This window comes from Ambystoma mexicanum, chromosome 3q (assembly GCF_040938575.1).
Source record: "Ambystoma mexicanum isolate Mex_15411 chromosome 3q, UKY_AmexF1_1, whole genome shotgun sequence".
In the NCBI taxonomy this organism is placed as follows: domain Eukaryota; kingdom Metazoa; phylum Chordata; class Amphibia; order Caudata; family Ambystomatidae; genus Ambystoma; species Ambystoma mexicanum.
The window spans coordinates 415,174,064-415,318,242 of record NC_090926.1 but is presented as its reverse complement, the minus strand read 5'-3'; positions in this window follow the sequence as shown (position 1 = coordinate 415,318,242).

Here is a 144,179-nt window from a genome sequence, read left to right as displayed (position 1 = left end):
TGGGCAGGTAGGTGGGCACATCCGTATGTTCCTGTACCAGGGTATTTGGTTGTCTGGTAGATAGGCAAACTCCTCTTGTGGTGGGTGTCTAGGCCGTGATCCTCTAGGCCAAGCGCGAGAGGGGAAGGGCGGGAGTCTGTTCTTCCATTCTCCCACTTCAGTCCCCCCTCTGGTCGACTTGTTGACCACAAACATATCCTTTTCTTTATCTCCTCTCACTCTCCATAGTTTAGTTATTCCCCCCAAATGTCCATAGTGGTTAACATGGTCTTCAAATGACCAATACATATATGCACAGGTTCCTCCAGGAGTGCAGTATACCCATTTCCCTATGTAGCTCCTTGGGTTTCTTGGGTTTTCGAGCTTCACAGATGGAGGGTCCAGGTGGTTTGTGATGATCTGGTTGCGCAACTTCTCTCTCTCTTTTATGATTGTGCCTGTGTGTTGGCCGTCGTCTGTTGGCATCAAGAGGTGCATACCAACCATTTCGATCATCTCGTCTGTGGTGCGTGCCTTCCGGGCCTTCCAAAATCTTATTATGATCAGTGTAGCTCCAGCCAAAATAGTACATCCAACTATAATCTTCAGTCCATCTGACAGCCAAGATGGCATCCAGGACCATAATATTGAAAACCAGCTCTCATCCTTTTTCACACCTTTACTTTCATCCATCATTTTTGAGTGCATCTGGGCCAATTGTAAAACTGCTTCTGTCAGTGTACCATTGTCAGCATCGTTGGCAGGGATGAATGTGCAGCATGATTGTCCTATCTTAGCGCAAACTCCTCCTTCCATTGCTGTGAGGAGGTCCAGTACATATCTGTTCTGAAGTGCTACCATCCTCACAGCTCGCAGTTCCTCTTTTATTGCGTTGAATCCATTTACCGTAGAATTAATAGTCATCATTAGTTCCCATCGAGTTATCTGGAGCCATTTTGCGTTTGCATAAGCCTCTAGTCTTGGATGTATTATTGAGGAGAAGAACATTGCTGCTCTGCTGAATAGTCTGTGCTCTGGTGGAATTGAAGTGAGTGCTGTTTCCGACCTTCCTCATAGGTAATTTCCTGTCAGAGGTTCTCCTTGTCTTTTCTTTCTATTCAGGACAGTATTATTGCCGTTGGTTTTGCTCTCTGGCTCCTTCTGAGGTTGTACAGATCTCTTCTTCCTTTTGTTCCCTTCATCCATTTTGGGGAAGTTCGCCATATTGACATGTTTCTGGGGTACCACTAGTGATGGTACATTAAAGTGCACTATTGTGCATATACCATTCCACAGAGGGGGCAGTGTGTGGTGTGCTTTTTCTCCACAGGCCCAGTAATGGTCCATTACTGCTGCTGTTACTGCTCCCCCCTCAGGTAGCTCCATCACGCTTTCACAGTTGGTGTTGTATCCTACGTCCACCTCCCCTTTATGTTGGTAGCATACCTTAGGCGCAGTTAGCGGCAGTATTGTTATTGGGTATTCATCCTTCTCCATCCACGTGAGCATGGGTACGTACTTGACCCAAGTCATCCAACATCTATGGTTGTGTCCATCAATAGTTGAAATATTTTCTCTTGTTACCATGTTGCTACCAACCACTCCTATGTCCCATTTGTTGTTCATGTACACCTTCCCTGTTATTATCACCAGTGGTCTTTCCCAACATCCGTTCTTACCAGGGACTTCAGTGGCGTACCAATCACATGGTAGGTACTGTAGTGTTACTTTCTTTGTTTCTCCTTTTTCAGGACCACTTGTTATGTATCTGAATCCTTCAGCATGTAAACTGCTCTTGTGGTAACTCAAATAAGTCTTGAGGAAGTTGTTTTCATATGGATATGTATCTCGTGTTTTCCACACCAGTTACACCACTGTCCCTTGAAATCTTCCTTCCGTCTGGAACAGTGCCAGGTATATTATACATCGTGCTATTTTTTCATCTATCTCCGTGGCAACAAATGTTCGAGAAGCGCTCATGTTGCATGGGATTAATGAGCAAACATAGCAGCTGTCTTCTGTTGTCTGCTTACCTATGTGGGTCATGTGTTGGTACCATATGTTGTTTGAGATGTGTGCTGAATCTTGTATGTAATCATCAATACCTTTATTATCTGAGTATGTGCTGTGTTTAACTCTATTTTCCTTGTGTGGGATTTTACTAGTACCACCTGACATAACACCTGTTGCAGCTGGGGGTGGGGGTGGGGGTGTATTAGGTTTGGGTACAGCAATAATATTGATAGCATAGCTGTGCTGCCATACAGAGGCAGCCAAGAATCCGGTGATCAGTAAAATCCCTATCAATTTTATTACAAATGCTAATTTCACCGGCATTTTGCTCTTACCTTGCTGCAGTCCGGCAGCTTATTCTTGCGACGTTACAGTTGCCCGCCTGAAAATTCTTAATATGCTTGTTATTAATGTTAGTTGTCGTTTTTAAGCTCTCCCTATCAAGTAGTCATTCAGTGCCCAGGCGAAGAGCTGTTCCCACGCCAATCTAAGCAATCTATCTCTTAGGGCCGGCAAGTATGGTTGGAGGTGGGGCATTGAATGTTCTATGGCCAAGAGGAATGCTGTGTAGTAGACACGTACTCTCCTTCTTTTCAGGTACATTGGCCTTTTTATTTCATATACAAATTGGTGTGACAATTCTTCCAGGTAATTATCGTCTGAGGGTACCATCTACTCCTGGGCAGTGAATTGGTTAGTTATCTACTTTCTTAATAGTACAATAATACGCTGTACCTGCATGTGCGAGAGAAAAGAAAGAGAACATTCAGGTGTTAAAATGTGTATGTGCAAGACAATGTCCTTCAGTTCAGTTATTACTACAATGGGTAGGGGGTCAATGGGCAGACGGTTTGGGGCTCAACTGGCGGAAGTCTCTTTACTCTTTAATCGTGTAACCATGGGGTGGGCGATATGGGGATCACCCCTTTCTTTTCTAGTAGTTGTCTCTGGGGAATCTGAGGGGTGGCAGGGTATGGGGACACTTAGGCCGTTAGTTGTAGTAGAAGACTCTTCCTCCGTTGGTGACGCTGTTGTTGTTCTTCCAGTGGCCCTGTCGGTGGCGCTGGGGCGGGTCTGGAGTTTGTAGATCTTTACGTCGTGTAGGTGGTTCCAGGCACGTTTGTCCTGTAGCTTTACTGCTCTCGTTGATACCTCCTCTACCAGATGGGGGCCAGTGAAGCGTGGGCTGTTCCACTTTCTGTTGAAATTGCGAAGTAGTACGTGGTCACCTTTAGCAACTTTGCACAGTCTTTCCTTTTCCAATTTTTTATCCGCGTCTTTTTGTTGATCGCTGTTAGACCCGCCCCGTGTGCGCTCGAGCTGTTGAGACACAAACACTACACTAGTAATCAAAGAAGACACATATTGGTACATTTCATCACCAAGGACATTTGCAGTACTCTGGTGATCGGTAAATGCTCTTGATGTTGGCGTTAGGGGAAGGCGCATTTGACGTCCGGTAACCACCTCGTGAGGGGTGAGGTGGTGGTCGGAACCTGGTCTATTCCTTAGCTCAAATAGGGCTAGTGGAAGGCAATACAACCAACTCTTCTTTGTTGTTTGCTGTATTTTTGCAATTGCCTCCTTTAATAGGCCATTTAGGCGTTCACATACACCGTTGGCCTGTGGGTGGTATGCACATGCAAATTTATGCTTGATGTTCAGTAAGGATGTGATGTGCTGGAACATTTCGTTTGCGAAATGTGGGCCATTATCTGACCGCAGTACCTCGCACACTCCCCACCTGGGGAAGACCTCCCTCACTAGGAATTTAGCTGCTCTAAATGCATCTGGGTGTGAACAGGGCCCTGCTTCAATCCACCTCGAGAATGGGCATACTACTACAATCATATACCTATTTCCTTGACATACGTTGATCATATCAACATAGTCAATATGGAGATGTCGGAAGGGTCCCTCTGGCCGGGGTATAGTACCTCTTATCACCTTCAGAGTGTAACCGGCCATAAACTGTTGACATGTGAGACAATTGCTGATAAAATTTGACACATGAGAATTTAACTCAGGGCAGAACCAGTCTTCCCTAATTCGTGCTGCAATTACTTCCTTGCCTGTGTGGGCTGGGTGGTGTAGTTGGCTCAGGGCGGTGTTCAATAGTGCCAGTGGTATTACAATCTTTCCAGTGTCACCCTGGCGCCATAGTGCGTCAGTTGGTGACATTGTGCATCCTCTTTTTACCCATAATTCTTTTTCTGCCATTGGTGCAGCTGCGTGTAGCTCCATTATCTGTGTGGCTGGGAGATGGGTGTACCCTTCTCTTATCAACATCTCCTTAGCCATTCCCCTCCCTCTCCCTCTCTCTGACTCTGGGGGGTTCCATATCTCACCAAAATATGCAGCATACTTCGCATGTGCGTCTGCTGCTGCATTCCCTTTTGAAATGTAGTCGTCACCATTGGTATGTGCGGTGCATTTGACCAAAGCTAATTCTTGGGGGTCATTTATTGCTTCAATTAGTTCAGCCAATAGGAGGGCATGTTGCACTGGAGTGCCATCAGCTCTCCTAAACCCTCTTCTTCTCCATTTCGACAGCCCTGAGTGGACAGTGGACGTAACATATGCGCTGTCGGAATATATGATCACTCGTTTGTCAAAGCTTTCCTTTAACGCCAAGATTAGTGCAATTAATTCTGCTGCTTGAGCGGAATAATGCTGTGGTAGTTGTACACATTTCATTGCCACAAACACCGGTACCTCCATCATTTTTACCACTGCTGCCCCAGTCCTCCTTATACCATCCCTTTGATCGATAGTTGATGACCCATCAATGAACAGGAGCTCACCTCCCTCTAGTGCGTTCTCTTCAATCTTTCTAGTACATGAGTACATTTCAGTGATTTGCGTACAATCGTGTGCATAATCTCCTTCCTCAAGTACTTCTGCTAGGAACCTTGCAGGGATGACCGTGCTACATCTAACAATTGATAGTTCAGCTCTGGATAAGATGATCTCATAACCTGATGCCCTTTGCGTGGTTAGGGTGGACTTAGGTTTATTCAATATTGCAAATAGTGCATGTTCCACAAACAGTGTAGTCGGGCACCCCATGGTGATTGCTGATGCTTTCTCTGCCGCAAAAGCAGCTGCAGCGAGACCTTGTTCGCAAGGGAAATGACCTAACATCACAGGGTCTAAATGGCCGCTGTAAAATGCTACTGGTTTGTAGCCCATGCTTGTTTTTTGAGCCAACACTGCTTTCATTACTGCTGAGTCGCAATGTGAAAATATAAAGAATTGTCGCTCATAGTCTGGGGTTGCCAGTAACGGAGCAGTTGATATCGCATCTTTCAGTTCATCAAAAGCCTCTTTCATTTCCATTGTCCACCCCAACTTTTTCTCCCCTTTATTGACTTCCTTTAACGCCTCAAGCAGGGGTCCTATGTATGAGCTATAATCAAATACCCATGCTCTACAGTAGTTGCACAGACCCAGGAACTGCTGCAGTTCCCTCACTGTTTGTGGTACTGGCGTTTTTGAAATGGCCTGTGCTCTTTGTGGTGCAATCTTTCTTCCATGTTGGGATATGAGCTGACCAATGTAAAGTACCTGTTCTTGACAGTACTGTAACTTTTCCATGTCTACCTTGTAAACTTTTTCAGCCAGTATTGTCAGCATCTTTAATGAGTCCTCTCTGCATGTTCTTTCGTTTGTACTGCAAATTATTATGTCGTCGACATACTGCAACACTGTGCTTTCCACTTCAATGTTACCCAAATCCATCTGTATTACTCTGTTGAATATTGAGGGTGATTCGCAGTACCCTTGTGGCAATCTGGTGTGTTTCCATTTTGTGTTTCTGTAAGTAAAGCTTGTCAAATCTTGTGAGTCTGGGTGCAATGGTATTGAGAAGAAAGCATTTTTAAGGTCGATCACTGTAAATCGTGATGCTCCTGCTGGAATGCCACACAATATTGTGGCCGGGTTTGCGGCTATAGGGTATTCTGCTTCTACTATGTTGTTCAAGGGCCTGAGATCCTGTATGAAGCGCCAAGACCCCCCTCTAGCCTTGCGCACTGGGTATACAGCCGTGTTACATGGTGATTCTGAGGGGACCAATATGCCATTATTTATAAGGGCCGTTATGGTTTCATATATGCCCTCATCTGCCTCTTTTGATAGTGGGTACTGTTTCACTCTGGGGAGTATTGCACCTTTCTTCAATTTTATCCTTACTCCCCCTATACTTTTTATGCACCCCACGTCATAGGGGCCGGTAGTCCATAATGATGTGGGTACTTTTGTCATATCCTCCTCAAAGAAGGGAACTGGGGTGGATGTGGGTGCCTCAAGTGCCATTGCAATTTTCTGTGCCACTTGTTTGTACGCCACTTTTAGCCATATTTCCACACTCATCATAAACACCATTTCACCTTCCTCCTTTTCTTCTGAGAACAGCTCCTCATCTGAAACCTGGGTGAGTCTACATCCTTCTGCTAGTGCTATCACTGCCCTCCATGCTCTTCCTTCTCTGTCTTGGGCATGTACCGCAATGTAATCAGCTGTTGCTATAATGCTCTCAATGTCCACTGGAACCACCTTTCCTTCTGGTTCATTGACTGGTGTTTCTGGTCTGAACAAATAGGCGGCTGGCCTCCTCCAGATCTTTCCCTCTATCCCTGGCATCCATGCAAATGCCATGTCTGTCCCGTACTGGAATAGTTCACCATCTACTGGCTCAGCCCTAATCGCTGTCTGTCCGCAGTATGCTTACATAATCTGTCGTGCTGTGAGCATGTTAATTCCTGGAGTGGAGCAAATTATGCCGTCCTCCATAAAGGAGATCGTCATATTCAACCTGTTCATGATGTCTCTCCCCAGTATATTTACTGGTGAGGCACTATAATATAAAAGTGGGACTGACATGTCATAATCTCCTATAGATAAGGGAATGTTATCAGTAAAGGGAACCAACCCTCTAGCCCCAGAGAATCCTTGGGTGTTCATGGCTTCGCCCGACATCTTAAATTTACCTTCCCTTATGCAAGACCGGGTCGCCCCGGTGTCAACAAGGAATGATACATTTTTGTCACCTATCGTTACCTCTATGCGTGGTTTCTCCGCACTATTAGGTGTTACTGACAGGATGGGACACACCAAGGCCGTCTGTGGGCTGTCCTATTGAGGGTACAACGATTGACCATTTCCTGTGTAAGGGTTGTGTCCCAGGACCGTCACCCTACCCAGTTGTGTTTGTTGTGCTTGGGGTTGTTGTGTTATCGCTACCTGTTGTTGTGGCAGTGAATATGTCTGTGGCTGTTGTTGTGTTATTAGTTGTTGCTGTTCATTTCCCTGTTGCAACGTCTGCTGTTGCTGTATGCCCTGCTGTTCCTGTGTGGGCCTTGGTTGTCCCTGTTCGCTCCATGATGGTGTTCCTGGTCTTACTCTACACGTGCGTGACATGTGCCCTACTAATCCACAACATCAACACACCGGTGGTTCCCTACTCTGCCATGGAAAGCTTCCTGTGTTGTCCTGGTATACTGGTTGTCCGGTGGGGTAGGAATATCTAAGTCCTCCCACCTGCTGTTGTGTGTTATATCCGTATCCTCTCCCTTTCATAATTCCTCCTATTCCCCTGTTGTAATTATAATACCCAGCTCCTGGCATTGAGTATCCTCCTCCCATGTTGGTCGTGTATGGTTGGAGTGGCGGCACCTGTTGTGGTATAGTCTGTGAAGGTGGTATTTGGGAGGGATCTTGTGCAGCCACTACTTGTGTGGGGCTTTGGGTCATTGTTGTAGGTGTAGTTATTAGTGCCCCTTCCATTGTGTATTTAGTAAGTTTTTTCTGTACTAGTTTAGCCTCTTCCGTTTTCCTGTCCTATTCCTTTCGTTTCATTTTTCCTTGCCATGTCCTGCAATGATGCACTATTGTCAGTTGTATTTCTGGCCATGCTTTTGCTTCCATTCCCACTACTTTCTTCAGTTGTTTCTGAACTCCTTCTGGGAGCCCTTGTACTAGTATATGATAAAATATCGCTGGTGTTTTGTCCCATTGTTCTCTAGTTTCCATGCGCCACTTCTCTTGGATTTCCTGGATATAATCAACAGGATCTTCGTTCTCACGCATCTTGTGTGAGGTAATTGCTCCTATGTCTGATGTGTCTGGGTACTGTACCCTCAGTGCCTGCCATAGTGCATGTCTGCAGTTTGCGAATGGTGCCCCATCGTGCGATGTGTTTGCTATTGTTACCCCAGGGAATCCCGCTCTCTTCCAAATGTCATCCGCTGCATCCCCTAATATCGATATTAGCAGGCCCTTTACATCTCCCACTGCCAGTTTCTGTCCTGCGGTGTGTTTTTCCATTTCATATATCCATTTACCCGCACCTCCACTTAATGATGGGAGCCTGCATTTTATATTTTCTTTGTCTGTATGCTTCCAAGGGACGTACTGTGGTCTAACCCCTCCCCTCTCCAGAAGTGGCATTAAGTTATGTCTCGTTTTATCCCTTGGGTTCCATAAAATCGAGTCCTCAGACCCCTCCTCTTCTTCCCTCTCTCCTACATCGTTAATTTTGTCCGTATTTCCCCTACTCATAACTCTTTCTTCTCCATCTTTTCCCCTTCTTCCATCATTTCCTGTATTTAATGTGGGCGTGTGTATTCGTCCTTCCTGCCTGCGTCTAGGGAGGTCTCTAAGCCGACCTGCATAGGGTGTCAATTCGTTTGTGAAGGGCGCAAGTTTGATTGTACGTAATGAGCGTGAGGTGGTTGAGCATGTGGGGTGGGATGGGAAAGGGTGTGATGGTGACGGTGTGGCTTCATGTGTCTGTCTTTCCGCTATCCCTTGCTCTTCTTCCTCACTTCTCTCCAATTCATCCTTTCTCCTACAGATCCATGGTGAGTCTGTATTGGTCCGGGTGGTGTATAGTTTATCTAGACTTTCCCTTTCACTGTTTCTTCCTTCCTTCTCCATTCCTTCTTCTTCCTCACTACAAAAGTCATTCACAAACGGCAGCCCCCACTCTGTCGTTTTCCCCTTGATTGTTACTGTTTTTAAGTCTATTAGGTCTGGTTCTCCCTTTTCTCCTTTACCAACCGTTCCCCTTTGCGCTGATGTTGTTGCTACTTCTGCGTCTCTATACACATACCCCCTTACTTCACTCTCCCTCCTCCTATCTTCTCTTATCCCTTCATTTCTCTCCTCCATCTATCTACCAATTTCCTCCCTTTTCCTTTTTAATTCCTCCATTACTTCACTACTCACCTTTTCCAATATCCTTTCATCCTCTTTCTTCCTTTCCCATCTCACCCTCTCCCTTTCTAATATGCTCTCTATCACCCTCCCTTCTTCGTATTTCTTAGTCGTTTCTGATAGTAATCTCTTCTTCCACATTGCCATTTCCTTTTCTTTCTCTTCTTCTTCCCTTTTCCTCTCTCGTAGCACTGCTCTTGATACCCTTTCTGCTGCTGCTTTTACCCTTTCAGCTTCTCTCCTTTGCTCCTCAGTTCGTTCCCTTATTTTTTCCAATTCGTTCTTACCTTCTTTCCTTCCCCTCGCTCTCTCTCTTTCCTCCCTCTCGAGCTGTTTGATCAGTTCATTCTGCTCATCCCTTAACTCTGCTAGTCGTTCCTCCAAAATCTCTTCCTTTTGTCGTAACAGCTCTTCCCCTCTCATTCCACTCTGCCTGGTATTATCCTCGTCTATTTTCCTTACTACCTCCTTCTCTTCTCCTTTTAATGAACCTCGTAATTTTAATAGTATCTGCGCAGCTACCCACTCATCATGTCCTATTTCCACAGTTTGCTCTTCTCCAGTCCTCCCCTCCCCTGCTGGCATCTTCCTATGAGCCACATATGGTGGCGGGCTGTATGCCGGGTTCGAGTACCCCTCAGCCGCCCTTAACTGTCCTCTTTCTATTTCTCCTAATTCTCTTAAAGGGTACAGCCCCCCTCCCTCTGTTTTCACTACCTTTGCTAGGGGTGTATCGTTGCTCTGTTCCTTTTTTATTTCATTTTCTTTTGAGTTATTATTCTTTTCTCCTCCCTCTTGTCCGTTCCCCGTGTTCTTTGGGTCTTCACTCCCCTTTTTCCCATTCTCTCCTTCCTCCTTAATCTCTTTTTCTTCCGGTATTTCCCCCACAGTGAACATTCCATTTGGTCTTGGTCGGGTCCCTTGGAAAATCCTCCATAAGTTAAACACCTCCACGTGGTTTGTCAACTTCTTCCCTTTGTATGTATTATGCAGATGGTTTAATAGTGAATGTTGGGTATATGGATCGAAGCTACCATTAGGCGGCCATGGTGTTATCATTTTGTTGTCCGTCCCCTGTGTGCATTCTATGCTATACTTCAGTTTCTCCCTATTGGGTGACAGTGTGGTACATATGTGTTGTAGTGGGGTAGTGAGGGAGTTCCCCCACCCTCCCGATCCTGTCCGTGTGACATAGTAGCGCTCCACTTGTTATCCTTCCCCTATTTGGTAGCTATTATCTTGCTAACACTTACAATACACAGCCTTATACCTTTACCTGGCCCCTTAAATTTGGGGACTTGCGATAGTCCGCTAAGGAAAATTATTAAAATATAGTATTTACATTTGTATATTTTCTTCTTTCTTTCTTCCTTAACACAACACCCTGACGGCCCCCTGCGGCCGAGGCGCACGTAGCCCCCTGCGGCTGCGTACCCCTTGTGACGTTCTTGTACAGTCGCCCTATTTTCATTTGCTCCTCCTCCTTCTTCTACACTCGCCGTGGCCGGCGTTCTCCGTGCGCAGCCACGTTCCCCGTTTTGCCTTTCCCCGATCAACTCATTACCGTGTATCTCCGTTTCCACTCCCTTACCACAGTTCTCTTCCCCACCACTCTCAGAAAGAAAGATGCCTTGTACTCGGGATATCCTATGAAAGCCCTACTGGTGACGTCACCGATCTCTTCGAGCTACTGGTAAGTTCTTCATATATTCTTTAAGTCCAAAATACACTTGTAATCTACCCCCGTTAACCTCACAGCTGTCTTCCTGTCACTCCTGGAACAAGGTAATCAATAATATAATCGGACTGCGCACGCTGCGTCGCCTCGCGTGTGATACGCCCCTCGACAGGAGGGCTTAACCAGCCAATTATCTTCCGTATTGGGCAATTAACTAGCTACCGCCTACAGGGAAACGTCATCTACCTATCGAGTTTCTTGCTCGAACAATAGGGATCCTCATCTACTCATTGATCAATAAATGCCAAATCGTAGGAAACCACACACACACCCTTACACGTAGTCGCGACCTAGGCCAATCAGTGTCTACGAGCGGCCGCACGTGATGTTTTCGTGCTCCACCCCCCTATCTCGCGCAACGTAGCCGACTGCTCTCGCACTCGTTCGGCTACCATTCATTTCATTGCCAACACTAAATTGTCAAACCTTCGCCGCGCACCTGTGCAACACCTCCCACCTCCCGTTTTTAATTCCTCCCCCCTCCCTCACAATTTCACGTTGCTTGTTGTGCGTGGCATGCTCACCAAGTTCTCTTGATGCGGGGCCGATCGACTGCGTGCACCCCTCTAAGCGGCTCGCCCCCTCCCCTCGTCTGGACCACGTCTGGACACTCGGCAACCGCGGGCGGGATACTTCTCAACCGGCTCCCGAAGGCCAATATCCGGATTGCGCTGTCCGGTCTTCTCGCAGTTCCGCGATGGTCCTGTAGTCCTCAGAAGGGGGCAACGGCAGAGGGGGCCGCGCCGCCGGGCATCCTCGCAACGGGAGTACCTGGAAAAATAAAAATAAAAAAGCAGATCTTAAACAGATCTCAGCAGTGCCTCCAACTTGTCGGGGGGAAATTCAGCCGGGGTCGGCCGGGCCGTCCGTAGACCTCCGGGCAGGGAGGCCCCAACTCCTCCCGTATATCCCAAAAGAGATAGAGTATGAGACATACGCAAGAAGCAAGGTGACTCTGCTGTTTATTAGACAAAACGGCAGGGATGGGTCAAGGATCGTACGCATCCGTCCTGACACACACACAATCGTGGGGCTCGCAGGCCCTTTTTACCTTAGTATGACGCGCTACTTGCGTCATCTTACAAAGTTTAGCAAAAAACCTATTTCCACTCTGGATTGGTTACTCGAGTGGTAGGGTTAGTATAGCATACATATAGAGAACGGTATTAGTGGTTGAGGGTTAGTCAGGTGATATACTTGGGCTGTCCCTTCAATTTGATACATGAAAATTGTTACATGAAGACCACTGAGGATTGGTCAATGTTAATGGCGTCAAGGATAAGAGCCCCATGTTCTGATTGGTCCACTCACGAGCCTCCCAGTCTGGGACTATCGCTGTTCCCAACTCGCGGTGCACCTGTCATTTGCAACAATGTTTTTACTATGGGTAGGTATAAACAATGTGAGGATTTATTCATATGTTGGGAGGTCGACTACTCCAACTGCTGCAGATGTCCAATGAGTCTTTTAATTGTATCTGCCTGTGTCTTGAAACGTGGGATTCAGGCGTCTCCTTCCTCCTGGGCTTGGCATCCTGTCAGGTTTGGCTTTGTCACGTGAGGTGGGATCGTGTTTGAGGCAGAATTCAGCACAATTAATATTGTTTTTCCCACTGTGTGCCTGGTTTATCTTGCAGGTGCGACCTTGGCGTCGGCTTGCAGCGTGCGAGATTGCAACATCGTGCCCTTGGCGGTGTGCTTTCGCCGGGCTCATTCTGCAGGGTCAGCAACCGAGCTCTCGCTCTTCAATGTTCATGGAAACTTTTGCTTGCGGCCTACTTGGGCCTAGTGCATAGGTGGAACCGTTTGATGCAGAGCTCTTTAGGTTACGGTGTCATATTGCTCTATCCTCAGTATCGTGTCTCCGTTATATTCTTTATTATGGTACATGGTTCTTAGAAGAAGCGTGAGCAAGCCTTTTTAGATAAGTTCATTATGCGTCTTGCGTTTCTGCATTTTGAGAGCCTATGTGGAAAATAATAAAGATGCACGTCCGTGGGTATGTCTGTCACCTACGTCATAGCACTGAGTATGTTCTTCGTGTGGACTGGTGTGGGAGTGTCCGGTGTGCATGTGTGCACAGGTGTGCTGACCGTTGGCTAGGTTGTCATGGCATCTCTAACGACGTGTAGGTTTAGTCGAGTTGATCCATGCCGCAGGTGTCGGCATCGGCAGGGCGGGCTGCTGGGCAGGTAGGTGGGCACATCCGTATGTTCCTGTACCAGGGTATTTGGTTGTCTGGTAGATAGGCAAACTCCTCTCGTGGCGGGTGTCTAGGCCGTGATCCTATAGGCCAAGCGCGAGAGGGGAAGGGCGGGAGTCTGTTCTTCCATTCTCCCACTTCAACAGATGTTCAGGAGAGCAGTTTCCTTGCTTCTGGTAGCTCTGAAGACAGACTGATGGTCATGGAGACAGCCAACCAGTTCAGTATGAAGATTAAGCTGGGAGATGGCCAGCTTTTCCAGGAGTTTTCCCAGGAAAGGAATGATGGAGATTGTGCAGTAGTTTGCAGGTCAGGAGGGGTCGGCTGAGGGTTTCTTAAGAAGAGGGTGCACAAGGGAGTGCTTCAGGGGGGAAGGGAAGACTCCAGTGGTGAAGGAGTGGTTGAAGAAGCCAGCCAAAGCAGGAGCCAGGGTGTCAATGTGGTCCTTGATGGTTGTAGAGGAACATGGGAGAACCTGTTTCGACAAGACTTTCATAGATCGGACCTTGTATGTGTCATATATATATATGCATATACATAGAATTGCTTCTTTTTTTATAACATTTCTAGCCATGGTTGCGGTATTAGCCAATGAATAGAAGGATTTATTTTGCACAGCTAAGGTGAGCAACAGCAGGAGTGCTTTTATTTGTGGCTAAACGCCTCTGTTAACTGTGGCTACAGGCAACAATTAGGAATTGTAAGTACTGAAACTGCATACAATAAATTACAATAGATATTGATATATATTATTGCAGTCTGTGTTCAATTTGATCTATTTTTGTAACATAAATGGTGGCCCTTAAAATAACCGTTTTAGGGATGGAAAGTGGGGGTTGGAATAGGGGAGGAAATATATAATGAGGAAACATATAACAAAGGCAATTAAAATAAAACCCAACATATATTTTTTATATGTTTTTCTTTTTTTTTAGCAAAAAAGGGAGGGAAAGAAATGGCCACTTGAAAAAAATGCTAAGCATGACAGGTAATCTGATGGTCAGCCATTAACTTCAGCCATTGCTCAATTTAGCATTTCCCTTGACTAACCATTTGCAGCATCCTTTACACATGATTTGTGTCCTGGAAAGGTCGGGTGTTGGTAACAGAGGAGTCAGTGTAGTGGATACCACTGCTGATGCAGAGACTTTATTTCCATTTGGCGTTGTTGATGCACTGGTGTATGATGGTTCTGCAGGTGGTGCTGATCTTCGACTATGCAAGGAACGGGCCCCATGCATTTTTATTTTGTGATCTTCACTGGCTTCACAATATTCCTCATCGACATCGTCCCAGTGGACTCTCACCAGATGGTTGATCATTATCCATGTCCCTACATTTTTAGAAAGAATATTGGAAGACCCACAACATAGAGTCTTATTGCAGAAGGTGCACAGTACCTCCTCCACCTCTTTTATGGAGCAGTGCTTCTTCACTTTAAAGAAGCACCAACTGTCTGCAGTTGTTTATTTCCTGTGTGCTTCTTCCTTGGTGGTGAAGGATTGTGGACCCAAAGGCTGACGTCATCCTCACTGTTCCTACTGTCGTGGTCGGACATGTTGAAATGTCCAACCGGGGAGGGAAATGTAAAAGAATAAAAATGACAACACGAGAAAGACAAAGCTGCAAACAATGAAAATGTTTTAAAAAAAAGAAAACAAAAAAATAAAAAAAAAATAGACAAACTAAACAAATCTCAAGACAAAGGAAAATTTGATTTTTGGGAAAACTGGGTAAAAAGGATGAACAGTTTAATGGCTAAAGTACCAAAAGTGCTTGGAGTTACTCAGAAACTCTTTCACTAGCAAGTACAGAAAGCAATGATTAATGTAAAAATATTATTTGTGAGTGTGGGGATTGTTCGCGGCTACAAACTGCTGCACCATCTGATTGGACAGTGTTGCATGTGCAGATGTCATCAAATGGCATTGATGTTTGTTGATATGTATAACGTATAGGTGTGGAACCGCAGTGCATGATAGGCTGGCGTATTAGGTGCGAAGATGCGTAGTCGCGTTGAAGGATGTCGATGCTCTTTTGGTTCATTTTGCACATGCAGGTTACCCCCTCCTCCATTCATTGATGTATGTAGCTGCGCATGTATCCTTGCTATACGGGCTATAAAACCTGTATATTTACATATATATGGGCAGTAATCTTGTAAATATTTATTTTAAAATATATTAACAGTTACTGTAACACTTTAATAACTACTCATGAACAGTACATATACATGTAAATACATGTAAATACTTTAAAAAGCTAAGTACATATGCAAACTCATTTTCATATTCACTCATTTTCACCACATGCCCCTCAAATAAACCTGTTGTTACAAAACAATTGTTCGCATATGCACTTAACTTTTTAAAGGATTTACATGTGTATGTACTATACATGAATAGTTATTAAAGTGTGACAGTAAATGTGCAGAAAGACTACAGTCAATATATTTTAAAATAAATGTGTATAAAACTACTGCTGCTATATATTTAGATTTAAATGTATATTGTCTTAATGGTTTTATAGCCAAGTCTACTAAGGATGCATGCATGGCTACATGCACCAACGACTGAGGGGTCACCCGTGTGTGCGAAATGAGCCAACAGACGTAGACATCCCTCAACGCAGCTACGTATCTTTGCGTCTAATATACCAGCCAATCATATCACGTGCTGCGGCTCAATGCCTACACGTGACCTTTATGCACGTCTGTAAAAGCAAAAGGAAATATCAAGGCTGTGTACCCCAAAAGGAAATACACCAAACATGGGCTTATAAAGATTCACAGATCTTTATTCTATAACTGTACAAAGAAACAAAGTATCAGATAGATATCTGGCCCTCAGTACATCACAGCGAATACCAGCCCTTTCGGTGTGAGAAATGAGAGGTCCTGGACGTCTAAACATTTACACATTTTATACATTTTTGATCTTAATGTCCAGGCCCCCTACAGGTTAATTATAATCGGTCTAGGTCTCGTGCCGAGTTCCCTTCTGGTTTGTCCAACTACATGCATGTGGATCATCTTCACTTTGTACAACAACAAGTCACAATGGCAACAGTGTATTCTCGGATTTAACAGTAAGTCTTAACACACGTCCTATACAATGTAGTTCAACAAGTGTCCACGTTCAATATTTAGACACCATTGTAGTTGATGTATTCCGCGGATCGGACTTGGTGCAGGTAATCCTCTGTCTACAAGTCAGGCATGGGACAAGGTCTTTTTACTCGACCCAAACATTCGGCCAACAGACAGTTTAGACATTAACTTGTGTACAAAGGTCAGGACGACTCAGTTACAAGCAGAAAACACTGTCCACCATTTTAGAACACAGAACTACTTTGGAGTGGAGATAAAAATGGCGGGCGGACCTAAAATGACGAATAAGTCGATCCAAGATCAGACCTTTGCTATGCAGATTTCTTCGCAGAGCGACTGGGTTTAGGGCAATATATACAATAAAGGAGGCACAATATCATATCCCGTTTAACACGTCAACGAAAAATCCAATCAAACGTTGGGATGTATCCATGTGAATATGCCCATGACGTCTGATGTCACCTCTGTGTGCAAAATGAGCCAATAGAATGCCAAACTCCTTTAACTGGTCTACCAATATTTACGCATGATCCACCAACCAATGAAATCACTTGCTGCGGTTCCACACCTACAAATGACTTATATGCGTCAACGAACGATCCAATCAAACGTCGGGATGTATTCACACGAATAGGCCCATGCCATCTCGCATGAACCATGCATGCAAAATGAGCCAATAGGATGTCAAATTTCCTTGAAGCATCTACCAATCTTTGTGCATGATCCACTAACCAATTAAATCATGCGCTGCAGCTCTGCATCTACATGTGACTTTTATGTGCGTGAACGAACGAGCCAATCAAATATTGTGATATATTGACGTAGCTACACCCATGCCCTTTCACAACATCTGCACATAGGAGACTGTCCAAATCAGATGGCACAGCAGTCTGTAGCCACGAATAATCACCACACCCACAAAATAAAGTTCACATTTATCATTGTTTTCTGTACTTGCTACTGAAAGGGTTTCTCAGTAACTCTAAGCACTTTTGGCACTTTGCCCCTTAAATTCCTGATCCTTTTTCCCACCTTTCCCCCAATCTTATTTCCCTTTGTACTTCGATTTGTTCAGTTTGTGTATTTTTTGTTTTAAAAAAAACTTTTTTCATGTGTTGCAGCATTGTCTTTCTTGTCTTTGTCCTTCCTATTAAGACATTCCAACATTTCCTCTCCACCAAACTCCAAACACTGTCCCCAATATGCCTACCAGGCCCCCTCCACTCTCCATAGTCCTCCTCCACTTCCCCAGTCTATTACAATGCCCCACTCAATTCATATAAATGCCACTCAACCCAAACATTTTGATAACCGCGGCTACCACATATCCACAAACACACGATGTGTAATTTGCTCAAATGTAGCTGTAGCTGCAGAAGGGGTGGGGATCTACCCACGAATAGCAATGCTACGTGCTGGGTGGCTGCTGTATAGCTGCAAATAATATCAACCGCACCATCAACCAATTAGAAACTATAACCTGCTCATGCAAACTACTAAAAATAAAAACTGTGAATCATTTTCCTGGAAACAAAGAAATACTGCAGATATCATGTCTGGTTTGAAAATTGTGTGGCTAATTCGAGACAGTTGGTTGTTTTGGTTTCTGGCTTTTTGTGAGAAACTAAATATTAACATGGACTTAGGTTTGAGAGATTGTCAATTAAATATTTGCAAGGAACTTGGGGTTGGTCACCCTGAGTTACCTAGGGACAACCAGACGTGGACTCCCTGCTCACTGTGCTCGGAGAGGCACAGCTTCACCTCACTGATGAGGCCCAACAAGGCTGAAACACCTGTATGGGGTTGCTGGTGGTTCAGAGAGGAATTGCCATAGCATTTTGGTGCTGGACTGCCCATGTGGGCGGGACAAAGACTGATATGCAAATGGATATTTCCCATCTGTGAAAGGTACAGTGAGCAAAAAGCGTGTGCTGCAAACTCTTATCTCAGAACAGGTTATCATGCTATGTTCTTTCTGGAGAGGAGCACCTGCTACCTTTTTTAAAATATTGTCAATTAAATGGTTTGAATTGCGGGGAATGTGTTGGCTCTAGGTTTTTCCAAAATTGTTAAGTCTGTGAAGTACAGGGCAATCAGACATCATACTAATTCATTGCAGAGGCAATCATTTGGGGAATGTGCGAGGGGTATACCTTACTTTAATGATAAAACAATACATGGGAAAAATAATTGAACTTTTTTCTCACACCATCTTTATCTTTTCCAATCTCACTCAAAGGCAAAAATGGAGATGGACCACCAGATTTAATTGTAAAATTGAGAAATCCCGGAGAAATGTTAATAAAGCACTTTCATCATTCATGATAGACCAGAACCAATGATGGATTTCGAACGACAACAAACAGTTCACTTGGCCAATTTCTATAGACATGACGGACTACACCTAACCGATGAAGGAAATGCAGTGTTCCTTCATAGCATCAAAACAGTACTCCTGATGTGCTAAAATTCTACATTCAGTGTACCCCAAAACAGTCATTTTAAGGAGTGCTCATCATACGTAAATACACAAATTATATAAATAATAACAAAAAACATTTATTATAACTGCGGCTACAGTTAATTCACTTTTGCCACACTTGTGTTCTTTTGTTAAGTAACTTAAAAATAAGAATACATAGAAAAATATATTACAATAAACTAGATAGGCACACATTTCACAGCCACAAAATATAATACCATATGTGAGAATACACAACCTAAAATACATGGTATGGCACATCTAAAACTAGACTACAATTGCTCCTTTTATATTAATTTGGTTAAACAAATTTCTTCTATTTTCCCCGAAGTCTCACATGCTCAAACGTCTGAAAACACACATCCAAAATAAAAAAACTCTCCAATACCTACCAGTTCACTGACAATGGCCAGTGATTTTTCACCCTTGACGTCACTATACCTATAGAAATAATTTTAGAAAATAAATGAAACACAGACACCCCAGAAATATAGCCCAAATACAGAACTACTCTTACCCACAGGTATCTGTAGTCCTTCATAGTCTCGGATATAGCAGAAAATATCAGCAAAACTACTGAAAAAAATAAATGCTTCCCAGCCCCCATAGGCCATCACCAACTGCCCCCTCATCTGTGCAAGCTTCCCCCACTCCCCAGACAGCCTCCTCACCTCCCCTGCCCTCTCTTTTCACCCCAAAACATACACAGCTTCTGTGGCACAGTTTGACGAGGCTACAGAAAGCTTTGTGTTGCTAACTCGGTCCCTGGACCCCCTCCAACTGCCAACTTTCACTCAGTGCACTCTAGCCCCCCCCCCACCTCTACCCTGATGGCATTTGTATGTTTTTTGACCTGCGTATAACTTTTTACTATGTTTGATTTTCCCATAACCTCGGATATAGCCACGAATATCTCTCGCATCGAGAGAAAAAAAAGATGCCGGTCCTTTCATTTCTGCAAACCATTCACCTGCAATGCACCATGGGAGATATCTCTATTTTTTTAGGGAGAAGTGTGGACTCCCTTCTATATCAAATATTTAAATAACTACTGCAAAGACTAACCCCAACCCATGCATAGTGTGCAAGTCAACGCTCCGTGCTCAAGTTGTTTCGGACCTGGGCCAAATCCATCCAGCGTTTGGGCTGTGTGCTTAATAACTTTTCCATACTTTAAAAAATCTTTACAAGACTTTGCAGTCTGGGGGAGTCCAAAGACTTCTAATCACTTTCCAAATTTCTGTCAAATCTGTTACTCAAATCAAACGTTATGAACAATAGAATTTTGAGGGGTTCCAATGTGTCTCCGACTTACTTAAACTATATGGCAGCTATCGCCACCTCATAATGCACTCTACAGTGCAACCGCCACCAGACACAGAAGTTGTGAGAAACACCTCAGAGCTCTGGACAGATCGATTTTAAGGCATGTGAACTGAAAGGACCACCTGCTCCAGCTGAATTGGAATTGTGTTTGTTTAGTGGGTAGATATCAGCCAAAAGGTGGGTGTCTTTGTACTCCAACCACTCCATTCAGTCCCCAGATTGAGGAACGCTGCATAGAGAAGCAGTTGTTTGCATTGTGTAGAGTGTTTTGCCAGAAATTGTTTGAGAAACTTAATGTCCATAATTTGCCATAAGCATTTATGTTTTTGCTTAACTAAAAAGTAGTGTGCTCTAAAAATTGAATCTGTTGTGTGAGAGAAAATTCTCTATTTCACCCTTTTCTTGTAAACTTTGTGTTTCTTGGGTGAAAAGAGCTTCTCACTGATTGGAAACTTCAATTTCTTTGTGTCTTGAGTTTAAAATAGGTGGGCGTATAAAAACTAAACAGAATACTGTTAGGGTGAATTCTCCCAATGTGCTAATTTCGCTTACATTTTGAGACCACCAGCATATTTGCCGGATTTCTAGGATGCCTGGGAAGATTGTGAACCTTTTTTTCCCACTCGTCCATGTATTTTGTGTGTGTTTTACTTTTTTTATCTTTGGATATGGAGTTTTAAAACAACTCCAGTGGCATCATCTTTTTCTGTGTGTCACACAGCACCTTCAGTGCAGTGGCACAGGGGTGTCTTTCGGACTCCCCAAGGTTTGAATACCTTCTCTGGGACTGACTACCGTCTCCCAGAGCCTGTAAAGTAAAATGGACTTTACTAGTCTCTTTACATTTACTGACCCAGCACACCCTATTTTACTGTACAGTGTTGGAGGGGTGGCCTAGCTTCCCCTGAGTCAAAACACTCATGTAACAGTAAAATGTGACCCTTTCCTACTTTAAATGGCTGCTGGCAGTGGTTTAAATCAACTACCGTGATTTTCCCGACCGCTAGCAACAGTAGCTAAAAATTAGGTCAGCCATATTTTTCAATATGGCGCCCAAGACCTATCTGTAAAAACAGACTCTGGTCATCTTTTTTCGCCATTTCTTTTAGGAAAGGTCCTTATTGTGTTTGTCTCTGTGCACCAAACAAGGTTTGGTCCCTTCGTTCAGCGGCCTTTGGCGGGCTTCAGTGTGGAAGCCCTTTTCTGGCGCCAGGGTGTCTGGGGTGGACAGGATGTGAGGGAGGTGCCCGAAACTCCCTGTGCTTAGTCTTCTAGGAGACCTGAATGCACTCTGGTGTGATTGGCCGACTGGCTGTCCGGCAAGGACAGCCACCCTGCTGTGTGAGTGATAGCCAGCTGGAATAAATGGGGGAAAACTGCTTAAAAGCAGGTCTCTGGGACTTGGAAAGCAGAGTCGACCACTGGAACGAAAGAACCGAAGAGGAGAGGAAGGAAGAGGACTGCTGAAACTCCTGGACGACAGCTGAAGCCCTGCTGCAGGTCGAATTGCCTGAAACTCCGACGACAGAGAAGCCCTTCTTCCCTTGAGTTTGGTGGGAACAACCAACTTGCAAGCCACCTGGACACCATCCTATTCTAGTCGAATTTTCATCAGAGTGCTGTTGAAAACTGGATAGCCAGAGGGAAGGAAACCAGCTCGTGGATTTTAAGGCACTCACACCTTAAACCGATGTCTTGCTACAGCTTTTGGCCTTATTCCCGCGCAGTGCAGGAACAACCCAACGCCCTCCTTCTTGTCCCCACGACTAAAGCTGAGGAAAAGCGAGATCTGCTGGAACTGCCAGGAACAACTGCCTCAGCTACGACTTTCTCATTGAGCAAGTGCGTGAAACTTTCCTCAACTACGAAGTCATGTCCTTCCCTAAACATTTGTCAAACATTTCGCCTAGCCAAATACTTTAAAAATCTGCGGCAAAGATTTAACCGTTATCTACCAGAACTGTGCTATCCTATATAAAAGACTCTGAATCACTGACTTTGGCCCAGGCCTATTGAGAAGAATTACTGGTTGTATTTAACTGAAACTCTTTGCCCTGCCTATGAATGTATTTGGGCTGTCTATCCGTATAACCTTATCTTTTCCCTTCTTTATTCAGTATCTGAAGTGCCATTTCGCTCCTACTTCATTCTTGAGCTTAACTTGTTCAGTTACTTACCGGTTGGATTTCTGTGGTGTATTAGTGTGTGATATTGAGCTGCTTGTGCTAGTGTAATGTTTTATAACCGACTGAGTAAATAAATGTATATTATTTTACCAAGAAACCTTGAGTACGTGTTTACTTGAATCACTGTATTTGTTGGTCCTTTGTGTAACTTGTTCTACTGCTCACTTAAACTCTTGAGATATGTCTGTCTGCTCAGCCATCACTACCACTTTACTGTGTAGGAGAGGCTTGCACCAAAGGTGAAATTGTGCTTACACTTGTAGTCCTAATTACCTGTAGTGTTCCCAAAGAGTACTGCAGGTGATTCTGCCTAACAAATACCTTTTCAATTTGAATAACCCATGAATCCTGGAAAATGTTTTATCTTTGCCTTGTACTTTGGAAAGGATGTGATAGAAGACTTCCCTGTGGCGCTTTTTCCAGGTTGTCCAATGACCTCTTTGTGGGAAGGAAATTGGTGGGCTGTCCTGAACCATGTGCTATGTACCTCCGCTGCTGGACTTTCTAAAGCCAGACTGGTTCTGTCCCTGACCAGTCCAATGGCTTCAGGTTCAACCGGTCCTTTAGGAAAACCTCAGGGGAATACATGTTCTTCATGGTCGACTGGCCACTGCCAAAGTGAGAGAAGGTGGCCACATAACAACTGGTTGATTTTACACTCTTATACCCAAATAGAAACCCCTCATTATTAATTGGCTGTGAGTCTCCCTAACTAGGGGTTGATTATGAAAATGTTGTTCTTCTGCCTTTTGTGTTAGCCTCCTGTGCCTGGGTATTAATTTCTATATTGTTCATGTTGGTGGTTTAATATTAAGGAGCACCTTTGATTGGCCGGAAGTGACATCACAGATCTCACGATATGCCCAAAAGTGAAAGGGTAGGAGTAAATAGAGGGGGTAGAGGATAGGGATGTGAGAGGTGTGCCTGGGTTTAAAATCAGTGCATTTCCAGTCTGGGCTTAAACTGTTATCTGATCATCCATTTTTTAAGTCTGCAATATCTCAATAGTCTTAAATACGGGAAACAAAGAACTAACCCACTTAAAGTGGGACATATTTACACTAATTTAATCAAAACCGTGAGAAAAAAAGCTTTCACGTTGTACTAGGTATTGTTTGGAGGTTTTGCAAGTTCTGGCATTTAGCTCATGTCATTTTGTTATCTTGTACAGTGTGTGTAGTCTTATGTTCCCCCACTATACATGCAAGACGACAAGTAACACAATGCAGCGTAATGGAAGGCTCAATTCCAGGACTGGGTGAGCATATAACACTTGACATGGCCAACTCGAGATGCCTTTAATCTCTCCATGGATTAAGACATTGTTTAATGAGGTTCTGCATCTTATTGTTATGCACAATGCAAATATAAGATGCACTCCCATAAAGAAACATACAGTAATTTACGGACATCAACTAGTGGTTTTCAGTTAAAGAAAATTATTTTTTATTTATTACTGAGTTTATTTTTTTAGAGAGTTTGGAAAATGTGTTAACAAGAGGAACATCGGTTGTTTAAGTGATTTTAATTTCCATATACTTTTATGATGTTCACTTGATCAGCTTAATCAGCATGTGGACATTTCACTTAGATGAGTACATGGCCTCCAACCCCCTCTCCTCGTTGCTAAAACTGGACTTATTCTCTAGTGGGATTAAATAAATTGCCACCAAGAACAAACAAAATCAGTGAAAAGTAAAGCATTTGCTAGCCACTTAAAACCCATGCCTGTGCTATTCGTGGCTCTGAGGCGGCCGTCGCCAGAGGGGACCCCGTGCTGGCTAACCCCCAGATTTTATCTTGTGGGAGCAAAACAACTGGCACCCACATAAAACACCCTATGGTGGGCCTAGCCGGGGGAGTAGACTTTTGTTTTTCCCTCAAGAACCCAGGCGGGGTCCAGCAGCAAGAATAAAGTCCCATTGTAACGTATATGGACTTTCGCGCAATTGGCATTCCCGGGGTGGGCCCCAGAGCACCCGCATTCTCGGTGCCCCTGGGCCTAGCATCAGTGTAATGGAATAGAGGGTCCTCTGCTGAGTAATTTGTCATCAGAACTCCTTCTGCATGCTCATTGGTTCTTCCATTCTGATCACTGGTAAATGGACACAGAAGCACTGCAATGAAGTGACACATTGCTCAAGATAGCTTTTTTGGAGGTTCTCCACATAGAAATTGTAGGCATAGAATTAACCCTGGCCTGGCTGGCAGTGCCTGGCTATGGAGGGCTTTAGCCCTCCCACATTGAGGAGGTTGCAAGCAGAAGGCAGCACACTGCCATGACTCTCAGACTTGGGCACTGATCGCTAAAGAGTGCTACAGCAAGAGCTTGCCAGATTTCTCACCTATGTGTCCTGTTCCTCCCACACGGCCTGGTGTCCTTTGTAACACCAAGAAAATGGTGGACACAGAGTTTGGGAACATATGTCTTTATTGTACAATGTTCCAATTCCACAATTACCATCCTCATTCTGTCACGTGCCTTCCGCCCTGGACTCCCTCCCTTCCCACGTGACTCGATCCTTAGCGTCCCCTCAGGCATTGCAACCTCCCCCCATTTTAGAACACTGGGTGGGTGACTTAGTCAATTTCTTCAATAGGTCTTTGGGGCCTATTCTGGGCCCTCTGGGGTCTGGAACCGCCACTTACCTGACCTCTGTTGGGACTTGGCACATCAAGTCTTCCTGTCATTTCTCCACTCAATTCTTCCCCATCGCCTTCGTAGGAGGCATCCCATGACTCAGGGTCAGAGTCCTCACTTGGATCTCAGCTGGACAGGATCCCCAGCATCCTTTTAAAGTGAGAAGAATTAGGTGTCACTCTATTTCATTATCCTTCTGCCCTGACAAGGGATCCCTTCACCTAGGTGAACGCCAGTGGAGTGCTGCCAATTGCGGTCATGCATTTGCGAGTTTGGGGTTGTCTCACTACTACTATATCACCAGGGGAAAAACCACTCTTCAAACCTTTCCTCGCCACGTCTACATACTTCTTCATGTGCTCCTTTGCTCGGCTGTCCTGTTTTTGGATTTCTCGATGTTCCTCATACATTTCATGGAGAGCACTTAGATGAGGTAGTATTGTTTGAATTTTGCGCCCGAACATGACTTCCGACATTGTCTTTCCAGTGGTGCTATGAGGGGTATTTCGGTAGTCCCTCGCCAGATGGCAAATCATTTTCTCACAGGCTCTCCTGTGAGGTGGGCAATCTGGACAGTTCGCTTGATGCTGCTCATGAAGCGTTTCACGGTTCCGTTGGCCTGTGGCCACAGGGGTGTGACACGTCTCTGTCGGAAACCCATGTACTCAGCAAAAGTCTTGAAGTCTTGCCTGGTGAATGGAGGACCATTATCAGAATTAACCACTCCTGGCACTCCGTATGAGGTGAACCTCCTGTCCAGTGCTGCTATGGTGTGATGTGCAGCTGTTGAGTTTACTGCTGTGTGTCGGGAAAACAAGAGTATTCGTCCATTGCCACCAGTATGTACCCTCCCCCTTAAGTGGGTCTGAAGAAGCCAATTGCTACCTTATCCCATGCTTTCTCCGGTAGCTCTGTCATACACAATAATTCTGATCTGGTGTGAGGGTTGACAACCATACATGTAGGGGACTCTCTGAGTAGTTGTCCACCTGGGCATTTATTTTGGGGCACCATACCTTTTTCTGAGCATCCTTTTTGTGGAGACAATTCCCTGTTGGCCTTCGTGAGCCACCTCTAGTAACTTCTTTTGCAGCATTCTGATGTCTTGTTGGGCCTCTCGTGCAGTATCCTCCCCCCACTGCATGGAGTGCCTCCACCTCCCTGATTCGAGGCATCTCAATATTATAAGAATGCTTTGATGCTTCTCCATCTCTTGAATGATTTGTGAAAGGTCAACTTCCTTCGGGGTTGCAGTGTCCATGACATAGTGTATATATTGGTCAGCCTCTGAGTGTTTTGATAATGCTGATGTGAAAGGATGACATGATAGGAAGTCAGTAGGGTTCCCGTCTTTTTAGGGTCAGTGGGTAATCCTGAAGCCGTAGTCTTGCAATCTCAACCCCACCTAGCAATCCTTTGTGGCATCTTTGCCTGTGTGTTTCCATAAATGAACAACAAGGCCTGGTGGTCAGTGACTATTGTAAAAGGTTTACCATACAAAAATACATTAAACCATTTGCAGCCCAAGACAACTGCTAAACCCTCCTTCTCAGCTTGCGAGTATGATGCTCTGTCTTTGAGAGGCTCCTTCTGGCACAGGAGACAATGTGGCATTTACCCTTGTCTGTGGTGTCCATTTGTGTCAGTATGGCTCCCAACCCCATGGGCGGGCATCTGCCACTGGTTCAGTCTTCCTTGCTGTGTTGCAGTATGCCATGTTCTCAGCAGTTGAAATACACTGGCGAATCACTTCAAATGCTTGCTGGCAGGCTTCTGATCAAACGAAGGGTGTGTGTTTTGTGAGGGCTCTCAGCAGTTCACTTACAGATGGACAATCTTGAATGTATCGAGAACAGTAGCTAGCAAGTCCCAGAACGACTGCAGGTCTGACACTTTGGTTGGGGGGCTCAGTGTTGTTGAGTGCAGCCACTTTCTCCAGGCCTGGAGTCATACCTTTTCCTATGAAGATGTGTCCAAAGAACCAACAAGTGCCTTTTCTGAACTCACACTTTACTTTGTTGAGGATGAGGTGGGCGGCTTGCAATGCCATGCATACACTTATCAATGTACTGTCATGTTGTTCTTGGTCCCTTCCGAATACCAATATGTCATTGCTGTAGTTTAGACAGTTGGGAATGTCCTTAATGACACTATGTATTTCAGCTTGGAAGATTTCCACTGCCGACAACACTTCAAAACTGAGGTGCTTATACTGGTATAAGCCAAGGTGTGTGACAAACATGGTTATGTATTGGAATTCTTCACTCAGCTCAAGTTGATGGTACTCTTTGTTTAAATCTTACTTGGAGTTGGTTTTTCGATGGGATACTGATCTGAGGGGAGGGGCGGAGTTGGGAAGGGGGGATAGGGTGGAGGGAGGGGAAGGAGACCACGGGGGTTTGATGATGATGTTAAATGAGATATTCATATTGCTCCCGGTGTTGTCATTGTTTCTTTTTCAGAAGAATTACCAATAAAACCAAAGTTAAAAAAAAAAAAAATCTTACTTGGAGAATACGGTGGCCCCATTCAGTAGGTGTACCATGTCCGTGATTCGCTGTGTTTGGTGCCACTCCCTCATTATGGCTTCATTGGGGTGGCAAATATCCACACATATTCTGATGTAATTCGAATCTTTCTTGGGCACAGAGATAATGGGGGATACCCATGGAGTGGGCCCGCAGATGGCTAAATGATATCTTGCTCTAGGAAGTTGTAAAGCTCCTTTTCCACATTTTGTTGCATGTTAATGGGGATGCCGTGGTAATGTTGGGCTACTGGGGGAATATCTTGGTTGATGTGCCTGTTTACTTGCTGGTTTTTCATTTTCCCAAGCCCTCAGAAACGTGTTGGAAATAGCTGTTTGATCCTGGCAGATGGATCCAAGTATTTGTGGCCCATGAGGTGATAAAGTACATGTATTAGCCCATGTAGAATGCAGCTTTAAAGCTCAGGATGCATCCGCTCACGGTAGCAATTTCGAGAACATGCATGGGTATCACTTTGGATTGTGTCTTGTACCTGCAGTGAGCCATGAAGTACCCCTTGTATGGAAGTGGGGTCTTGGATCCGAATCAGTTTATGCTTACTTCTGCAGGTCTTCATTTTGGTGCTTGAGGTAAAGTTTCATACACTACCTCGCTGACGACATTCACTGTTGCTCCGGTGACCACTAGGAGCTTGGCGGGTGTGTTATTATTTATGGTAGTATCAGACTCTGCTCCATCGCTGTGGTGTTTCCTACCACATACAGGTACCCCTTCCTTCTTGCTTCCTCTGGGATCCGTTCCCTTTTCCTAGTCTCCTCTGGCGACGATGGACTGGATCTGCTGTCTGTTTGGGACTGCTCCATGAGGTAGCAGACATACCTCTTCGGTCTTCTCTTGGGTCGTAACGTTGATGTCCTGTTTGAAAACCATTTGGCTTGGGCAGCTTTCCTGTAGCTCCATTCCTCTCTTCTTTGTCTAACTCATCTGGGAGGCTGGTCATGATAAGGACTCACGCTTGCCGGAGGCCCAACAGTTTTATCTTGGGCATGCGCTGTTCTACTGCTGCTCCCTTCTCCACGTGCCTGGCTGCGATGCATGTGCCATACTGCTTTGAAATGATTGTCTCTGCCACATGCTGTGCACTGCTGTCCTATTACCGGACATGTACCCTCATGAGGGAATTTGTATCTGCATCTGTAGCAGAAAGGCTCAACGTTTCCTTTGTTATATGACGCAATATCCAGTTTGTTAACAACCTCTGACTGCCCTATGGAGATCTTCACATTGTTCAGGCTTTCACTTTGGTGGGCTAGTGTTGTGTATGATCAGGCCAAACGTAGGATTTCTTCCAGTGACCTTGGCTTCTGGAGCGTCCTTTTTCCTGAAGTCATCACTCTCGCAGCCCCCAATGATTTGGGATCTTAGGGCTTCCTCATTTGAGTATCTGTTAAAGTCACTGGGCCTCATAAGTATGGAGGTAGCCATGCCGCTAAGAGCTAAGAGTGGCATGGCTACCCCCATACCGGGTACCGGGTTCCCTGAATGTGGAAATACCGGGCCATTCTGACCTTGGAGGGCCCAGTATTTCCCCATTCAGTGAAGCCAACCCCAGTACTTCCGCATTCCCATTCGAGCTCCCATAGAGCTCAATGGGAATGGGGATGATGCTAACAACGGGCCCGTTAATGACGGGCCCATTGTTAGCATCCTGGTCTGCTCGCGGGACCTGTTAAGGACGCCTGGTAAAAACCAAGCATCCTTAGCGGGTCCCACGAGGAGACTTCATAATGGGGCGGTAGGGGGTTAAACGGGCCGGCAGCTCTACCGGCCCCGTTAAACCCCTACCGCATACCTCGTAATGAGGCCCACAGTGTTTGAAGCACACTCTGAGGCGCATTGCGAAAGCGTCCATGGATTCTCCTTTCTGCTGTTTTGTGATGTGTAAAACGTGTCATTTGTAATCCACATTAGTATGGGACATGTAATAGTCTGTTAGAGTCTTTCTGAGTATGTCATAAGTGTCACTTGATCCTGCTGGGAGTTCATCCACAATGTCAAGCACATTTCGGCGCACCGCAGGAGTCAATTGCCTGTGTTTCTTTTCATCATCTACTGGTCTGATGGCCTTCAAGTACACATCAAACACTCTCACCTACCCCATCCACCTGGGTCACAGGCTCCTGGTTTCAATGGGCAGGCATTTTCATGGCGAGACTGTCCTGGACCCTCGAGGGCAGGGGCATCTCAGGTGTGGTAGGCACTGTTAGGGTGTCATCTTCTGATATGTTGAATGGTAAGTGTCCTGTGTACTATAATACAGTGCACTGCTTTGGAACCTTGGAACTGTCCAGCCCTGCGGCGTGCGTGGGTGGGTGGACTTTAAAAGGGGTCTTACTTGCAGTTGAGCTTCATTAGTCACTCGTATTCCTTTTCTTTCATGGCATTACACGTGAGGCTTCAGCCTCTTTGCTGCACGTGCTCCTGGTGTGCCAGCAGCCTGTCCATGGTCACTCTCCCAGCTCAGAATGGCCGATGGGGAATGTGACGTCTATCTCCAACAGTATGCTTCCTGCGCTCACCTCTCCTTTGCTGACGCCGCATCCGTGTAGCGCATTGTCCCTCTTCTGGGCGTGAGACACGTTTCCTCCTCTGGAGTCCCCCTGCACTACAACATGCACACTTCTCCATGCCAGCGGACTGCACCTCCACGTCGTCGTCAATATTGACACAATAGACACTGAAGTGAATGGCACGAGCGTGTGGACCACTTTGTTGCTTGTGTCCCGTTCCTCCCAAACGGGACACCAAGAAGAGGGCGGGCACAGAGTTTGGCAACATAGGACTTTATTGTACAATGTTCAAACTCCACAATGCCCCTCCTCATCCCGTCCCCCCTCTGGCGCCCCTCCTCCTTTCCCACGTGACTCTGTCCGTGGCTTCGCCCTGGACATTACACAACAGAGTATTTACATTTAAACAAACATTAACGTGGCAGCAGCAAATGTATCACGCCAGATGACAAAACCATGCCCAAACGTTGTTAATATACCCCCTAAAATGAAGCCAACGGCTTTACTGCAGCCCCCCTCCCCTACCCTCCTGATTAGTTTTATCTCACCAGGTCTGGCAGATTAAATCCAAAAGTCTGTCATAAGGAGTCGAGTAGATTGGTGGGTTTACTTTTGTGCTGGGGTGTGGTCTGGAAGCTACAGTACAGTAAGGCAATAGGCGTGCTGCTCTTTGTTCAAGGCCTCTGGCTTAAGCGGCAATTGCCGCTGATGCTGTAATGCCAGAGACTCGTTCCCAGGTGCCCTGTCAGAAAATTCATGGATCAGTTGGCTGGGAATCTGCTCAACTGTGGAGCGAGCAGAGGTTGATGGAGAGCAACTCTTCAGAGTCGAGACGCACGTGGGCCTGCAATTGATGACCTGCATATGCCTGCACTCCAGCGCCCGCTCTGATAGCTAATCTGACACAGAAGGCTTTGCTGGCCGGAAACTGACTTGTTCTCTCGTTGAATCGAAATGGGAATTTGTAATGTGCACGCTCTCAACTGAAATATTCACTCTAATCTCCATTGTTTTAAATTTCATATTCAGGAGTTTCACCGCGACATGTGGCAGTGATGCGCATGCCTGACTGGAGTAGCTGCAGCTGCTGAAACCAAGGAATTGGCAGCTACGCTCCCGTTACCCATGTCAGATGAGAGGCAATCGACCGATGGGACTCGGAGGCAGTGGGAAAGTGGGTAATTAGGAGATGTAGGGGGTCATTACGACCCAGGCAGTGGTGCCGCCGGTATTTTACCGATTGCGCCATGGTGAATGGTACGAATATCAACCCATTCCAAGGTTGGCGGGGCGGTAATTCCCCATTCCCATTTTTGCCCCCATAGGGCTCAATGGAAATGGGGAAGGCGTTAGTTACGGTACCGCAAATTGCATTACCATAAATTGCATTACCGTAAATACCTCCAAGGTCCCTTTGCGGGTCCAATCCTTAACGGCTGGTAAAAACCAGCCGTTAAGGTCGGGACCGCAAAGGGACCTCGTAATTAGGCGGTAAGGGGTTAACGGCGCGCCACGTTTTACGGCGCTGTTAATCCCTTACCGCCTGGGTCGTAATGAGGCCCATAGCTTTAGAACTGTGTGTAAAATCTTCTGATAGGCCTGGTAAGGTAAGGGGCTAAGTAGAAGAATGTAGCGAGAGCGAAGAAAGGAGGGAGGAAGGGAGGGATTGAGAGATTGTGAGTTTTTTAAACGACTGCCATTTGACTCTTTGCCCCAGCCTTACCTTCTTTCAGAAGCATTGGCATATTTGCTTGTAAATCAACATGCCTCCTTTGAGCCTCTGCCGACTCAGCTCATGGAGAGCAGGGACGACATCAGGGCCTTTCAAATGTTTTAGTTGAAAGGTGCCACAAGCCTCGGGGGTGCCCAAAGCAGCTGCACCCATTTTGGCAGTGAACAGTCTTATGACACGGAAATGTCTTCCTTTCTATATTGCTTTTATTCTGGGGCTTTAAATGCGTGCTTAGCAGTGCTTCCATTGCACGCTGCATTTGCTGGAGCCCTTCAGGCTGTCACTTCCCAGGCAGAGCCGGCCATAGGGGCGGGTGGGCCGGGCTACCGCCCGGGGCACCATGCTCCCCCCAGGGCACCATTAGCCCCTGCCATGCCAGGTCGGGGGAGTCTTTTAAAGGCTCTGCCGAGCTCGCGTAGTGAGAAAAGTTGCGGCAGGCACACTTTTGTTATTAAATGCACCATCGGCAGTGGGGAGCTTTTAATAACAATAGTGTGCTGTGGCAAAGCATCAGCACCCTATTCACATGATGATTACCTCCCTGCTCCGACGCGGGATTGGGGAGGTTTTCATTGGAAAAGGGTGCTCATGCATTAGCATGCATGAGCGTCCTATTCCATTGATTAACCCCATGCGAAGCGCCGGAGCAGGGATGGACAAAGCAAATGTGGCTCTCCTGCCCCAGCACCCGCCCGCCTCTCCCCCTGTCGACCAGTGGCATGCAGTGAGGGGGGGTGGCACCAATTCTCCAAGGGCGCTGCTGCCTCTAAGGCTGGCCCTGTTCCCAGGGATATACAGAAGGATTCATATCACCTCGTTGACTTTTAAAACAGGTTTCTCCACATCAGCCTGTTGCTGTCAAAGAAGCATTTATAGCTTTTCAGTAGAACTCGGTGAGCCCAGCGGGGCTCAGGCATGCCGTGTCAAAACTGGGGCTGACCCTCCTTTCCGTATCAGTGCATGCCCACACCAGGGGTCGAATATGAGCCCTACCGGCTGTCCACATCTGCAGAATTAGTTTCTTTAAAGAAAAGAAACTGCACTCCTGCCTTTCCTCACCTCCTTAATTACTGTTCCACCCCAGCCACTCATTGATTGGCTGGGACTAGGACAGGAGCACTTCCTGATGCAGGCAAGTCAAATGCTGCCATGTCTTTTTGTGATTCTCCGGGCGTTAGAGCCCTCCATCTTCCCTATCACCCTTCTCCCTAACGCCATATGAAAAAAAAAACACTGACACTGGTGATCCTGACCCCCACCTCTCCAGCACCACCTTATACTTTGCCCTGCCCCACCAACATCCACAAAATATCTGGGGTGTTTCTTCCCCTCTGCCAAAAGCGCCACCATACACTTCTCCCTGCTCCAGCCCCAAAACAACAGCTATGTCCAATGACCCCTCCTAGGCCATCATCTCATTTTCATTGTTCTCTGACCCAGCCTCACTCCCCTTAAAAAAAAGAAAAACACTACCACTAACCCTTTCCTCCTCCTAAAGCCTCAATCCCCTTTTCCAAAAAAAACAAAAAAAGACAATGGTGCTTCTAACCCCATCTCCTCCACCCCTCCTTCCCCCTCTATATCACACAACTGATCCCCAACCATCAAGTCATTTTTTGGGTTTAATTAATGTTGTGCCCCAGGGGCCGTGCCACACCTCCTGGCTAAGCCCTTTCTCGGCCCTACCCTGAAGTCCCCGGGCTCTATCAGCTCTACTTTGCCAGTTGGCCGTCTCGTAATAAACGGTCACTATTAACCCCAGCTGTATTTCTTTGTCTCCATTAGAATTTATGCAGCCCATAGGTGCCTCAGTTTGTTGTATTCGGCACTAAGCAGGAGGGTGGGTATGTGTATCCTGAGGGTTGCGTGGGGAGTTTTATACGTGATTTTGCTAGCGCGAGAGGGGTACGTGTATCCTGAGGGGTGCGCGGGGAGTTTTACATGTGAATTCGCTAGTGCAGGAGGGGTACGTGTATTCTGAGGGGGGCGCGGGGAGTTTACACGTGATTTGTCATTGTGGGTCCTCCCGGTTGTGACCCCTCCCCAGGCCCTGCATGCAGCCCACATCACAGGGGACTACCCTACACCCCTGGCCATGCCCTGCAGGCAGCTCATCCACCCTGGCCATGCCCTGCAGGCAGCCCATCCACCCTGGGCATGCCCCGCAGGCAGCCCATCCACCCTGGGCATGCCCCTCAGGCAGCCCACATGGCACCATGCACTTGTGAGCCCCAACACATGTCCCATCCACCATTGACGGGCACCTGCCAGCAGGCCCTGACTCATGTCCCCCTGCGCCCCCACCCACCCAGCAGTGACGGGCACCTGCCAGCAGGCCCCGACTCATGTCCCCCTGTACCCCCATCCACCCAGCATTGACGGGCACCTGCCAGCAGGCCCTGATTCATGTCCACCTGCACCCCCACCCACCCAGCAGTTACGAGCACCTGCCAGCAGGCCCCAACTCATGTCCCCCTCCACTCCCACCCACCCAGCATTGACGGGCACCTTCCAGCAGGCCCGGCTCATTTTCCCCTGCACCCCCACCCACCCAGAATTGACGGGCACCTGCTAGCAGGCCCCGACTCATGTCCCCCTGCACCCCCACCCAGCATTGACGGGCACCTGCCAGCAGGCCCCGACTCATGTCCCCCTGTACCTCCACACACCCAGCATTGACGGGCACCTGCCAGCAGGCCCCGACCCATGTCCCCCCAACACGTCATCACCATCCACCATCATGTCCCTTATGGCCACCCAAATCCCACCCCACACCACCCCAGTCCAAATACCCAACCAAGTATTCCATCCACCCCACATTGAAATCCCCATTACAGGACACATCCCAAATGCCAAGTATGCACATCAATACATGTCCGTCACACACACACAATGGTGCAAGTGAATGAGAAAACCCACACCGTGACATGCATCAAACCAATGAGAGAATACCGCACAATTGAAGTATGAAACCAAAATGTATTAAATGAAAAATCAATGGAATAAAAGAAAATCACACAAGAGCAAATCATAACAAACAAAAGGCTGGATGTCCAAAAAAACGAAAAATATATATCAATGCATAATCCAAATTAATCCAAATGAAAATGGCTCCAAAGTGTTCGTCCATCAAACCAAATCCAAAGAAGAAAAAAAGAGAAATCCATTGCCCCATGGGAAAACAAAAAAATGAGGTCAAATCTAGTCTTCAACTATATACAATGTAGAAATCCAGGGTCCATGAGCCCAATGATTCAAAGGAAACCTACAAAAAACATTACCTAATAAACAACTATATACAAAAAGGTGGGGCATAGTCCATGCACCCCAAATGAAAGAAAAACAGAAAGGAAACCTAACACTAATCCACAATATACAAAAATGGCGGGCAAGTCCTATGGCTCACTCTGTGATGTTCCGGGCCAGAGCATCATCGAACTCCACGTCGATGTCCCGGAGGCGGGCCTCTTTCCTGTCCCCGAAGTCTTGTAGGGATGCAGTCATTGCCTGTTCCAACTCCCTCGAGGCACTCAGCCCGCCTCAATGCCCTGTGCATGGAGTTCTCCGCCCTGACCATAGTGAGCCGTGCCTCTTCTGCCCACCGCTGCTCTGCATCTATCCGCTGGCACAACCGCTGCCACACAGAAGACACTCCCATTCCAGGGTCCTTCTGCCCTCCGGCCGATGCCTGCCCCTCTGATGTTGATGGCCCCGAGCCATGATGCCTCCCACATTGAGCCTGCCGCTGCCTCTGACGCAACTGCCTCTGCCAGCACGACGGCATCTAGGCTGATGGAATCCACCGGCGCTGTCGTGCACGTGCCCTACTCGATGATTCCGGCAAATTCTCCATCTGCTGGGCTCCAGTTGGTGGGGTGTCCACCCCTGCTGGACCTCCAACTCCCAACTATGGCAGGGATGGGATCTCCCCCGAGCTGGCTGCATTGGTCCGGGAAGGTCCACAAGGCACCCTGGTGGAATCTTGGCCGGAAGACCGTGCAGAGAACGACTGGCGCATTGTGTGCACAGAGGAGGAGAGGGCCGCCAGAGTGCCCAACACATGTAGGAACTCTCTGGCCAGGGCCCCTCCAAACTGGGGCACGCAGCTCTTCGTGATGATGTGCCTGGTCCCCCCATGAAGCACGCACATCATCACGAATGTCACATGTGCCCAACGCAACACCAATCCGGACGGACTCCATATGGTCACGGGTCTCTTCGTCCGCAGCTAGTGGAGTGCCAGATAATGTGGGCCTCCCCGCTACCTGCAGACAGGCCTGGGATGGGGCATCCCTGCTGGTGCATGTTGGTGCAGTCACAGGGTCAGGGACAGTGACAGGCACAGGCCCCTCCGCAGCGACCTGTGCTGCCTCCTGCCCCTGGTCCTGGACTGCACCACTTGCACCAGTGGTACCACCCTCACCAGGCCCCATGTGCGGCACAGTAGCGGCCTCCTACTCCTCTGTGCACACCACCAACCTGGATGGCTCCGCAACGTCTTCCGCCATCGGAAGGACCTGTGGGAGCTCAACCGCTCCTTCCGCTACAGCTGTAGTGACAAACGCGGCACCAGTCCCCTCGCTCCCGGATGATGGTAATTCCTGGGAGGGTGGCTGGGCCTTGCATCGCCGGCCGCTGGAGGCATCCCTGCCGCTTTGCTCCACAGCGTCATCCCCGCCCTCTTCTTCAGTTGCCGCTCTGTAGAGGGAGACATAGAACACAAGCATCAGGGTACTGTACAATAGTCCCCTAAACAGGAAGCAATAGCACATGAGTGGCACTGTCAAACGTCACTTCCATCATGTCCTTCTACAACACATGGGTCAATGCAGGCAACAAACATGCATAAACAGGCACGGCGCATGCAATCAACATTTGCATCCATGTCCAAGGGACTTTATTAACATACAATGGTGGGTTGACTCTCCCATGCATCATGGGTCATACTGATCACATGCACACACATCACCGGAGGCTCATGCATCTGGCCTCGTACACAAAAGACACAGTGGATACAAGGATGACTAGACTGCATCAGTGATTCAACACATCATCACGGACATGTGTCATGCATCCATGGCGTTTCAAAGTCATACACACGCTACTCAGACACACAGACATGTACACCATACATGTCCATGACAGCATAGGAAAAACAAAGAGGTGATGGCTGGAAGGTTTAGACTTGATCTTAACCACTGGCAATGCTCTGGGCAACCCTCCAGACCACCGTTCTTCGCCTGCCAAGCCATTACAGAAGGGAAAGACCATATGCAAATCAGGCTTGGCCCCACCCCAAAAGGGGCAGTCCAGCCCGAACTGCTAGGCCACATCCCCTCTGCACAAGACCACAAGCATCCACAAACATGTTTCGCCCGTGTTGGGGCTCATCAGTGAGGAGTAGCTTGGGTCTCTAGGCCCAGCAGGCACGGGACCCATGTCTGGGCATACCCGTCCCACTCGGGGTGACATAGCAAAAACAAAGAGGTGATGGCTGGAAGGTTTAGACTTGATCTTAACCACTGGCAATGCTCTGGGCAACCCTCCAGACCACTGTTCTTCGCCTGCCAAGCCATTACAGAAGGGAAAGACCATATGCAAATCAGGCTTGGCCCCACCCCAAAAGGGGCAGTCCAGCCCGAACTGCTAGGCCACATCCCCTCTGCACGAGACCACAAGCATCCCCAAACATGTTTCGCCCTTGTTGGGGCTCATCAGTGAGGAGTAGCTTGGGTCTCTAGGCCCAGCAGGCACAGGACCCACGTCTGGGCATACCCGTCCCACTCGGGGTGACATAGCAAAAACAAAGAGGTGATGGCTGGAAGGTTTAGACTTGATCTTAACCACTGGCAATGCTCTGGGCAACCCTCCAGACCACCGTTCTTCGCCTGCCAAGCCATTACAGAAGGGAAAGACCATATGCAAATCAGGCTTGGCCCCACCCCAAAAGGGGCAGTCCAGCCCGAACTGCTAGGCCACATCCCCTCTGCACGAGACCACAAGCATCCCCAAACATGTTTCGCCCTTGTTGGGGCTCATCAGTGAGGAGTAGCTTGGGTCTCTAGGCCCAGCAGGCACGGGACCCATGTCTGGGCATACCCGTCCCACTCGGGGTGACATAGCAAAAACAAAGAGGTGATGGCTGGAAGGTTTAGACTTGATCTTAACCACTGGCAATGCTCTGGGCAACCCTCCAGACCACCGTTCTTCGCCTGCCAAGCCATTACAGAAGGGAAAGACCATATGCAAATCAGGCTTGGCCCCACCCCAAAAGGGGCAGTCCAGCCCGAACTGCTAGGCCACATCCCCTCTGCACGAGACCACAAGCATCCCCAAACATGTTTCGCCCTTGTTGGGGCTCATCAGTGAGGAGTAGCTTGGGTCTCTAGGCCCAGCAGGCACGGGACCCACGTCTGGGCATACCCGTCCCACTCGGGGTGACATAGCAAAAACAAAGAGGTGATGGCTGGAAGGTTTAGACTTGATCTTAACCACTGGCAATGCTCTGGGCAACCCTCCAGACCACCGTTCTTCGCCTGCCAAGCCATTACAGAAGGGAAAGACCATATGCAAATCAGGCTTGGCCCCACCCCAAAAGGGGCAGTCCAGCCCGAACTGCTAGGCCACATCCCCTCTGCACGAGACCACTGGTATAGTGGCTTCTGCACACTTGGGTGTACTACTGAGGGTTCATCATGTGTCCTGATAACTGTCCCATCATCATCTGCTGTGTTGTCAGTTGACTCAAATGATGCAATTGACGCTAGTCAACACTGTCTGGCAATACATAGGTCTCTGGTCACCCTTTTGCTGCCATGCAATGCCTCCCTGCATTTTCACTTAGGGGGCTGGGGGGCTTGCTTGTAGCCTTGCAACACATTGCATGCACATTGCACGTGATGCCTGAACTTGCCCTTGCACTGCTTCACGTCTATTGGAGTACCTCATGATGTACTTGTTCATATAGCTAGTTGCTCATGTACACATGTCCTGCACTGCATCAAACCACGCCTGAGGCGGGTTTCACCCTTCTACATTAGTACTCACTGATGCAATGTCAAAGTCACCTGGCATGTATGGACTCTTTTTTATCACTTCTCTGTCATGTATGCAACGGGCAGAGGTGCATCCTGTGGCACATGCACTCAGTATTGGAACTCCCTTGTGGTTGTTTAGATGGGTGTATTGGTCAATGTGCGGCCTATACCAACTGGCGTAGGGCAGTGATTGGCTGTAGCCTGCCAATCGGGTTGTGATGACTGTGCAGCATCCTTCACGTGTGTATGTCTGCAGTTCCACATACATCAAAGCAAGCAGCATTATGGCTGCTTGCTTTGGTGTATTGGATGCTGGTCATGTTCACAATACAGGTGTAACGGGAAATGGGTGTATTTGAACACTTTCACATGTACATATGCAGGCAGCTGCAACGTTGTGTGGTGCAACATTACAAGTACTCACTTATGTGTTTGTGAAAGTGTCCATTTACACATGTGTCTTCTGCAGCTTTCTAGTTGACTGACTAATATGTAGTTGATAAATGTTTATGCTGTAGACATTGATGCATTGCACACGTTATGTGGAACTGACAGTATCCCAAAGGTTCACTGTTGTGCAGTATGTGTATGGCCAGGCCCACTTAGCTACTATGGTGCCTTCTCTGCGTGAAGATTCCCACAAGAAATGATGTAATAGGCACATTCATAGCCCAATGTGCACAATTAAGCCCTGAGGGGTGTTGTGGAGGCCTCCTGTCCTGCAGCTCGCACGTTACAGGGCGTTATGGTCCCTCATGCCTGGTTGCAGGCCCTTGCTTTGCTTGTGACATTCACTACTTCTACATGGCCCATGCCACCCGGTACAGGACGACCTGCAGATGGATGTGGCTATATTGATGATGATGCTTCAGTGATGCATGGCTACATGCATGTTAACTGTATCATTGTGTGTTTGGATTCACTTGTAGCAGTGGTCAATTTGCAGTTCAGGCATGCTTATGATGTGTTGCATCTCTTAGTTGCCATCTGTCTTTTCTGCCTGTGACATGTGCCGGAAAGAGGTGGTGTCTGATGGAGTTCATATACTACATTTTGTAATACTGTAGGCTTTGCTATTTACACACGTCCATTTCTTCTTTTGGGATGTGTATGCATATCATGGCCACTGGATGCATGCCAGGTTCTCCTTTGTCTGCTTCATGCCATGGCTGTGTATGTGATGTCTATCTATGATGTCTATGTGTTTGTGTTTTATGTTCTTCTTCCCCTTTCCAGACGATGATGCAATGGAGCCAGAGGAGGGTGTTGTCATGCCAGACACAGGGTTGCTATCATACCAGCAATCCGGTACAAGTGGTGGTCATGGGGTGGTAGGCCACGAGAACCCACTTGTATTACAGACCATCTTGTCTAGGGCTGGCAATGAGTCTAGCTCGGATGATCACTCTGACGACAATGTTGAGTTGGATGTACATCGGGTCCATTCGTCAGGGATGAGTGATTCTGATGTGGATGCTCTTCTGTCCCCAACACCTGTACTGAGGGGCCAGACGGTGGTGGGACCTCCGCCTGTGGTGGATTGGGACGCAGGGTCACCCTCCACTCAAGTTGCTGATATGCCTGGGGCATCAGGTCAACTGAGGAATGTAGTCCTGCAGCCGCGGGTGGTGCCAACCCAACAAGGACGTCAGCGCCTTGGGCCCTGCAGGTGTCAAGCCCAGCAAGTATGCTGAGTGGGAGCAAGCCATGGTTGTCAATTCAGAACACCAGGGGGCAGCAATTGATAACATCGCTGAGAGCATGGAGCGTGTGGCCCAATCCATGCTACACCCTGCTAGGCAGGTGGAACTCCAGCATCGGGTGGCACAGTCCACGGCCCCCTTGGTCAGGCTGGGCATGGCGGCCTCAGACAGGGCACGGCAGGCTGAAATCATGTCTTTGCATCAAGCAATTGCTGCTCACGCAGAGGCACACATGGAGGCCATGAGGGTTGAGTATGATTCCTCAGATCTACTCTGGGTGTGCTCTTGATGTCCCAGAGAAAGCGGTCAGAGGAGAGGTTGGACCAGCTAGAGAGTACCATCTCGGCAGAGCTACGTGTTTGCTGGGAGGTATACCAGTTGTCCAGCCAGGCTATGCAGGAAGAACTCTGTGTTACACGTGCTACCTTGCAAGAGGAAGCACGCGTATCACGCAAGGTTCTACATGCTGACCTACGTGTCATCGCCACACAGAACCAGGCTCACCCATCCCGCAGACTTGCTGCAGACGAGGGGCAAGCTGCGCCTAGGCGTGGTCAGGGTACTGTGCCACGTCAACCTTTTCAGGAAGAGGGTGATGAGGACGACGAGATATCTCCCACACAGGTCGGGCTGTGCAGACGTTGAGCCCATGGAGTTTTTTTTTGTCTCAACATCATCTCAAGTGGGTGTTGAGGTGCACCCTGTACCTCCCCCCTGTTGGGTCCCTCCCCCCCCGGGTTGTATGTGGCCATTTTTGATTTTTCCTCTTAGTTTAGTTAGTTAATATGGCTTTTGATAGTTTAATTAGGTAATGTAGGTTTTTTATAGTTAGTTTAATTAGTTAATATAGTTTAAAATTGCTTATCTATTGTACATTCATGTGGCGGTGTGGTGCTTTGTGGCTTTTGAAAGCATCCACTGTCTGTTCCAGCTGGGCTCTTCAAGCTTGTCTCGTGTATGTGTTTGCAGCTTGGGCTTTTGACTCACATAGGCCACTCCTGCTTCCCTTATCCATGGGCTCGCAAGGATGGTTTGGTGTAACAGTCATTTACACAAGGGCTTTGGATTGTCAAATATGTGGCCTGTCTGCTGCTGTACTACTTGTGTTAACACCCCTACTCGGGATTATGGGGATTTTATACATGGCATGTCTGTCATGATTGAAGTGTCAATTAATTGATCTAGAGTGTGATGTATGTTATTTTATTTCCTGTATATGTCCTTAATGCACTTCATGCTGTAGACAGTAGCCTGCACCATTTGCCTGTCAAAGTCACACTGATGGTGGGAGGAGTTCTGATGTAGGTCTCTAACATGGCCCAGTGACAACCAGCATGAAGACACACACACAGGGAACTTTCAAGCAATGTTTATATGTTGTTTACCATTTCTGGTGAGCAGCACAAGGGGGACACACAGCAGCCAACCTTCCACCAGGCCACTTGCACATGCATGCTAAGTAGCGCCACTGATGGAGAGCTTGTCCAGATATTGTTTTAGAAGCGCACATACAGCTAAGATACGTTGAGGGACAAATACCAAGTAACTTGACAAGTTGTCAGGGGCACACGCAGGGGTCGTCACACAAATCATCCAGTTCCCCCAGCTACATAGAAGCTGAGTTATTCACACAGTAGCATTCAGAGCCAGAAACACATACAGCGCACAGGGACACCCAGCAAGGCACTGACTCGTGTGCAGTGCATGTCATTTGCATGTGCAAATTGCCACTTGCACTATCTATTGTAATCCACGGCTGCCAGAACACGACTTGTACTGAAGTCACACCTCGCTATACGCGTCTAGCAGGTCACCCAGGGACCATTCTGTCATGTGTGATTCTTGAGGCATTGGTCTTCCATTTGCCGCGCGCCCATGTGTGCCTGCCTTACTGTATTGACAGTGTATGAACCATCACAGGGGCAAGCTAACGTATACGTACATAGCAGCAGACAAGGGTGTTTATTTGTGGAGAAGTCACTTATTTTAGGGCAGGAATGTTGTTGTTTGCGTGTTGTAAACACACACAGATTAGTAACTCATGCTCTCTTTGCAGCATTGAACTGATCCTGTTACCGGAGCTGAGAGTGCGCAGGCAGGAGGCCAGCACTCACCCCATAGATAAGTCTCTCTTTGTCTTGCATTTCACTAATTTCGTACTATGTGCATGGAGAACATGTTTTCTCTGATTGAGTATGTGTTATTATTGTCAATAGTTGTTTTTTGTATTTTGCCTACTTTTCCTTGCAAATCCAACTCCCCTCTCCTGCCCCTCTTTTCGGTTATCCTGAATATCAATGCCTGTCCAACCAATGGATCCCTGACCCTCTTTCCCCGCCGCGGTCTCGGAGGCCTGTGTAAGTTTTACCTTGCAGGCGCCCAGACCACGGAGGGGGTGGTTGGTTCGTGCCACTCCTTCGCATGGAGACCGGAGCTGTGACACTACCCATCAGTTGTTGCATCCTCATTGTATGGTGTTTCCACTAAAAGGTATCCTTCAGGTTGATCCAGTGGTGAACTGTGCTACCTTGGTAGTTCGACCATTCTGCTTGTACAAGTGCCAGGACTTTTGTTTCCACTTCGAGTAATCTACTGAAGACTCTTCCAGGGTATTTTTGTGCCAAGAGACTTTTTACCTGGTTTGGGGGTTTGGCACCTTGGAGTTGTCTGCGAATTGGTATTTTTAACAGTCAAGGAGGCCTCTGAGGAGGCTGACCTTATTTACACGTAAGATGGGACATGAAGACCAAGGGGCAGGAGGATCCTGTAGCCAGGTTGACTAAAAGGGGGAAGGCTACATACCCCTGAAGACACACTTGTTCAGAAGGTCATGGGGATGTGTAAATGAGGAAGGGCCTTTTCTTGTTGGACAGTAAGCCTGGGCTGCATTGTTTGGGCACTCTCCAACAATGTCATTGTGGGGTACTATATACATGATGTGTTCTGCTGGTCAATGGCTGTTCCTGTGTTGTATTTACTTTTCAGGTGTCAGGGGATTTTTGTGTTTTGACATGCTGGGGTGTGCACATGGGCAATGTTCACATGTGATGTGTATAGGACACTGAGGGTCACTTGATTTGACATGCATATATTGAGGGCATGTCCCTACTGACACACACCGTTTCACAATGCTCCACCACACGTAAAACCACCCTTCCATGCCCACAGATGCACACATTTTGCCTTCTCGGGCACGCTGTGTCCCTCCAGCGCATGATCAATTACCTTTTGGGGATCCTGGACATGTGTCAATGGGAACATTTGATAATTTGTCCTTTTGATATGATGCTCAAGGTGTAACCCCAACACAATGGCAGCTTACTGTGCTCTGTGCTGAGCAGTGTGTAGCAGGAGACACACAGCATACGGGTTTGGGAGTGGCATTTTGCATTGCCCAATATTCATGCGAACAGGCATTCTGTGCTGTGTTGAAGCTACCACTGGTGTACAACATTTGTGTATGACTTGGTATGTGTGGCAGGTTGTTGTCAGTCATTTCATCTGAATCCATGTCAGGCATCATTGTCTCATGCCACTTTCCATTCATCACATGTTACTTCATATATTATTGCTCATGTGCTGGCCTTTTGCTGTTGCATGCCATGTCATGGTGTGGCAGACAAGGGTGATGTGATTTGGGAGGGTTTGGGTGACATAACAGGGATTGTCATGGCCTGTTTTGTGGGGGGGTGTGATACACACCTTGCATGTGTTCCTTTTGGTCACACAGGATTGGTTATGTTTAAGTAGCTAGGGATGCACACAATGTAGCACTCCATGGCAACATCCTCAAGGTGGTAAGGTTGTGACAGTTGACTGTCTCTTTGTCATCATCGGCTGTCACCTGGTATGTGCAAGGCCTGTGTGCACTCCACAGTAGTGGGAGTTTAGGTGCAAAATGTGGCCACAAGCTGGGTCCAGGCTGCCTCGCCACTTGCCCTTTCCCCTCCCATGGGCAGCGCCTGTGCGTGTGGTTGGGGATGTGGGGGCACCACCATGTCCACCGGTACGCCCTGCCGTGTTGCAACATTGTGCAGGACACATGCTGCCACAATGATGCTGCTCACTACTGGGGTTGTATATAGTAGCTGCCCAACAGATCAATCAAGGGAGCGGAAGCGTGACTTGAGCACTCCTATGTGCGCTCCATTATGGCCCTGGTTGCAATAGGGACAGCGTTGCATCTTACCTGGGGTGGTGTGGTGGGGTTCCGGATTGCCGTCATCATGTGGTTGCTCAGAGGGTAGGCACTGTCCCCTGAGAGGTGGTAAATGTTGTGATTAGTTGGGTTTGTGTATTTGTCTGTGTGTGACATGCATGCATTTGCACAGGCATTTGTACTCACCTAGGAGCCATGTGTCGGCATGCTTCCCAGCTTCCAGGGCCCGGCTCAGGGCAGACATTCCGTATATGAAACTGTCATGGGTTGAGCCAGGGTAGTTTGCATAGAAAGAGGTGATGATTCCCTTTGCATCGCATACAACCTGCACGTTGATGGAATGCCAGTGCTTGCGGTTTCTATAGATGTGCTCAGTGGCCCTAGGCGGACGTAGGGACACGTGGGTGCAATCTATGGCACCAAGCACTTTGGGGAAGTGTGCCACCCTGTAGAAGTCCTGGACCATGGCCTGCCTTTCTGCAGGTGTTCTGGGCATATATATGTGCCTGCGGACTGAGGGGTGCGCAGTCATGATTGCCAACACCTTGTGTAGGCAGCGTGACTGCGTGGCCTATGAGACCCCCGCCCCACTATGGCAGTTGTCCGCTGAAATGACCCAGTGGCCCAAACATGCAGGACATTGAGCACCTTCTCCAAGGGCTCAATGCTTGGGAGCACAGGGTGGGGGATGTAAGGTCATCTTCCCACTCCCTGACAAGGTCTAGGATGATATGAAGTGGAAATCTATACCTGCCATAGACCTGGTTGTCAGGCATCCCGAAACGGCTGACAACGGCTGGTCCGGGGCAAAAAAATGCGGGGTCTGGCTATTCTCCTCCTCCTGCGGTGTCCCACAATCAGCACTGCGACAAATGGGGCATTCATCATAGCTGTGTATACGTGTTTGTTGTTGTGTGCTCTTTTATACTGTGCGTGGGGACGCTTCCGTCTGCCTTTGTGTTAGCATGCACGGGTTTCCCGTATTCAGTTCCATGAATACGTGTTGTTCGCGTGCGTGTGGGCGTTCCGTGTATTTCCCTGTAGTACTTCCCCAGTAACGCCTTCTTTTTCACGCGTTGTTCCACATTCAGCGTGTTACGCCCAGTGCCCCCCCCTTTTGGTGTGTGTGCCGACATTGTGCGCTATCGCTGGGCGCGTTGCGCATGCGTTCGGGATGTTGTAATGATGTGTGCACCCATGTGCGCCACGCAAGGATTTGGCGCACATCCCGCTTTAAACACGCACAGGCACTTTCCATGAATCACACACGTGCGCATGCGCTTGCTTTTTCACGCTTGGGCCAGCTTGTGCCAGTGGTCTAAGTGAGCGGGAGCGGTCGGGAGCGGTGCTCCTCAACTTTTTTTAATTACCTTTTACACCTCCTATACTTTCATTTTAAAAAACAACCGTTCCCGAATGGTTTCGTTTTAAAATAAAAGTGTAGGAAGAAGTTGAAAATTGCCCTTTCATTGCACTGCACTGAACGTCCCCTTAAAAAGCAGGTGCAACTGTTTGCTGGTGTGTATTGTGTGTGGGAGGGGACGTGATGATGGGGTTTGTGGGGATTGTGTGCAGGCCAGCATGGAACATAGTTCAACTACTTCTTTTTGTACACTTCTACCACTGGCTTGCACCAAGATTTTTGGCGCACATTTGTTCCATGAATCGGCCCCATAGTGTCGCACGGTAGTAGCACTAAATCTGCTTTATGAAACATGCATAGAACACACTTTGTTATCAAAACACAAATCCCAAACACTACAAAATAATTATAAAAAGACAAGAATTGTATTGAAAGGGGTTAGTATCACTAAGACGTAATCGAAATCAGCAATCAACAGTAACTGCCAAGTTAATCATATAATTGCAAATGAGTAGGGGAGTCCATCCACTGAGAAGGAACATATGTCAAATACCCTCTTCTTTGGAATTTCCTGCACTCAGGAGGGTCTACAACCACGTTTTAACTCACTTCCTTCAAAGAGAAGAAATATAACCATTTGCATGTCAGTCTGGCCCCACCCCAAGTGTAGTCTTGCACCAAAATGCTAGGCAATTCTCCTCTGAACAAGAGTACCATCAGAAACCACAGACACGCATTGCAGTCTTGTTGGGCCTCCTCGGTGAAGTGAAGCTGAGCCTCTCTAAGGCATAGTGAGCAAGGGGTCCACGTCTGTATTGCCACAAGTTTCACAAAATTACAAAGGACTGTTAGATTCCCTCTCCTGAGAACAAACATGGGTCAAATACCCTGTTTTATGGAATTTCTTCCACTCAGGAGGGTCTACAAACACGTTTTAGCTCACAGCTTGTTCAGAGCAAAATTGCCTAGCATTTTGGTGCTGGACTGCCCTTGTGAGTCAGACCAGACTGATATGCAAATTGATTTTCTTCTCTTTGAAGGATGCAGTGAGGTAAAAGGTGGTTTTAGAGCCTCCTGAGTGGGAGGAATCCCTTTGAACAGGGTATTTGAACCATGTTCATTCTCTGCAGAAGGGCTTCCGCACCCTTGTTTAAGTTGTAAATCTTGGGGTATCACCATATATTACCCAGGTTAATCCAGACATGGACCCCTTGCTCACTATCCATTAGAGAGGCTCAGCTTCACCTCACTGCAAGAAGGCTGAAACACGTGTCTGGGGTTACGGATGGTACTCTTGTTCAGAGTAGAATTGGATTCCTTTTCGGCGCAGGACTGCCCTTGTGGGCGGGGCCAGACTGATATGCAAATAATATTTTTCATCTGTGATGGGTGCAGTGAGCTAAAATGTGGTTGTAGACGCTCCCGGGTGTGAGGAATCCCTTTGAACAGGGTATTTGACCCATGTTCATTCTCAGTAGAGGGCCTTCCACGAGCTGGTTCAGTTATTCAGCATAGAGACATCCGGCACACTATAGATACAACTGTCAACTCATTGATTTTCGAAGTCGCACAACGTCTAGACAGACTGGTCATGACAGACAAAGAGCTGTCTAATTTTGCTCAAAACATGGCACGCCAGCGGTGTACTTAATCTTCTAATCAGTGAATGAAATAGAATCACTCAAACGAAAAATATATGTCAACAAAACCATGTTTCGGCCAACATGCGTACAGAACATATGGTCATTTCCCTATACTTCATATTCAGCCTTCTTCAGAACAAAATGTATTAAACTTGGTCACTAGTCCCTGGTTCTTGTGTTATTATTATTCACCATGGTGAGGTCATTTCACTTGCCTTTACCTAAATAAATATATGTACACGTAAATAATATTATCACTACCCCAATCTGCAAACTACAAGCAAACTCTCAAGGGAGCAGAATCAAACACACGTAGTGCCTCTTTCTTTTAATGAACCATATCCAAGTTTCATTCAGGATACGTTGTTCGACAGCACAGCCCTCAGTTTGTATTTTTCCTTTCAGCATCAAACTAGAAGACATTGGCATGTAATTCTAACATGTTTTCTTGCTAAATTGTCACATCTTAGCTAAAGAAGTCCAAATGATTTTTTGTACGCTGAATAGGGCTAGGGTTAGGGCTGAATAGATCTGCAGCTTAGTCAATCTTCCCTCAATGGACCCAATCTCTTATCATTATTCACCTCATGTGCACTGAATGGTGCGCAAACAGCCCCTGATTCACTGCATAGTACTCCTCCGGTTAACACAATGCCACTGGGTCACCCGCTTTTAGTATGATTTGAGGACATTACATTCTTTCGCTACAACTATTAACGGTTTCACTGTTTGTCATAATGCATTAGGACTCCCTGCTGTTAAGACAGTCTCAGAGAGTCACCCACGTATAGTCTAAATTGAGGACTTGCATCCTGTAGCTTCAATTATTCAAGACCACATACCAAATCATTATTTCATGCAGACACCTACCTTTTAGTTTATTGTATGACTCGCAAACTTTTCCGCCGCTCTACGGCATGAACCAGCGTTTACTGACGGATCACGTATACTGCGCAGCCCATTCAGACTGTGCTTTTAATGCCACTGTCACACAGCTCTTGACAACTAGAGTGTCAATCTTCAATGCCCGCCCACGGCATATACAACTTCCTAATTACTTGGGAAAACCTAGAGAGTTATTCTCCTACATGTGTATACAAATCTAAATGGGACTAAACATGGTCACAGAATGAATAGCCAGATCAAATATAAACAGAATTAAAACAATGGTAGGTCTAATAGTTCCCAACTAGAATGAAACAAATATCAAAATTAGTAATGTTTCAATGGTAGCATAACGTTACTGGAAAGTGTAAATGACTTGCATAAGGCTTGTACGCCTTCTATTAACATTACACACATGTTCGATCATTTGTATGATGGATAAGAAGGGCAGAACACAGCTTGTGTTTCCATCCCCTTCTTCCTCTGTGCCATAGAAATGCTCCAGCGTTTGCACCAACATGGATTTTCATCTTATAGGGTTGCACTGTAAGCATGGCAGGCGACATTTATAATTACAAATAAATGCTGTCAGACATGCTTGTATGTCAGACAGCATGAATTTTGTATTGTGAAAACTGCTTACCACATTCCCGATGAATTGCCTGCACCATAACGTTGTTGCTGTGTATGTATAGTTCTGCTTATTTGGTCTCTCTTTCGCACCATTATCCTGTCAACCATTAGCTGTGTTCTCTATCTTTCTCCTGGATTTAATTAGTGATTTAAGTATGTCAGCTGACACGTGTTTCGACTCATCAGGGTATTTCTCAATGCTAAATTGATTCTTGGCTGCCCATGGTTGATGGGTGACTGGTTTGCTGGTTGGACAATCCTGTTGGTAAAGTGGAGCCAGAGTATAGGAAAAAAGAAAAAATATGGCTCAAGGCTAGAGATGTAGCCGATCGCCAGATGGCTAGATCAGCCTTGGAGGTCTATAAAAGAGAGATCAATTGCAAACTCCTCCTCTTTGCAAAAGCAAATTGAATTGGCTATCCTATCTAATTACCATCCAATAGCCGTTCTTCTAGGGACTGTCAACATTTTAGAAAAAAAAGTGATAAGTCAATTACAGAGCTATGTGGATGAACATGGGATTATCGTGATTCAGAGCGGCCCATGGCACTGACATAGCCCTTGTGACAGTCTGGGATGACCTGTTGGGGGGGTGCTGACAAAGGGGGCATAAGTTTGCTTGTCATGCTGGACTTGTCAGCGGCCTTTGACACAGCCGACTTTGAGATTCTCATTGCCAGGCTTTCTTCAGTGGCGCAAATATCAGATAAAACTTTGAAATGGTTTGTGTTTTTTTTGACAAATCACACCCAGCAGGTGAAAATGGGGGCTTATCTCTCCAATGCTATACCTGTGGAATGCGGGGTGCCCCTAGGGTCTTCATTATCACCACTGCTGTTTAACATTTATATCTGTACTTTGCTGCACATTTTTTCTGAATTTGGTTCGTCTTATCATTCATACGCTGATGACACCCACATCTATGTATGACTTAAGTAACCATGGGAGGCAATAGATTGAGTTCTGTCCTGTGCCAATAAAATTAAAAATTGGATGTTTGAAAACATACTTCAGTTAAATTAATCAAAGATAGAGGTTATTGTGTTTGACCCTAAGAGAAGGGTAATAAACACTGTAAAATGCATTCCATGTCCTTTGCTGTTCGCTGTCCCAACCAAATTTTCGGGTGCAGAAAAAAACCTTGGTTGTATCTTGCAGTTGAGCATGGATTGTAATTCATGGTTTATATTACCAACAAAGACTCATAAAGACTGTTGTATTTCTCATTGCTAAGAAGGAACGCTCAACGGTAATAGGCATACTCACTAATGCCAAATGAAATGATTGCAATGCCTTTCTTATGGGTGCCCAAAAATGTCAAATGAAGAGACTACGGGTTGCCCAGAACTCCACCATTAGGCTAATCTTCTTGTGACCTAGAAAGGCAACTGTCTCGCAATACCTGAATAACCTTCATTGGCTCCCTGTACATGAGAGAATCCTGTTTAAAATGTTATGGCTAGTCTTCAAATGCATCCATGGTTTGGCACCGGCATACTTGACCACAAAAATCCAAACTCACTTCCCGCAGCGACAACTTCGATCGATGCACTAACACCTTTAAACAGTTCCATTTTTGAGAAGAACTACTTGAGGAGACAAGCGGTTCTCCTCCTTTGGTCCCTGGTCCTGGAACTCCCTTCCGCTGGAAATTTGTCTTATTAATTCACTGACTATCTTTAAATAAAGTATTCCTATTCCTCTGGGAGCCCATGAGATAGACCTGTGCAGTTCATTTGAATTGGTATTTGTTTACATCAGTGCATAGATGCAGCCTATCCTTGGTCCCTTCAGGGTATGCGCGTTACAAATATATAAATCAATCAATCAGATGAATCAGTGCTCCGCCTGTTGAGTCAGCCTCTATTGCCCACTTCCGCCTAGTCTCTATCTTTCTTACTTTTACACGCATTCTCTAACTTTTTATCTGCCTTCTTTTTCTGCAATCTCTCCTACTGTATATGTGTTTTGTCCCCTGTTTCTCTCTTACTTCTTTTCACTGTTCCTCTTTTCTTCGCACAAGCTACTGGTTATTAATTTCTAGATTGCAGCTTAATTCTGCTCTATTTGATTTCCTCGCCTCTTACATTGTTTATGTAGCGCGTCCCCATTGTTTCTAAGTTCTCCTTTATTCTCTTGCATCCATTTTTTTGTGTTTTCACTCTTCCTTTCTCGCTATACATTCGTAATTTTTCTCTGTTCTCAGTTTGTAGAAGAAATTCTGTTTTCACTCTTTGATTCAATGGAATGTTCTGAATCCTCTATCTCTCTCTTCTATTTTGTTTCCCTCGTAGCACCAGAAAAAGTCCATCCTGAACGTGTGATTTGTTTTTCAATATATGGTCCTTCCTTTTTCTTTTGCTCCATTTGAACATGGTGAGCAGATCATGCACATGCATTTCTGGCAGATTTGGGGTTAATTGGCTGAGGCATGAACTCTGGCTAATGAGCTCACCTGATGAGCGAGATGTAACCAGCAAACGAGCAAATAATCGCCTTCTGTCTATTAATGCGCCACTCTCCGAGATCCCAACAGGCAGCCGCTGTCAAAGTGCCAAAAGCCATCCATCAGGGAGCTGGAGAAAGTAGTTAAGTTGCTGTCTAGTTTCATCGTACCCACCTTCCGTCTCCTGCATCTCTCATCCCGCCCCCTTCCGCCCATTGGCTGGACTTACTGTTTGCAGGGGGGAGCACGGGTTGCAAGGCTTCGGACGTACATGTCTTCTTACTTCTGGCAGTCCGTGTCTACAAGTTTTAAAAGACAAAGGACCTCGTCATGAGTTGAGCGGTAGCCCTTGAATGCGGCAGTAACGCTATTACTGCAGCATTTAGGGGTCCGACCAATCACAAGTCTGACAGCATTTACCACCAGCTCTAAGCTGCGGGCAAATGCGTCAACTTAACGCCCATTTCCAGGCGCAATTAGCACAAGCTTTTAGCGCGCGCTAATTGCGCCGGAAATGCCCACTAGAGTCAAATGGACCCAATGGGGAATGGGTAATACCCATTACAACCCAACCCCCGATTCGGCACTAATAGCACCAGACTGGGTGGCAGTAACGCTATATGCACAGGCGGTATCCCGACAATGATACTGCTGGGATACCGCCCAGCTCGTGATAAGGTCACAAATTATGAAATACAAAACTACCGCTAGGGGAGAGGACTAATGGGCGTATGCTTAGGAAGTTCAGAAATGCGGGAGATATCCTCTCAAGTGGACTGTTGGCTGAAAGAGGAATGGTTTGTGTGCTAGCAATGTCAAACTGGCATCCCAGAAATAAAATAAACACTGACAAAGCCAACAGTTTGGACTTTCTGTGGCCATGGGATGGTTAGTTCTAGGCACTGTGAAAATGGCACTACGTTGAGAGAGGCTCATACAAGTGCGAAAATTGTTATATTTTGCCAATGCATATCTTTATAAGAATTCAGTGCCAGAAACCGATTAAAGGACAAAGATGTTGCTTATAAGTCAAGTGGCTGATGCAACACTTGGTTAAGATGCTTCTATTTCACCAGCTGTTTAACCATTACAATTAGGCCCGTACCTTTCACAAGACTGTATAGAAATCGCTTGAATGCACAGAACATACTAAAAGAAATTCCAAGGGGTGGTTTGGGCAGGGGAGGGGCAGGTTGATGATGGGAATGGCCCAAAGGAACATGATGTCCAGAGATTATCAATGGGTGAGTAAATATCGAAGCAACACCCACAGGCTGTATGTCCCTCCTTACACCCCAGCGCTCTTCTTTCGTTACTTCTCATTCCAATAGTTACGGCTTATAGGAAGCACCCTCAGTGCCACCTAATAGCCAAAACTAAAAATCAGGAATACAAGGACTCTCAGGAGACCTATAAGGTCTTTAAAGTTGTCAACCAAAATGTGAGTTAGCCTGATAGAGGTATCAACTCTACAGGATGTCATGCAATTTAGTCAGGTTTTCCTTGTATACATTGCAAGTGTTCCTGATCACAAAGGTGTTGTCTTCCATACGTGTGTGTAGTAAAAAGGTAATTTAATGTTAATGTTAAAAGGTTTTTATACTGCACACTGTTGCCATGCAAGGGGGCAGGGGAGTGGTTAGTAGGATTGAGCGGGAAAAGAGCAAGAGAGCTGTGATGCGCTGTTGGCAGCTTCAGTTCAGAAATACCTTTCACTGAGCATATATGTGATTGGCTGCCATGTGCTGTTGTGCGAGATTATGTGTGGCTTATTTTGATGTGGTGTTGTAAAGTTTGTGCAGATTGTGGTGCTGTAGATGTATGGTTGTGTTAAGTTCAGTGTTTGAGAGGTGTAGGCAAAGGGTGCATTTTTAATAAAGATTGTTGGTGTAGATGCATCTGAGCGCATCACATTTCCCACCCCTGAATTCCATCTAAGTGTGTTACACCCCCCTTTAAAATCCATCTAATTGCATTACATTTGCTAACACCGAAATCCACTTGTGATTCACATGTTCTACCCCCGAGATCCACCCAATTGCATCGCATTTCCTAGCCCTAAATTCCTTCTTAGGTATATGAATTTAGATAGTAACATGATTCGCCTAGATGTGAACCATGGCTAACTGATACAGTTTTCCTAAACATGATATATGGCTTCCTCACACAATTTGCCTAGATGTTTAAATATGACTGACACAGTTCACATAAATGTGCGGTTTGACTAACTGACACAATATGCCTAGATGTGAAATATGACTGCCACAATTCACCTAGAAGTGACATATGGCTAACTGACACAGTTGTCCTAAATGTGTGGTATCTTGCTAACACAATTCGCCCAGATGTGAAATTTGACTGACACAATTCTTAGATGTGAAATATGGCTAACTGACACAAGTGATAAAAACAGATCCAGCTGCAAGGCCCTGCTGGTCTCGTGGTTCCAGGCCCTGACTAATCCAGTTCACTTGAACTGGCTGGGCAGGGGGTGAGGGAGTGAGGAGGGATGGGGGGGCTGCGGAGCAGGTATGGGGAAGCAGGAAACTCTTGCAAACACGCGAGAAATGCAACATTACAATAAAATAAAATGCCCATATTCAAGTGCTTACCAGCATAAGTTGCTGCTCGATCAGGGGAGTGTTTGAATGCCTGATGGAGATTTGCTCTTATTTATAAAAACAGATCCAGCTGCAAGAACCTTCCGGTCTCTTGTGTCTAGACCCAGACTCATCCATTTAAGGCAGATTTCATAGGTTTAGGTCCTTATGGAGGCTCACTTTGTGTCCTTTATGAAGTCTCAGGATTTCGTGAGGATCTGGGTTGTCCACCCGCAAACGTTTTGTCGGTAGACTGCCCGCAGTGTAACTGGGCCCGAGCAATTTTTGGCCCCGCCGACAATGTTAATGGTGCAGGGTACACCCCTGCAAACCCTGAGGCTGAAGATACCGAACAGGGGGAGTAGGGGAAACCCCCGCAACCCCACTCTTCATTTTCAGTATTTTTGGCTTCAAATTGATTGCAAAAATTCAAACTAATGGTACTGACTGAATTTGGTCAAATCTACCATTCGTTCACATGTCTTCTATCAATTTGGGTAATACCTTTCATGACATACAAAGTTCTTGTTCCAGTATCTTTGCACTGGTGCAAGTTCAATTTGACGAGGTATTAGTTAACACTGATGCAAAACTTGCCCTGGTGTTTGTTTGTTTATTTATTTATAATAACAGTCCTCACCCAAATGTATCTGGGTGCATTTGCAAGAGTTTTTGATTACAAGTTGCATAAAAGGGTGTACAAATATAATTCTTCATTGCACTTTTGCACCAGTGAAATCACAATGTTTACCGTTTCCTATTAACACTGGGGCAATTCTTGCCCTAGTGCTTCTGTAAATCACAGTGTATGCTGTTAATCAGAAGCCTTGTTACACATTTAGATGTGCCCCACCAAGAATGTATGCATTAGGTATGCGTGTCAATTGTAAGTATCTGTTTGTGGGCTTAGGTCGGTGGGTGAAGAGTACACCCTTTTCCAAGTTTTTCATGATTCACTTTGTGTGCTACATAAGGCAGGAATGTGTATGGTGGTGCACTAGTGTAACAACATTTCTGATGGAGCCAGGAAGTCAAAGTTGCCTCGGTGGAGATGCTTGAGCAAGTCCTTCAAGTGGTTCAGTCACTATCGAAGCCTCAGTTGGAGCTGAGATGATCCATGATCATTAGTGGGTAACAGTAGGTACATACCAACTCCTTCACACGTTCACTACACATTAACATACCTCAATATCCATGTTCTTAACATCTGCATCACCCTCAGAAACCACATCATTCTCAGCATCACCATCACCCTCACCATGTGTATCAACCTAGACTCCCACATACTCTTCCCCATTCCCTCTACATCACCCTCAACATTCACAATATCCACATGACACACAATATCCATATGCCCATTTACTTCCACATCCCAAGTCATGGCCCAATTACCCTTGACATGCACATCACCCTCAATATCCACATCAACCAAGCTTTCACATTACCTCAACATCCATATCACTATCCAGTTCTACGTCTATATCCACTTATGCAACACCTTCAACATCACCTTTCACATCTACATCTTCCTCAATACCTGCATTACCCTCCGCGTTCACAATGTTATAGCATTATCTGTTTAGCAAAGTGGAAATGGCTGGAATGATGCTGGAGTTAAAAGGCCCTCTCTTTTGTATAGGGAACGACAGGCAGATGAGGGAGATGAAACACAGTTGGTTTATTTGTAATAAAAGAGCTCCAAACAAAGCCACACAGGGACTGCCAATGCTCGTTATTTAACTGCTCTCCCGTATCATTCCCGAACCCTAGGCGGCTCTAGAATGACACAGGAGATCAATTCATAACACTTCCCCCCATAGGATGAGAGGAAACAGGAACAACAACCAGAATGAGAAAAAAAAAGTCAGAAAGAGAAAGAAGCAGTGGCAAGGTCCAGAGAAAGGAGGAAGGAAGAAAAGATGAGGAATGAAAAGAACACTATTAAACACTCAAAACAAATTCAGTAATAAACAAAATAATTTCTCAAATTCGGGGTGATCTTTCTTCGTTTGGCGGACACACCTTTGGAATGGGCACCAAGGCTTGAACCAAGGCTTTAACAATTTGGAGTAGTCCCATCTGTCTACATGTCAATGCTTGGAACATTTCTCGCATTAATAGGACAGAGTACAATGTCATCAAAAGACCACTTCTTTCTGTCTTTTAGTATCACATTCTTCTTTCCTATGCCTTCGACTCTCTGGGAACCACCATATTTAGACCAACCCTTGAGTACTCTGCTGGGGTTCTTCACTTTGACCCACTCTCCTTCTTTAAGCATTATACCATGAGTGTCTCTGTTACGATCATAACATTTTTTGTATTTTGTTTGTTTCTCACTTTCCTTAGCACCTCCCCTATATCCAAAACCTTGATGTTCCTTGTTGACAGCCAAGACAGACTCAGACGGCTGCACACTGCTTGTCCTCTCATCATGACGAGCAGTTCAACTTCAGTAGTAGAATGAGTAGTCATCCTGGAGTCAACAAGTGACTCATTGAATGTATCTCTCCATGGTAATGAGTTTGCAAGAGCTAATTGAAGATTTGTTTTGACATTATCCTGACCAATTGAACATTGTGCACATGTTTTCATTAATTCTCTCATTTGTTGTGTCTTGTCAGTGTACTGTGGATCATATTTGGAGTTGTACTCTGCCAGCCCCAAAAAGGAACGCAGCTGATCCTTGCTGGGCAGAGCTGGCATATTCAATATTGTCACTATTAGTTACTTTTTGGGTTGGATGCCTTCACAATTGATCACATGCCACAGATATGTGACTTCATTTACTTTAATCCTGCACTTGTCAATCTTCACAGTGAGTCCCTTTTCTTGTACGACTTGTAGAACACCCAGGAGTTTTGCGTCATGCTCTTCTTCTGTCATGGAGTCTATAAATATCATCCTGGAAATAATAAACTCCAGTCAGGCCACCAAAGAGTTGTTGCATCCGCATCTGAAAGACTGCGGCTGCAGAGGTCAATCAAAAAAGGCCTGCATTTGTATCTGAACACCACTCACAGTATGACATATAAACGGAAGTGTCTCGTGTTATCATCTAGAACAACGCAATAGGCTTCAAGCACCGCTTGTGAAGGGTTGCACACTGGATTGAATTGCTGACCACAACTGCCAGGTCACAAGCAGCGCAAACACTCCCTCTCCGTGGTCTGACCACCACATAATCTACTTCTCCATCCCTCAGCCCAGGAAACGAAAACTCACAACCACCCCACTATGACATGCAGTCACACATAGCTCGCAGAAGCCTACAGGGGAAAACATTAAACCCCTGTTGGACATTCCATGCCTCAAACGACCATTCCCCATCAACCCCAAGTCCTTAGTGGACTTATACACCTCTATCTTATCAAACGTTTTGAACACCATTTCCCCCATAGCACCTCTCAAAGCTAAAACCGTCAGTCATTCCAACTCGTGGTTCACCCCCAAACTCCTTGAACTATGTAACTAAAAACACAAGGCACATCTAATGTGGAAAATAAATCCCACTATTGCCCTGAAAGATGACTTCACTTAAGTCTCAAAGCAATACAAATCAGCAGTAATATCAGCAAAATCCAACTCCTTCAATGCCAGAATATGCAATGCCAAATCAGACACTAGAGAGATCTTTACCATCTTTAGAGAATGGGAAACTCCAGCATCGCCTCCCCCCACATTCATCAAGGATGAAACCTGGTGTTCCAACCTCCAAATGGCGATGCTCAATAAAATTGACACCATGAACAACAACATTCTTAATCATCAAGCAGAAAACCGTAGGCACCATCCCTGCTTTTGTCTTCAACGAGATATCAGAAATTGAAGCCCTGAACATTATCTAAAGTCTTAAACCTTCAAAATGGAAAGATGTATATATATCGCCAGCACCCTCATCAAAGACTTTGCAGAATTCCTCACCCAATCATCACAGCATTCATAAATGCCTCCTTCTCCACAACCACAGTACCAGCCAGCCTCAAGGAAGCTGGGCTGTCCCTCTCCTAAGTATACTTCCCTAGACCATGCTATTCCCACCAACTACAGGCCAATTACTACTGTGCACTTCTTACTAAACATTCTTAACAGGGTAGCTTACCTGCAAGTTCAGCACCTCCTTGAAACTCACCATATCCTAGGCAATCTGGCTTGTGCCCCAGCCATGGCACTGAATCAGCCCAGCTTGACCTAATAAATCAACTGGATTAGTGCAGGGATGAGAGAAAGCCAGCACTTCTCCTCCTCCTAGATCAGCTGCATTCGACCTGGTGAACTACAAAATCATATGCCAACACCTTAGTACCTCTGCAAACTTCTCCACCTTGGCTACTGCCTGGATGGCTTCCTTTCTGGAAGGAAGAGCTGATGGCCTTCTCGGAGAGCACCAATGCATCACCGTCCCCCATCCCATGTGGGGTACCACAAGGGTTGTGCAAATTCCTGACTCTTTACAACAGCTTTACCAGTACCCTCTTCGACATCCTTGACTCCTTCGGTATAGCCTACAACAACTATGCCAACGATGCCCAAATCGTGCTCCCATTTACAGGCATTTATGCAGATCATTCTAACACCCTCAACAATACCAAATCCCTGATACAATCATGGATGGCAGCCAACCAACTATGTCTAAATAGTGACAAAAATGAAATCCTCCTAGTCGGTTCACCTAACACACTAAATAGTCGTTCTGAACAATACACTGCCTTCCAAATTGACAACATCACTTCCCCCGTCTCCCACTCAGTAAAACCTCTAGGGTGCACCTTGACGCCTCTCTTACCGTGTCCCACCAATTGAAAGCCATCTCAGCATCAGCAGACTCCGGCACTGAGGTATTGAATGACGCTAGACCTTTCCTCTCTAAAAACAGCTGCTTGACTATTGCCCGAGTCATCATAAGCTCGAGGATTGACTGCTGCAATATCCTCTTAGCAGGCACCTCTGTCAAACACATCCAAAAACTTCAAATAATTCAAAATAACGCCCTCAGAGCAACCCTGAACATACCTAAAAGAGAACACATCTCAGAAGCCAGAGGAGAGGCCCACTGGCTGCCCGTCCAAGACTGAATCACATGTAATACCTTACCCATCACCCACAAGTGCCTTTACCACACAGCCCCCACCTCTCCCAGATAATAGCCAAAGCTCACCCAACTAGGCCCACCAGGAGACCCTACACTAACCGCCTATGCCTACGTAAAGTCATACGATCCAAAGCTGGCTGCTCCGGCTTCCCTACATCACTGCCAAACAATGCAACTCCCTTCCCCCCTCACTCAGAGCAGAAACGTCCTACTGGGTACCCCATAAAGTGCTAAAAACGCAGCTGTTCTCCTAAGTCAGAAACAAGCCTTGTGACTTCTCCCTGCACCTCATGTCTTGTATGTCATAACCAATTGTCAATACCATTGCAATTTCTTCACCTGTAAAATCCATCCTATGTCAAAACGAATGTAAACAACCTAGTCATAGCCTGTCATAAGCAATGCTAATTCCTCTACCTGTAACAGCTTTCTTATGTCAAACCTAATGCAAATAACCACTTGTACCTGTACCAGCGCCTCAATGTTTCTGGGCTGTTTGCACACTTTACAAATTAAATAAATGAATAAAACATAAATAAATGTACTGGCGGGATACCACCAAACATATAACGAAGCCCATAGTATTTCAAGAGAAGCATAGGCAAGCATTTGGCAGGGGGTGGTGCAACTTGGTATATGAGAGGGAAACTGGTGTTTGGATGCATTGCAGGCGTACATTTCAGAGGGAGTATCACTGGATAAGAAGGATATGCACTAGAGGCTCTTGGGGACAAAACCAACGACTTTTGATGCAGATGGTGCTTGACTTGGAATTAATGCCCTTTAGAAAATATGTGTTGGTGGAGGAAGTACATGAGACTGAATTTAAGACAGCAAACATAGCTATGCAAGTTAAAGAGCGGAACGTATTGGGCTGGAGTGAGCCAAATATTTCTATCTCTTATAAAGAAACTAGCAAACAGAATTAGGAACACATAAGGGGGAACTCACATTGTCCAAATGAGACAATTTGCAAAAGGCAGGTAGCTATAGATGAACTTATAACCTGTGTTAACGGACCTCCCCTTAAAAATATCACATCAACCCGGTGTCCTTTAGTCCCCTTACAATTTAGGATTGCCATCTGGCACTTCACCTCATGTAGTGTTGTAAGATCCTGCAGCCGGTGACCCCGACATTTTGACTTTAACGTGTGTGACAGGAGTACCACGAGGGTGTAGTTGCAGCTCTACTTCGTGCGTGTAATTGATGTCCAGCGGTCATACTTATTTTTGACACGCTGTGCAAAAATACAAAAACACTTTTAATAAATCTGTCTCAGAACATAACCTCGCCAAGTCCAGTGTGTTGGCCCTTCCAGGCTGGCGTGCAGCCCACGCAGGGTTTTAAGTGGATCAGGGTTAGTCGGGGTGGAGCCACGGTAGGCTTCGACAATCGTGTCTGAGTTAGGGCCATGCCCCCTATTATCCCCAGCCCACTAGAAGCCAAGGTTTTATTTATTTATTTATTTATTTTTTTCTAAAGCCTGAAGCTCGCACATATAAACAACAGCTTCAGGTTTTAGAAGCAAAAAAAAAAAAATAATAATAATAATAATAAACACTCACTTGATGTAAATGCCACCGGGTAGGCCACAGCCCTTTTGCAAAATCCAGCCGGGGCTCTTATGGGCGTGGCCTCACGAGACAGCATTCAGCTGAGTCAAGTGTTGCCAACCCCCTGCCATGCCACGCACTGTTTTGGCTTTGCCCCGCTATGAGCCCGGCTCCATTTAGTAGTCCACGTAAAGCACGTTATAAAAAGGTGTGGTGCATTGACGTCCTTATACGCAGCTAAAATCCCAGGGACTTGCTAACACCAGCTGGAAATGGTTCCCATCAATACAGAAGGCTGCACCTTGGTGCTGGCGGTGACCAAGCAAGCAAAGCATTTGGGTGGAAAGCACATGCCACGCCACTCCAGCCTTGTGGAATGTCGGAATTTCCCCCTGCTGACAGCTTTGCAGACAGTATTATGAAAGGATGAACTACAGAGGGTGGAGTTATCTGGGGCCGGACAGTGTCCACACACCATGGGGCCTCCCTCAGTGTCCCAGTTTCCATGTTGTGTCGGTGTCCACCAAAACACCTGCCTGAGGATGACAACAGCTTAGACACTTGCCCTGTTTTTTTCCTTTTTAAAGTGCAGAACCTAGGGACTGGTAAATGATTGAGAACGAGTGCATGCACTTGGCCTAATTGCTTTAGGAACAGATAGTATGCTGTGTAGTTTTAGAATATGATCTCTGATTACGAGCTAGACATTTAGATTGCTTTAACGCAAAATAGTGTTTGTCTTCACAGTCCTGCAGTAGCTATTCCATGAACACCACAGTACTGGCCAATACAGGTTACACGATCTCTCTTGACACGTGGCAAGCAGGGGTGGACTGGGAACTAAAAGAGGCCCTGGAAATCATTACTGGGGGCCAAAAGATGCCCTTGAAATAATTACTGGGGGCCAAAAGAGGCCCTGGAAATAATTACTTGGGGCCAAAAGAGGCCCTGGAAATAATTTTCAAAGTGGCCCCATATGACAAATTTCAGCAAGCCCAATGCTTTTCCTATGAGAACATTTGGAAATACCACACAAAAGAGGCCCAGGGTGCAGAGGCCCACCGGGAAATCTCCAGAGCTCCCTATAGGCCAGTCCAACCCTGGTGGCAAGCTCCAATAACATGCAGCTCACATTAAGAAGCCGTCCTATGACTGCCTTTATAAAAGCTAGTACGAATAGTCTGACCTGGCTGGAACTGCAACATTCCCTGTGTCATTGTTGTTTTTGACCGAGCTGTCCCGCTTGCTGATCCCATGACTATATGCAACCTGAGCAGGCCTACAGATGGGACAACCCTGCAGGTCATGAGCAGTCCTTCGATCTCCAACCATTTGAGAGCCTTCCGTCTGGCGTTTAGCACAGCAGGCCCCCTCTGGATCCAAAGAGCACATTTGCCACTTCCCCTTTTGAGGAAGATGTGAGTTCATCCACCTCCTTCTCGTTTCTGCAATGGAGGCCCAGATGCAGACACGTCCAGTGGTGCTGTGAAGATAAAGCTCAGAGAGCGAAACTGCATCCTCCTTGGGGTGTCCTTCATGCTGTCATTTGCAGCTGGGAGTCTGAGCCTTGTGGTACTGTTGTCCATGTGAGCCTTACCACTACAAGGCGCCTGAGAGTTCTTGATCAGCACTCGATGCTGCAATATTATCTACTCCACTCGCTCAAGAAATGAGGTGCAGCTGGAGCAATCATTTTGCTGGCCTCATATTCAGAGAGCCACCCACACACCCCAATCGGACTGACAGATATTGTACCTAGATGTGCCACATTCAAGAAGACGTACAGACTGTATATAGTGCACTGACTTCCGTTCCACTATTTTTTCCTTGTGCTTTTTTTGGGGTGGGCGCTATTATTTCAATTTGAATGAACTTGCCTGGACTTGACTGCATCTCCTAACCCATCCACGCGATTCTTCGACATTAGCCTGATTGTGTAAGCGTGCTACCCATAGGCACTCTGTGGCACTTCAAACCCCCTGGTTTCACCTGCTATTAAGGACAGAGTTGTTGGGTTGTCATCAACATTTGGATTGTAGGTGCTTTGTTGGCCCCTGATTGTTACAGCTATCTTCCAGCCTTATGTGCAGTGGATGCACTTACACAAGTTGCTTCAAACAGAACGTTTGTAGGATGACCTGGAGGAGGACGGGACCGATAGAAAGGTGGTGTATGGACAGTCTGCGCTCAGCAAATGATTGTGTACAGGACACAGCAACAACAATAGAACGAACTGGCCCTACAGGTGCCCACCTTAACACTTACTGAACCTGGCATCAAGTTGTTGAAAAAAAGGTGTGTGATTCGTGCCCACCACCGGACCTAAATTCTTTCAACTCGGCATGAACTTACTGCGATTTGAGCGGAAGCTACAAATGAAAGCATTATGTTCACAATAGCCAGTACTGGGGAGCAGGCACGTCCAGCACATTTAGAGCAATTTAAGCTGAAAAGTACACTTTTCCCTCCAGGAAATAACAACTCAATCCCAACTTAAATTAGACTGGCCAAGCTGATATAGCAAGCAGTAACACGAGAAAAGCAGGAAGGCAGACTGCGGCACCGTGACCGAATGTAAACAAAGACACGTTCTCTCGCTTTCTTCCCTGACGTCAGACACATTTTGAGCCTGAGGCCCACATTTCTTTAACTTTCAGCTCTGGTTCTCCTTCCAGCCTCAAAATCAGCTCCCAGGGTCTCCTCCTGCGGTCCCTCATATAGATATTAATGTTACAGGATATGTATACAGCGCACTATCACCACCACCGGAGTGGTCACCTGGGGCTCGATGATGACGTTTTTAGTGCCTGCGTTAGTAGCTAACAAAGGAACATGATGCATCATTATGCATTCCCTCGGCTCTCTCCTATGCCTAGCCTTCCCCAACTTCGTCCCAACAACTCTTGAAAGTGATCAAGGAGTGGCATAAGCAATATATCTGCTCATAACATAACCTCACGATGCATGGCGCAGATATTGTGGTTATACTGACAATCAGGTTATCATACGTAATTACAAAAGTAAGCAAAGAGCAACTCTTAGATCACTGGTGCAATCTGGAGTGGGCACGAGGCTCCCTAGGGTTATAATTGAATTTGAGCAACTGGCTTTAAATTGAAGGAGAAGGGAAGTCAACCAATACTGCATGTAGGAGAGCCCACAACAACCTACCTAGTAATTCACAGACAGGCTCAAGTCAAGCATTCCCCTTGGAATACCTCTTAGCTCACCCATGGTAGCACAGTTCAACACCAAAGGCTTCCCTCAGACAAATGTTCCAAGGGTGCAAAAAGACAGTTTAAATGCAGATTAAGGGTTTTTGTTTTCGTTTTTTTTTAATCACTGTCAAGGGAGGATTACCTTTAAAAATACCAAACCTGTTTTAACTAATTACTAACATGTATTAGGATAAGAGTTGGATAGGATTTGTCTCATTTTGTGGTAGATTTGACTCAGGTCAAAAGCTTACCTCAACTGGAGGTGATGGTGGTGCAGGAATAAACAGGTAGAATTGCCTATACTATTAAAGATAAAAATATAGAGAACTCAAGGCTGAGCAAGCAGTTGGAAAAATACATAGTGGGGGTGTAATAACTAAACTACTAAGTCATTTTGTAAGCGTACTACAAGCAGTGGTCTTGCTTCATCACCCACCCATGTCAATATTCTGGTATATTTGGCCCATACCGTAAATCATTCCTTATTTACTTTTTGCACAACCACTTGTGGCTGCTCTATAAGCACCTCTGCCTCACAACTGATCATACCATCAGCCCAGCCTTTTGTGGTAAATATGTGTCCTTCTATTTGTAAGTGGCCTTTCTCCGAACAGCCAGGAATGTCTCTTCCCATTTGTCAGTGGATTACAGAAATGTGTGGTCTTCCATTATTATTTCTCCTCTTCTTGAACATGGACCCATCAATGAAGAGAATAATCACCCCTTCCTAGGGCATTTTCTTTGTCATGGGGTATTGCATCATGATATTCAGTGTATTTAGTGCAATCATGCACTTTACTGTCTGTGCTAAGAACTTAACTGGGTTTACCACTCAGCGTCTAACAATCTTAATCAATGGGTTGATATCATTATTTCATAACCGGAGGCTCTCTGTTTAGACAATGTATTTTGTGTGTTTCAAGGATATCAAATAAAGCATGCTCAATGTATAATTTAACTGTGCATCCCATAGTTATGCTGTCAGACTTTCAATTGCAAAGGCTTCTGCTGCAATGCTTGCTCACATGAGTAGTGACCGCTCATTAGTGGATCTAAGACCCCACTGTAGAATGCTCATGGTTTGTGCCCCATGGTAGTTTTCTGTGCGAAGACAGCCGCCATCACTAATACACTTGAATGGGAAAATAAAATTGGTCTTCTTTATAATCGGGGATTGCTAATACAGGTGCTGTGCTGATTGTCAGCTACAATTTGTGAAAGGCATCTATCATCTCACCTGTACAGGCTATGGCAGTACTGTCTTTCCGTGCTTCCTTGAGTCCTTTTAAAAGTGGGCTGGCATATGTGCTGCAGTTAAAAGTCCATGTTCTGGTCTGGAGGTTTTCATGATTGCTTCTGCTCTTTCATTTGTCACCACCCTCCCTTCTTTTGATATTATCTGGCCTATATATAGGGCTTCTTGCTGGCAATATTGTATTTTCTCTTTGTCAACTTTGTACACGTTCTCTGCCAGTACTGCCATCAGCTTTACTGAATCTCTCCTGCACTCTTCTTCCGAGGTACTACAAACCAATATGTCATCCATATATTGGATGAATGCACTGTCAAACGGTATAGTCCCTAAATTCATCTGTATCACTTGTTTGAAGACTGAGGGTGATTCACAGTACCCCTAGTGTAAACGAGAATGTTTCAATTTAATTCCATAGTAAGCAAGCAAAGTCAAATACAGTGACTCTTCATGCAAGCGGATGGAAAATAAAGCATTCTTTAAATAAATCCCAGTAAAATATTTAGCTTTGGATTGGATGTTACATAATATTGTGGCTGGATTCAGAACAGAGGCAAATACTCCCTCAACAATATTATTCGGGGGCGTAAGTCCTGGAAATATCCACATGATCCGCCTGTTGCCATTTTAATAGGGTACACAGCTGTGTTGCAAGGCGATTCTGAAGGCATTAATAACCCTTGGTGCATCAAGGCAGTAATAGATGTATAGATACCCTCATCAGCTTCCTTTTGACATAGGATACTGTTGTGTGGTAATATAGCTCCCTGTTTCCGCTTAATTTTAACTGCCCCAACTCCTTTCAATAGACCTTTATCATATGGATTACTGGTCCACAATATGTTTGGTATGTGTACCATAATCTTCCTGGAGAGAGGACAGCACTTACTTCATTAGTGACATTCTCTGAGGGATCTCACTGTTTTAAATTTTTAGCTGCTATGTAAGACTAATGTTGAACATCACTTCATCCTCTGAGTCGTCATCTGTGAACAAGCTTTCATCTGTTAAGTCAGTCAACCTATGTCCTTCATCAAAAGTGATCACTGTTCTCATGTTTACCCTCACACCAACAACTCTGTGCAAATGTACTTTGTCTTCCCTTACTATTTCTGCTTTTAACAAAACTATAACTATCTTCCCTTCCTCCATGTCCATGAGTACTTTTGGTGAGAATCGAAATTATGTGAGTAACTACAATAATCTGTACTATATTCTTGGAAGCCATTCTAGCAATATGTGTATCCCATAAAGGAATACTTCCGGGTTTAGTGGCACTCCTCTTTATGCTTCCTGGCCATAAAATGCTGTTATGAATTCTTGTGCATTCACATAATGGATCCCTGAGGTAGAACATGTTATCCTGTGGTCAGTAAATAATATTGACATGTTTAATTTACTCTTCACGTCTCTGCGCAATATGTTGACTGTTGTCACATGAATATAGTAATGGCATGGAAATGTCATGTTCTCCTATGGTAATAGGTAATTCCTCTGTGAATGGAACCATAGTTGTCATCCCAGAAAATCTGTGTGTGTTCATGGCAATGCCTGACACTCGGAAATTCCTTTTTCTCTAACACAGGATCAACTTGCCCCTGTATCTACTAAGAAGGAACATGTCTTGTCACCTATGGTTAACTGACCCTTGGTTCCTGTTGTGGGTCTGATATAATCGATAGGATGGAACATATCCGATCATTCGATAGGATGTCCTATTGCAGATACATGTTAACGGGATATAATATCGTGCCTCCTTTATTGTATATATTGGCCTAAACCCAGTCACTCTGTGAAGAAAACCGCGTATGTATAATGTGGAACAGGCTAAATGATATAGATCTCCCACATGGGTTAAGGGATCTGAATACTTTCTAGAGATACTGCGGAGAAAGTACATAAGCACGTCGAGAGGGTTTTTGAGTATATAAGGGAGTTGGAAAGGTTCGGAATGAAGATGTAGATGGTGATATTTTGGACGCTATGTTAGTACAGACCGGTTCTCTCCTTGTCGTAAATCGATAAATGAAGAAACACAAATTTGTACGAAAGATGCGGTTAGGTGGTTTTCAGACATGTCGATAACTCCTGTTGAAGTATATGACACGTATAGTCAATATACGCCAGAAATGCAGAGGAAAGTGATACAGGTAATGGTAGAGTAACTGCAGGATGAATGTATAAAGAAAAATATTTGTTGTCCCACAGAAGTATTGAATATTTACAAGAGGGCTTTTTTGTTTGACACTTCTTCAGCTGCTTTAGTGCTCAATCTAGCTCTGTTGCTTAGTAAGCGTTCGGAATTGCCTACTTCTCAGTTGCCTATGAGAGAGGTTCCTCCGACATTTGTCCCAAAAGTTGAGATTCCCGCTAATGTCGCAACGGGTGCAGCTGCTCAAGATATCCCTGCACATTATGTGTTGCAGATTGTTCACGTCCCATTTTCGAGACAGAAAGTGAACCCCATAAAACAATATATTCCCGATATTAGGAAGAATCCAACAAGGTTCTATAAAGAAATAGAGTCTGTTTTGCAATCATCAGTATTTAACTTAAGCGATATTGACTTGTTATTTCCCATACTCCTGCCTATTGACTTGTGGAAACAGATTAGGACTGTAGATCATGTACCAGGGTTAGGAGATACATGGGATAACATGGTTGGGCGAGAGACCAAAACAGGTAATCCTAACCTTGCCTGATAGAATAGTTACGAAATTGAAAGCTGTAATTCCAGAAAGAAGGATTATTTGGGACAAGCTTACTGCCTGTGTCCAAGGAAAGTCTGAGGGTGCTACCGAGTTCTTCAATCGGTTTGAACAAGTATTTTCAGATTTCAGTGGACAAGATTTGAGCACAGAGTCTGGGAAATGACTATTCGTGGACAAATTTGTGCGTGGATTGCTGCCTGACATCCAGTCGCAAATTATGTCCTCCAAGAGCGCTTAGCAAGTGAAGTCTCAATCAGAAGTATTGAATATGGATCAGTACTATGAGAATCGTGTCAATAACGAAAAAGAAAGAGTTGAAAAGAGAAAAGGAGACTTAAAGACAAAAGTTCTATTGCAGCAAATTGTTAGAGGCCCTAGAGGGGGTAATTTGAAATGTAGGGGTCAGTATGTTCCACAGGGAAATGCGCCATTGGGTCCTGTAAACATAACCAGTGTGCTTATTGTAGACAAGAGGGTCGTTGGCGTGCACAATGCCCAATCCTCCAGCAGAGGTCGAATAACACATTTGGTAATATGGGTAGACGATCCAGAAGCTGCCCTGGGGCAGGGTGTCCTGGTAGAAGTCAGTTTTTGCAGGATTCACAGCAACCTTTTTCACAGGATAATCGGGCATCAAGTGTGGATAATAGAAACATTTTTGATCATCCTTCTGCTGCTTACCTCTCCGAAGAACTTCCTTTCGATGACATTCTGTTTCATTAGGATTGCCAAAGATTCAGGGGCACAGAAGTGTTCCATTGACCATTCACGTATTCCAAAGATTCCAATGTCAGGGCAAACCAATGTTTCTGTAGGGTTTTCTGGTACACCAGTAGTCTGTCCGGTTTCTTCGGCAGTACTGATTACTCTGGGTCTATTTACGGACCACTGACCATTCCTTTTGACTACGAATTATGGAGAGAACTTGTTGGGGTTGAATCTGTTGAAGGAATTAAATGCGGTAATTCATTGTTCTTCTTCTGCGTTTGACGATTTCACCACAGCAACTTTCTGTCTCTCAATTCTTGACCAGACCTTTGCGGCTGGAATTCAGTGATGTTCCGGAGTGTTTATGGGCAATTGATGACAATGATGTCAGTGTTTTGCAAATTGAGCCCGTTAACATTTTTTTGAAACATGGAGTAAAGTTGCCACGTATTCCCCAGTATAAGACCTCGGTCGATGGTGAGCAAGCTTTGAAATGCACAGTCTCCGATTTTGTGCATAGAGGGGTGATTGAGGAAATTGCAGTTAGTTTGTGCAATAGTCCAATTTTGCCCGTGTACAAGAAAGGTGATAATGCAATTCCTTTAGGTTTCATTATTGATTTACGTGCCATCAATAAGATCGTTGCTCCACAATTTCTTATTGTACCTGATGTGACGACTATACTAACTATGATTCCGGCCTCAGCTACTCACTTTAGTATTGTGGATCTAAAGAACGCCTTCTTTAGTATTCCTATACACGAAGACAGCAGATACTTGTTCGCGTTCACCTTAGGGGGACGTTCGTTTACCTTTACCCGTGCACCGCAAGGTTACATGGAGAGTCCTAGCATTTACAGTAGGGCTTTGAAAGAGCAGCTTGACACACTCGAGTTGCCCACCACTTGTATACTGCTTCAGTATGTCGACGATCAACTCTTAGCTGCTGACTCAGAGAGCGCCTGCAAAGAGGGCACCATGTTGTTGCTTATCCACTTAGCACGACATGGACACAAAGCTTCTCTTAAAAACGTTCAATATTGTCGACAGGAGGTCGCCTATTTAGGCTATCTCCTGTCAAAGGAGGGAAGAAGGTTGACGCCTGAATGGATAAAAATCATTTCTAGCATGTCTGTCCCAAATTTATTTATTTATTAAATTTATATAGCGCGCAGGCAGCCCAGGGGCATTGTGGCACTGTTACTTGCAGGAAGACTTAGTTACAATGTGAGCAGGTTGTGCCTTGGGTTACAGTAAGGCAGTGACCTGTGATCAGATACATCACATAATACATCATACAATACAATTATGAGGGCTAGGCAATGTAATTGTTAGATGAACAGGGTCGTTTTCATGGTTTTCCGAAAGGCGGTCAGTGAGGGTTCAGAGCGCAGGGAGCTAGGGAGGGTGTTCCAGTGTACGGCAGCGAGGTACGGGAAACTGGAGCCCCCTGCTCTGGTCCTTTTTACCCTGGGTACTGAGAGCATGCTGGCATAGGGTGATCTAGTGGGTCTTGTGGAGGAGACCAGGTGGATCCTCTGCGAAAGGTACATTGGGGCGGCAAGATGGACACATTTGTGGGTGATGCTTAGAGCCTTGAATAGGATCCTCTCCTTTATGGGGAGCCAGTGGGAAGCTTTTCTGGCAGCTGTGATGTGCTCTCTCTTGGCAATACACAGAAGAAAGTCAGAGCCTTGATAGGAATGGCTTTGTACTGTAGGCAGTGCATCCCAAACTTCTCCTTAGTGATTAAACCAATGTTGGCTTTGATGAAGAAGGGCATTTCTTCACCATTGACGTGGAACTTGGAACACCAGCAAGCATTTGATTTGCTCAAGACTGCGTTGTGCCAGCACCAGTTTTGGGCACACCAAACTATGAAAAGGCCTTTGTGTTGTATGTGCATGAACGTGATGGATGTGCTTTGGCTGTATTAACGCAGGAACATGGAGGGAAGAATAGGCCATGTGGCTACTTTTCTTCCGCCCTTGATCCTGTTGCATGCGCTTTGCCAAGATGTTTGAGATCTGTCGCCGCTGCTGCTGCGTCTGTGAACAGATCGAGGGAATGGTCCTAGGCCATGATTTAACCCTGATGGTACCTCACTCTATAGATGTTCTCTTAAACAGAACACAAACGCAACATCTCACCTCCGCACGATTAGCGAGATACAAATTGATCTTGTTTGCACCGCACATTAAAATTCAGAGATGTTGTGTTCTCAATCTGGCTGATCTTTTACCTTTCCCGCAAGGTACTGCTTGCAGTGACGAAGAGTCACATGACTGCCTTTACACTACAGAGCAAGAGACGAAAGTCAGAATCGATCTAAAAGCTACTCCCTTGAACAATTCACAAGGGGAGCTATTTTGTGATGGCTCCTGCTTCAAACTCCCGGATGGTACATCCACAGCTGCTTATGCAATCACCACATTGAGTACGGTCGCGGAGACCAAAGGAATCACGCATAACTCTGCGCAGGCCGCAGAGATTATAGCATTGACCCGAGCTTGTGAACTTTCTGAAGGGCTTACCGTAAATATATATACTGACAGTCAGTATGCCTTTGGGGTGGTTCACATCTTCGGCAGACTTTGGGCAGAACAAGGTTTCTTGACCTCACATGGCACTAAAATCCAGTATGGCTCCTTGATAGTACGGTTACTCTCAGCGCTTGCACTCCCTATTCAGCTAGCAATTATGAAATGCGCAGCACATCAGAAGATTAGAGATAATGTAGGAAAAGGGAATGCTTTCGCTGACCAGATAGCCAAACAGACTGCCACTGATCTCTCTTCAGAAATGTATACTTCAAGGGAAGCCACAAATGCCTGTACTTTGGATAAGGGTATTGAATCTGTGAAAAATATTCAAGCTGATGCCGCATCAGAGGTATCTAAGAAATGGGCTGAGGGTTTGGCAACATTGGATGATGATGGGTGTTGGGTGGACAAAGTAGAGGGGAAATGGTTATTGCCTGATGCATACATTATGATGATGGTTGTTATGGCTCATGGTCCCACCCATATTTGTGCACGAAAGGTCACCAAAATGTTGCAAAATGTGTGGGTAAATGGTAAGATCTCTAAAGTGGCCGAGCGCTTTGTCCAAGGGTGTATGATTTGTCTGCAGCATAATGTGGGGAAGGGCACATCGACTCCTAGGGGTAGTTTTGGTCCACCTTTTGTCCTCTTTGAGGTAATACACTTCCATTTCATTGAGATGGAGCATTGTTATAACTACAAATACGTACTAGTGGTAATCTGTGCTTTTAGTAAATGGGTTGAAGCCTTTCCTGTCAAAGATGCCACAGCTATGACAACGGCAAAGAGCATGCTGAAGGAATATTTTCCTAGGTTTGGTTTGCCAAGAGTCATCTGGTCGGACAATGGTCCACATTTTAATCGCTGCTGTAATTCTGCAGATATGCGCGGGATTACAGATCGATAAATGGTTCCATTCGGCTAGACACGCACAGAGTGCTGGATTAGTAGAAAGACACAACGGCATCATCAAGAACAAGCTCGCTAAAATGTGTGCCAGCACCAAACTGAAATGGCCGGATGCCTTACCGATCGTGTTATTGTCTATGAGAACGACCCCTCAAACTAAGACTGGGCTCTCTCGATTTGAGGTGGTCATGGATAGGCCAGCCAACATCTAGAACTTACTTAAGCCCCGTTCTCTAAATGAAGTTGAAAATGTACTTCTTTCTGACTACTGTGGACAGTTAACTATAAATCTGTATTTGATTTATCACCACCAGGAAAATACGAGGGCCCAGGCCACAGCATACGGCTGGGAGACTGGGTCCTGACCAAGTCGTTTGAACGATCTTCTTGCCTCGCACCTCGTTGGCGGGGCCTGCATCAAGTTCTTCTGGTCACACAGACAGCAGTGCGAATAGCGGGTAGGACGCATTGGATCCACGCATCTCACATCAAGAGGATTCCTTTCCCTTTGCTACACACTATAGAAGACACAGAACCCCTCACCAATACCGTAACCAATGATCTTTTGTTATCAAATAGCATCGAGAGTGCGTTAGAGACTCTCCCTGAGCCCATGGGGCCTGGGGAAACAGCCCCTTCATCTCCACACTCTCCAACAGTTCCATTTTCAAAAGTTGTTTCGAATCTTGTGTCAGATCCTGCTTTGAGCTCACGGCTTCCATCAGGAAGTAACGACACATTGTTCACAGATCATTCAGTACCAGGGATCACAAAGTACGATCTGCGTCCAAGGAAGTAGATTTACTGCACGGTTCAGCTGTGCCATCAAGGAAAATCATCGAAGGGCTTGTCTCTTTGGCCCGATCCTTTGTACATAAGGGGATTCTGTTGGCTAGGATTTGTGAAAGGACTAAGAAGACGCTTGGTCTGGAGATTGCCAGCAAATAACTTTGGTGTAATCGTTTGAAGAAACAATGCCTGCAACCACTCCCACTCGTACGGAACACATAAGAGACTGTGTGACCAGCCGTGAAAATGAACAATGAATGCGTGGGCCCCGAAAACGTATTGTTGTCTGGAAGAAGTACATTCACTTGAAAATTTGATACCTACTTAAAATGTACCCACTGTTTCTACGCCTTTTGTGCATCTGCACACTCTATCTCCTAGAGACTCTCAGCACAGACAGAGTTACCAAAACAATACTCTATTACTCATTATGAATGCTACACATGCCATTTTTAATAAGTCCAATTGTTGGGTCTTTTCGCAATTACTGTAACATGGGGATAAGGGCTGGGTTAGTATATTCATCCTCTACCTTTGACAACTGCATGCTATGCTTCTTTGAGGGCACTATTCTTTGGCCGATGGAACGCTAGCATCTCGTGGAACTTTGATGGAACTAACTTGAACGACTTTGAGAAACGTGTTCTAACGCCCTGGGATGCTCACTCTTTGCGAATAGGAGCAAGCCTAACATTGCTTCTATTAGGCCTTCTGATAGACTGTCCTGTCCTTTTCAATCTTTGATCTCTTTCAAGATGGCTCCGGTAGGCAATAGGGATACCACGCCACCTTCTTACACTGTTAAGCACAGCCCCGATTATGTTTCTTTCTGCATACAGAGGAATGGTACTCAGTCAATAGGTGATTTCAAGGGTTGTGCCAACTTTGCGAATTCGACTAGTGAGGACAGACCTTTGTATGTAGGCGAACCTGTCTACTTTGTTTGCGGTAATGTAGCATTTCCATGGTTGCCCAGGGATTGGCAGGCAACGTGTTATTTAGGGATTCTGTTACCCGGGGTATTCATTGCTAGTACTGCAGAAGTTTCAAAGGCTCGTCCAGGGCAGGATGAGAATGGCGATATTCAGCACAAGTTCTGGATGATGTAGCTAAATACTTTGTGGCATTTTGGGGGCAAATGCTGAACTCTAAAGATATCAGAAGACTAGCATGAGTACTGGAGAGGACCATCAAACGGACCACTGACATACTCTATAACATGACTTTAGAACAAAAAGCAATAAGGTTAGTGGCACTTCAGAACTGGATGGCATTAGATGGCATTCTGGCTGAGCGTGGTGGGTTATATAAATTAGTGGGGTCCGCTTGCTGTTTTTTCGTGCCAGATTCTTCCCCAACGATTTTCAGAGCAATACAAAATCTGCAAGTCCTTAGTTCAGAAGTGCATGTTCCCGAGGGAAACTGGGATCTTAGCGCTTGGTTCTGGGACTTCTTGTGATCTTGGGGATGGAAGCTACTTTCTGTCTTACTGATTATTTTAGGTATTCTGTTGTTTCTTTGTTGTTGTATACAATGTCTTCCTGGTATGTGTTTGATGTTAGGAGGATGTTGTGCACAAGCGATAGGTACATTAGGGCACAAGGTATATGCCCCAGGGAAAATATCTAATGAATTTGTGCTGAAGGAAATCTCAGTATTCAACCTCATGGCAATTGATATCTCCGATAGTGATTCAGGATGTATGGACATTGAGACATGGAGTTATTCGTAAAGTGACTAGAAGTAGTTTAGCGCTTGGTTTAGGCCAAAAGGATGGTTTGTTAAACGGGATATCATATCGTGCCTCCTTTATTGTATATATTGGCCTAAGCCCAGTCGCTCTGCAAAGAAAACCGCGTTTGAAAGCTCCAATCTTAGATCGATTTAGCCGCCATTTTAGGTCCGTCTGCCATTTTGATTTCTATTCTAAAATAGTCCTGTGTTCTAAAATGGTGGACAGTGTTTCCCGATTGTAACTGAGCCGTCCTGCACTTTGTTAGTTAGGTAATGTGTAAACTGTCTGTTGGCCGAATGTTTGGGCTGAGTAAAGAGACCTTGTCCCATGTCTGACTTGTAGACAGAGGATTACCTGCGCCAACAAATCCGATCCGTGGACATACATCAACTACAATGTTGTGCCAATACTGAATGTGGACACTGGCTGAATTGCATTGTATAAGACATGTGTTAAGGTTTATTGTTAAATCCGAGAATACACTGTTGCCATTGTGACTTGTTGACATGTAAACTGAAGATGATCCACATGCATATAGTTGGACAAACTAGATGTGAACTTGGCACGAACCCTAGACCGAGTATCATTAACCTGTAGAGGGGCTGGACAGTATAATTGGAAATGTATAAAATGCACAACTGTTTAGACGTCCAGTACCTCTCACTTCTCACACCGAAAGGGCTGGTATTCGCTGTGATGTACTGAGGGCCAGATAGCTATCTGATACTTTGTTTCTTTTTAAACTGTACAGTCTTAGAATGAAGATCTGTGAATCTTTATAAGCCCTTATTTGGTGTATTTCCTTTTGGGGTACTCAGCCTCGATATTTCCTTTTGCTTTTACTCAGTTCTGTGTCAGTGAAAGGATTCCCTCCCACTACTGTCACCCCCATATCCTAGGTGTGGGTGCATGTGGCGATATATTTGCATTCCACAATGTCACTCTGTTCTGTTGCATTGGTGCCTGTCTCTGCATTAGTGTTTGCTGTAGCTGCATTGAGGCTTGCTATGTTTGGGGTGGCATCCTTCATTGCATGTGTGGCATTTATGGCCCTTGTGCCTGATACTGCGTGTGGTGTGATCTTGGACATAATATTGTAATGGCTCTGCACTATATGGTATGGGGTATGTTGTCCCCCCTCTTGAATCTACAGCTTGCCAATTTTATTGTATTCCTACCTTGCTTCGGCATACACGGAAAAAATGTGCCCCATCCTCCTGCATGTCTAACACTGCTGTGGTGGTCTTCTGAATCTGGGTTGCCTGCCATTAAACCCTCTTTCCTGGGGTGCTTAAAATAGAAATCCACTGCCTCTGGGTGCAAACCTGCAGTGCCCTTTGTGTGTTATAACTTTCTCCTCCACTGGTTAATAATGCCATTTCCACTGACAAATACGTCATTTCTTTTCGGAACTAGTTTTGCTTCCTCAGTCTTTCTGGCCACCACTTTCATCTGTATTTCTCTTGTTTTAACTGACAATGGTGAACAATAGCCAACTGAATCTCTGCCCATGGCTTCACTTCCAATCCCACAATCTTCCTCAATACTGTTTGCACTTCCTCTGGAATTTCCTGACAGAAAATGTGATAAAAAATATAGTAATGTTTTTGCCCTATGTTTTTCTATTTTCTAGCGCCATTTTTCTCGAATGTTCTGGATATAAGCATTTGGGTCCTCATCTGCTCTCATTTTGCAAGTCACAATCGCACTCATGTCTGATGAGTCTGGGTACTGTACCCTAAGTGCTCTCCATATGTCAGCTCAGCAATTGTTAAAAGGTGCTCCATCATGTTTAGTATTTTGTGCTATCACCCCAGGATACCCTGCTTGCTTCCAAATGTCATCTGATCGCTCACCTAATATAGCAGCAAGTAGGATCTTTTTTTCGCCTACTACTAAGGTCATGCAAACTGTCATTCTCTCTAATTCATAAATCCATTAGCTCACCCCTGATGTGATTGATGGCAATTTACGCATTAAATAATGTGTGTCCATCTGTGGCCATCGTATATAATGTGGCATGCCTCCCGTTTCTCCAATAAGGGGAATTGGGTGAATCTCGCGCCCTGTCTGAGTGCATCTGCACCCTTTATCTCGGTCTCCTCATCGATCATGCAAACTCTCTTTCACCTTGGTAAATTTCTTAGCCTTTTCACATATGGTGCTTGCTCTTTAAACTGTTTCAGCGCATCATCTGGCATCTCGATTGTTGAACAGTCTTTTGCCTTATTGCTGGTACCTATATATCCATCCATGCTACCTCTCTCCCTATCTGTGTATGCATGGAGTGTGCTTGTGCTGCCCCCTCTTCACTTTCCCTGGTGTCTTCATCTTCAAACATTGCATCATCGCTGTCGTCATCCTCTTTGTCCTCTCTGTCCTGAAAATCTAGCTGTCCAGGGCAAGCCTCCTACATGTCCCACTCATCACTTCTTCCATTATATTTCTGCCTTCCACTGGCTTTCCTATTCTCTAACTTCCTATTGCTCCATTGTCACCCTACTATTCCTATCTAGGCTGCAAGTTCTTGGTCTCATAACCCCTCCTTACTTGTTATCCGACAATGCATATCTGCTCATAATGTCAACAACTTCCTTGCAGTATCTTTCTAAGCTCCTCTCTCATTCTTTCTATTTCTGCTTCCTGTCTAAATCTATGTCTTGGAGTGTGTCATCAACTTATTTCCATTGTTTTTCCCTACTTCTTTGCACATCGCATTGTCTCTCCCTTTACTTTCTTCCTCCTTTTTCCTTTCTCTTGCACACTCTTCACTTCTTAATTTCTCATGTTTTCTTTCATTTTCTCATGTCTTTCTCTGTCTGACTCCCACTTCTTGTCTCTCTCCCTTTCTACTTCATTCTGTCTTTCTGTCTCTTTTGCCTTCCTTCTCCACTCTCTCCTCCTGTGTCCCTTTATCTTTGTATTCTTTCTCATGCCTTTCCCTAACTTCCCTTTCGCTTTCTTCGAACTTGTCCATGCCTTTTCCATCTAATTTGAGCATTATCTGTCCTCCTACCCATTCATTTGATACAATCACTGGCTCATTTCAGTTACTCTGCCTGACCTCTCTCTCTGATCCTCCTTCTTGGCTTCTGTCAGTTTTGCGTTTAAGTTGTGGCACTTGTCTTATTGCACGTGCATGGTTACTGGTTGTTGTTTACTTATTTTTTCTTGACTTATAATATCTTTTCTACTATGCATAGGGATGCATATGTGGGATTAGTATACCCCGCCGCTGCTTCTAGTGCTTATAATGCGTCTAATCCTTGTGCTTCGGAAGATGGATCACTGATGTGTGACAGAGAAAGAGGAGCCCTGGGTGATATAACTTCCTTGTCATGCTGATTGAGCATCCATTCTTTCTTAGGTGGCTCCTCAACCTTTTCCTGATACATTTTCCATAATTCCAGAATGGCTAGTCGATTCTGAAACTGTTTTCCCTTATATGTGGCATGTAAATAGGAGCACATGAGTTGCAATACTGCATTTGAGTGAGAGCCTGCTTGTGTCCAGGGTATAAACATGTTACCTGCCGTGTCCCAAAACCCATTGTGTGTGGTATTTAAGGATTGTGTCCTTATACCAGGCTAAAGCTTTGCACAAGTGAATGATGGGAATGTCTCCAATGTTAATATGTTACACTGTAACTTAACAATACTTACCAACCCTTATTCTTATTTTCACTCATCCTATTTTACCTCCCTTTCACACCCTTCCCCAATAATAACTTTGTTCAATTTATACTCATTTGCTTCACTATGAGACCACACCTCCTGCATCACACAATCCTTCAAAGCGACACCACAACAACACCACTCACACCCCAAACAGCCGCACCTAGCTGTTCCTTCCAATACTTTTGAGTGACACCACAACCATCACTCACACTACGAGCAGCCCTACCTCTCCGCTCCCACTACGGACCAGACTCCTTGTTCAACACCCTGCTTCACCTTTCTCCACCAATAGACACAAAACCACTTCTACACACCTAAACTATCTCACAACATAAGGCTGGCACCAGCAATGGCTACACAAATAAATACACAATGTCCATCTGCCCAACTCGTAGAGAGGTATTTGTCTCCTTATTTATTGCCCTGTAACAAAGTTTACCACGTGATTTTTCCTGACCCTTGTCAGAAGCGAACTCTTATTCTTAACTCTCTTTACTTCTTCACAATTCCCCAATATACAAAAAAATCTACTCCACCCATTTTGCTCTGCTAATGTCATATTTACATCCGTTGATCTGCTAAAGGTCTTCAGCGTTGACTCTCCCCAAACAGCCAGCTACCCTCTGCTCTACGGGTGGCCTATGCGAACTTGGCAGGACTTTCTACAAAAGGGACTCCAGTTGAACTCTTTGTGTTACATGGAATCCTGCTCTCCACATGTCAACTCTACAGTCTTCAGGCCACAACAGAGACCCCTCGACAATCTGATGGCACATAGCAAAGTATCACTTCTGCTACCACCTGTTAAGATGCCCAGGAAAGTCCCGAGTTACCCAAATGCTCAGTCCAAGCTAGACTCAATATTGGAAGTAGACAAAGTGCAAGGCAAAATCCTGCTTTATCATCATCTAAATAAAGCAGGGGCAGTGTACAAGCATTACAATATCAGCGCTCTCAAATAATTAAATTCAAAACAATGAATTAAATACTGAAAACCTGTCATTGCTGCTGTTATCGTGGTAAAAAACCTACGGGGACTGGGGATTGGTTAAGGGAATTGGCAACATATAGGGCCTCATTAGGACACTGGCGGAATGGGTTTAACGGTGCCGGTAAAGGTGCCGGAGCCGTTAAACCCATTTCGCCCTATTACGAGGTCCCCTTGCGGGACCCACTATGGATGTATGGTCAGACCAGACGTCCTTTGTCGGTCCCGTGAGGGGACCAGGGAGCTAACAACGGGCCCGTAATTAACGGGCCTGTTGTTAGCTCCCTCTCCATTCCCATTGAGCCCTATGGGGGCTCAAATGAGAATGGGGATGGGTACATTGAATGAGGAATTACTGGGTCCTCCAAGGTTGGAATGGCCCGGTAATTCCTCATTCAAGGAACCCGGACCCGGACCCGAGTTTGGAGGCAGCCATGCCCTTATTAAGGGCATGGCTGCCTCCAAACTTGTAATGAAGCCCATAGACTCTATTAGAAGAAATCATTTAACTGGGTTATAAGAATCTGATGGCTTCACCTGGCGTCACCTCTAAATTGATTCAAATAAAAAAAAAACATCATCTCTACACCAAACTATTGGTTGGCTTATAATTTGTTGGACAACCTTACACCAGGTATTCAAATTGGTTGGCGTTCTGCTTTCCAACCATGGACAATTGACAGGTTGTCAAGACATGAGCCAGACAAGAGTAGGTGTAGAGATGTCTACGGGCTGCTTTCTATTTAATTCAAAATGATACCATACCTTATTCCTAGGCAATGAGCCAGCGTGATTTCTCTGTACTTGGCCTTGTGTGATGTCTTGTGTCTGGGTGTTTTTGTAGGAAGTACAACAGGTCTTCTTTCTGCATTGGTTTCTTATGAATAGATAGTGTTCACCAATTATGGGTCACGTGTGATGGGACCGTGGTTGGGATTATTTTACCCTGTATTTATTAGGATTTAGCTAATATTAACATTAGCATGATGGTTTCTTTTACCACTGCGGACACTATTGGGCTATTCTACAGGGACTTCTCTTGGCTTATAGTTCATGTGCACATGGCTAACAATCGTCAGCTGTACTCTTTTAAACTGTAATTAATCTGTAAACTACAGTGTCTTGGGAATTTTTATCTCATGCCTTTTCTGCAACTTTATGACTCTCCCTTGATTCTGGGTAACCTTGGCTCTGGTAGTCGGTTGATCTGCACGTATCTGTATTTCTGTGATTTCAGCACCTTGAGTTCTCATGAGGCTTTGATATATCTAAAGGCATGCTGCAGCTTCCATTTTGGAAAAGATGGCTGTCCATTACACTTGTATTTCTATGTTAGTGAGCTATGTTTGTGTGTTGTTCATGTTGCATTTCAACTTATTTATTTCTTATGTCAGTATTCTTCATGTCCTATGGATGTTATGTTAATATTCTTCATGTATGAACACATATATTATCTAGTTTATTTGTTCTTTATGTTGAGTCCACATTTGATTTGTTTCTAATACAGGCACATGTATTGTACATTGTTAGTTTATTTTCTTTCGTCATCTTCAGTTTAGATTTTGTCCATCTACTGCTGTACCTGTCTGGGATATGGACGGTTCAAAAAGCCCTATGCATGCTAAAACCTCTGAGAAGTGCGCAGGCAAAGCGGAAAAGTTGGCTGCCAATCTGCTTTGCCTGTGTCAGTGGTAGAACAGGAGACCACACTGCCAAAACCTGTCATTGGGCTGTCCACAGAGGGAAAAGGAAACTACCTGAAAAGGCAATGCTTCATTGCAAGGAAACCCAGAAGTGCTCTAAAATCCGTTTTTCCTTGGCTGTTCAAATTACAAAATATTGGTTCCCAAACATCAGAAAGGATTCAACATCCTTGATGGGTGTTAACCATCACCTTATTTAAAGAATCCCCATAAGCACACAATGTCAGGAGAAGCAGATTTCATCACAGGAATATCCACATTAAAAAAAGGTGCTTGCCTGGGAAAATCGGTCAGATATGGGCACAGTACTGCCGCCTACTTGCATCAAAGCTGTCAGTTAAGTGCATTAGGAGTTTAAACTTGTGCCTCAAAATCAAACTGTGGCAAAGAAGAGACTTGCCATCAAAAACAATATAGGTTGCCACTATTCAATCTCTATGTTTTAAAAAGACTGGAATTAGAGATCTGTGTGTTTATTTTTGAAAATGTAAAGCTTATTTTAGCAAAGACAATTTTAAACAAAGTGTGCAGAACTTCAAAGGCAAATTCCACAGCGTGCCCCTAATAAAGGGTGCCTTCCTTCTGCTCTCTTCCCCAGGAACTCTCAGTCGGATGTTAATGAAGGGGGAGGAAATTTTGCTCTGTTGCTCTGGAGAGAGACAAAAGGCTTCCTGGACTGAAAGGAGATGAAACTTCACAGGATTTTGCCCAGATGTCATGTGCATATATGTATAAAAAGGTGGACAAATCTGACATTGGGTAACCAACCAAAGTGCGAAAAACTGTCAAATCTGAACCGAAACTCTCACCGAGATGGAACTCGGATAAATACTTGCTCCACTAAATCTGTGATGTAAATATGTTATTGCTAGCAAGTTGGTAATATTGTAAATATGTTTTATATGAAAAATAGATTTACTGTGCAAAAACAAAGGGGAGGTTCTCCCTGGATTGTAAAATACAGCATCATCATTCCTAGAGGGTGTGCTTCGTATAATTCAGCTTACCCACCCCTTAGGGAAATACATAAATAGAGACAGCTTAGAATCTAGACACACACACACCTTCACCCATAAACTGATTACTGGTGGAGCGCTTTGCAAGAGGAGAAATCCATATCCAAGACTCCAGAACTTTGAAAGCAGAGAGGCCCAATTCCAAAGCTGAACCTTTATAAGCTTGGCCTTTTAAAATCCTGAAACCAGATTTTACCCCAGAGCTCCAAGGGGAACACCAAAAAGAACAGCCTGGCTGTGCTGTTTCTGCTTTCATGCTAAGAATTCTTGCCAGAATCCAGAGATCCAAACCAGTAGAGCAGAGCTGTAACCAGGTAGCTGCAACCCAGAATCAACCAGTCAGATCCAGTCCAGAGTGCCGTGCAGTTTCCAGAGTGCTTGCTGAGTGCAGAACCCGAGCGCCTGAATCCAGTCTGGTGGGCTAGCAGAATTCCAGTCCAGAAATCTTTGACCAGATCCCTGACGGGTCCATTCCAAGCTGTAGTAGTGAGTATCTATAGCATAGAATTGTCACTAGCAAGTATCTTATCCTTAAGTAATCCTATCCAAACCCATTCTATCATATCCAGAACTGCATTGTAGAAAATCTTTTGTTTTCCTGAATCTTTCTCTCATCATTATAGTCCTTTGATAATAGTAGTGTTAAGATCATCTTTGCGCTAATATATTTGCTGAAGAAAGACAAGCGTCTCAGAAGATAGAAACCACCCGAGAAGTCGCTGGATTGGTGGCTGTGCTGTCGTGTGGCTTGTGGCTTCATAGACAACCTAGTGTAAAGAAATGTTGTTTGTAATGTTTAAAAGTGCATCTTTCATTTGATAATTTTGACTCTTTCTGCGAAAAACCGACCTCTACTAAAACCTCCGTAACTTCTGCACCGTGTATGCTAGAAACAGAATTTAAGTGTCAAATTGAAGCCAACATCCTCAGCTTTCCAATTACAGTTTTTCTGCAATCGCTCTTCTCGCGCGCAGAAACGTTTGCCGCAAACTTTCATTTGGCTCAACTTCATCACGTTTAAAACAGCTGTTCTTTGCATCCGACCTCAGAATTCAGTTTTCAGCCTGCTAGTTATTCAATAATCATTGCTAGTGTGGATCTGAAACTATACAAAGTGGCTCCCACTAGTTTTAACTCCATTTAGTGAATTAAATCCATTTTTCTGTGTTTTTAACCATTCATTCAAAGCCACATTCAAAAGCATTTGACCTGTTTGCAATCATTCCTGTTTCTCTCTGAGTTGCTGGGGGAAATTGGGATTGAAACTGTATTTGTTGAGTGTGTATTCCTGAAACCTGTTTTCTCGCCTTCCATCTCTTTATACTGCACATTGGGGGGATTGGGTAGTGTGCAGGGGGAAAGAGTGACATTGCCTTTGACTGAACCCACATGAAGTAATATTCTATGCTGCATTATTTTTCCTATCCATACTCCTTCTGATTAAAGAGATTGTTCATTGTGACATCACCCCATTGGTGATCATTGTATAAATATTAAATAGTGTGATCTATATATATTGTTCAAATCCATGAAATAAATCTTTTAACTTTGCAAAACAGCCTGCTTCTTGGTTCAGTGAGGCCAGGGGGGAGAGGGGGGGTTCAAAGAGAGGGGCCTGATATAAGGGTACATCATTCAGAAATAAAATAATTTATAGACAAAAATATATAATTAAGGGTTTCAATTGTGCATCCCACGCTAGGCATTGACTTAGGTGAAGTGCTGGGTTGAAATCACTTACAGAGAAAGGCCCTGTGATTCATCCAGGCTGGTGCTACCGCAGAGGTGCACTGTGCACTTAGGTGCCGGATGTCAGGGAACAAAATGCTGGTCCTGGAGAGGTTTTACCCAGTGCTGAACACCCAGGTCTGCGAATTATGCCAACGTATGGAGTCGACTGGTGAGTAGCCATGTGGTGCAATGCTGTATGGTGCATATGTGTTGTGCATGTTCCAGCATGTTGGCAGTGACCCCCTTAGGCCTGCAGCAAGTATGCTTCTGAGACGGATGTCTGCCTGCATGCCACAGACATTGCTCTCCATGTGTGCATTGAGACATATTTTGAATTCAAATGTGCTCTGACTTGCGTTGTGTGTTGTAATGCTGTCTTGCAGACCATGCACATGCAATGTTACTTGTGTCTGTGATGTTCCAGGATGGCAAGTGTGCCAGTTGAAGTAGTGTTGCCTGTGCTCATGTGTATTTGGAATTGATGCATGTGTGTATGTCATACGCAATATATTGGTTGTGACAGTGGCATATAGTTTGATGTGATTATGTGGAGTGATTGCCAGGCTGGTGTCTGCCTGGATGCGGATTGCATGTCCATGTGTTTGGGTGTGGAGGTTTATGGTTGTTTCCTTGACAATTCATGTGAATGTTGGTGATGTCACACTAGCTTTGATGCAGTACCCTGATGTTGCTGTTCTGTGTCTCCTTTTCCACAGTTGCATCTGATGAAGAAGGCAAAAACAGTGCTGTGGAGTAGGGATGCAGGTATGCCTCCACCAGGCAGAGGTGGAGGCCACAGACACGCACCCATGACAGCTTATCTTCGGGGAGTGATGTGGCTGTGGCAGCACCAGTGACATTGGGCATGGCTGCTGGGGGTAGGTCAAAGAAGGTGAAGATGAGAGTGGACTTCTAAGCATCGGTGGGGCCAGGTGATGCCACACAGAGGCCAACCATGGTGGAAAGTGTCCCAGAGTCATCCAGGTTGATGGAGGTGGAGATGGAGGAGGTGGCCGTTGAAGCCTAGCCCATGGGATCAGGTGGGAGTGTAGACGTAGGCATGCGTACAGCAGTCCTGTCCCAGGGGCCTCAGACTGTCCAGGTCACCGTGGAGGTGCCTGTGCAATTCCTGTCCCTGGGCCATCAAATACAGCAGTGTGCACCTGCCGGGATGCCTCCAGCCAGAACCATCCCCGTTTTCGGCTGGTGTGTCCACCCAGACCCAAACCCCCTTACCATGTGGAGTGTACATCCAGGATTATGTGCTACAACTGCTGGCCAGATTGACGAGGCGGACAGGTGTCATACATGATGATCTGTAGGCTACGCGTAGTATACTTGCACATCATTACAGTGAGCTATACCAACTTGTGTCCTGGCTTGCAACATGCCTGTTCTGTGATGTACTCCATGGGATGTTTCCTACTGGGACCACCTCCTCGACTTCCTCCTCTGTGCGCCATTCTTCCTCCAGGGTGTCTCCCGGGCCAGGTACCCGCAGGGCCCCTTGTGCACCAGTCCCACCCACAACACCCAGTCTGGTGGAGATCACAAATCTGGCCACATTGGGAGTCCAAGGCTCAGCAGCTGAGGTGGCCACCGTGCCCCCAGGCACCAACAGGGGCACAGGCAATGGAGGGCAGGAGGCACCCATGAGCAGTGCAGGTGCTGGACGCCTCCGGGTATCTTCTTCAGCTCGGAGGGCATACCAGTGTAGAAGGCACTGGGCACTGGAGCAGCAGGTGGCAATGAGGAGGAGATTTAAAAAAAATAATAATAATACAAAACAAAGAAGATCCAATATTAGGACCCTCCCGTCCCCTGCACACTCTCATATGCTGTAGAACCAGCCAATTACTAATGTCATCTGTAGACAATATCTTAGTTAATCAGGTCAAAGTTTAAATAAATCAGGAGAGTACATATTGTATTATAGCAAGAACGAAAAAGGTTAAATCACATAGAATTTTACTAATACAGTTTTCAGGTCCGCTGTAAACTGACACGTTTTGAGGTAAAGACCCCTTATTCGTGAGCAATGCGGACTGGAAAGGAAAATAACAGACAACACCATATCACTCTTGTGAACTCTCCAAGGTAAACCAGATATCAAGGATACTTATTAAATCATACTCATTCTTTTATTTTGACAATGGTGATGCTACACTATTGAAGTTATGCTGACCAGCCGTTAGAGCCAGCTGGATATGACCCCATTTGAATCAGTATTATGCCTTCAATTAAGTCACTGAAAGAGTAGTATAGCAACGTCCCAAGAGATATACCTCCCTAATGCATATATCATTTTTAAATGTAGCTGTAGATCAAGAGCAAACAATAATTACCAATGCTCCCTTTATGGAGTAAAATGGATCAAGAAGTAGAGTAGAATGGAGGATCGGTTCCTAAACTGTAGATAAAGCCAGTAGAACCATATAAGCCTCAAACATAAATCAAGACAGAGTTAAAAGATACAAACCAAATTATTCTGCTATTACGGATCTGAGTTCATCACTATTCCACTTCTGTATAAAATCAATGTTTTCAGAATAAACAAAGGTTGTTCAGCATGGGTATGTGGATATGTACACGATTCAAGGACAACTCCCTAAAACAAAAGGAACGCCAAATCAATATCTTCAATGCAATGTGTGGCGTTATTCCACAATCTAATCAGTGTTCATTCCCACCAGTTATTTTCAAAACCTCTGTTCCACTGTTCATCTGGATTAATCTGCCAACAATTAACATCTATTTGACTACTCAGATTAACCAAGAAAACCATCTGATATGCACGACAGACGTGTCAGCTTCACTCAGAAGTCATTACTATGACTACTCCCATGTGTATTCATCAGAGTGCTACAAGGAAGCCAAAGTTCATATTACTGTACTGTGTACACCCACTTTCTGAACACATCTCAATCATTCAAGGCACATTACTCACCCCGTAGGACTCATCTTTTCTGTAAACTGTGATGTCTAGTGCACAGCGTCCTTCGCCAAGGCAACCACACTCGCTCTCGACATGCATAGTCCACCATCTTAGATTGGCCAGTTACATCCGGTCCACTATAGTTTATAGCAAGGACTTACTACACAACTAGTCTAGCCATGCATCCATATTGGAAAGGAGTCAAATCTCTGGATACTCATGTAACATGTAACCAATATGTATTGATATATGTCATACTCTCACTTCTGTATGCTATTACTGACCCGTGATGCAACATATCGATGGTAAAAAAAAGATATAGGGCCTCATTACACGGATGGCGGTAGGGATTTACCGTTACCGGTAATGGAATACCGGTAACGTTAAATCCCCATGCGGATCACGACCCGGCACACCGCTATTAGCGGCATCGCAAATTACGGTGCCACTAATAGCGGGCAGGCCGTGTGCGCGCGACCCCCCATCCCGTAAATTACGCCATGCCGCTATTAGCACAGCATCACAAGGCCAGTGGACATGCTAATAGCGGCATGGTAAATCCACCCAAACCCCTTACCGCCATGGTGCTAATACCGGCATCGCGGACCACCCGTTAAGAGGAATGAGCAGTGTTCCCACCTGCCACAGGTGGACACAATCAGCACAGGTGGAGGCAATGGAGACTGTGGCAGCTCAAAAGGAGCACACCACACCCCTTCCCACACCCCTTCCCACACAAAGATGGTTCCAATACTGGCAGCAGTACATGGCATGGGGGACCTCATTGCAGCGCAGCTGCTACTACAACAGGCAGCACAAAGGAGACGCAGGAGGAGGAGGAGGAGGAGGAGGGCAAGACAGGCACAGCAAGCACCACAACGGCACCTATTCATACCACAGAGGCACCCACCAATCCCCAGGATCAGAGCCAGTCCATTCAACCTAACCCCTGAGCAGATACACACCCTGTACCGTCTGGACAGGGTTACCATCACCAGCATCGTGGACATGATCCACGACGACATTGTGAGCCTCATAGACATCAGAACTGCCATCCCCCCGCTACTGAAGGTGGTGAGTGTGCTCCACTTTCTGGCCACAGGCACCTACCAGCATACAGTGGGACACATGCATGGCATCTCACAACCAGTATTCTCACGCACGCTGAACCAGGTACTCGATGCACTCCTGAAGCATGCACCTGAACACATATCCATGCCACGGACTGCCCAAGAGATTGCAAACACAAAAGTTGGCTTCTATTCACTGGCAGGCATCCCAAGTTGCATTGGGGCCATCGACTGTACACATGTGGAATTGGTGGTCCCACATCACAATGAAGTGGTGTACCGAAACAGGAAGCAATTCCACTCTATCAATGTCCAAATGGTACGTGACGCCAACAAGATAATCACACATTGCTGTGCCAGATTTCCAGGATCAACACATGATTCCATGGTCCTGCGGAACTCAACTATCCCACGCTACATGGAGCGACACCCCGGACAACGTTTGTGGCTACTCGGCGAGTAGCAGGGCAAGCACATGGCAACGTGATTGGGGGGGGGAGAGAAACATACTGCAACTGGGAGTGATTGGGGGGGAGAGATACATGCTGCAACTGGGAGTGATTGGGGGGGAGAGATACATACTGCAACTGGGAGTGATTGGGGGGGGAGATACATACTGCAACTGGGAGTGATTGGGGGGGAGAGATACATACTGCAACTGGGAGTGATTGGGGGGGAGAGATACATACTGCAACTGGGAGTGATTGGGGGGGAGAGATACATACTGCAACTGGGAGTGATTGGGGGGGAGAGATACATACTGCAACTGGGAGTGATTGGGGGGGAGAGATACATACTGCAACTGGGAGTGATTGGGGGGGGAGATACATACTGCAACTGGGAGTGATTGGGGGGGATACATACTGCAACTGGGAGTGATTGGGGGGGAGAGATACATACTGCAACTGGGAGTGATTGGGGGGGGGAGTTACATACTGCAACTGGGTGTTGACTGTCGTCCGTAGGAGAAATGGACATACAGATGTACACCAATGTGCATCCGGGAAGGCCACGATGTACTTGAGAAGAACCCACATGCAATTTGAAGCTGCACAACATCGACAACAATGCAGGTTGCAAAATATCACACATCCGTCCACATTGAACATCCTACCACGCCACATTTCACACGAATCTGCAACATGGCGTCAAGATAGTAATACACAATCAGCGCAGCACAACATCAATCCAGCAATGCGCACTTGAATGCATGCGAAGGGATCACCCCTAGACATAGCACTGAACCACACACCTATAGCACCACTGAAGTGATGCCTCACAGCATGGCCACATTGGTGTCAGAATGTCAGTACACTCGCAGTGTGGTACCAAATTTGCCTGGGACAGGGACACCTAAGACCTGGCCTCACCCAGGACATGTCAAACACTGTTGGAGGCATTAATGTTTTATTACTACTTGCAGGGTCAACCTCCCCCTTGCACGTTGCTGCCACACAGACCATCTGCATGTATGCTGTCAATTCAGTACTTGAATCACAATGCAATGTCAATTAGTGTGATGTGAACAGGCCGCTCTTGAGGTGAACAGTAACAGGACCCTGTTCATTCCCCCATACAGGTGATGCAGGCTATCCCCTGAAGACCTGGCTCCTCACACCTGTACGGAACCCACAGAACAGGCACGAGGAGGAATACAATCGTGCACATACCCGTACCCGCATCGTGATCGAGCAGACTTTTGGACTTTTGAAGTCACGTTTTAGGTGCATTAGCAGGTCTGGTGGTGCTCTCCTGTATGGACATGAGAAGGTGGCCAAGATCACCATGGCATGTGTCATGCTGCACAATATGTGTATCAGAGGGAATGTGCCACTGCCCCCTGACGTTGAAATAGAAGCACCTGATGAGGATGATGATGGTGATGAGGACGGAGGTGAAGGGGATGCAGGTCTTGCAAGAGGGGATGGGCAGGAGGGACGTGCTGTGAGACAGCATCTGATCAACCAAATATTCTGAGGAACATGTTTTCGTACTGTCACATGGTAATGGGGAGTAATGCACTGGTGTATGTTTTCGAGCACACAATGGACCCTGTCCCCAATAAAGTACACACACACAATGAAGTTGTCCAAGCCAGTGTTTAGATCAGAAACCAGTGTATTGAGTAACATTAAGGTGTGAAAGTGCAAGTCCCAAAACATCCCACCACCCTTCCCCCCACCCCCACAACAGACCCATAACACCCTTCCCCCCACCCCCACAACAGACCCATAACACTCTTCCCCCCACCCCCACAACAGACCCATAACACCCTTCCCCCCACCCCCACAACAGACCCATAACACCCTTCCCACCCCCCCCCCCACAACAGTCCCTCATGTGTTTGCCAAGTTTGCCCTGGCCTATGCACACATGGGGATCTCTATCGACCCCCTATTTTCAATAGTCCTCGGGGGGATTCAGAGGGTTGGCAGATGTGCGCCTGGTGGTGCGCGTTGAGCGACGGAGGAGGCTTGTTTGTCTCGACCCAGAAGATGAGGATGGGGCAGACTGGCCTTGTTGGGAAATGTGGCGGTCCATAGTGTCAGCCATGCGTACCAGGACCTCCCTGAGCCTCCCTATCTCATCGCACAGCCTGTTGGTGTTGGCGTCCATCCGCTCTGTGGAGTGCCTCAACGCCTCCACGATGTTCTCACTGCGATTGGCAGCCTCCTCAACATGCTGGCCAACCAGCACAGACAGCTCTTGTTGGCGCTGCAGGATGGTGGTCAATTGGAGGGCTGTGCTGGGTGACTGTGCACTTGAGGCTGTGCCCTCGGATGCATCCACTACAGCAGGTGATGCCATCATGGGGGACATGATTGCAGGGTTGGTGTCCTCAACTGTGGAATCAGACGCAGGGGTCTGGAATGGCACTGGCTCTGGTGATCCAGGGGGCTTGGGGTGTGCATCTCCATGGCATGGTCTAGGGTGTCCTCCAGATCGGATAGGGGGGCAGTAGCGGCTGCCTCACCAGTGGAGCTTGCCGCAGCTGATGGTGGGCCCTCGGTGGCTGGCATCGGTGCGGGTGGGTTCACCACCGGTGGTGGGGCCGCAGTTGGTGGTGCAGCTAGTACTGCCGTGGCAGTGGCACTCCGACGAATTTTGGCACTCGTCTGGTGCGGCCTGCCCCCCTTGCCCCTTGATGTTGTTGGGGTATCCGCCGGGTCCTGTGCCCTTCGCCTCTTGCATGTAGCTATTGCCTGTGTTGCATCAGCGGCATCCTCCCCATCTGTATGTGAGCCTGTCAGGGACGAGACGGGGGGTGGCATTGGTTGCGTTTCAATATACTTGATGCAGATTACATAAATGATGCAGTTGTGGCAATTGGGACTTAGTGGTTGTGGATGCAGGTGATGTGCCAGTTCAGTGCCTCATCCATGCATGGTTGTGTTTGGGACTTGTCTGTGGTGCTGTGTGCATGTGTGTGTGTGTGGGTCTGACACAGGCATGGTGAGGGACGGATGCATGTGTGGATGTGTGTCCATGCATGAGAGGAGTCTGTGCTCACATATGGGGGGTACAGTACATTCACATCGCATCCTGTCATGTGTACACTCACCTCCATCAGAAGTGGTACCCACGCCGAGCTCCATGCTGCCTACTCCCTCTATTGACTCGACGGCAATCATGTTAGCGCACGTCTCCTCCCATTCCTTCATCCAGATTGGGGATCCATCTCCACCAGCACTGGCAAGGCGGTGGTTCTCAGCCAGGATGCCCCTCACCCGCAGCCTGAGGTCGTCCCACCTCTTCCTGCATTCGCGCACAGTGCGCGTGCTGGTGCCCACTGCACTGACTTTGGCAGCGACCTCCTCCCAGATGGCTTTCTTCCTCAACAGGGTTGGCCGGCGCATGTCATTCGCGAAGACCACCTCAGCATTCTCCGCAAGGGTCTGTGTCAACATCACCAATTCCTCATTGGTGTATTTTTCTTTGCGCTGCCTGTCAGTTGATTTCTTGAGTGCCTTAGGCATGATGCAGGTGTCCACAATTGTTTGGCACGGCTCACGAATCAATACAGGTCCAGGGGGCAGAGGATGGCAATGGATTGTGTTTTTAAAGATGGCCGCCGGGCTCTTTCCCGTTCCGGCGCGATGACGCTATTTCCGGTTCCGCAATTTTACCGTCACCGCTAATAGCGGTGACCGCTAATGGCGGTCACCGCAATTTGCATGTAGCGTGAGGGCGGAGGTGCTATCTGCACTTTTGTCAAAGCCGGTAAGGGACTTTTTTGGGACTTTTGCGGCATGGCGGTAGGGTCATTACCGGCATGGCGCTATGCTCGTGTCCGCGTACTCGTAATGGTACGTAATTAGCGCCCTCTTACGAGGGCGGACACGTTAATAGCGCCATGCCGCTAATATGCGGTTTTTAGCGCACAACGTGTAATGAGGCCCATAATAATGACTAGACGCCAAAACATTTTTTTCAAACAAACTAAACAGGGTGAAATAATATGGACCAGCTAGGGGTCAACATCCAAGTGGCTCCCATGTATATTGTTAATATAATATGTTACTAATACAGTTTCAACTGAATAACCTGTAGCAATGTATTGGTCATATTGCTTGGATCCATGATATTTATACAATCAGTATCAATAGCGGATTCACTACTCATACTTAATCAACATTATAATAATGTTCTTGTCATCTTCTATAAACATTTGATTTACAATGTTAGGATACTGTAAAAATGTTGACTCCATATTCAAACCACACAGATTTGTGATAGGAATAAAAACTCAGTCAGTTAGTGATGCACTACTTCAATGTTAGTAACTGTTCCTTATCCAAGTGATTACATATGTTAAATGGTATGTCATGGCAATGGTGGAACATTAAGAATCATGGAAAGAAAGTCCATAGGGTACAATTTTTGAAACCAAGGTATCAAAGGATTTTATTAGACCTGATACATTATTTTGATATACAAATTTTAATCATGATTTAATCAGCACTCAAAAAAACAATTTACATAGCAGGATTTTTTTTAGGAACATACAAATTAGACACAATTCATATGATTCGTCCATATGCATCCATCATGCATCCATACACTCATATCAGACAACAATTTGTATAAGCTAAAACCTATAAAAAGTCATAACAACCAATTAATCATTGTATTCATTGTATAAAACAATGTACAATCAATATACATGGCCACAATAGATTGTGCAAGTGGTCAAAGGTTGGGGTGGGTTGCATAAATGTCCAAGGGCGACCTCATCTCCAATTTCTCAGTAGCTGTTCCTTATCCAAGCGATTACATATGTTAAATGGTATGTCATGGCAATGGTGGAACTTTAGGCATTGAATATTAAACAAAACAACCTTGGTCAATTCCAACCTCATTTCTGGGTGTTTACATGATCATGTCGTTAAGTCACCATAACAGCAGTGTCACACAAAGGGGGAACAAGAGTCCATTAAAAGATCAAGGCTATGAATACCTGGAAGAATTAAACATTAAACACACCATCATTGGTCAATTTTAACCCCAATTCTGGGTGTTTACATGATCATGTCACTAAGTCACCATAACAGCAGTGGCACAGAAAGGGTGAACAAGAGTCCATTAAAAGACCAAGACTATGAATACCCTAAATGGTCCATGACATGTTACTACATAGTAGTAATAGACAGTCAATGCATATAGAACATTCTTCATTAAGGCCATTAGGTTGTACAGTATCCAGTAGGTGAACCCAGTATATTTCTCTCTGGAGAAGGAGTGATTGATAGTTGCTTCCTCTCTGTGGACATTTAACCACTTCCACAATCTGGAATTTTAGTTGGGCTATGGTATGATGTTGTTCATAGACATTTCTTGCCACTGGAGACCTAGGGTTATTGCATCTTATGTTCTACTTATGTTCTGTTCAACACTCATTTGCAGGTATCATAGTCTGTCCAATATAGAGATTCCCATGGCAGCATTTTATTGTATAAATTACTCCTAGGTTAGGCAAGTTGCATAGGTCCTCATTTCTTTTTTTCACCTTTTTGAGGATGTGAAATGGTCTCAACTTTTACAATGTTATTGCAGTGTCTGAAACTCAGACAGGGGAAGGTCCCCTTCTTTTTAGTTTTCAGGTACAACTGCCTGTCTTTAAGAGGTTTTTTTTTCCCCCTCTGCTTGTTTTTCTATTAGGCCTAAAAGAAATCAGACTCTGCTGTGGTTGATGTAGTCTCCGCACCTTGTGTCCCCACTGTCCCACTCCCTGAGGAGGTGATTTTTCACAGAGCAGACCACCCAAAGGAGACCGGTGGGAAGAGTGAGGCAGGGGGCATACAGGGGGCATGCATTAGGCACAGATTGTCTTCTGTGTTCCAATGTTATTACAGGCAGATCGTGGCAGAGAGGCAGCAGGCACACGAAGCAAGAGTGGTGATGGGCAGGGATAGGATTGCACAGTGACGTGCACGGAAGCAGGCTGCCATCCTTGTGTCAACTTGCAGGAGGCACAAGCGATAGAGACACGGATGCTGGACGAACTGCAAGCCCTCCATAACACAACAACGGAGCCCCACCTGAGGGGGTGGCGTGGTTTGGGACCCAGCCCTGGAAGGGAAGGCTGATGGAGATCTGGAAGGAGGACTAGCCCGCTGCCTTTGTAAATAGGAATTTAGATGCAGGTTTCCTTTTTTATTTATTATTTTATTTATTATTTTCCCCGGAGTTGCCAGACTTTCCTTCCCAGTTTTTAATGTATATAGTTAGGCGTAGGGTTTTTATTTCTTTTCTTTTTTTTCCCATGTCTGCTTTCACTTTCATTCCCCATTTTTATTGTAAATATTTATATGCGATACATATTTGATTTTGTTACATTCTGTTATGGAGAATTCTCTGTTTAGGCTGAGTTTCCTAACCTAGTGAGTCCCCCAGCAGCTTTGCTGGATTTCTGGAGTTTGTTTTTTTCCATCCTACCAAGAGTGAGACTCTTTTCTCCCACTCTTGGACATGAATGTTGTTAATTCCTTTGAATGTCAATGTGTTCTATGGGCTATGGGGTCTTTTACTCCATAGGGTCTCATGTGTTTTGCTATGTGTGTTACACCGCACCCTCCGTGCCGTAACACTGGGGTGTCCTAGAGGATCCCCACCATAGACTCCATACCCTGGGACTGACTACTGTCTCCCAGGGCATGTTAAGTCACCATTGGCTTTACTAGACCTAACTTTACTAACAGAACTAGTACAAACCATCCTATTGTGGACGTACTGGTAGGGGTAATTCAATTACCCCTGGGTCTGTTGTTCGAGGGGGCACTGTCCCGTCTCCTCTCGTCGAGTTTTGGCTGGTGGCAGTGGGAACTACTTGTTATATTCGACCCCAAATATAATTCTATGGGATTCTTCCCATTGTTGGAGGCTAATACTTTTTCCCGTTAGTGTCTAATATACCGCTGGTTTATTTGTCTTAAATAAATCTACCGGTTGGTATTTTCTGCCAGAACTCGGTTTTTAAAATGGCGTCTGTGTTCGCCTCTGTAACTCCAAACCAAAGGTTGAGCCCTTTGTTCCACTTTTGGCGGGCTTCTACACAGAAGCATCCAAAGTGGTGCCATTCTGTCTGGGTACCACAGGGGGTATGGGAGGGGGTTTTGGCACCCTGGACTGAGTTGCCTTGCCAACTCCAGTTGCACTCTGGCGTGATTAGCCCAAAGTGGTGAGCCACCCCCTTCACCACTTAGCGTGTTCTGATTGACAGCTAGGCTGAATGAATGGGGGTTTTCTGCATAAAAGCAGGGCTTTTGGGACTGGATCTTCAGAAGTCGCCACAGGACCTAAGAATCTGACGAGGGTAAAGCTGAGCCGACCTGCAACGACGACACCTCCGGTGGAGCCCTGCTGAACCGACTCACCACTTCCCGACGACAGAGGAGATCTCCCTGCTGGAGAGTCTTCTTCCCCTGACTGGTGGGAACAACCAGTCCCTTTGCTTTTTCTTCGCTTCCATGACGTAGTGGTCGAATTGCCCGTGCTGAGCACCCCGGCAACCGGATATCCACTAACCACTGTACCGCGACCAAAAGGTGGTGCCTTGTGACGGAGCACTCCGCGGCTGGTCTCTTCCCTGGTGGTGCAACGATCTTCAACTTTCCTTCGACGATGAGAGCATCTCATCTCTTGGCAAAGCCCCGACTTGCATCCACCACCAGGAACAACTGCCCCCGCCGGAGCTGTCTCTGCACTTACAAGGTACCGTGTCCGCCTGGCTTCCCTTGTGACGGTTAGCGTGAGGTGTCTTAAATCCTTACCTTTCCATTGGGTCGCCTCCAGACCTTATTCACTTTTTGTTCTAAACTGGTCCAACCTTTCTGTGACAATTTGCTACAAAGACTCGAAATGCATTTCCACTGTGATACTTTTTGGGACATATTGCCTTGCCTCTCTCCGAGTGGGCCTGGCCTCTGACTTTGTGATTCACAGTAGACCCTGCCTTACTTGCCTTGCATTTGCTTTGTAAAAGTGTTGGTACCGAGTTGGTTTCATACCCTGCCTTTTCTCTCCCATTCTAACAAATATTAGAGTGCCATCGAGGTTAAAGCATTCACCTCTGTCTGCAAATAAGTGGTGCCGTTCAACCTAGACTTGTCGAAATATTGTTAGAGGATTGAGATACTTATAGTAATTGTGATTGAAGTTGTTTGCCGTATTAGTGCCAGTGTGTTTTTCATAGATGTGTTTTTAAAATAAATAATTATATATCTTTACACCCAAGCTATGTTCCGTGTCTGCTTGTTCTACTGTGTAAATTGCCCTATTTTGTATACTCCACATACTGCCTAACTTTTCTTGAGAGAAGTCTGACTGCTCAGCCACAGCTACCAAGTGAATCTTTGTGGTACAGACGGCTACCAAGTGGGTTTACTGCCAAACACCTGTAGGCCTAAATCTTTTGCAGTGGTCCCAGAGGGAACTGCACAGGTTTCCGCTTAACACATTCCACACTTCATGGAGTTCATTTGTGTGTCAGCAACTTAGATACTTCACTTTTCAGCCAGCAAGTCTCTCCATTGCAAGTCATGTGTCTTGTGACGGGCATGCATGTGTGTTGATGTTGCTGTGATGGTTGTGGCTGGATGGATGCACATGTGGAAGTGGGTCCATCAGACAGCAGGGATTGCACTGTGTGTTTTCATTTGCTTTTAGCTATGCAGCATCACTGTGTGTTTGCCATCAGTGTGGTTGTGGTGGAGGTAGGTGGGCTCACTGTGGAGGTACTGTTAATGACACTTTTGTTTGTCAGTGCTGTGTTAAACACATGTCATGCAGACACACCCACCAGCATGTGCACTCACACACTGCCTTCTCTCATGTGTCGCTCCACCTCGGACACTGGAATGCAGTAGTGAGCAATGTTTGCTGTTTCAGAGTGGTAGCACAATTTTCCTGTCTCTGTGACTCATGCACTCTCTGACTGCCCTCCCATCACCCATGAATGGCCCTGCCATGTTATTGTTCTCTGTCGGGTAATTTGACACCTCTTCTATGCAGGTAACTGATGTTCAAGCGGTGGTCACACACATGGTGATTGAGTATATTTCATATTTATTCATATGTTTACGTCTGTCATGGGAAAACATTAATTTAGTGTGCTTTGATGCCTTGGCAATGTGCCATTGTCAACAAGAACATGCCACTTGCCATTGCATTCACTTGTCACATGTGTATGGGGTGGGCAGGTTAAAGTTTTGAGGGGTGTTTCGACAGATGCTCCAGTCCTGTATGGATCTCTGGTACTTCCTATTGATCATGTGTGCGGTGGACATATTGGTTTTCCACTTCATGGAGCTGGCAGACCAGAGAGGTTCAGGTACGCAGGAAACATGCATCGCACTGGTATTGTGAGAGACTGTCAGGGGGCTGCCTGAGGGGGTGTCCAGTCTGGAGGGGGCTGCCTGGGGGGTTCAGTCTGGAGGATGCTGTCTGGGGGTGGTCAGTCTGGAGGGGGTTGCCTGCGGGGTGTCACAGATGAGGGGGTCTGGGGTTGATGTCCAATGTGGAGTGGGCTGCCTTGGGGGGGTGTCTAGTCTGGAGTGGGCTTCCTGTGTGTTGTCTGTAAAGAACTGGACTGGTGAGGGGTGTCTGTACTCCTGCTCTCTATACGGCAGAGGAGAGGCAGAGAGGACCCAAGCCAAGGTTCTCTATTGTTGGTAACAATGGATGAGCAATCAAAGCCTAGCTTCTCAGGAGGTGATGTGGGCTGGTTGTTAAGTACAGTGTAGCCCCCAAGCACCCACAAAGGAATGTCCACACACTGTATTAGTGAAAACACAGCTCTTTATATAAATACAGTTCAAGGTTATATACACAATCACGATAATAGGCTTTGTGCTCTGACAATTTTAAAATGGTAAATATATACAGTTCTAGATGGTACCACTCCGATTCCATTAAAATGCATCAACTGTACTCAGTTCAAATAGCATACGAATCAACACAGCAAAACAATATCAACCATAGAGTTAGGTGAAAGACAAGTTGGTTAGACAATTGCCAGAAAACTGATCCCCTACCATCAGGCACAGTTCTGTATGAGGATACCCCCACCTGGGCAACCTGTAAATGAAGATACACTACAAGCCCAGTCCATACATTTTCTATTAGGGTCTAATCTTCTTCTATAGTTCTGCAACCCAAATGTACCTTGTGTTGTAGAATTCTTTGTCAGGGAATCGATGGGCCCTTCTTGAGTGTGCTCCCTTTCAGGCAGGAGCCATGGGTCGTTGAACTTCTGAGATGAATAAAAAGGTGAATGATGGTCGTCGTGGGAGCAGCTTCGATTTTCACAGTGCTCATTGATGAAAGCTTGTGAGCGTCCTGCGAAGGAGACGAGTGTTTGTTGCCGCGAAGAGTGGATGAAGAACTTTGGCCCAGCAATGGCGTCGAGTCGTTGACGTCTGACGTCAACAAATGGGGAATGATCGTGGCTGGCGACAGTAGCTCCATCAGCGTCTCTGAGGTCTTCGGGTGGCGGGATTCTCCTCTGTCGTCGAGGCAAAGGGAGCACGGCAGCTCAGGTCTACGATGGCGGTCATCGACGGTGGACGGCTGTCCGGTGCTTCTCTTCATTCTCCTCAGCGGTTGCCTTTTCCGGTGGGCAGCCTTTCGAGGGTCTGACTTCCAGGGAGCTTTGGCAAAGGTTAGCGGTGCACAATGGTCCCTCGTAGCTCGGGAAGAGGTCTCCTTACCAGGTCCTCTGTTGGATCAGTTCTTGAAGGCACAGCAGCTTTCATATTACAAAGAAGGGAACAGCGGTTCAACTTCTTCTTCCGGCTCGGCTTCAAGAGTAATCATCAAGTATCAACTTAAGCTTCTGAACGATTTCTAGCAGTGAGAGGTCCCCAGATATACTAGCTGATCTCCCTTTTATTCCGCTGGGTCACACTCAGGCAACCAATCACTCAGAAGGGCATTCAGGCAGTCAGGCAGTCAGGCAGCCAATCAGGCGCACAGTGCATTCAGGCACTCTCAACACAGAATGTGGATTTGGACAAGTACTCTGCCATTCAGCACTACACACTGCATTCATACCAGTATCGGGCAGGGCTGTCTCAGTCATTGGGCCTCATTACGACCCTGGCACCATTTATACCGGACCGCCACATTACGAGTTTGCTCACGAGTGTCGGTATGCATGTCTGGTCTGGCCAGACATGCATACCGGCACCCGCGAGCAGACCAGGATGCTAACAACGGTGGCTCAAATGGGAATGAGAACATACCGGGTCCCGGAAATGGGATTTACTGGGCCCGCAAATGTCAGAATGGCCCGGTAAATCCCATTTTTCGTGGCCCAGACACGAGTTTGGGGGTAGCCATGCTGCTAAAAATGGCTTGGCTACCTCCAAACTCGTAATGAGGACCATTGTGTCAAACACCAGATACTATACATCCATAACACAGAATGCGTATTTGTCACAAACTCCATTCACCCAGGTCCCACCCCATGGGCATACCCACAACATACATCGTTGGGAAGGCCCCAGAGAGTCTGGTTGGCACTTCCCCACCCTACCATATATGGAACTTCCACCCAACAGCCGGTCAGGGGAAAAGGACAGTGTCAGGGCTTCCCAGGACTTTGGAAAAACCAAGGTAACAGGTGACGGAAGGCAAGATGCCACGGGGGCCATCTTGTCCCCATCAGGAATCTGCTGATTCCAATGACAGGGCCTGGGTATGCCAAAATGGAGGAGGCGCATGGAACCTGTAAATTCAGCATGGAGCTGCCACCAGCCCATACCCTGCTCTGTGGGCTACCCACAGGTGCCAAAAACATACACTAGGAGTACAGGGTTGTACTCCCACCCAAGGGTGCAATAGGGGTACCCCAAGGGTCTGTTCACCAAACCAAAAGAGAGAGCTGCACCACCAGCAGTCCCACATGAACTCCTCTGCAGAAAACATGACAGACCACATGATAAAAAGCAATAAAGTACAAGGATACAGAGGCCCTGTCCCTCCTATGCATTTCCAGCATCGCACTGTCCAATCTGGCCTGGGCTGCCTGGAGGGATATCAGCGGTGAGGGGGCCTGTGGGTGGTATCTAGTCTGGAGTGGGATGCCTGTGGGTGTCCTGCCTGGAGTGGCATGCCTGGGGGGTCCAGTCTGGAGGGGGCTGCCAGGGGTAGTGTCACAGGGGAGGGTAGCTGGCGGTGGTGTCCACTCTGGAGTGGGCTGCATGGTTGGTGTCCCGTCTGGAGTGAGATGTCTGGGGAGGTCCAGTCCAAAGTGGGCTGCCTGGGGGGTGTCCAGTCGGGAGGGGGCTTTCTGGGGGGTGTCCAGTCTGGAGAGGGCTGCCTGGGGGGTGCCATAGGTGAGGGGGGCTGGGGCATGGTGTCCAGTGTTTCCTGGGCTACCTGGGGGGTGTCCAGTCTGGAGGGGGCTGCTTGGGGGAGTGTCACAGGTGAGAGGGTCTAGGGGTGGGGTCAAGTCTGGAGTGAGATGCCTGGTGGGTGTCCAGTCTGGAGTGGGATGGCTGGGGTGTTTACGGTCTGGAGTGGACTGCATGGGGGCATTGTCCACTCTCGAGTGGGATGCCTGGGGGTTCCAGTCTGGAGTGGGATGCCTGTGGGAGTGTCTAGTCTGGATGTCCAGTCTGGATTGGGCTGCCTAGGGGGTTGTCCTTTTTGGAGTGGACTGTCTGGGGGGCTGTCCAGTCTGGAGCGGGATGCCTGGGGGAGGTTCCAATCTGGAGTGGGATGCCTAGGGGGTGTCCAGTTTGGAGTGGGATGCCTGGGGTGTTTCCGGTCTGGAGTGGATTGCATGGGGGCGTTGTCCACTCTCGAGTGGGATGCCTGGGGGTTCCAGTCTGGAGTGGGATGCCTGTGGGAGTGTCTAGTCTGGATGTCCAGTCTGGAGTGGGCTGCCTAGGGGGTTGTCCATTTTGGAGTGGACTGTCTGGGGGGGCTGTCCAGTCTGGAGCGGGATGCATGGGGGAGGTTCCAATCTGTAGTGGGATGCCGAGGGGTGTCCAGTATGGAGTTGGATGCCTAGGGGGTGTCCAGTCTGGAGTGGGATGCCTGAGATGGTGTCCAGTCTGGAGTGGGATGCATGGAGGGATCCATTCTGGAGAGGGCTACCGGGTGGTGGTGCCCAGTCAGAGGGGTACATCCTGGGCTTGCAAGGGAGGGCCTGTGTTTTCTCTGGGGTGCAGCCTGGGCTTACGAGGTGAGGTGCGCGATTTTGCTGGGGTGCTGCCTGGCCTTGCGAAATAGGGTATAAGTTTTTGCTGGGGTGCGGCCTGGGCTTGCGGGGTGAGGTGTGCGATTTTGCTGCGGTGTGGCATTGACTTGCGAGGCTAGGAGTGCTATTTCGCTGCAGTGCAGCCTGAGCTTACGAGGTGAGATGCACAATTTTGCTGGGGTGCAGCCTGGGCTTGCGAGGTGAGGCATTTGATTTTGCTGGGGTGTTGCCTTGGCTTGCGAGGTGAGGCACGCTATTTCGCTATAGTGCAGCCTGGCCTTGCGAGGGAGGGCACGCGTTTTCGCTGAGGTGCAGCCTGGGCTTGTGAGGTGAGGCACGTAATTTGCTGGGGTGCAGCCAGGGCTTACGAAGTGAGATGCACGATTTTGCTGGGTTGCAACCTGGGCTTGCAATGTAAGACGCGCCTTCTCACAGAGGTACTGGATGGTGGGCCAGTGGTGACATGGAGGCTTTACTAATGTCATTGTTATTCTTCGCTTTTAACCCACAATCACTCCACCACAGTGCAAGTTGTGTTGTCTTCTCCTCACCCTGTGCTATCTCCTCTTTCATATCTTTCATAATTGCTAAGGACTTTGCTCACTAATTCTCATCTCAAATTCACTAAAATACATAATACCCTCACTGCCCAACTATCTCTACCCCCCACCTAGTCCAACTACTTCCCACCTATGCTGATTTTTCCCAACTTCTCCCACTGAATTGGCAACCTGGGGTCAAGAAATCTCTCCTGCATACCCATTGACCATTTTTCCCAGAAGAATGTTGATGGACTTGCACCTCTCACTGCTCCTTTGCCTCCTCCCTCTTTAACCTTTGTTTCATGTTGGTTCTTTGCTGCCTGCTTCAAGGTAATTACTGTCTTATCAATCATAACGAAAACTCTGGCTGACTACAATAGCCCTGCTATACCATAAACCTCTATCTCTCCCCCTTAGCTACACTAATATTATTGAATTACCCTTCTTTAACAGGCAGGATCTCTTCCTGCCTGGACACGTATGACCTCAGTAACCATCTCCATTATGTGCTCAGTGGAATTCCCTTTTCTCCTCTGAACCATGGCGGCCCTTCGATTCCAGGGCACTGTTCCCAAATTAATTGGCTACTTCCGTTTTCATCATTCCTTCTCCATCTTTTGGATCTGTTAGGGAGAATTCTCATTCTATGGCTAATTTCCCCTACCTATAGAGTCCCCCAGCAGCTTTGCTGGATTTGAAGGGTTTGTTTCTTTTACCTGCTAAGAGTGAGACTCTTTTTCCCACTCTTAGGCATTTTGCTGTGTGTTCTAGGCTATTTTTGTGTTTAATGCCTATGGGATCTTTCTCAACCCCATAGGAACCATCTTTATTCACATGTGTTTCACAGCACCCTCAGTGCAGTGACACGGGGGTGTCGTAGCGACCCCCAAACATAGACTCCATACTCTGGGACTGACTACTGTCTCCCATGGCATGTAAAGTCCCCATTGACTTTACTAGTCAAATCCTAAGAACTAAACCAGCACAACCCATCTTACTATGGAGGTACTGGAAGGGGTTAATAGTTTTTCCCCTATGTTCATTTTCGAGAGGGTACCGTACAGTCCGCTCTCAAAATGTTTCTGGCTGGTGGCAGTGGTTACTACCATAAATATTCGAACGCAAATATTTCCCTATGGGATTTTCCCATTGTTCAAGGCTACCACTTTTTCTGACAGCCTCTAACATACTGCCGGTGTATTTTAATATTAACTTTACTCCGGTAGGTTTTTATTGCGAGAACTCTAATATAACTTCTTTCTCGTGTCTTCCTCTAAACTCCTAACCCAGGTCGGGGATCCTTTGTTCGTCCTTTTGGCAGGCTTCTGTTGAGAAGCCCTCCTTTCGGTGCCACTGAGTCTGGGGTGGGTCCATTGTGTGGGTGGGGGAGTAGGAGCCCTGGACAGGGTTGCCTCATCCTGATAGGCTGGAGGGTCTCCCGCCAAGATGACCACTCCACTGTGTGAGTGACAGCAAGGCTGTATGAATGGGGATCTTGTTGCATAAAAGCAGGGTCGTGAGGACTGGAAGAGCAAGACGTCGCCACTGGAGCTAAGAAGCCGAAGAGGAGAGAAGCCAAAAACATCTGCAATGACTAAACCACCGGTGAAGCCCTGCTGCAGCGTCTCACCACTTTTCTCCACACGACGAGAGAAGATCTTCATCTGCAAGAGCCTTCTTCCCTTGAGCTGGTGGGGCCAACCAGTTTGCCAATCGCCTTCCCGGACCTGCCTTGGTCGAATCTCACGTACCCTGCACTCGGAGGCCGGATAGCCAGGCACCAGTCCACCCGGACCGCGATTTAAAGGAGGGTACCTTTTATTCGTCGGGCAGCACCACGGCTGGTTTCATCCCTGGGTAGTGCAGTAACTCGAACCTTCCTCCACGACGAGAGCCTCTCTTCCTCTGCTGGATCACTCAAACTGCAGGAAATACCAGGAACAACTGCCACCGCAGGAGCCACTTCTTCATTTAAAGGTACATTGTTCCGCCAGGCCGCCCTTTCTTCGCGGTAGCACTAAATGTGTTTTAAATCCTTTACCTACCTGTTGGGTTGGCCGCCCCTCTCTCTTAACATTGTCTTTCCAACTTCTGCATCCACCTTTTTCACTTCATTAACCAAAGACTTGACTGCAGCTACAAGAACATTTTGCTCCTGGGCCCATGCCCTGTACCACTGACTCTGGCACAGGCCTCCTGACTCTGGCTACATTTGTTAGACCTGCCTCCTTTAGATTGATTTTCATCTAGAACTGTGTGGTGCACGAATTTCTTACAACTACCCTTTCCTTCACATTTTTAAACCTTGTGAAATGCCATTTTTCTCGGTTTTCATTTAAGTATTGACTATACTGATGCACTGTCTTGCTTAAACTGGCCCACAAACTTATGGGAAGTGTTGCTAGGGTGTGTAAGAACCTATTTCGATATAACTTGTGCTTTCCCCCCCTTGTGAGGAATTGGTAGAGGATCCCTAGTGTGTAGTTGTCACTGTGCCATTTTGATCAGTTTTCACTCTGGTTCACTTGGTCTACAATTTAACTTGGGAGTGTGTATATTTTTCCTTTGACTTAATTTAACTTGCTTGATGACTGTGATACATGTGTTTTATCTAGAAGTGTGTAAAATAAATATATAACTACTTTTTACTACAAAGCTTTGTGCAGTGTTTCCTTGTGCCATAGGCCTATTGTGTAGGCCTATTGTGTAAACCCTGAATACTGCTCATCTCCCTCTTGAGATAAGTCTGACTGCTCAGCTACAGCTACCAACTAAATCTTTGTGGTACAGACTGATACCAAAGGGGATTTATTGCTCTCACCTGTAGTCCTAATCTTGTGTAGTGCTCCCTAAGGGAACTGCACAGGATTCTGCCTAACACTGGTGTACAGCGGTGAGGATAAAAGTATTGGATTTACATTTTAGAGTTCTGCTAGTGCTTCGGTTCAAATAACCACAAGGCTAACTATACAACAAGTTTATTTTAAACAAAAGTCAAAATTATGGAAGGTTACAGCCAGGAGACCCTCCTTGCTAATACTGCTGATTATTTAAGGGATCTGTGTAGACAGAAAGGTCTTCCTGTCAAAGGCAAAAAATTAGAAATGATTGATAGACTGTTAGAGAAACAAAGTCTGGATAGTGGTGCTGTAGTGCCCACTACTCCAGCAAATGTAGCAAACCTTGAGGAAAATAATGTTGAAGATGTTATTGTTGAAACAGATGAGGAAGAGGAGGATAACCATGTCACCCCCTCTGGCCCTTTAGCTGCTCAAAGGCCTCAACCTATGGCTACTGGGCCCTTACCAGGTCCCACATTAAGTACTGAATTTATCTCACTAGAAAGAATGAGACTTGAACTTGAATTCAAAAGAATTAGTGCCCAAACTGAACAGAGACATCAAGAACTAAGGCTCAAGGAAATGGAGCTCAATCATGACCTTGAGATGAAGAAATTGTCTTTGGAAAATGATTCTCTCCCCGAATCCTCTAGATCTTCCAGTCCAAAAAGACCCTGGATGCCTAAAGAGATTGTGGGTATGTATGAACCTAAGTTGGATGTATTAGATTGGCTTGCTATGTTTGAATATAATCATAGGCTCCAGGATATCACAAGGAATCAGTTGATCCCCTGGTTATTCTCTAGGATCCCCCCTGTTGCATCTGATGTGGTAATGGAGTTGGGGGAGATGGATAGGATGGATTATGAATGTGTAAATCTAGCTTTGATAGCTAGATTTGGGAAGCCTCCTTCCCAGTACCATAAGATGTTTAGGACCCTCAAAAAGCACGATAGTACCCCTTGGGCTACTTGGGTGAATGATGGTTTGAAGAACTTAGAAGGATGGATTAAGGGTTATAGAGTTAACACTTATGAAGGAATGAGAAATTTTGTAATGATGGAGTCTATCTATGATGCCTGCTCTCCTGAGCTCAGGCAGCACTTGGCTGATTCAAAAGAACTGGATTCTAAGAAGCTAGCTAAGGCTGCTGACTTGTGGGTTGCCAACAGGGCTACTCACAAGGATTCAGCGGTAACTCAGAAAAAGGATGAGGGAAAGCAGCCAAAGAAAGACAATAAAGAGAATTCAAATAATTTCTATTCCAAAGAGGGCCCCAAACAAAATTCTAAGGGTAAGCCACAAGGGAAACCTAATCAGGCTAGTGTACCTTCTGGTCCCAGACCAGAAGGGGGTCAGAACAAGCCACCATTCATAAAGACATTTCGAAAATGTTATGTTTGTGGCTCTACTGATCATGTGAAAGGGGATCCCAGATGTAAGGGTAAACCTTCAGGGGTCCACACTGTCTCCTTAGCCTTCGCTCCAGAGGAGGAAGTATATATGGCCAGTGGAAACTTTCAACTGCTAGCTGAAGATCCCATTGGAGTCTCAGCTAGTGTATCTTTAGTATCTCTAGGGTTGTGGGAACAACAGAATTTAGATGTGTATAATTCTATCCCTCCTAATACTAAAGAGTATTATAAAGACAGTGACCTAGTCAATGGTCAGGAGACCACTGCCATTAGAGACACTGGGGCCTGCATAACTGTGGTGGACAAATATTTTTCAAAGTGGAGGATGTTGCTAAGTCACCCAAACACCTCACCAGGTTAGCTAGAGGGCCTGTGCAGATGCTTCCCCAATTACCAGCTCTCATCCAGTGCAATGAAATGACTGTCAGGATGCCTGTGAGTGTACAATCTGAAGTACCAGGAAGGGTGCTGTTGGTGTCACGACCCTCACCCAAAACCCCCTCTGGAAAGTCCATTGCCCAGGTGGAGTCAGGACTCGGGCCTCTAGAGCCTGGAATTCTCTTCAAAAGCCCTCATAAGAATCCAGTCCTGGCGCCTACGGCGCCAGGCTCATGCACCACGAAAAACAATGTGCTTGGGAACTACTTTATTGTATTGTCAGCCAACATGGAGGCATCCACATAGCTTGGTTCCTAAGAACCAAGCTATGCGGTCTAGTGTTTTGGGTGTGGTAGCCTAGGGACTACTTTACCTGGACTATTTTGTTGGGGCTATTTAAACCACACCCGAGCAAGACAACACGCTTCGCGTTTCTTTGCAGCTTGCAACGTGACCCTCACCGTGTCCAGCTATTCCCTCGAACCTTGGAGAAGCAGAACCTGCTAGGAGACAAAAGGAACATCATTAGCAGCAGCATCTTATCTGCAGTCTTCATCTTTAAACACTCGCAGCTACTGAGAACAGCTTCCTCGAATCTGCATGCCTCCCGGACAGAACAACCTGAAAGAGGAAGATAGGGGCAACATTAAAGAAAGCAGTAGAGACATTTACAAATTTCGAACTGCTCAAAAGGCTTACCTGGCTGGTCGCCTCTCGGCTGGAACCATTCCGGACATTCCACTCGCGCTGAACAGCACCGCGACCTACAAGGAAGGAAAACACAGGTTAGCAAAGGCAAGTCTTCGCAGCGCTGCGCATAGCGCTTACCACATCATAGCGCTCTTAATGCGCCATAATTTACCAGCGGGGCTCAACCAAGCCAGTTTGCCGCGCTGAAGCTCTGCATACCTAAGGGAGAAAAAAGAGACATTTTAAACAAAGAAAGGTATGCAGGATAGCAACAAAACTAAAGAACAGCAATAAGACTTACCTGAACAATATCAAACGGGCCGGCGTCAGTGAAATAACTGGACCGCACTCGCCCATGAAAGACAACACGCCCCTGCAAAGAAGGCAGGACGGAGAACACGACTAATTCTACCACAAGGTGAGGAGAGGGCGCCAGAGGGACTGAAATCATACGGGGGTGGAGGGAGGTTACTTACCCCAGTCGGTCAGTCTTGAACACAGTCCTCCTGTATTTTCAGGCAGAACCTTCCCCGCAGACAACACCAGGGCAAAGCTGAGAAGCATACCAGCGAGTAACCCGGCTGGGTGGTGTCCCTGTGGATACCTGGTGAGCGTAACAGAACGTGAAGCCTACCATAACAAATCCACCTCGGCGCCATGGAGACATCAGAAATGGACCAATTGGCCCAATTACTAGGAGAGCTTCGTGCTGAGGTTCATTCTGCCCGACAAGAGACTAATGCTCTCCGGACAGACCTAATAGTGACCAAAGAACGCACTGAAGAGATTAGCAGGCAATACTTGCAATCACAGGAGGACAGACGCCTCTACTTGGAAGCAATCCAATGATGCAAAACCCCGCCATACCACCCACTCAGATACAGATCACGTTACCTGGAACAGTGCCCCTGGCACCACCAGAAAGGTTCTCAGGTGACCCACGGAAGTATGCGGCATTCATCAATCAGTGCCGCCTTCATTTTCTTTGTAGGCCTGGAGCATTTCCAAATGACCAAGCTTGGGTAGCTTTTGTCTTATCATACCTGAGTGGTAGTGCAGCAGATTGGTCGGTGCCGTTGGTAACCCATGACGAGCCTCTATCACATGACTTTGGGGGGTTCCAGAAAGAAATGGAAAAAAGTTTTGCTCGCCATACCCAGGAACAAGCAGTAGACAATTAACTCTTGTCCCTCTGACAGGGGAATCAGGAATTGTTAACGTACATTGTTACCTTCAACAGACTGGTTGCCGAAGCTAGATGGCCAGAAAACAAAACAACCACGTTATTCCATCGAGGCTTACGAGGTGAATTAAAAGACGTTTTAGCCCTGGTGGTTGATCCACCCAGAGACTGTGCAGAATTAATAAATCTGGTCGTGCAGCTAGACACCGGTTGCAGGACCGAAAGCAGACCGGTCTAAGACGTACCCTTGGACCGTGTATGTTCGACCAAGGGAAGACATACCCCGTGTACCTGAAAATGCTGTAGAACCCATGCACATTGGAGGGATATGGCCTCCATTAACAAAATAAGAGCAGGACAAAAGAAGACAACAACAGCTTTGTTTGTATTGTGGGAAACCAGGACATTTCCTGAAGGACTGTCCAGTTTAATCTCCCAAGAAGAACGGTCGGGGCCACAGAGAAGGATGAAGCTCGACAAACGTAGAGGTCAGTTTGTCGAGTGAGATGAAAGAGTTGCTGACCTCGCACTTTGCAATACCAGTGATCTTAATGAACCACCAACAGTCATCAAGAATGCATGCCGTTAAAGCATACATCGATAGCGGAGCAGTTGGAAATTATATTGATCAAGAACTGGCAGCAGAGATTGGGCTTCCTTTGTATTCTAAGCCAACTATGGACAAGGTAACCACCATCGTTGGGATAGAAATCGCTTCCGGACCAGTAACCCAGTACACAGCCAGGGTAACCTTTCTGTGCCAGGATGGACATCGGGAGTCTATTTAATTCGATCTCATCAAGGCACCTCAGTTCAGGCTAATACTAGGGATGCCATGTTTGGTTGCTCACAACCCTTTGATAGACTGGCGGGCACGGAAATGAACCTTCCCCAGTGACTGCTCCCCTGCCTGCTATTACCAAGAGAAGAAACCCAACGTCTGTATCCCCATGACTCCCAGAGCGACAGTATCAACCCTGGGAGTAACTAATACCTTGGCAAGTGAATACCATGATTTCCAGGATGTTTTCCAAAAGGACAACGCCAATACATTGCCGCCGCACAGGCCCTATGACTGTCAGATCGACCTTATTCCTGGTGCACAAATCCCTTGCGGCAGGATCTACAGTCTCACAGAACCAGAAAACCTTCATTTGAAATCCTATTTAGACCAGTATCTTGCAAACGGATTTATCCGTCCTTCAAAGTCCCCCGCAGCCAGTCCTTTGTTCTTCGTATCGAAAAAGGAAGGAGACTTGGGAACCTATATTGACTAATGCGCATTGAACCAGATCACTGTGAAGAACCACTACCCCTTGCCACTTATCCCTGAGATGCTAGACAAAGTTAAATATGCCCAGATTTATACCAAATTGGACCTACGAGGAGCGTACCACCTGGACCGAGTCAGAAAAGGAGATGAATGGAAAACCGCCTAAGCCTAAGTACGGCTTGTTTGAATATCAGGTCATGCCCTTCGGGTTATGCAATGCTCCTGCGGCATTCCAATATTTCATGAATGACGTCTTAAGGGAGTTAATTGATGTGTGTGCCTTAGTGTACATGGACGACATCTTAGTATACTCTGCCTCGGAACAAGATCATGTCAGACACGTTCGTTCAGTCCTCACCAAGCTCCGTCAACATCGCTTGTTTGCAAAGCTTGAAAAATATTTTTTTCACGTCACCAAAGTAGAATTTCTTGGTTTTATCCTTACTCCAGGAGGCAATCAGAATGGACATGCACAAGGTAGATGCCATTCTGAAATGGCCTTCACCGACATCTCTGAAAGGGGTACAAAGCATGCTGGGCTTTGCGAACTTCTACCGCCGGTTTATCCCAGACTTCTCTCAGGTTGTGCACCCAATCACAGTACTATTACGAAAAAACAATATAAAGTTTGCTTCGACCGAAGAAGCAGAAGAAGCCTTTCAAGAACTTAAACAAAGGTTTACCTCCGCTCCAATCCTGCGACATCCTCATCCAGACCTCCCTTATGTCATTGAAACTGATGCGTCCAGTCTCGCAATGGGGGCTGCCCTTTCACAGAGAGACCCGGAAACCCGCCAGCTACATCCTGTGGCCTTCTGGTCAAAAAAGTTCTCACCTCCAGAGATTAAATATGCCATCATGGACAAGGAACTCCTGGCTGTCAAATCTGCCTTTAAAGCCGGAGGCACTACCTTTTGGGGGCCAGACACACCATCACAGACCACCGAAACCTGCAATATCTCAAAACAGCCAAGGCCCAGTCCTCGTGTCAATTACGGTTGGCCCTTTTCTTCGCCGAATATGATTATGTAATCACATTTCGACCAGGAGTCAGAAACAGAAAGGCGGATGCCTTATCTCGCATGGGGATAGATGAAATAGTATATACAACTCCAGACCAAGTACCTATTATACCTGAAGAAAACTCTTGGGTATCACGACAGCCTTAACACAAGCAGAACTATGAAAAAAAATCCAACGGACAATGAATCCTGATGCCTACCTCGCATGGCAAACACAAGGAGAACAATATAGCATCAAGGACCATCTACCTTTTTTAAGGAATCGCCTATATGTACCCAAGAAGGAATTACAACAGCATATTATTTTAAACTATCACGATTCACTGATCGAAGGGCATCCTGGGATCGCCAAAACCCTAGCTAAGGTGAAAGAGAACTTTTGGTGGCCTACCTGGCGTAAGGACATCATTCAGTATATTCAGTCCTGCAGTGTCTGTGCACAAAATAAATCACAGAAACAAAAACCATCTGGTCTCCTGCAACCATTGGACATTCCTCCAGTTCCATGGCACACTCTTCCCTTGACTTCATCACTGATCTCCCTCCAAGCAAAGAGTTCAACACCATCCTTGTAGTTGTGGACTTATTCTCCAAGATGGCCCATTTTATTCCTCTAAAAGGCCTCCCAGACGCAGCCACTTCAGCAAAAGTGTTCCTGCAGGCCGTGGTTAAGCTACATGGCTTCCCTTCAGATCTGGTCTCTGATCGTGGCAGCCAGTTTGTTTCAAACTTCTGGGAAAAATGTTGTGCAATGGCGCAGATCGACGTTCGCTATCTACCAGTCACCATCCCCAAACGGAAGGCCAAACCGAGAGAACCAATCAGACACTCGAGCAATATTTACGGTGCATGCTGCGCCAGGAACAAAGGAATTGGAAAGACCTACTATGGATAGCCGAATATGCATATAACAATTATTTGCATTCAAGCACGGGACAAACGCCCTTCTATACCCTTTATGGCAGACATCCACGTACCTCTGAACTAGACCTTCCAGCAAGCTTGGAAATGCCAGCAGTAAAGACTCTACACACAACCATTACTCAGGCTTTCAAAAGGGCAAAGGAACACCTTATTCATGCCAAAGAAAAACAAAAGAGATTTGCCGATCAACACCGGAAAAAGGCCCCTGATTATCAAGTAGGAGACAAAGTTTGGTTAGCCGCTAAATTCATACCCATCAAGGGAACCCGGACCTTTCATTCCAGATTCTTAGTACCCTATCCCATTAAGGCAATTATCAACCCAGCAGCCGTAAAACTGGATTTACCACCTTATCTACACATCCACCCGGTACTCCATGTGTCCCTCCTGAAAGCAATGCATCCCGGTACACGGATTGGGACACCACCTAAGCCCATACTTGTTGACGGAGAACCAGAATTCGAAGTCAAAGATATCTTGGACTCTAAATACTCTAGGACCAAGCTATATTATCTCTTTGATTGGAAAGGGTTTGGACCACAAGATAGATCCTGGGAGCCCAGTGAGAATATCCACGCACCACGTCTAATCAGGAAATTCCATCGGAACTTCCCAATCAAACCTTGCCCAGATAGAAGGAACACCATGGAGGGCCTTAGGGGGGAGTGCTGTCATGACCCTCACCCAAAACCCCCTCTGGCAAACCCATTGGCCAGGTGGAGTCAGGACTCAGGCCTCTAGAGCCTGGCATCCTCTTCAAAAGCACTCATGGGGCCAGTCCTGGCCTATGGCGCCAGGCTCATACACCATAAAAAACAATGTGCTTTGAACTACTTTATTGTATTGTCAGCCAACATGGAGGCATCCACATAGCTTGGTTCCTAAGAACCAAGCTGTGCGGTCTAGTGTTTTGGGTGTGGTGGCCTAGGGACTACTTTACCTGGACTATTTTGTTGGGGCTATTTAAACCACACCCGAGCAAGACAACACGCTTTGCGTTACTTTGCAGCTTGCAACGTGACGCTCACCGTGTCCAGCTATTCCCTCGAACCTCGGAGAAGCAGAACCTGCAAGGAGACAAAAGGAACATTATTAGCAGCACCATCTTACCTGCAGTCTTCATCTTTAAACACTCGCAGGTACTGAGAACAGCTTCCTCGAATCTGCACGCCTTCCTGACAGAACAACCTGAAAGAGGAAGATAGAGGCAACATTAAAGAAAGCAGTAGAGACATTTACAAATTTTGAACTGCTCAAAAGGCTTACCTGGCTGGTCGCCTCCCGGTTGGCACCAATCCGGACATTCCACTCGTGCTGAAGAACACCGCGAACTACAAGGGAGGAATACACAGGTTAGCAAAGGCAAGACTTCGCAGCGCTGCGCATAGCGCTTACTTACCACATCATAGCGCTCTTAATGCACCATCATTTACCAGCGGGGCTCAACCAAGCCGGTTCGCCGTGCTGAAGCTCTGCATAACTAAGGGAGAAAAAAGAGACATTTTAAACAAAGAAAGGCATGTAGGATAGCAGCAAAACTAAATAACAGCAATAAGACCTACCTGAACAATATCAAACGGGCCGGTGTCAGTGAAGTAACTGGACCGCACTCGCCCATGAAAAACAACGTGCCCCTGCAAAGAAGGCAGGACGGAGAGCATGCCTAATTCTACCACAAGATGAGGAGAGGGCGCCGGAGGGACTGAAATCATACGGGGGTGGAGGGAGGTTACTTACCCCAGTCGGTCAGTCTTGAACACAGTCCTCCTGTATTTTCAGGCAGAACCTTCCCCTCAGACTACATCAGGGCAAAGCTGAGAAGCCTACCAGCGAGTAACCCGGCTGGGTGGCGTCCCTGTGGATACCAGGTGAGTGTAAGAGTTGGGCAATGAACTGAAAGACCTGGGAGTAGTGTCAAGTACTCCCAGACCTCCTCATAAGAGATTACAGGAGCTTACCAGACCTGCAAGGGAGAGGACCTTGAGGGGCTCTTCTGGGGAGATGATAAAAAAAGAAATCACTCCTACTCCACTGGAGTTACTAACTGCTATTTCAAAGCAACCAGAAGCAAAGGGGAAACGCAAGACTTCAAAGAAGAAACCAGCAGGAAGCACTCCAGTGCTGCCAACCAGGAAATCTCCTAGGTTGTCAAAAATCACACCTGTGATTCCTCCTCCAGCTGAGGCTGAGAGTGAGGTACAACCCTGTGTGGTTGAACTAGAGTATGAAGACTCAGATCTAGTAGGAGGCCAGGAATGCACTGGAGATCTTGATCCTGTGGACCATCCTGAGCTGCAGTCTTTACTGGCAGAAGGTGGCCCCAACAGGGCAGACTTCAGTAAGGGACAAAGAGAATGTCCAACTCTGGAAGGTCTTTGCCACCAGGCAGCTTCTGAGATTAAAGGGCAAGAGCCTGGGAAGTATAGGTTACACTGGGAAGATGGCCTCTTCTATAGTGAGCCAACAGAGTCACTCACTGGGGACTACAAAAGACGTGTAGTACCTCAAGCAAACTGACTCCAATTCTTGCAACTAGCCCATGAGATACCTTTGGCTGGTCACTTGAGTTTCAAGAAGACCAAGGAAAGGCTCTCTCTCTACTTTTATTGGCCTAAAATGGGGGCTGAAGTAGATAGGTATTGCAAGAGTTGCCATACTTGCCAAACCTCTGTTAAAAGTGGCTCCAAGTACCTGGCACCTCTAGTGCCTCTCCCTGTTGTGGGAGTACCATTTGAGAGGGTAGGAATCAACATTGTTGGTACACTTGACCCTCCAACTTCTTAAGGCAACAGGTTTATACTTGTAGTAGACCGTGCTACTAGGTTCCCTGAAGCAATTCCTATGAGGACTGTTGCAGCTCCGGCTGTGGCTAAGGCCCTCCTTGGTATTTTTACGAGGGTTGTGTTTCCTAAGGAGGTAATATCCGACAGGGGGTCAAATTATATGTCCCGCTACATGAAGGCCATGTGGAAAAACTGTGGAGTTACCTACAAGTTCTCAATAGCATACCACCCTCAGACAAATGGGTTCGTAGAAAGGTTCAACAGAACAATGAAGAGCATGATAGGAGCTTTCGAGGACCCCCTTAAAAAAAGTAGGATCTTCTACTGCCCTGCCTTCTCTTTGCATATAGAGAAGTCCCTCAGGAGGGAGTGGGTAACAGTCCCTTTCAACTTCTCTGTGGCCATCGGTCAGAGGTCCATTGGCCCTGATCAAGGAGGGGCTGGAGAGGGCTCCATCCCCCACGCCAGTCAGAGTCACTGACTATGTGATAGGACTCCGGAGGAGAATGCCACACATGATGGCTTAGGCAAGTGATAACTTGAAAGCAGGTCAGGCTCTGGTCAAGCATTGGCAATGCCAGAAGGCCAACATGGTTGAGTTCGATCAAGACCAGCTAGTTCTTGTTATGGTCCCCACAAGGCAGAGGGCCTTGTAGGACAAATGGATGGGACTCTTCAAGGTTGTGGGAAAACTTGGAGAGGTGAACTATCTGGTGGATTTAGGAAATCCTAAGGAGGCTCCGAGAGTCTTTCACATCAACCGTCTAAAAGCTTACGTCTCAAGACCAGAACTGGGAGCTCTGCTTCTAGCTTCAGCTCAATAGGAGGAGAGTTAACCTCTACCTGGCCTCCTCAGAGGCAAACCTTTAGATGAGAAAATAGGAGTTGATCTCTCTTCTAATCTGACACCTAAGCAACAGGAGGAGTGCAAAGCTTGTTGAATCAATTAGCCTCCCTGTTCTCTCTGGCACCAGGCTTGACCCCTTGGGGCCAGCATGATATACAAACTGGTGACTGTTTACCTGTCAAAAGCAGGGGCTACAGGATGTCAGAAAATGTAAGAACCCACATCAAAGGAGAGGTCAACAAAATGCTTGATCTCGGGGTAATAGAGCCCTCTACTAGTCCATGGTCTAGCCCAGTTGTGTTAGTGCCAACAGCAGGATCCAAGGAGTTGAGATTCTGTGTGGACTATAGAGCTCTAAATGCAGTCACTAAGACTGATGCCCATCCTTTGCCAAGGACAGATAAGCTGGTGGATAGACTTGGTTCAGCCAGGTTCCTCAGTACATTTGATCTCACGTCAGGCTATTGGCAAATAGCTCTGACTGACCATGCCAAGGAGAAATCTGCATTCTCCACACCAGTTGGCTTATACCAGTTTAATGTTATGCCTTTTGGATTAAAGAATGCACCTGCTACATTCCAAAGGATTGTTAATCAGGTTCTGAATGGGATGGAGGACTTCTGCATGGCATACTTGGATGACATTGAAGTGTTCAGCCATACTTGGAAAGAACATGTTGACCACCTAGGATCTGTTTTGCAGGCTCTTGAACAGAACCATCTGACTAAAAAGGCAAGCAAATGCCAAATTGGTCAGAGTAAAGTGGTCTACCTTGGGCGTGAGGTAGGAGGTGGTGAAATAAGGCCTTTGCTCAGCAAGATTGAAGCTGTGCAAAATTGGACAACCCCGTCTACTGAAACCCAGGTGAGAGCCTTCCTAGTCCTCACTGGGTATTACAGGAATTTCATTGAGAACTATTGATCCATAGCTTCTCCACTGAATGTAATTTCTTCTCCTAAGTTCCCTAAAAAGATCAAATGGAATGAGGAGTGCAATCAGGCCTTTGAAAGCCTAAAGAAAGCCTTTGTCAAGCTCCAGTTCTCACAGCTCCTGACTACCACCAACCCTTCATTGGGATGCTTCCAATAGAGGTATATCTGCAGTACTCAGTCAACTGGATGAGAAAGGTAGGGAGCACCCCATTTGCTTCGTCAGTAGGAAACTGAAGGAACCTGAAACAAGGTGGGCAACTATTGAGAGAGAATGTTTTGCCATTGTGTGGGCTTTGAAAAAGTTTAGACAATACTTGTATGGATCTACTTTCATCATTCAAACAGACCACCAACCCTTGAGATGGTTGATGCAAATGAAAGGGGAAAGCCAAAAACTGCTAAAATGGTCAATCTGGCAACAAAGGGTTTGATTTTACCATTGAGCACAGGTCAGGATGTCACCCCCAAAATGTTGATGGTCTCTCTAGGATGTTTGTAACCGACTAGAGGTAAAGGACTCATCCAGGAGTGGATTAGATCCTCCAGTCCATTAGTCTGGGGAGGGGAGTCGAGTGTTAGGGAGAATTATCATTCTATGGATAATTTCCCTTACCTATAGAGTCCCCCCGCAGCTTTGCTGGATTTGAAGGGTTTGTTTCTTTTACCTGCTAAGAGTGACTCTTTTTCCTACTCTTAGGCATGTTTTCAATTTGTGTTCTAGGCTATTTTTGTGTTTAATGCTTATGGGATCTTTCTCAACCCCATAGGAACCATCTTTATTCACATGTGTTGCACAACCCATCTTACTATGGAGGTACTGGAAGGGGTTAATAGTTTTTCCCCTATGTTAATTTTTGAGAGGGTACCGTACAGTCCCGCTCTCAAATGTTTCTGGTTGGTGGCCGTGGTTACTACCATAACTATTCGACCGCAAATATTTCCCTATGGGATTTTCCCATTGTTTGAGGCTACCACTTTTTCTGACAGCCTCTAACATACCACTGGTGTATTTTAATATTAACTTTACTCCGTTAGGTTTTTATTGCCAGAACTTTAATATAACTTCTTTCTCGTGTCTTCCTCTAAACTCCTAACCCAGGTCGGGGATTCTTTGTTTGTCCTTTTGGCGGGCTTCTGCCGAGAAGCCCACCTTTCGGTGCCACTGAGTCTGGGGTGGGTCCATTGTGTGGGAGGGGTAGTAGGACCCCTGGACGGGGTTGCCTCAGGAACCCATGTCGCACTCTATCCTGATAGGCTGGAGAGTCTCCCGCCAAGATGTCCACTCCACTGTGTGAGTGACAGCTAGGCTGTATGAATGGGGATCTTTTTGCATAAAAGCAGGGTCCTGAGGGCTGGAAGAGCAAGACGTTGCCACTGGAACTAAGAAGCCGAAGAGGAGAGAAGCCAAAGACATCTGCAACGACTGAACCACCGGTGAAGCCCTGCTGCAGCGTCTCACCACTTTTCTCCACACGACGAGAGAAGATCTTCATCTGCAAGAGCCTTCTTCCCTTGAGCTGGTGGGGCCAACCAGTTTGCAAATCACCTTCCCGGACCTGCCTTGGTCGAATCTCCCGTACCCTGCACTCGGAGGCCGGATAGCCAGGCACCAGTCCACCCGGACCGCGATTTAAAGGAGCGTACCTTTTATTCGTCGGGCAGCACCGCGGCTGGTGTCATCCCTGGGTAGTGCAATAACTCGAACGTTCCTCCACAATGAGAGCCTCTCTTCCTCTGCTGGATCACCCGAACTGCAGGAAATACCAGGAACAACCACCACCGCAGGAGCCACTTCTTCATTTAAAGGTACATTGTTCTGCTAGGCCGTCCTTTCTTTGCGGTAGCACTAAAGGTGTTTTAAATCCTTTACCTACCTGTTGGGTTGGCCGCCCCTCTCTCTTAACATTGTCTTTCCAACTTCTGCATCCACCTTTTTCACTTCATTAACCAAAGACTTGACTGCAGCTACAAGAATATTTTGCTCCTGGGCCCATGCCCTGTACCACTGACTCTGGCACAGGCCTACTGACCATGCCTACATTTGTTAGACCTGCCTTCTTTAGATTGATTTTTATCTAGAACTGTGTGGTGCACCAATTTCTTACGACTACCCTTTCCTTCCCATTTTTAAACCTTGTGCAATGCCATTTTGCTCGGTTTTCATTTAAGTATTGTCTATACTGATGCACTGTCTTGCTTAAACTGGCCCATAAAACTTATGGGAAATGTTGCAAGGGTGTGTAAGAACCTATTTCGATATAACATGTGCTTTCCCCCACTTGTGAGGAATTGTTAGAGGATCCCTAGTGAGTAGTTGTCACTGTGCCGTTTTGCTCCGTTTTCACTCTGGTTCACTTGGGCTACAATTTGACTTGGGAGTGTGTATATTTTTCCTTTGACTTAATTTAATTTGCTTGATGACTGTGATACATGTGTTTTATCTAGAAGTGTGTAAAATAAATATATAAATACTTTTTAGTACAAAGCTTTGGTCAGTGTTTCCTTGTGCCATAGTACTGTAGGCCTATTGGGTAAACACTGAATACTGCTCATCTCCCTCTTGAGATAAGTCTGACTGCTCAGCCACAGCTACCAAATACATCTTTGTGGTACAGACTGACACCAAAGGGGATTTATTGCTCTCAACTGTAGTCCTAATCTTGTGTAGTGCTCCCTAAGGGAACTGCACAGGATTTTGCCTAACAGGATCACAGGCACCTCCATAATTACCTCCCTTGCTACCGGTATCCGCCAAATATACCATCATTGGACCATTTCAATTCACCCCCTGCTCCTCCTCCATTGGTTAAGTCATCTCCTCCTTTATATTCTACTATCACCTCTTTATGGATGACATTCAAATCTCCTTCCCTATTCTTACTCATGTTCTCTTTCCACACATGATTTATTGCCTCTCTACCAATGGATCAAACTCCATTGTCCAAAGCTTAACTCCTGCAAGACCAAGGTAATCTACTGCCCTGGCTCAAATGCCCCCACATCTAACCTCTCTCATCCCCAACTGGCATCCTCTCACCATCCTGCAGACACACACCCTTGTGGTCCTTTTCGACAGTGATTTCCATCTACACCACTCTATTACTACAACCACTAAGGCATCAATGATTAACCTACTTACCATCAGGACAATTCCCTCCCTACTCACCTACTATGCTACCAAAACCTTGACACTAAATCAGGTACTCAGTCGACTTGACTTCATTACCTGTACCATCTACAATCTAGCTCACTCCTCGTCCACTTCCTAAAACTTCCTTCATGCTGGTTCTCTTGCCATGAAAAATCAGTCCCTCTGCAAAATACTACAGAGTATTTTCAAATCAATGCATTTTCTTAAACCCTTTACCCAGCTGACACTATCTCCCACACCTCTCCTCTATGCAACCTCAAATCTAGTATCCTCGCCAATCTCTCTATGTGTAGAATACACTTTGTATACTCTCACTTTGGCTTTTTTACCCCAATCAAGCAGTACACCACTGGCACTATCTACCCAATATCTACAAAACTCCCCTCCTTTAAATCCTTACTAAAGCCATACATCCTGAATTGTGAAAGTGAACATTCAAGTTACCATCACATTGCCTTTCTTCTCTGAAGTCCTATGACATTTCTCCTCTGTATGTAAGGACCTGGTCATACCAAGTCACATCAAACTACTATCTATCTTTTGTGTGGCATGTTTCATCCCTGGTCTCTATAACAAGTATTTCTCTCAATCAACCTATTAGATACCTCCTGTTAGAACTTTCCTTTTAATCTATAGCACCTGATGATGAATACCCCAATAACTGTTATTTTCTCTTAATCAGCATTTTGGGGAAGCACCTTGTTCCCGCGATAAACACAATGAGAAGGGTCCTGTGCAGTCCTTGCTTATCAATCATTGAAGCCAATAGGTCTGCAACAGACTGCATGCAGAAACCAAGTGCATGTGTGAGTCTTTCTTCCTGTAATGTACCTATAATCTGTATTACTTCTTTTCTGCATCAAGGAACTTGCTTACGAGGCACCCACTTACGTTACAGGTAGCATATATATCACCAGTATCTCAGTATCACCTACTTAGTTATCCTTAAGTACTTTATGTGTCCTTTTAGCCTTAAGAAGGGTAGCAGACAAACATTGTAAGTAGTATGACGTGGAAGTGTGTGAGTAAGAGAAATGAAGATAATGAGTAAGTACACAGAAATAAATAATTAGACACTGGGTATAGAACTATATAAAATATATTATCTGTTATTAGTTATCCACAATTCATTAAAAACTGTACTACATGTCAGTCGGGTGGTGTCCCATTTTAATATACATACATTCTAATTGACTCGGGTGGATAGCTCAGGGGCAACATGCTCTCCTTGGAAATAAGATGACAGGGAGCACCACAGGTTCGATCCCCGGGACTGTGCTTAGAAACCTCTGGGCATTAAGCGTGTTATAAATAACCTATCATATGATTTCAATTTCAATGCAATTCGTGTATATGCTTTACAGTGAAGACTCATATCTCATATAAATAATTATCTAAGGAGGTATGCTCACTGATACCCTTACTCTTAAATACTTTTTCCAGCTCAGTCCCTACTCTTCTAAAATGTAATGAGATTCACAGTATACGGGAGAGGTATCAAACAAAAACAAAATTAGTGACATATATTGTAGCCAGTTTAATCCAACAACCAAATTCTAAAAATGTCAGAATGGATCTATATGGTTCATGGTTATAAACACTTTGATGTTAGTGTGAGTATATTTAAAAGCACATTATGTACTTTGTGATTCAAGTATAGAACCCTTCATCACATAGATATCTGTTCATTAAAATTATCTCTGGTCATTATTATGTTCAACCCGTACCTTCAACTATATGCAAAATGGTCAGGGGTCCTTGCTGTTGTCATTTGTCCCCATCACATGGGGAATGACTGGGATGAATGGATATCAGAGTCAGAGGAAACAACTATGTCTGTCTGTTAAAATAAATTACTCAAACTGAAGTTTTCAGATACACCTAAAGAGATCTGCTCATGTTTCCACCAGGTCATAATTCTGCAAGGAAGAAAAGCCAAGTCCTATTTCTATTCCTTCTAATGAATCAGAAATGGGCATCTAGTGTGATATATTAATAAAACCTTTCAATTATGATTTTTTTTTCTTTATGAGCATGCGTCTGTTGAGGTTGAAGCTGGATATGGTAGGGACTTTGAAGACTCCTCTTTCTGCTGCGTTTCCCTCTATGCTTGGTCCTTGGCTTTATTTTCCTCTTCTGCAACTGTCTTCAAAGCCCTTGTGTTTGCCCCTCCAATTGCCCCTCCTTATAAGCATTATCTTCTATAAAAAATAAATCTGTCTAGACCTCTGATGTTGTGGGGGTATCATCTCCCTTACTTGAGGAGGGGCCTCTAGCATTTCTTCTTGTCACTTCAGTGTCTCTCTATTTCTGTAAAAATTAATCTTAGGATAAGATTGTACATTTGACCAGATTGATGTTCATGCGTGTATCTATTATACTGCTCACATCCCAAGCACAGCTGCCCGTATCGCCTACCTATAGTTAAACAGTCTAATGTTGGTTGTCCTTAATCTATGTATGTTCACCTATGTATTGTTCCTGTTGCCTGTTCCATGTACTCCCCTCCACAACCTGCTCAGAATGTCCTCACCCCATCATGAGGAATTCACTGCTTCACTTCAAATCTGATTTCTTCTCTATTTTACTTTCTTTTGTGATCAAAGGAGCATTGTTCCTCCCTGTATATAAATGAATATACATTCGTTCTTTTACATTACCTCAAGAGGCCCCTTTATTTCATTCTTATCATATTGCGATCATATACTGATGAAAGGTCCTTCTAACTCCTCGTTCAGCCCTTGATCTCATTGGGGGCATTGTACAAGCCCTCATTGTTTTTAATGGAATTTTCCATCATAACTTTTCAGCATTTCCTCCAGTAATTCGGGATCCAAACCCTCATATGATGGGACTGTGAGTTTACATAGGAACTGGGGTAATACCTTTGACTTTCAGACGATGTTCTAATGATGCAAACCCACACAATGTGTGCGTTTTCATTGTATTGAGTCTAACGAGTCACACATAACATGGTAACTGCACATCTGGCCCATCTTTCCATCGGATTCTCATTTTCCTCACATTCTGAAAGCTAATCAACCACCATCCAGCTGTGTGTCTCCCCCAGACTGGCCATAGTGTATGAAAAATGCAACCCCTGCGGGAAAACAGTACCCCTCAACAGCCTGTTAGTGGCACATCTACTGCTGATAGTTCTGGGGTGCCATCCCCGACTGACCAACTACCCTGTTTCCTAAAATGTGCAATTAAGCACACAAAAAACGGACCGGTACTGCAAGTATTCCAGATGTAACCAGCATAATCAATGTAGTGGGTGTTTGAAACAGGCTCGAGAAAGTGTAGCTACACAATGCAACAACAACCACTCCTTCGAGCACAGGCCTGAGCTTACCTGCAGTGCTAAACTCCCAGGGAGCCAAGACGATATCAAGGCAATGTTCATAGGGAAAACAATATACAAGGCACTCTGAGGATGAATATATATCATCCTTTATTTATTAACCACAATTCATTCAAAACTAACTATACAACGGTTACACCTACACGGGCTTTCTTAGTGTTTTCATTGTACACACATCATTGCATCTGCATTGTTACCAGGCCACCAGATCACATGACACCACAGGGTAATGTTATGGTCCTATTGGAATGGAATAAGATACCAATATCTTGTATGGCCTTCTCAGGTCACCTACGTACTGGAATGATTTACTAGAACGTAATTGGCATGTTTAATGTTCCTCATCCTCGTCACATTCCTTACTTATGAGGTATGCTGAAGTTTGGGATAAAAGGGGCTACGAATAATCCACTTAGAGGACATAGCATGCCACTGCACACATCATCAGCCTTCATTTTGCAATCACTGTCTGTGAACCCAATTTCCCTCAGTGAGTGCCCATAATCAATACACTTATGCTTGATACCCTAGACACTTGACAATTCGCACTCAATCTGTAGTGCCTAACAACAATGTACCGGTCTGCCCACGTTGCTGCACTGCAAAGGTCCACGAGAGGAATTCCCTGAGTGTTCAGCCTGGAAGTCACTGCGCTCCTTGTGAAACGTCCCTGTATCCTGGTTGGAAGAGGAATGCCTGCCAACTCATGTGCCATGAATATGTTACAGTGGAACCACATACATATGGAAATGCAAGAGGCCTTTTTACCATTTCCTGCTGAAACACATGAAGCTGCCTGACTTTATTCTCAAAGCCATGTTCTCTGTGTACGTAAGAACTGACCTCCTTCCATTCAGGGGATGACTTAATTACTTCTCGGGCATGGCTGGGCTTGGAAAAAAGCCCAAGGATTGTCTTGAGATGGATGTAACTTTGAAATGATAATTGACATATGCAGTGATCACATTTGTAGAACTGTAGCCTCTGGTTATACTGTTAGAAAGGATATTTATAATAAGAGTTGCAATGTCCACTTACCAGTCCGAAAGAAATACTGTCAAACTAAATTAATGATTTTACTGCCAGATGTTTCAAATCCATAACATATATTGTCACAAAAGGTAAAGATTTAAAAAACCTTTAATACCAGAAGTAGATCCTATGGATCGAACCCCTGAATGACGAGCTGGTCATGCTAGAGGAAAGCTTTAAGGAAATGATCCAGCAGCAAGGTCCCTTGCATCACCTCCTCCTAGGGATCGTGTATTGCCTTCACAGCTGTCCAGAGTCGCCTCAGCCTGGAAACGTCAAGTCCCCTGAGTACCCATCTTTAAGAACTTGCATAGCATCCTCAACCCCACAGGAGAGAGGAAGTATGTTATCCTTACCTCCCAGGAGGCACGGTTCTCTATTGAAGATTGTGAGTTGCCTGGGTTTCTTGAACCCTGGACTTGTTTACTGATTATGGCTAATTATGTGGTGAAATACCTCTGCCCAGAAAGCTTTCCTCTCAAAGCATGTGTCTCTCGCCTCCAGCTGATTCTCAGGTGACCCTTCCACTGACATGCCATTGGAGACAGGAAGGATGGTATGTTCCATGCCTTGGAAAATGGCAGTTCCTGGAGTAGTGGGAGCCATGGTCTCCTTGGCTAGAGGGAACCACCAAACTCCCCTCTGCTCTGTAGCCCCTGATCTGGCATCTGAACACGTCACCAACATGGCAAACATTTCACATACAACTCTAGCGTGGGAACCTTTGGCAAAACTTGGATGGTCCTATTTTATCTGGGGAGGCAAAGGGGTCCAGATTGAGTATTCCAAATCTTCAAAAGATCTCCTTGAAGGCCCAAAATTGTAATGTTGATTCCTGGGAGGGAAGAGGCTGCCAAAGAGATCCAGGGGCATTAATATCCTCAGGGTTATCAGCAAATATGTTGCCCAACACTGAAGTTGAACAGCTGGCTTTTTAGGGACTGTGATCTGGTACTGCCTTACTGCTTGACATAAGACATAGGGGTGGCACTGTCTGTTCTATCACTGCTCTACTGCTTGCCTCGGACCTCGGAAGAATCCCACACACTGCCTCTACTGTCTTTCACTCTGAAGAGTGATGTCTCCTTGTCGGCTCTCATTTTTCCTGATAGCAGAATAGATCCATGGTTGCTCCCAATCCTATAGCGCTTGCGGCAGTTGTAAGTGTGATCAGTGATGGCCATCTCAAAAGAAAACCTCTGTTCAGATGTCCCTTCTGCAGCCAGCACTCCAGTTTTTTCCTCATATTCTCATCCAGATCACTGCTTCAAAATATGAGGAGGCAGAAATCCAGTCTCTGTTTATGTGCCACCAGAGGACAAAAATGTAGTCTCAACAAAGGAACTATCTAGACCAAAGATGCCATGTGTCCCTGTATCTGAAGGGTACATCTTTCTGAAGTGCTTTCCAATCTTAGGCTAATGATCAGCAGTTCTCATAGCCTCACTGCGTTGTCCTCCAGATGCAGTGCTCTGCCGCTGCCTAGCGTCACGCGAGATCCTGTGTATTTCAGATCTTGTCCTTGTGGGATCTGAGACGTGTCCTGACTAATCAATAGTCTCCCTGATGTTAAAACGTTGCAGGTCTTGGTCACATGATCCATCTGCTGTGACTTGGATGGGGCCCTAATCAACCAGTTGTTAAGGTATGCAAGCACTTGCACTTCTTCCGAATGTAATGCTGATAGTGCTGTGACTAGCACTTTTGTGAACACCCGAAGGGCAGTTGGAGTGATAAAGGAAGGGACCTGAACTGATAGTGGGAGAGGACCACTGGAGGTGGGGGCGGGCGGGCTGAGAAACGCCTGGTGGGCTTCCGGATAGGGATCTGGAAATATGCATCTTGTTTGTCAATTGATTCTTGAAATTCTCCTGCTGCTATCCTAGCACTGGTATTATGCAGATTGACCATCTTGTAGTGTTAGTTTGTTTCAAACTGGTTGATATTATTCACATTTAATGCCAACCTGTAATTTTCAGATTGCTTGAGAACCAGACAGTTAATTAAATTGAATACCCCCCTTCTGCACCTTTGGAACCTCTGATGATCAACTATGTTCCTTGTAATCCTCTGAACGTGGTCAGAATGTGTATCTCTTGGCATTCCCTCTTGGACGAGGGCTAAAAATAGCACCAGTTGGGATGGGTGATCCTGAACTCTATTCTGTACCTGCAGCTCAGTATTCCTAAGACCTCCTGACCCATGGTTATTTGTTTCCATGTTTGTGTGAAATGCAATAACTGAGGCATCGCTGGGCTCCTGTGAGTATCAGGACTTATCCTGCTTTTGCAGCAAATTAATTTTGCTTGGAGGCTGGCGTGCCTTGTTGCTAGGTTTTTAATGAAGCTTAGTTTTGGATGATACTTTTGCCTCGTAGCACCTTTTGCAATTTCCTGGTATCAGCTTGTACATTTGTTTTGTGTTCTTTGTCAAGCCAATGTATCATTTTGAATCACTTTATGATCTTGTTTGCTCTATAAAATCGCCAAAAAACCAGGCATCCTCAAATGGCATTTTCATTGCTGCACTTTTCTGAGAGCCCTGCCTATGCCAGTCATGTACATAAATATGTCTTAACCCTGGCACCCCAAACCCATTTCCATTGGTGAAATGCTAAGTGTTGAATGTGAGGTCTGAGAGGAATTTGACTTGTCGGTGCATAGCACTAGGATTTGGGGTGCAAACAAGCCTGCACAGGTTCCTGGACCCCCTGACAGGCTCACCCACACGCCCTCTAACGGGATGACCCACTTTCCTGCATAATTATCCTTGTCCCGCAGGATCTGCTTTGGATGGGAACCTTTTCCATGTTGTTCCTAAAGGCCGTCTTTAAGGAGTTATTAAAGAAGTCACCAGCCTGCAATTCTTCAGTGTCCTGTCTGGTCTATTTTAACAGTATCCAGTGATTTTAACGAGAACAACAAATCCTATTGATTTTTTACTGAGGAAAATCTATAGAAAAAATACCACATTTTTTTAAAAACAATAAATATATGGGGGAGGTTGGGTGTACACTTTGCAAACACGTATTGTAGCCATCCCACTCCCACTTGAATGGATGCAGCCAAAGTGCCACTAGTTCCTTTTTTTCACTTCCACCACAGCTGAGTCCTACTGCAATATTTAAAAAAAACCCTCGCCCGTCCCTGCTAACGAAAGTCGTCTTTGAAACGCGCGTGCTGAATACAGTAGCGACCCTCTGATGATGTGGTCAGGCTTGCTCCGGGTGATGCACTGCGCCACCCTGTGGCGAGACAGCGACATGTTTCACTCAGGTGAAGAAGGCGCGTCTGCTGCTTGGGAAAGGGCGGGAAGTACAACCCGAAGCTCACTCAGACAGACCTCTCGCCCTTCCTACCATCGGAAAGGCTGGCCGTCACCATAAACTGCGCATTAAGGAATGAGGCATGACGCATGGGCGGTTAAGTTATGCGACTGTGATAGTCTAATTGATGATTTGAATAAAAACAATACTAAAGTGGACTCAGCCGAGTGCATGAATGAAGACGTATGCTATTGCCACATTAATAAGCTGCGAAGAGGGCTTCGAAGTAAGTGAGTGTTATACTGGAGGGCACAGGTAAGGGACGTGATTGCGCGCTACGCCGGTGTACTGGCTGGTCGGGGCGGAAGGAGGCGGTTATTACAAGGACGTTTAGTGGCCATGCGTCTCTATCATCACTCTTAGTGTGAGGCGCTTGGCAGCATCCCGTGGAGTGAAACAATGGCAAAGCTCCAATGCTGCCAGTCAGCGCTGCCTGTCTGTCAGTGTTCGGCCTCGCCTCCTGGTTCACGGGGGACCTGCTGCGCTCTGTTCCTCACGCTGCTATAGAATAATGTCTGCTCTGTGCTCCGTGCGTGACCTTTCCCCCCGGGTGATCCTCGCGCACACTCACTTGCAGGTGATTACTGACAATATCTGTGGAATCCCCTTCTGCCACCATAGAACTGCACTCCAGGCCCCCCGGGTAACGAGCACATTAGCGCGGCCATTACCGCAGCTCCCTGGAGCGCCTCCAGAGGGAAGTTGTGAACCCTCTGTTCGCAGGGGGTCCAATATTACCGTCTTCAGACCCCGCCAAGGCACAATCAGTTGTCCTATTGCCATTTAATTTGCCGCAGCAGAGGGTCGGAAGTCTAGGGAATTGCATCTGGACGGCTCGGTTTGACTGACTTCCGCCCCCTGTTGATCTCAATCCTTTTCCCCTTCCCTTTTATGGTGTAGAGCTGCCCTTTGTTGCTTTCATCTTCCTTGTTATAGGTTTTCTTCATTCATGCGGCCTAGAGACAGAGAAGGCGGGAGTAGTGAAGGGTGGAACTCGAGGGCAAAGTTAACACACAGAAGACAAGAACACTGATGAAGGCATCCGGGACTTGGAAACATTCCCATTCATTATTTCACAATGAGCCCGTCCGTCATCAGGCAATCGAGCTTCATCTCAGTTCCCAGCGGCGTATTGACTGGGCCCAGCGGGGGAATATGAGAAAGCTTGTTTTACACGGCTAGAACATGCGCCCACCGTGCTCATCCCAAAGGCTGTGAGCATCTCCCGTGTCCCATTGTGCAAGTACACTCATCCTCTACTTTGGCCACCCATACCCCAGACACAGAGGCAATTATTACTTTCCCAATCATAACAACAACAGAGACAATGACACTTTTTGGAAACAATAGATCAGATTTATTGGAGTCAAGCAAACAAATTGGAAGTGGCCCCAGCCTTCTTTAGCAAAGCAGCATCCTACAGCACTGTTTAAGGTAGCCCTTTTGATTTCCCTGGGCTTCCAAAGATATTAAGTGTCCTTCGTTCGGGAGCTGCAAAAAAGTTAAGATGTCCCCGCGGCCCCCAGACCTATACGCGCTCACATGAGCCCAGAGCCGGTTTCGGCCGGCCCCAGGGAACGCCCCTTCCGCCTCCCTCAGGAGAGGCGAGCTGTTGAGTGGCCATCCTCTTAGGGTGCGGATGATGGCAAGTGTGGCTGCCAAACTTGTACCCCAGTATGGACAGGGAGTAATCAGCAGTCCTCAGGCTCTGACTATGCCCGAATTGACAGCCCATGTTTATAGTTTTTTGGCCAGTGTTGTCAATTTTTTCGGCTGGAGTGGGGAAGTTTCATAAATTACTGCACTCGTTTAAACCAATGTTACTAAGCAAATATACTTTCAAATGCTTTATTTGAAACACATTTTACCAAAACTTTAACCATGGGTAGGACTCAAACAGTCTGTTCTGAAAAGTAACAAAATGCAATTTGTGATAGTGGGCATCTTTTTCTTTGGTACCCCGGCCTATATTATGTACCAGTCCAACCCTGGCAGTCCTTGATACTACAGAAGCTCTTTCTGTTCCAGGAGACTGGGTCCCAGCCAGCAGAGCTCTGCCCTGCCAGTAAAGCTCTGACAGATCTTGGCAGCGTCCTTGGCTCACCTATGGTACCAGTGGTTCAGCGCTGCAGTCACAGGTTCTGGAGGAGGAATATGCGGGTTGGCGCCACAGTGCAACACACATGTTTTAAGAGTCAATAGAGAGAAATACTGTGTCAGACCTAACTCCACAGTAAAAGTGTTATGCATTTAAATACACAACACGCATATAAAGAATACTCAAAGTTAATAAATAACCTAATGAGCCCCTTGCCTAATCATTGAAGAGTACTCACTTCTTGGCCTGTTGCAAAGGTGGGGCTACCATAATCATAGGAGCACATAAGATCTGTTACGTAGTGCTTTTGCTTGGCAATGCAAATCCACGGCATAGTGCTTTCGCCTGGCAATGCAAATCCATGCTGTAGTTCTTTCACATGGCAAAGTGAATCATATATGCCAGTGGTCTTCAAACTTTGTTGGCCTTGGCACCCCCTGAGCAAAATGTGGGCAGGCCAGGCCCCCTCAAAAATGCCGACAGTAAGTCAAATAGCTATGTTGCATCCTACTCCCATTATAGTCCTTGGGCTCCCCCACCTGGTCCCATAATACTCTGAGCTCTTTCATTCCATTCCTAGCCCAGTCCCTGGGCTCTCCCCACCGCCCCACAGAAGTTAAGCTCTCCCCACCCTGCTCGCACCACTATCCCATGGCTCCTCCCCATCCTCCTCTCACCACAGTCTGTGGGGTCCCCATACTGTGCTCCCAGCACAGTCTCAGGGCCAATGGGAGCAGGTGAATTTTTTGTAGGGGCATAAATATTTCTCCCAGATATGCCATAGCGATCAATTGTAGCCAGGGAGCCTGAACCAATCAAGGGGGGTTAAGGGTGGTTTCCCCCGTGACATTTTTTTAAATAATGGGATAAAACGTTTAATTTAAAAGTATACTTTTTAATGAAATTGAGTAAAAAGCCAAACAGTTTTCAATTGGTGCTGGGGTTTTAGTGGCCAGCCATGGTATTTTTTTCTAGCCATCCATGATAGAGGTCGGAAAAAAAAATACCTTCCCTTTCCGTTGGGCTCCACAGCTCCTAAAAGACTCACACAACAACGTGATTATCACCTGGTTATCACCGATCAGGCCCTGGCTTGGCTGACCTCCTTCCTCTCTGATCGACCCTCCCAGGTCCACCATGGGTCCTTCCTCACCTCTATCTCTATCTCTACCTGTGGTGTTGCCCAGGGGTCTAACCTCTCTCCCTGGTTGTTCAACCAATACCTGGCAGTTCTTGCCCACTGCATCGCTGCTCTCTGCCCCAACTTTCAGTGCTATGCGGATGGCACTCAACTCATCTTTAGGCTCCCTCCCTGCACCTCTTCTCCTTCTCTCATCTCTGACTGTCTGTCCGCCATCCAGGAGTGCTGTGCCACCAAGGATCTCTGTCTTAATGCCAGTAAGACCGAGATTCTCCTCATCGGCACACCCGCTCCCTCCTTTCCTGTCACCCTCTGGCCGGCCTCTATTGGCCCTCTTCCTGCTCCCACCTGTGAGGCTAAAAACCTCAGGGTCATCTTCGACCCCACGCTTTCCTTCTCTCCTCACATCTCTGACGTCTCTAAGAAGTCACACTACCAGCTGCACCTCCTCAGAGGTATTCTTCCTTTCCTCTCCTTCCCCCAGAAGCTCACTGTCTCCAGAGCTCTGGTTCTCTCTAGGCTAGACTATTGCAACAGCCTCTTTCTAAATCTGCCTGCCTCTACTCTCTGCCCTTTTCAATTCATCCAAACCAGGACTGCAAGACTTGTCCTTGGCCTCAAGCACAGGGATCGTATCTCTCCAGTACTGAAATCCTTGCACTGGCTCCCAGTGGCGGAGAGGATTAAGTTCAAAACTCTCTGCATTGTCCACAAGGCCCTCTGGGGCCTGGAGCCTCAAGTCCTTCAGCTCTCTCTTCCTAAATATCTTCTGTCAAGAGCTCTTCTCTCATCCACCTCCAAATCCCTCAGGGTCAGTTGCTTCTCCAAGCAGCGAGTTGGTGGTAGATCTCTTTCTTCTGCTGGGGCCTCGCTCTGGAATAGCCTCCCTGCCTCTCTGAAAACTTGAAGAGAACCATCTCCGGTTCCGGGAGCACCACCAGACATTCCTCTTTGCTTCTGCTTTTTCTCCTCATCTCCCCAGCTGATCTCCTGGCTGAATCTGAAATTGCACTGGTCACCTGGCTACCCTCTGATTTCGGGCCCAGGTGCCCTCCCCACCAATTGCTCACATGCACTGGCCCCCTGGTAACTCTTGCTCTTAGGGACTGTTTCTGTATCCCTACAGCATCTACCAGCACTTGCCCCTGATGTCTGTACTTACCCATGCACTTGTCACCAGCTGGCCACACTTTTATTTATTGTGTGTATGTTTTACTGTTTTTACTGTTATCCTACGCACTGCCCCCTGCACTTCCCCCTGCACTTTCCCCCTTCCCCCTTCCCTGCACTTGCACAATCTCAATGTCACTTGGCCTAGTAGGATTGCTGTCTCTGTCTTCCCTTTGTTTCCCCTCCCTTGCCTCATTGCACCTTGAATCACTTCTGTATAGGCACGTTATAAATGCCATATCATATCATTTCATTATGTGTGTATGCAAGGAGCTTGGGGGCCCATGGGGCAGGCATGGTAATTCGTACTGGACATCTATGACAGATGTGCAGTAAAAATAAAATGTCCTCGTCCCCTGGGCCTCACAGCATCCAACACATGCACACAATCAAAGTGAATATCTGTGTATGCAAGGAACTGGGGTGCCCAGAGAGGAACCATGGTATTTTGTACTGGACATCTAGGATAAATGTCCAATAAAAAAAATAACATCCCTGTCCCCTGGGCTCCACAGATTTTGACATGTGGGTAAGGGGATTGTGTAACAAAGTCATTTTGACAGTTCAGCCAGCCCAGGAGCACTCCCTTAGCTGGAAAACAAAACAGCTGAGGGAGCGCTCAGTGTGTCACTGGGCTGGCTCCTCCATAATGGTTGAGGCCGGGGCCACTAGGATGGCACCCGTTGCCCATTATGGACGAGAGACACCTGCCCAAGGCTCCCCCTTCCCTGCTTGTTTTTAAAATGTGAGGCTGGGGTCACGTCCCCCCCTGGCATGAGACCATGCGCCCCTGATACCACTGATCTATGCTGTAGTGCTTTCACGTGGCAAAGCAAATCTATGCTGTAGCACTTTTAAATGGCAATGTACATCTATGCTGTATTGCTTTCCCATGGCCCACAGACAGGTTTGTGTATTTTTCACGGAGAGCCAGACGGATTTAAATAACTCCATGCATGTATATGAACATGGTATTCTAGGAGAGCCTTCCGTTTGAGCATCATCGCATGGAGTCCTCTAGGGGATCATGGGTCAGCTGTTTTGGAAACCCTGGATTTTAGAGGCTGTAGGCATCACCTTCAGTATGTCCAGCCAGTATCTTCTAAAAAAGACAGTTTGCATTAAGCCAGTAAGGGGGGCAAGGGCAATCCAGAGCAGAAAGCGGAGTGCTTTGGGTAAAACCGCCCACTAGAAGCCTAGGTCTTTTTTGCAAATTTAAAATGCTACTGTCTTGGGTCTCTAGGAGTCATAGCCCACTAGATAAATGTCTGAAATTGGGTAAATCAGGCGAGAACCCCACCCCCAGGACCACAGGAAGGCAGCAAGCCCTGAACAATTAAGGCGTTCTGTCTCACAGTTACCAATGTGTAATAAATGCAGTGTCAAAACAGTTTGAATGTGCTTGAACCAACGTTGCTTTCTAGGCTGGCGATCTGCCGATGACTGTCACAGCTGGAAAGGTGAGTTCAGCGCCTCCACCGAGCTGCACCATTGTATTCTCACTAATTTAGAGTTCTTCAAAGAGTCTGAACAACATCCACCATTGCCTACGTTTTTGGGTTTCACATTCACTTAGTTTGTATCTTACATTCAGTTTGATTTATATTGCTTCTACTGTCAGTCTATTAACATAAAGGTCAAGGAAAGAATACTACACTGCTCATTAGTACACAGTTTGGGGTTGGGGGTGGTAGGGATGTGGCCTCCACGCCAATCAGGAGGCTCAGACCAGGGTCTTTACCACATGGTAAAACCCCCCCACTATGAGCCTCCCCGGAAGAGGGAGATCGACATTTCCCCCACTGGGAATCAGGAAAGGGTGCCCACTTTCTCCTCCTTCCCCTCTAAACCAATTTCCACATCCCCCACCAACCTCCACCCTCCTCATTTCCCTGGAACTCCTTTGTCCCTCGCCGGTGCGACGAACACTGTGTTCCCACCACAGCTCTGTCACGGCAATGGCTTCCATGGAAAGGGAGAAGGAAATATGTGTAGTTCCCCTTTCCCTGATCCATGGCAGCCATCTTGTATTGTCATTATTTTTTAAAAGTTGTGAAACGGAAAACACAGTGTTTCTCAACGTGAAAAAAAAGAAGATTAGCATCCCGGAACAACGTGCCGGGATACAAATGGCAATAAATCCCTTTGGGTGGGGGCTTTAACACTGCAGATAATGCCCCCAGGGTAATGTTCAAACCCTCGCTTTGCTTGGGCCTCTAACTTGCCTGGGGCCTTACCTGGCCCGGTGAAGCACCCACCTGTTAAGGTTTATGGCTTAATCATTTATATTTGGTTATTGGGCAACCTGAAAGCCAAAAGCATTACATTGGAGTAAAGGTAGAAGAGAGATGTGATGTGAGGAGGGGCACAAGGCTTGTGGGTTTTGTTTGCTTATTTACCATCCCAATGACTGCCCATGGCCATGATAATCCCAATGAACTTTATATGAGATATATGTATGGGCCCTGATAATACAGGGACTCCCCCCATCAAAAGTGCCACACCAAGATACCTGTACATTCTATCTAGCCATGTCTGTGACTCATCCAGAACCAGTGAACCTCTACCCCTTTAGCAATGTTAAGCCAATAATCAGGATAATGTATAGAAAGAATATATTCTTATTAATTATTATGGAAAAAAATAATAGTTACACTACTTCACCCGACACACCACATTCTCTGTGGCAATACAAGAAAGAGTCCACACAAAAAATGCACCTTTTGGAGATTAACAGTAACAAAAGATCTGAGAATACACCACATGTGCGTTTTTGCTTTTCAGTCTCCAGTAAATAGAATACAAGTAAAATGCACATTTCAACACTTTTGTCACACACACAAGTCCCTGAATGCCTAAATGATGCAGCTCATTAAAACACAAAAAAATAATGTAACTATGCCGTAGACTTTGCATGAGGTTCACTTCTCACAAAGTTTAATTTAAATAAAATTCCACTCTTTATTATTCGCAAAAATGAAATTTGACATGTGCAGAAGAACTCTTTATTGTAATCTCTCTGCACACTTTGCAATGCTCAAATGTTAGGGCACAACACACTTTTAAAACAAAAACCTTATATAGTTTTGTAGAAAATGTTTTTCATCCCCATTCTGCAATTAAAATCTCCCTTCTGTAAGGGAATACTTTCCCAATTTCTGTAGAAAGTGTGCTTTTTGAATCAGGGACTTTATTCTGTTCCTTTGGGAAAACACGTTTTGTCCCAGTACACACACCCAGTTATTCAGTTAATTATATGGTGCCTCTGCTTCTTAATACAGGGTTCAGGGGTTTCAGAAAGCAGTAGGGAATTTTGTTTTTTATGCATAGCTCCTTTTAGGAACTGTTGTGATTGGCCTAAAGAATAGAAATAGCCAATTACTTTATAGGCATGTTTTGTTTTTAGTCACACTCGAAGCAATGTTGTTGATGTCGAACTTCACAACAAATGAATCAGTGTAATTGGGGCTTTATGGGGTTTCATTACTTTATTGTTTAATACAATTGTTAAGGGTCTACTGCCAGTCCCCCAACCACTAATTAAGGGAAAGTTTTAGTTGGACAAGTTGGTTTGACAAGTTAACTCACAAAATCATCTCTGGGTTTGTGCATAGGAATGGACAGCCAGTCATCATTCAGGTACAGGACAGGAATCTGGTCAAAAAACAAACATCTGTCATGGATATTCTCCAGTCTCCCTTCTATTCTGCTTCCTTTTGTCAAAGATCCCCGGCTTCTGTCTCTTTTTTTGGAGAGCAGTACCACCCAGATGATTTCAGTCAATCCTTTTCCTTCATTTCAAAGGCAGTTCTCCTTGAGTTCCCTTGTGCATCTCGTTATGAATATTTTACCACCCCCACAGAAAATGTCTGAATTATCACATGCCAGCATAATGGTAATACGGTTTGATTGGACAATTATTTCCCACCCCCTTCTTCAAGGTGTTGGCCTCTTTTCTGTGATTTGCCTCTTCAGTTTACCAAGGCCAAATTGGGAGGAGATCAGTCCAACAGCTTGCATTTCTTTCTTTACGCATTTCAATTTTTGCACTTAAAAATCACTACATAGCAGTTATTGTGAATTTATAGTAAAGCATATTAATATTTAGATGGCTAAAATGGTCTGCCCATGCTGGTTCTGATGAAACCTGCCTCATTTCAGCACAATGTTTCACGTGTAAATGTTTTTTACATGATTATTCAAAAATTGGAATAATATCAAAATGCACTTTTGTATACAGACATCTATTTTATTAAGCTATCACCTCCCCGAATCTCCTCCTTTTGACATCTTCTGTGGGATATAAAAACACAATTTAGGTGGTAACACTTTTTTCCATGGGCACATTTTAATGAGAGTTAAATCAACAGATAGGCCTGTTCATTAACCCTTTAATGATACTTGAACCATTACTGAGTGACCTATGGTTACCGAGAAAATGAACAAAGCATGATTATCAATACCACTCTGGCAAACTCTAAACATATATGGGTATTCTGACTTAGAAAGCACATTGTGTCATTTCCCCACAATAAATGAGCTCTGGACATCTGATTCCTGTGTTTATTCTGCCAGCCATAACGCCCATCAACACAGTCAAAGGTCAGTCTTAATGGATGCTGAAAAAATCTTATCTCTCTGACCAGATGAGTCTCTAGAATCATGTAACAGTCTTGATTGTAGGCAATCCCCTCAGCCCAGAGAAGGACCACACAGTTTCTTGAATTTTGTGGATTTTACAAAGTTGAACCCATTAAGAGCTGCCATCATTTACCCAGAGGTCATGACTCTATCCCAATAAAATCCTTAGTCCAGCATAAATTGGCTTTTTAAAAGAGATTTTCAGATAATGGTGAAAGACAGAGCTCAGCCTTTAGATCTGTTGGGAGAGGTGAACAGAAACAGATTTTTCAAATGTTGCTATTCCTTTTAAACATGAGGTATTTCAATATTTTGCATCATGGCATCAAAGTCCATTTTACATTATGATACATTATTCACTTGACTCGCAAATAAGATTCATTTTTCCTTGTGTTCATTGTTCTTAAGATGCAAATGCACTCATTTCGATATTTACTGTTTATGCGTTGTCAGAGTTACTCTTTATTCTTTGCTCTGTGTTTCAGCAAGATTAGATTTAAAACATGGCATCGCCTGAAATGGAAAGTAGGCCTCTTGTTTTGAGCTTTGACAATTGCATGCGATGCACATTTTGTAGTCTTAATTTCCAGTGTACAAAACATTTTGATGTGCGTCAGTTGTGAGTGAAATGCTGCCTTTTGTCTGTCAGTCAACAATGTTCCTTTCAAAACTAACCGACTTCTTCAGCTTGGTTTCATTTTCACATGTTCCTTTCTTCAACTGCAGAAGGACATGCATTTAAATTCACTTGGCACATTGGCAGTGTTGACAATTTTGATGCTGTCTTTTCGCTCTGACAGTGTGCCTTCCGATGACAAGAAGGTATCTCTGCAAATGTTGGGCCTAACATGGCTTTCAGTTCATTAAATCCTGGGGCTGCCATTAAACACCATAAGTTCTTACCACTAACTGTCCATGCCCACCAGTGCTATTTTAAAACAGTCTTCTGAGAGTTCAAACAGATGTAATGGTGCTAGTGGTGTAATAATGTCTTAACCAAATGTGAATTCAGTCAATTGATTTATAAGCAGTATTTCTGTCCTTGCCATTTGTTCCTTGTGCTCAAAGCATATTATAAAAAAGCATTGGCAAAGCCATCAGTTTTGGTGTGTGTACATATATTAGATATGTATTTGCCTGGAATTTCTATCATATGGCAGGCACAACATGTTCAACCTGTTGCAATGTTATGGCCATGCTGGACCATTATAACTGTGCCTTGCCTATCCAATGCCTACACCAAATTCAACACTCTTAGTTTTGCCAATGCTTGTTTGTATAGTGCTCAATAACGGAGACCTCCATCTTTCAAACTCAAGCACAGTGAAATAACGGGACTTGTTCAAGCACACACAATTAATGAATTAAGGAGACAAAGTTTGAGCACAAATCCCGAAGCACCAATAACTTCTCAGTGAATGCATGGTCTTCAACTAAAAGGTAGACGGGTTTGAACTAGTTCAAGCAATATCTAAACCACCTAACTTTCAGCTCACGTGATAAAACTCAAATCTACAAGCTTTTTTAGTGATTCAATTAAAAAGAAATTGAGTAGGACGGCCCATCAGCCCCTCGTAGAGGCCTAGAATGTGTCCCACTGTCCCACAGGGTCTTGGGTGAATTCCACATGTAAGTGGAGCATGCCTTCTAGCCCACCCTCATTAAATAAATAGACATAGTTGTTTTTATTTCTAGCACAAGGTGGTAATGTGGCCCTTGCTCTGGATATATAAACAATAGTAAACTTTTAAGCCTGTCTGTGCTAGGAATCAGATACAAAAATATGTTTCTAGCACAGGTGGGCATCACACTTGATAGCTTGATTCTGCCCCAGATTTGTTTTTCTTTTTATTTCTAGCTTGTGAAGACCTGGGTCTATAAATAAAAAAAGAACACTCCTTAAGCTGCCATTGTTGTCATGCAACTATTCCAGGTCACAGCATTTTTAGAGGGCCGACTAATAGCTGCCTTATTGTTCTTGCAAGGGCAATGGGCAGACAGAGAATTAACCTTCCACAAGATACAAGCAACTTGCTTGGTGCATTCTGCTTCCCCCAGAGAATGTCTATCGGCCCTTGTATGTCCACGTATCTTATCAATAGTCATCTTCAGTAGCATGAAAGCCTTACTCATTAGTAGCCCCTGAAGACCAACCTTCAGCACACCTCAATCAGTGTCATTACAAGACTCTGCCTTCAACCCGGCTTGAACCCGATTTGACATTGCATCTCCCCAGAAGAGCACTGTCACTCATCTGGGATACATTTGACTTAATGTCTTTGACCCCGTTTTGACCTGCAAGCACAGCAACTGAAGGCTGGTTCTACCCTTGTTAAACTGTCTAACATTGCAATCGCTTACTTTCCAGCAATCCGGTCACTCTTGGCCACCTTTTCGGCCTCTAATAGGTTGCAAAGTTCCGTCTGCAACTTTTCCTCCAAAGACTTTTTATTTTGCATAACATTGATGCATTTCTTGCCTGTTTAATCCATTACAAAATATCCAGAATGCATTTTCATTCCGCTTCTGCATTTTCTGTCTTGTTATATCAGGGGAAGGTTTTTAGAGTGTTTTAAGTAGTTAGTTGTATAGTTGGATTGATTGGTTAAAGTATATATTTTATTATAGAACCCTGATTAGACATTCCTTTATTTTTGAACTGTTGTACTATTGTTGTTTGGGTTACTACTATCTCACACCCTTTCTGAGAGTCACATATCCACAAAAGACAGAGGCGATATAACTATTAGCTGTGCCTGTTTTACCTATATGATTGGCATCACTGTTGGTTTGTAGATGGTTTGGTGCTGAGTATTTGGTTCAGCAACTGTTCACCCTGATATTCCCACAGATCAGACATCATTTCATCACTAAGCCACTGTCCTGCAGCTCATTCTGGTTCTGTTCTTTGTGATTAAAGATTGCACAGCTGACACCTGTGTTTTTCCTGTTGTGCTAGAGGGATGCTTGCACAGCTTCATTCAGCACACGTCTCAGCTCAAACACCCTTTCAAAGTTCTCGCTTGATTTCTATGCTTTCTAACAATGTTTGACATTCATTTGTAGACCATATTATTTTTGAGACAATGGGCCTCATTCCGACCCTGGCGTTAACCAAGGCGCTATTAGCGCTGTGGTTGATGCCGTTATTTTTCCGACTCCGCCATGGTGAATGGCGGAGTTACCGCCCCATTCCAAGGTTGGCGGGGGCGGTAATTCCCCATTCACCATGGGCCCTTCCCCATTCCCATTTTTGCCCCATAGGGCTCAATGGGAATGGGCAAGGCCCTAATTACGGCACCGTAAATTACGGTGCCGTAATTAGCTCCTAGGTTCCTTTGCGGGTTGGTTTTTTAACGCCTGTAAAAAGCAGGCGTTAAGTACCAACCCGCAAAGGGAACTCGGAATAGGGCGGTAAGGGTTTAACGGCACCGGTCTCGTTACCGGTGACCGTTAACCCTTACCGTCCTACTCGGAATGACCCCCGATGTGTGGGCCAATATAGTTTTATTTATTTGTGGATGATAGTGCTGGGATTTGCCACGAGGAAAATGAAATCGTATAGTTATTGGGGTTAGCACTTTTTTTAAACTTGTGTGCAGGCATATGCATACAATTGTGCATCACCACTGGCATCACTTTGTGTTGTCAACATTCTTGTCATACTAAGGTGATTTGAAGCAGCCATCAGCCACTTAATTTATATGTACTACAATATCCCATCACACAGCCCTGCAGTAAAGTATTTAACGTGGGATGTAGGCATTGACATATATATATAAAATCCCCTCTATGGTCATAGCTTGTTTGAACCTACAAGATAACATCTGTGCACTCTAGAGGGTTTGAAGCCACATCTGGGGCGCCAGTGGTGTGCTTTACAACGCCTGCCATAGTAACATTACTTTAAGATTCAGAACACACATTTCAATTCAAAATATGGCGTCTCTTTCTCAAAATACACTTTGCTGATGCTAACTGAGTTGTTGACCAGCAAACAAGACAAACATAGTTTTGCTTGTGGCATAATTAATCTAGAATACAACGTATCATAAGGCAATTGTGTGCTCTCCTTTTGTATAAAAATGTTAAAGACTTGAGGCAAAGTTATCGTTTTGTTTTGGAAGGCTAGTAGTAACACGTTATTCAGGGCTCAAGTTGCATGTTTATTGAAATGCAATTTGGCATTTTCCCTTTCCTCCCATGTATAAGAAATAGATTAAAGATAACAAACACTGCTTAAAAAGATACTTGCAAATAAAGGTTGGTGTTGGATACTACCAGTCACTCCAGTATGGGCAGAACAGGAATCATGCCTCCCTTCTAATCATGTAATGTTGTAAACATGCCCTGTAAGCATCTCCTACTCATTTCGTGCTCTTTACACAACGGGATCATTTTGTGTAGGAGACAGACACTTTCTTTGTTGTATAGAGGACTTGATCCATTTACGAGGTAGCGCATCATTCCCGAAACCTCTGATGCCAGTCTCAGTAATTAACATATTTAATGTGTGCTGTGGTTTTAAGGGGATCCAGTGGGATGAGGTTTCCTTAGACTTTAGCTTATAGGCACCGACATTTGTTGGTGTTTCTCCCGAACACACAATGGTAGCATGTTAAACCTAGCAAACTCCAGGCATCTTCTCTTTATGTTACACTGTCAAGGTATGAGTGGGATTTACTGCTGCGATAATAAATATCGATTCATGGAATTCATAAAAGATCACTTACTATTCTTTAATATGAGGCTTGTTTAAAGCAAAGATTGCAGTGTTTCCTCTGGGGTTCTTCATCAGAACTGTTCTTTTAATGCCATTTTAGGACGGTAAGCCACGAATATGCACTGAATTCATGATCGTGGCTTTTGAAGACTTTGAGTGCTTCATCTTCAATGTATATTAAACTCTTAGGAATTGCCCTCTGGTACACAGCAGATCCACCAGACTGCTCTGTATACTTGTCTATTTCGTGGTGAAGTGCACAGGTTCAACATTCATTTTGATTACAATTTAAAAAAAAGCTAGCTTAGTGTTCAGGGTCACCGTTGGAATTGCTCTAGTCAGGCAGAGAAAATCATTCCATATTTTCCTCTCAGAAATGGATATTTGCTCTGTCTCCCATTTCTCTGTGCATTGTGCTATCATTCCACCACACTTAGTTTCCATGAAGCTGTTCAAGTGGATCGGGCATTTGTCTAACCTTTGACAACATTCTTTATGTCAATTCTTGCATTATGACCCTATTTAAGGTTGAGAGACCACTGAGACTTTCATATATACCTATTTGTAAAATATGTCCCCAAAGATGTACAGGTCCACTTTTTCTAAAATGTTATCATTACTTTTGAATCTTTATTTCTTGACACATGTTCTTATTCTGCGGTCTTCTTAATGACCAGTTTTTGTCCTTGCAGTTGGATTTGATGGCTTTCCAAAGATCTTTCAGAGTAATCAGCATCTGTGCTATCAGGACAGGACCATCCTCATGGAGGAAGTTTGGGACCGCTGGCATTCCAATTTTACACACCACTTGACACTGCCACAACTGTCCCCAAACATCTCTGGTGTATGCAAAGGATGGTCGAGAAGTAGGATTTCTTGCTTCACCCCACAGTTGCCTGAATATAATTATTCATTTGACAGATCGAGCCAATCTTGATTTGGTTGAGTGTTTGACTATAAATACACAATACTGTCCAGTGGTGTTAGGTCCATCTTGTAATGCAGAAGTTTCCACCACCGACTTTCTCAGCCTATAGTGCCAAAAGCATGACTAGAATCTTAAAATGGCAATTATAATGACAGTTTTATCTCTAGGCTGGAGCTGTTATGCCCACACATAGCATCAAATGTAGCCTGCAATCTGGACGTGTCCCTTCTTGGACCACGGACGCTATTTTGTTCTTCTTACGCCATTGTTGGGGAATGTTTAGGATTGTTTTTGTAAAGAAGCTTCTGGTACACCTCTATAAGGTTGATCAGGCAGTAATAATCTAGCCTGTTCCAAGGACCTTAATTAGTTCCCAGTACTATTATTCTATCGGGATGATTTGTAGAAAAATGTGACATGTAAAGCTCTAATGTTAAACATATTTTATGTATTTGTTGCTGTTCAATAAACGAAAGCTCCAAGCATATAGGACATCGTATTTGGAAATGCTAACCACTGAAGGGGGAAGTGAAGGAGGGCGTAGGAGGATACTTTGAAGGGCTATGTAAGTACATACAAATTACAACTAATCAATTACTTTGCAGAGCTGAGAGAGAATCCACATTTTGCCTTGCAATAACAATCCATTATTAATCAAGAAATGCATCCTAGACAAGTGAAAGGGATCGCCACCGCTGTTGGGTGGGGCGTGTTGAAGTCTGCCTACTGGCGGGCATGTTTTAGTGAAAAGCAGGTTCTTAGTCTTTTCGTGACTGGTTAATGTTTGGGTTTGAGTCTCGTGTCTAGTAGCAAAAATTTCCTATATCTTGTTCTCTTAATAGTCATTGATAATCTGGTAAAACGATTTGGCCATTGCAAATAAAAAGGATGGTTCCCTTGTCCCTGCCAAACCCCCCAGACCCTTGAACCTCCCAGTTCATCTCAGTTTGCAATTAATGACGAATTGCTTTTTACAAGGAAGGGGGTCCAGCCAAGACTATTGTGATATTGTTGCTTGCGATGGGGCACTATTATGTGAATAGGAGACCCATCGTGTGGCCATGTGAGTGGGTAGGCCCTTGAATCCTTTGACTAAAATTAGGAACAATCATGGTGTTTAACAGGTCTTGTGCATGGATGTTTTCTGGGCTGTCCTTGGTCGCTGGGAACATGAAGACACTAGTGATGCTTCTGGAGTTGTATATGCGAAAAAGTCACGTTGCATGAGTTGAAGGTACTTGGTGATGGAAAAGGGGAAAAACAGGTGGGCTGTAGTTTCTGGTTTTAATGCAACTGTAGTGCTCTATACAACAAGTTGGTTAGAGTTTTCTTTTAGGATAAGTGCTTTACAATTATGTTTACTATTTCTTGATGTGAAGTTGTTTAGATAGATCACCTGCAGGCAACCCTCAATCAACTCTCTAGGAGCAGTGGTAGTCATGTTTATACCTGCCCTGTTAACTGCTGTGGATACCAGGAGCCTAGATCTGTAAACAAATGGTATTTAGGTACATTGAGATGAGGACCATCATCTGAAGGGGTGGTTAGATAAACTGCTAAAAAGTACATGTTATTAAAAAGATGGCATGATTCTATGATATGTGCTGGATGACGTTCTGTGGTGTTAAGAGTTCCAAGACCTAACTGGTTTGTATATTAGGTCTGACTGTATGCTGTGATGTACAGTGGTCGAAGTGTACGTAAAGAAGAAGTGGAACTGTGCTCCCTGCGGGTCTGCCTCGCTCCCCATAAACCCAGTAACACGCCCCCTCTTAGGCACAATGCAATCCACCAAACACATGCACCTGTTGTTTAAGGCAACGTTCGGTGCAGTGCACTGAAAGTGCACGTTTCAACTTCTTCCTACACTTTTATTATAAAATGAAACCATTCTGGAATGGTTTCTTTTAAAAAAAAATAAAAGTATAGGAACAGTAAAACTTAATTTTAAAAAAAGTAGAGGGACAATGCTCCCAACCGCTCCCACCCACTTCGACCACTGGTGATGTCCACATGCCTGCCTTTGGTTACCAGCTTGTGATCAGGGGGTTGAGGGGAAGCTATTATATAGGTGGATGTTAAAGTTACGCCCCCCTCCCCTTTCCAAAAGGTTAGATAGATGACACCTGTGAGCCGTGTTGGTCGGCTGTAGGGTCTACCTCGGGGAGATGGGGTTGAACTTCAGTGTAAGTAACTATGCTGAACTGAGATGTTAAACTCCAGGGTCATGACTCAACTAAATTAGGCAGTAGGTGTAAACATTGACAGTAGTGACCCTGTGGC